The sequence below is a fragment of the Loxodonta africana genome, chromosome 11, assembly GCF_030014295.1.
Source record: "Loxodonta africana isolate mLoxAfr1 chromosome 11, mLoxAfr1.hap2, whole genome shotgun sequence".
Lineage (NCBI taxonomy): Eukaryota > Metazoa > Chordata > Mammalia > Proboscidea > Elephantidae > Loxodonta > Loxodonta africana.
Genome location: NC_087352.1, coordinates 101,929,329 through 102,073,507, shown reverse-complemented (window position 1 = coordinate 102,073,507; position 144,179 = coordinate 101,929,329). Strand labels below are relative to the sequence as shown.

The 144,179-nt window shown below is 40.8% G+C and overlaps 1 protein-coding gene across 3 annotated transcripts; it reads right to left on the bottom strand.

The window, feature by feature from the left end:
• Window positions 1–52,307: 52,307 nt before the first annotated feature.
• TWSG1 (twisted gastrulation BMP signaling modulator 1) lies at window positions 52,308–142,757 on the bottom strand. 3 transcript variants are annotated; one of them, XM_064294723.1, is made up of 6 exons: window positions 142,637–142,757; window positions 141,616–141,763; window positions 139,994–140,153; window positions 117,591–117,690; window positions 87,375–87,641; window positions 52,308–65,169 (listed from the first exon to the last, which is right to left on the bottom strand). In XM_064294723.1, the coding sequence occupies exons 3-6, from the start codon at window positions 140,114–140,116 to the stop codon at window positions 64,988–64,990; spliced, it is 672 nt and encodes a 223-aa protein (XP_064150793.1). In that variant the 5' UTR covers window positions 140,117–140,153; window positions 141,616–141,763; window positions 142,637–142,757; the 3' UTR covers window positions 52,308–64,987. The 3 variants fall into 3 exon arrangements, with proteins under 3 accessions (XP_064150793.1, XP_003406433.1, XP_023399745.1); XM_003406385.4 differs by lacking the exon at window positions 142,637–142,757 and having other exon boundaries at window positions 141,616–141,924; XM_023543977.2 differs by lacking the exon at window positions 142,637–142,757 and having other exon boundaries at window positions 139,994–141,924.
• Between the last annotated feature and the right edge of the window lie 1,422 nt (window positions 142,758–144,179).

Genomic DNA, 144,179 nt, shown 5'->3' with positions numbered 1-144,179 from the left:
CGGGGGTTCATTCAGCCTCTATGGCTCCAGGAAGTCTGGAGTCCATGAGGATTTGAAATTCTGTTCTGCAATTTCCCCCTTTTGAACAGTATTCTTCTATAGAAACTTTGATCGAAATGGTCAGTAATGGTAGCCAGGCACCATCCAGTCTGGTCATGGAGGCAATTAGCGACATTCCATTTCCTCCTCCTATTCTTAATTCTCCTTCTTCTGTTGCTTCAGGTGAATAGAGACCAACTGTTGTACCTTGGTTGTCTGCTTGCAAGCTTTTAAGACCCGAGGCCCTATGCAACTGAACTAGGAGATAGAACAGAAGCACTAAACATGTTACTAGGTCAATTAACTGGGATGTTCAATGAAACTGTGACACTAAACCTCCAAAACAAGGAACGAAATCCTATGAGGTGTTTGGTTGTACATAAGCAGCCTCAGCAGCTTTCCTTTTGTGTGTGTGTGTGTGTGTGTGTGTAGGCTTGTAAATATATTACACAACTTTTGCCAGTTCAATTTTTACAGATGTATAACTTATTGACTGTAATTATAATAATCAGTTGTGTTTTTTTTTTTTTAACTCTACCCCTAGTCAATGTGATTTTTCCACCACTGGGAACTAAAATTCAGTGCTCCAGAAGCAATAGCCCCTCTTTCCTCCCTCCCTCCCACCTCTGGAAACCAGTAATAAACTTTGATCTCTATATATTTTCTTGTTCTCATCTTTTTATATAACTGAGGTCATACAATCTTCATCTTTTTATGATTGACTTATTTTACTGAGCATAATGTATTTAAGCTCCATCCATACTGTAAACCAAAAAGAAAACCAAACCCACTGCTGTCAAGTTGATTCCAACTCATAGAGACCCTATAGGACAGAGTAGAACTGCCCCATAGAGTTTCCTGGCAGATTCGAACTGCCGACCCCTTGGTTAGCAGCCCTAGCGCTTAACCACTACGTCACCAGGGTTTCCATTCATACTGTTGCACATATCAAAATGTCATTTCTCCTATTTGTATTCCATTGTATGCATGTACAACATTTTATTTATCTATTCATCTGTTGATGGGCATTTAGGTTGTTTCCACTTTTTGGCTATTGTGAATAGTGCTGCAATGAACATTGGTGTACAAATATCTGTTTCAGTCTCTGGTTTCAAGCTTTTTGTGTATATATACATAGAAGTGGAATTTCTGGGTCATTTAGAAGTTCTATTTTTGTTTTTTGAGGAACCCCCTGCACTTTTTTCCACAAAGGCTATACCATTTTGGATTCCTGTCAGAAATGGATAGGTGTTCCAATTCCCCCACATCTTCACAAACGTTCGTTCTTTTCTTTATTTTTTTTTTTAACTTAGCTATCCTAGTGGGAGTGAAATGGTATCTCATTGTGGTTTTGATTTGCATCTCTCTGATGAATAATGACATTGAGCATCTTTTCATATGCTCAGTGGCCATCTGAATGTCCTCTTTGGTGAAATGTCTATTCATGTCCTTTGCCCATGTTATGATTCGATTATTTGTCTTTTGGTTCTTGTCTACGTTTTATACGTATTTTTATTGTTAGATTCTTATTGGATATAGGGTTTCTGAAGATATTCTTTCAGTTGGTAGCTTCTCTTTAAACTTTTTTTTTGGCACACTTTTTGTTTGTTTTTTAAATAATTTTTATTACGCTTTAAGTGAAAGTTTACAAATCAAGTCAGTCTCTCGCATATAAACTTATATACACCTTACTACATACTCCCATTTACTCTCCCCCTAGTGAGTCAGCCTGCTCCTCCTTCCAGTCTCTCCTTTCATGACCGTTTTGCCAGTTTCTAACCCTCTCTACCCTCCCATCTCCCCTCTAGACAGGAGATGCCAACACAGTCTCAAGTGTCCACCTGATACAAGTAGCTCACTCCTCATCAGCATTTCTTTCCAACCCATTGTCCAGTCCAATCCATGTCTGATGAGTTGTCTTTGGGAATGGTTCCTGTCCTGGGCCAACAGAAGGTTTGGGGACCAAGACCGCCGGGATTCTTCTAGTCTCAGTCAGACCATTAAGCCTGGTCTTTTTTATGAGAATTTGGGGTCTGCATCCCACTGTTCTCCTGCTCCCTCAGGAGCTCTCTGTTGTGCTCCCTGTCAGGGCAGTCATCGGTTATGGCCGGGCACCATCTACTTCTTCTGGTCTCAGGATGATGTAAGTCTCTAGGTCATGTGGCCTTTTCTGTCTCTTGGGCTCATAATTATCTTGTGACCTTGGTGTTCTTCATTCTCCTTTGATGCAGGTGGGTTGAGACCAATTGATGCATCTTAGATGGCCGCTTGTTAGCATTTAAGACCCCAGATGCCTCACTTCAAAGTGGGATGCAGAATGTTTTCTCAATAGAATATATTTTGCCAATTGACTTAGATATCCCCTGAAGCCATAGTCCCCAAACCCCTGCCCTTGCTCTGCTGACCTTCGAAGCATTCAGTTTATTCAGAAAACTTCTTTGCTTTTGGTCCAGTCCAATTGAGCTGACCTTCTCTGTATTGAGTGTTGTCCTTCCCTTCACCTAAAGTAGTTCGTATCTACTATCTAATCAGTAAATAACCCTCTCCCACCCTTCCTCCCTCCCTCCTTTCGTAACCACAAAAGAATGTGTTCTTCTCAGTTTAAATTATTTCTCAAGATCTTATAATAGTGGTCTTATACAATATTTGTCCTTTTGCATCTGACTAATTTCACTCAGCATAATGCCTTCCAGGTTCCTCCATGTTATGAAATGTTTCACAGATTCCTCACCGTTCTTTATCGATGCGTAGTATTCCATTGCTTCAGTCAGTGGGTAGTATTCCATTCTGTGAATATACCATAATTTATTTATCCAGTCATCCGTTGATGGACACCTTGGTTGCTTCCATGTTTTTGCTATTGTAAACAGTACTGCAATAAACATGGGTGTGCATATATCTGTTCGTGTAAAGGCTCTTATTTCTCTGGGATATATTCCGAGGAGTGGGATTTCTGGGTTGTATGGTAGTTCTATTTTTAACTTTTCAAGGAAACGCCAAATCGATTTCCAAAGTGGCTGTACCATTTTACATTCCCACCAGCAGTGTATAAGTGTTCCAATCTCTCCGCAGCCTCTCCAACTTTTATTATTTTGTGTTTTTTGAATTAATGCCAGCCTCGCTGGAGTGAGATGGAATCTCATCGTAGTTTTAATTTGCATTTCTCTAATGGCTAATGATCGAGAGCATTTTCTCACGTATCTGTTAGCCGCCTGAATATCTTCTTTAGTGAAGTGCGTGTTCATATCCTTTGCCCAATTTTTAATTGGGTTTTTAGTTTTTTTGTGGTTGAGTTTTAACAGAATCATATAGATTTTAGAGATCAGACGCTGGTCGGAGATGTCATAGCTGAAAATTTTTTCCCAATCTGTAGGTGGTGTTCTTACTCTTTTGGTAAAGTCTTTAGATGAGCATAGGTGTTTGATTTTTAGGAGCTCCCAGTTATCTGGTTTCTCTTCGTCATTTTTAGTAAAGTTTTTTTTTTTGTTTATGCCTTGTATTAGGGCTCCTAGGGTTGTCCCTCTTTTTTCTTCCATGATCTTTATTGTTTAGGTCTTTATGTTTAGGTCTTTGATCCACTTGGAGTTAGTTTTTGTGCATGGTGTGAGGTATGGGTCCTGCTTCATTTTTTTGCAAATGGATATCCAGTTATGCCAGCACCATTTGTTAAAAAGACTATCTTTTCCCCAATTAACTGACACTGGGCCTTTGTCAAACATCAGCTTCTCATACGTGGATGGATTTATATCTGGGTTCTCAATTCTGTTCCATTGGTCTATGTGCCTGTTGTTGTACCAGTACCAGGCTGTTTTGACTACTGTGGCTGTATAATAGGTTCTAAAATCAGGTAGAGGGAGGCCTCCCACTTTCTTCTTTTTCAGTAATGCTTTACTTATCCGGGGCTCCTTTCCCTTCCATATGAAGTTGGTGATTTGTTTCTCCATCACATTAAAAAATGTCGTTGGAATTTGGATCGGAAGTGCATTGTATGTATAGATGGCTTTTGGTAGAATAGACATTTTTACTATGTTAAGTCTTCCCATTCATGAGCAAGGTATGTTTTTCTACTTGTGTAGGTCCCTTTTAGTTTCTTGCACTAGCACTTTGTAGTTTTCTTTGTGTAGGTCTTTTACATCTTCGGTAAGATTTATTCCTAAGTATTTTATCTTCTTGGGGGCTACTGTGAATGGTATTGATTTGGTGATTTCCTCTTTGATGTTCTTTTTGTTGATGTAGAGGAATCCAAGTGATTTTTGTATGTTTATCTTGTAATCTGAAGCTCTGCCAAACTCTTCTATTATTTTCAGTAGTTTTCTGGAGGATTCTTTAGGGTTTTCTGTGTATAAGATCCTGTCCTCTGCAAATAGAGATAATTTTACTTCTTCCTTGCCAATCTGGATGTCCTTTATTTCTTTGTCTAGCCTAATTGTTCTGGCTAGGATCTCTAGCACGATGTTGAATAAGAGCGGTGATAAAGGGCATCCTTGTCTGGTTCCCGTTCTCAAGGGAAATGCTTTCAGGCTCTCTCCATTTAGAATGATGTTGGCTGTTGGCTTTGCATAGATGCCCTTTATTATGTTCAGGAATTTTCCTTCAATTTCTATTTTGCTGAGAGTTTTTATCATGAACAGGTGTTGGACTATGTCAAATGCCTTTTCCGCATCAATTGATAAGATCATGTGGTTTTTGTCTTTTGTTTTATTTATATGGTGGATTACATTAATGGTTTTTCTAATATTGAACCAACCTTGCATGCCTGGTATAAATCCCACTTGGTCATGGTGGATTATTTTTTGATATGTTGTTGAATTCTATTGGCTAGAATTTTGTTGAGGATTTTTGCATCTATGTTCATGAGGGATATAGGTCTGTAATTCTCTATTTTTCTGGTGTCTTTACCTGGTTTCGGTATCAGGGATATGCTGGCTTCATAGAATGAGGTAGTATTCCATCATTTTCTATGCTTTGAAATACCTTTAGTAGTAGTGGTGTTAACTCTTCTCTGAAAGTTTGATTGAACTCTGCAGTGAAGTTTTGGCAGTCTTTTGATGAAGAAAAGTTTTTTATGAGCTTCCATTTATCTATTTTGTCTTTTGTTGTTTGTACTTTTGCTATTATATTAGATAATCCATTATTAAAAGCTAAGCCCAACAGTGTTTTCCCTGTATTTTCTTCTAAGACCTTTATGGTTTTAGTTTTCACATTTACGTCCTTAATCCATTTTGAATTTGTTTTTGTGTACGGTGTGAAGCATGGATACTGTTTCATTTTTCTGCTGGTGGAAATTCAATTTTCACAGAGCTGTTTACTGAATAGACTCTTCTTTCCTCATCAGATAGACTTAGCATCAGTGTCAAAGATCAAACAACCGAGATGTGTGGGTTTATTTCAGGACTCTCAAATCTATTCCATTGGTATGTGTGTCTATTGCTATACTACTAACAGGCTGTTTTGATTACTGTAGCTGTGTAATAAAGTGATTTTACTTTATTCTTTTTACTGTGAAAGTTTATAATTCAAGTCAGTTTCTCATACAAAAACTTATACACACATTGTCATCTGACCGTAGCTGCTCTCCTACAATGTGAGAGCACACGCCTTCTCTCCACCCTATATTTTCCATGTCCATTCAACCTGCTCCTGTTCCCCTCTGCTTCTTATGTTGCCTCCCAACAGGAGCTGCCCACATAGTGTCATGATCCTACTTGAGCTAGGACGCATACTCCTCAGCAGTATCATTTTATGTCTTATAGTCCAGTCTAATCTTTGTCTGAAGAATTGGCTTTGGGAATGGTTTTAGTTTTGGGCTAACAGAGAGTCCAGGGGCCATATCCTCTGGGGTTCCCCCAATCTCAGTCAGATCATTAAGTCTATTCTTTTAACTAGAATTTGAGATCTGCATCCCACTTTTCTACTGCTCCATCTGGGATTCTCTGTTGTGTTCCCTGTCAGGGCACTCATTGGTGGTAGCCAGGCACCATCTAGTTCTTCCAGTCTTAGGCCGATGGAGTTTCTTTCTGTTTCTTGGGCAAATATTTTCTTTGTGTCTTTGGTGTTCTTAATTCTTCTTTGCTCCAGGGGGGTTGAGATCAATTGATGCATCTTAGATGGCCGCTTGCTAGCATTTAAAACCCCAGATGGCACTCACCAAAGTGGAATGCAGAACATTTTCTTAATACACTTTGTTATGCCAATTGACCTACATGTCCCCTGAAACCATGGTCCACAGACTCTGCCCCTGCTACTCTGTCCCTCAAAGTGTTTGGTTATATTCAGGAAACTTCTTAGCTTTTGGTTTAGTCCAGTTGTGATGACTTCCCTGTATTGGTGTTGTCCTTTCCTTTACCTAAAATCATTCTCGTCTACTGATTAGTCAAAACCCCTCTCCTTCCCTTCCCATCCTTGTAACAATCAAAGAATGTTTTCTTCTGCATATAAACCTTTTCTTGAGTTCTTATAATAGTGGTCTTATACAACATTTGCTCTTTCGTGACTGCCTAATTTCACTCAGCATAATGCCTTCCAGATTCCTTCACATTATGAGATGTTTTACGGATTCATCATTGTTTTTTATCATTGCATAGTATTCCATTGTGTGAATATAACAGAATTTGTTTATCCATTCTTTCATTGATGGGCACTGTGGTTGTTTCCATCTTTTCACTATTGTAAACAGTGCTGCAGTGAACATGGCTGTGCCTATATCTATTTGCGTGAGACCTCTTATTCTCTAGGATATATTCCAAGGAGTGGGATTGCTGGATGGAATGGTAGTTCTATTTCTAGCTTTTTAAGGAAATACGGTTGTACCATTTTACATTCCCACCAGCAGTGCAAAAGTGTTCCAGGCTCTCCACAACCTCTCCAACATTTATTATCTTGTGTTTTTTGGATTAATGGCAGCCTTGTTGTGGTGAGATGGTATCTCATTGTAGTTTTCATTTCCATTTCTCTAATGGCTAATGATGGTGAGCATTTCCTCATGTATCTGTTAGCAGCCTGAATGTCTTCTTTGGTGAAGTGCCTGTTCATGTCATTTGCCCATTTTTTAATTGGGTTATTTGTCTTTTTGTTGTTTAGGTTTTGCAGTATCTTGTAGATTTTAGAGATCAGATGCTGATCAGATTTGTTGCAGCCAACATTTTTTTCCCAGTCTGTAGGTTGTCTATTTACTTTTCTGGTGAAGTCTTTAGACGGGCATAAGTATTTGATTTTTAGGAGCTCCCAGTTATTTAGTTTCTCTTCTGGTGTTTGTGCGTTGTTAGTAACATTAGTATACTGTTTATGCCATGTATTAGGGCTCTTAGCATTGCCCCGATTTTTTCTTCCATATCTTTATCATTTTAGATTTTGTATTCAGGTCTTTGATCCATTTGGAGTTCGTTTTTGTGCATGGTGTGAGGTATGGGTCTTGTTTCATTTTTTTGCAGATGGATATCCAGTTATGCCAGCACCATTTGTTAAAGAGACTGTCTTTTCCCCATTTAACAGACTTTGGGCCTTTGTCAAATACCAGCTGCTCATAGGTGGATGAATTTATGTCTGGATTCTCAATTCTGTTCCATTGGTCTATGTATCTCTCATACCAGTACCAAGCTGTTTTGACTCCTGTGGCAGTATAATATGTTCTAAAATCAGGTAGCGTGAGGCCTCCCACTTTGTTCTGCTTTTTCAGTAATGCCCTACTTATCTGGGGCCTCTTCCCTTTCCATATGAAGTTAGTCATTTGTTTCTCTGTCTCATTAAAAATGTCATTGGAATTTGGATCGGGATTGCATTGTATGTACAGATGGCTTTTGGTAGAATAGACATTTTCACAATGTTGAGTCTTCTTATCCATGAACAAGGTATGTTTTCTACTTATGTAGTTCTCTTTTGGTTTTTTGCAGTAGTGTGTTGTAGTTTTCTTTGTATAGGTCTTTTATATCTCTGGTAAGATTTATTCCTAAGTATTTTATCTTTTTGGGGGCTACTGTAAATGGTATTGATTTGGTGATTTCCTCCTTGATGTTCTTTTTGTTGGTGTAGAGGAAACCAACTGATTTTTGTATGTTTTTCTTGTATCATGATACTTCTCTGAAATCTTCTATTAGCTCCACTAGTTTTCTTGTGGATTCTTTAGGGTTTTCTGTGTATGAGATCATGTCATCTGCAAACAGAGATACTTTTACTTCTTCATTACCAATGTGGATGCTCCTTATTTCTTTTTCCAGCCTATTTGTTCTGGCTAGGATCTCCAGCACAATGTTGAATAAGAGTGGTGATAAAGGGCATCCTTGTCTGGTTACCGCTCTCAAGGGGAATGCTTTCAGACTCTCTCCATTTAGGATGATGTTGGCTCTTGGCTTTGTACAAATGCCCTTTATTATGTTGAGGAATTTCCCTTCTCTTCCTATTTTGGTGAGAGTTTTTATCATGAATGGGTATTGGACTTTGTCACTTGCCTTTTCTGCATCAATTGATAATATTATATGGTCTTGTCTTCTGTTTTATTTATATAATGGATTACATTGATTGTTTTTCTAATGTGAACCATCCCTACATACCTGATGTGAATCCCACTTAGTCATGATGAATTATTGGCTAGAATTTTTTTGAGGATTTTTGCATCTAAATTCATGAGGGATAAACCAAAAACCAAACCCAGTGCTGCTGAGTCAGTTCCGACTCATAGCGACCCCTACAGGACAGAGTAGAACTGCCCCATAGAGCTTCCAAGGAGCACCTGGCAGATTCGAACTGCCGACCCTTTGGTTAGGAGCTGTAGCACTAAACCACTATGCCACCAGGGTTTCCAAAGTCATGAGGAATATTGGTCTGTAATTTTCTTTGTTAGTTTAGGTAGGTAGAGTGTTTCTAGAAATCTGTCCATTTCCTCTAGGCTTTCAAATTTGTTAGAGAATAATTTTTCATAGTATTCCGATATGATTCTTTTAATTTAAGTTGGTTCTGTGGTGATATCACCCATTCCATTTTTTATTTGGGTTATTTGCTTCCTCTCCTGTGTTTCTTTGGTCAATTTGGCCAACGGTTTATCAATTTTGTTGATCTTTTCAAAGAATGAGCTTTTGGTCTTATCAACTCTTTCAATTGTTTTTCTGTTCTCTTTTTCATTTAATTCTGCTGTAATTTTTATTATTTGCTGTCTTCTGGTGCCCGAGGGTTTGTTTTGCTGCTCTAGTTGTTTGAGTTGTAGGGATAATTCTTTGATTTTGGCCCTTTCTTCTTTTTGAATGCATGTGTTTGTTGGTATAAATTGATCTCTGAGCACTGCATACTGCATTTGCTGTGTCCCAAGGTTCTTGTAGGAAGTGTTTTCATTCTCAATTGATTCTATGAATTTCAACCTTAATTTCGTCTATAACCCAGTAGTTTTTGAGCAAAGTGTTGTTCAGTTTCCAGGTGTTTGTTTTTTTCTTTTTTTCCTTGTTTTTTCTGTTATTGATTTCTACTTTTATGGCTTTATGGTCAGAAAAGATGCTCTGTAATATTTCAATGTTTTGGATTCTGTTAAGGCTTGCTTTATGACCTAATTTCTGGTCTATTCTGTAGAACGTTCCATGTGCATTGGAAAAGAAAGTATACTTGGCTGCTGTTGGGTGAAGTGTTCTGTACAGATCTATGAGGTCAAGTTGGTTGATCGTGGCATTTAGATCTTCCGTATATTGAGCTTCTTTCTGAATGTTCTGTCCTTCACTCAAAGTGGTGTGTTGAAGTCTCCTACTATAATTGTGGAGCTGTCTACCTCACTTTTCAATGCTGTTAGAGTTTGTTTTATGTATCCTGCAGCCCATCATTGGGTGCATAAATATTTTATATGGTTATATCCTCCTCGTAATTTGTCCCTTTAAACATTATATCGTGGCCTTCCTTATCCTTTGTGGTGGATTTAACTTTAAGTCTATTTTGTCAGAAATTAATATTGCCACTCCTGCTCTTTTTTGATTGTTGTTTGCTTGATATATTTTTTTCCATCCTTTGAGTTTTAGTTTGTTTGTGTCTCTAAGTCTAAGGTGTGTCTCTTGTAGGCAGCATATAGATGGATCGTGTTTTTTAATCCATTCTGCCACTCTCTGTCTCTTTATTGGTGCATTTAGTCCATTTACATTCAGCATAATTATAGATATATATGAGTTTAGTGCTGTCATTTTGATGTCTTTTTCTGCATGTTTTTGACAGTTTCTTTTTCCCACTTGATTTTTTGCGCTGAGTAGTTTATATATTGTCTTTTCCTCTTATTCGCTGTTGTTCATTTTGTTTCTGCTGAGTCTTTATTTTCTTCTTGTATTTTATTTTGATGAGAAGGATTGTTAGTCTCCTTTGTAGTTACCTTAATATTTACCCCTATTTTTCTAAGTTTAAACCTATCTTTTATTTCTTTATATTGCCTTGTCTTCCTCTCCATATGAAAGATCTATGACCACATTTCTAAGTCCTTCTTTACTGTTGTAATACTGTCTTCTTTTACATAATAACATCACTGTTTCCCTGTTTTGACTGTTTTTTTAGTCTTGATTTATTTTTGTGATTTCCCTATCTGGGTTGACATCTGATTGTTCTGTCCAGTGCTCTAGTTTTGGATTGATACCTGGTATCACTGATTTTCTAATCAAAGAACTCCCTTTAGTATTTCTTCTAATTTTGGTTCGTTTTTTGCAAATTCCTTAAACTTCTATTTGTCTGGAAATGTCCTAATTTCGCCATCATATTTTAGAGATAGTTTTGCTGCATATATAATTCTTGGTTGGCAATTTTTTTTCCTTTAAGGCTTTATATATGTCATCCCATTGCCTTCTTGCCTGCATGGTTTCTGCTGAGTAGTCCGAGCTTAGTCTTATTGACTCTTGTTTGTGGGTGACTTTTTGTTTATCCCTAGTCAGTCTTAAAATTCTTTCTTTATCTTTGGTTTTGGCAAGTTTGATTATAATATCTGTCAGTGACTTTCTTTTGGGATCTACCTTGTCTGGGATTCGATGAGCATCTTGGGTAGATATCTTCTCATCTTTCACGATATCGGGGAAGTTTTCTGCCAATAAATCTTCAACAATTCTCTCTGTATTTTCTGTTATCCAGCCCCTCCAACCCCTTGCTCTGGTACTCCAATCATTCGTAGGTTACGTCTCTTGGTAGAGTTCCACATAATTCTTGGAGTTTCTTCATTAGAAAAAATTTTTAATCTGATTTTTCCTCAGATATGTTGGTGCCAAGTGCTTTATCTTCAATCTCACTAATTCTGACTTCCATTGCTTCAATTCTGCTCCTGTGACTTTCTACTGAGTAGTCTATTTCTGAAATTTTCTTTTTAATCTCTGGATATCTGTTTGTTGTCTCTCTATGGAGTTTTGCAGCCTGTTAAATTTGTCATTGTGCTCTTCTATAATCTTCTCAAGTTCCTCTTTTGCTTTGTCTGTGTGTTCCCTGGTTTGTTCTGCATTTTTTCTGATCTCCTTCCTGATCTCTTGAGGAGTTGTGTATATTAATCCTTTGTAGTCTACCTCCGGTAATTCCAGGAAGTTATCTGCCTCTGGAAGATTTCTTGATTCTTCATTTTGGGAGCTTACTGACGCCGTCATGGCCTGCTTCTTTATGTGATTTGATATTGACTGTTGTCTCTGAGCCATCAATAAATTACTATATTTATTTATTTTATGTTTGCTTACTGTTTCCTAGTTTCTTGTTTTGTTTTGTTTTTATACAGCCAAGTAGGCTGCTTGAGTGAGCTAGTTCTATTATTGGTGCCTTTGAAGCTCTAATGTCCTGTCACCAAGTGGTTAGAGCTGTTACCAAGTATAGGAGCCCAGGAGTCCATTTGCTTTTCTTGTATGGATTCAGCTCAGGTGTCCAGGTGGTCAGTCACCAAGTGTGTGGGGCAGGCTCTCACCTGCAGTCTTAGGCCAGCAGGGGTGATTGGTATAGGCACAGATATCTGGCTGCAGTAGCGGGTCATGCGCTGAGTAAGGCCAAGGGACTGACAACTGCCCCTGAAGTGTCTGTGTGGAAGGCGTGTCCCTGTTCCCTAGGGCATCTACCTCGAGTGGGTTTTGCAGCAGGACTATGGGCACCCAATGCTGTTGGCTGTAAGACTGGGAGGCACCACTTATCCCTCGACCCCTGTCGAGGGTGGCTAGGTGCATGGGTGAAGCTACCAGTCCTCAGGGACCTGATGTGGGTAGGTGAGGACCCTTATTAATAGGCAGGGCAGTGTCAAATGTCATGAACCTGCCTCTCCACCATATAGCTGACCCAGTTGAAGTTAGGCTTCAGGTATATACCCTGTTGTACTGTGCTAATGAGGGCCTATGCTGTTGAAATGGGCTCACACAGGTCTATGCAGGGATGAAAGGCATTCGAAGTCTATGGACTGCGTATGCTTTTTCCTAGGCAAAGGACCTGTTTCTGCCCTGAGTTCCTACTTAGTGGAGTCGGCAGATTATTTTTTCCACCTGTTTATTAATTTGTTCCTTCTCCAAGGCCAGGAGGATGGCTCAGGGTGCACAGCAGGCCCTGGTTCCAGCCCAGGGAAAGCAGCTATCACTGACACTGGCTCAGGACCCAGTGCAGAGCAGGGAAGGGTCAGTTAAGTGGGAAAGAATTTTTTTTCCAAAGGGGTGTATTTTGGTCCATGAAGTGGATTAGATGCAAGTACTTATCTTTTGCTGAGAGTGCTGTTTTTAGCTGATTCTGGAGTTGTGAGTGAACTCTCCACCACTCAGTCTCTTCTGACGTGGAAAATGCATCCCAAATGACATTGTTCATGCCAGCTGATCTGGCCTGCGGGGTGCCGGTCCCATACAATATGTTTTAAAATCAAGAAATGTGAGTCCTTCTACTTTTTTTTCCTCTCTCAACATTGCTTTAGCTACCCAGGCCCTCTTGCCATTCTATGTAAAGTTTGGAATAGGTTTTTACGTTTCTGTAAAGAAGGCTATTGGAATTTGTTTGGGATTGCATTGAATCTATAGATCACTTTTGGTAGTATGGACATCTTAACCATATTAAGCCTTCCAACACATGAACATGGAACCTCTTTCCATTTATTTATGTCTTCTTTAATCTCTTTCAGCAGTGTTTTATAATTTTCATTGTATAAATCCTTCACATCCCTGGTCATACTTATTCCTGGGAATTTTGTTCTCTTCGAGGCTATTGTACATGAAATCTAATTTCCCTTTCAGATGCCAGGGCTCGCCATGCAAATGTGATTTTGCCTCAGCTGTGATTTCAATGTATTTGCTGCTTGGCAGAGACAGATTACTAGTCAAGCAAACCTAGTTTGGGGAACTTTGGGAATTCTGAAATGGGTCATGCTGTTAAAGAAATACATTTGTTAAAACTTTTGTACTTTCAAGATTATTATTTTTTTTTTTTTGCCATTTACACACATCCAAGTTCTTAGTAATTTTCCAGCTACCGAATGGTGTTTCTTTTTCTTAACCCACAAATATGCACCTTGTAAAGATGCTGGACCCAAGGGCTCTCAAGCTTCTGTGGTTTGAGATTGACGCTGGATAATTACAATTTGCCCTACATATTTGGGTCATGAGGTTTTGGGCATCCTTGGCCACTTATGATGACCAGAGTCATTGTTCTGAGTATGTATCTTTCATTAGGTCCTACCAGAGACATTGTGGGGCCTTTTTGAGGGGGTACAATATTCCTAAAGCACTAACAGTAAGAAGCTGGCTGAATTCAAGCAAAGCTATGGCATGCCAAACCACTGAATTCTGCATGGCCAAGAAATGCCCTGAGTGTGGACAAGCAAATTAAGCCTTGACCACAAACCCTGGATACTGGTAACTCATCACTGCTCAACACTCTGTGCACACAGTTCACCCAGACACTCAACTCACCTGGCACACAGCTCGCCTGGGCACACAGCTCTCCAGGGCACACAGCTCACCTGGATGCACAGCTCTCCAGGGCACTCAGCTCTCCAGGCTACACAGCTCTCCAGGGAGTTCCCCTGAGCACATAGCTTTCCAGGGCACATACCTCACCAGGGCACACAGCTCTCCTGGGCACACAGCTCACCTAGGCACTCAACTCACCTGGGCACACAGCTCTCCAGGGCACACAACTCACCTGGGTGCACCGCTCTCCAGGGTACACAGCTCTCCAGGGCACACAGTTCACCAGGGCACACAACTCACCTGGATGCACTGCTTACCTGGGCACAACTCACTAGAACACACAGTTCACCTGGGTGCACTTGCACATCTGGGCACACAGCTCACCAGGATGCACAGTTCTCCAGAGCACTCAGCTCCATAGAGCACACAGCTCTCCAGGGCACTCAGCTTTTTAGGACACACAGCTCACCTGTGCACACAGCTCACCTGGGCACACAGTTCACCAGGGCACACAACTCACCTGGGTGCACAGTTCACTTGAGCACACAGCTCACTAGGGCACACAGCTCACCAGGACGCACAGCTCTCCAGGGTACGCAGCTCTCCAGGCCACACAGCTCACCTGGGCACACAGCTCTCCAGGGCACTCGGCTCTTTAGGGCACACAGCTCACTGCGGCACACAGCTCACTTGGGCACACAGCTCTCCAGGGAATGTACAGCTCACCGGTGCTGGTGATGTTAGATTAGAAATTAACTAGTGGATAATAGAGGTACACAGGCAATCATGCGCCCTGGGGAGTAGAACATACTGGCAGAGGCTTCAGTAATTTTTGGTTCATGCCTTTCAGAGTGTCTGCTATACCACCAGACCAATCTTGGAGATGACTGTCCCTGGGCCCCTGGTATTTGCTGAATGTTTGCTCCAGATATCCCAGCTCACAGGGCATAGTCGGTGAGACAGGTGGGAATAGCAGCCAGTCTAACGCACACACACTATTTCCTTGCCTGAAGGAACTGTGTCCCTCTGCTACCTGGCACAGTGCCCAGAGTGGAACCCAGCAGCCTCTGAGTCTCTTCTAGTGAAGTATCTCTAATCGTGGGAGTACCAGGGTGGAACAAATAGTGTGCTCAGCTGCTAATTGAAAGTGGGAGGTTTGAGCCCACCCAGAGGCAGCTTGAAAGAAAGGCCTGGCAATCTACTTCTGAAAAATCAGCCATTGAAAATCCTGTGGAGCCCAGTTCTATTCTGACACACGTGGGGTCATGTCTTATGGCACAGGAGTGTCCTAAAGAACCTCACCATTAGTGGTGACTTTTTCTTTGAAGACTTATGTTTTTATTTTAAACGATCATGAGAATTTTGTGTTCTATTCTAAAACATATGCACGCTTATTTAAACATTAATGTTTTAACTCACTTGTCACGAAATAAAATTAATGCTGCATGCTCTTCCTGCAGCTTGGTGAACTGCCTGGGCTGTCTCAGTGTCCCTGGGGCATAAGCCTTGGTTTGAGGGTCATGACACTGATCTGGGTCACCATCAAGGTGCTTCCAGCAATGCCACACTGACTGCTGCAGTCGGCTGAACAATACTCCAGAATCTGGGAATGGTAACTTACGTGGCAAAAGGGACTTTGCAGGTGTGATTCAGTTAAGGGTGCTGAGATGGGAGATTATCCTGGATGATCTGGGTGGGCCCAGTGTAATCACAGGGTCCTTACAGAGGCAGAGAGAAGAGGGCATGATGAAGGAGGCAGAGGCTGAAGTGATGCACTTTGAAGATGGAGGAAGGGGGCTGCAAGCCAAGGAATGCAGGTGGCTACTAGAGGCTGGAAAAGACAAGAAAACAGATTTTCCCCTACAGCCTCCAGAAGGAACTAGATCTGCAAACACCTTAACTTTAATCCGGGGGAACTGATGTTGGACACCTGCCCTCCAGAACTGTAAGAGAATCAATCTATACTGTTTTAAGCCACCAAGTTTGTGGTGGTAATTTGCTATGAAAGCAGTAGGAAACTAACACAACTGGTTAGAGAGGCTGGGTTACTTCTGCAGTACCAGGAACCCTTGTTTATATGTTCATTAAAAACAAATGCATTGCTAAGTAAGTCAAAAAAACAAGAGCGGCTTTGGGCTCGGTGTGCAGTGATAGGAGCCCTGGCTCTTGGTTCACCGAGGGGCACTCAGTGCCCATTTAAATCCCATGTTCCCACTCCTCTCTGCTTAGTGGTCCCGCTCGCTGCCTCCATGTTTCCCCTAAAGGAAGCCAGTGAGACAAGAAAAGCCCACACAAATGAAGGTCCTTGCTCTGGTGAATAGCCCAAGGAACCCTGTACATCTTAGCACGTCATCCTGACTGAAACCCGTTAACCAAATGCGAGGCCGTGGTGTCGATTCCGACTCACGTGGACCCTATAGGACACAGTAGAACTGCCCCATATGGTTTCCAAGGAGCCGCTGGTGGATTTGAACCACCAACTTTTTGGCTAGTAGCCGAGCTCTTAACCACTGCGCCACCAGGGCTCCCTCCTCACTGCAATGGGGCCTTTATCTCCACCCAGGCTCCGTAAAGGTACAGGAGGAGGCCGGGTCCCACAGTGACATCTGCTGCATGTTGTTTCTCTGGTGTGTCTACTTTTGCCATACAGTGGGAACTAAGGGGCCAATATCTGACTCCACTCTGTTCCCTCGTTTCCCACTCTGATTGCTCTTGGAAGACTTTAACTGACTCACCCTAGGGAACTGTCTTTATGCTTTCACTACTGTAGCAAAATTTTGAAGGGAAAGATGAAATAAAACAAAACTGTGCAGTATATGAATAGTTATTTTAAGTGCACTTTTAAACAAATTTTAATTTATTTAAAATTTTTATTATAGAAACTAAAAAGTATATCTAAAACAAAGTAGACAGAACAGTAAAAGGAACCCCCATGAATCCATCACCCAGCTTCAACAATGATCAATATACAACCACTATTATTTCATCTTTACCCTTCTCTCCCCGCCCAACTGCAGTATTTGAAAGCAAGTCCCAGATATCATATCATTTCATCAGTAAATACTTAAGTGATTATTTTAAAGAAGAGTTAATGCAAACAGAATGCACAAAATTCTAAAGGAGGAAAGAAAGGTTAGTAAGTCCTGCTGCCTCCCTTGTCCCGGTAGATCAAGTTCCCTCCCCAGAGGCAATGACCATAACTAGTCTCTAATACATGGCTTTACAACTGAGGCACCTCTTAGTTCCACAAAAGGAATTTTTTCCCAAGAAATCAGCAACCAAATAGATGGACTGAGCTCTCGGTTGGCATATGTCTTTGATGGTAACTTTGATGAGAATGGCCTGAGCAGACTATATGCTAAGCACATTAGAGATCAATTAATACTGTGATTGATTGATCTTGGAGCTACCAGAAGACAAATATCACCCAAAACTCTGTTTTAAAAGCATTCATTTTGCACCACTCTTATCTTGGCCACAGTCCTTGACTGACGCAAGTGGTTAAGCACTTGGCTACTAACTGAAAAGTTATCAATCCATCCAGAGGTGCTTCAGAAGAAAGGCCTAGAAATCTATTTCCAAAAGATTGCGGCCATTGAAAACCCTTTGGAGCCCAGTTCTACTCTGAAACACATGGGGTCGCCGTGAGTCAGAATCAACTTGACTGCAGCTGGTTGGTTGGTTATCTTGGCCATGAATAGATCTCAGCATTGATTAGTCAAGCCCTGGAGGTGAGAGAACTGAGGTCCTGGGAGGTCAAGTGGCTTGTCTAAGATCATATAGCTAGCTGGTCACAGATAAGGGGTCAGAACCCAGTGCTGCTGTGTCCAGAGCTCTTTCCACCATCTCCTAAATTCTTCAAAAAGCTGTCCGTATCTCAGTGCGTTATGCCTGCGTTGGATGCGTCATCATGGCCCGTAACTGAGGGCAGATGCTGCGCATTCTCAGCTTTGCCCTCGGAGACGGAATCCTCGTGGCGTTTGACGGAGAAGCTAACTGTGTTTACGTGCCACAGCTGCCCACAGAAAACTCTTCCCAGGATTCAACACATTCCAGAACGTAACCTACTCAGCAAAATGTTGCCGAGGTCTTCCAGGGACTCTGCTCCTACCTTCCCACTGCCTGTGTGCAGCCTCATGCTCGGAACTCATCAGCTGTCAAGTTTACAAGGAGTTTATAAGGTTCCACCTCCTTAATGGGAACATGTCCAACCACGGTTTTACATAAAAGACAATGAGATGCAGACGTCCTGCATGACCATCCCAAAGAAATGCAGTCGGGAAGGAGTAGGGCTAGGGTTTAAGTGCTAGTCTTTTGGCCCCAAACTCAGGGTTCCTTCAACGTCACTGTTGGCTCAAGCACGAAGCTGGGAAATGTCTCTATTTAATGAATACATATAAAGCTTGACCACTATTTTGGAAGCCCATAAAGCATGTGTTTGTCCTGGTACTAATTTTAATAATTTTGGAAAGGGCATTTCAGGCAGAGGGGACAAGCTGGGTGTGTGGGGGAATTATAACCAGTTTACTATTTCTGGAGCATAAAATCAAAGTCAGGCAGTGGTGACAGAGGAAGCTAGGGAGGCAGGCAGGAGCCAGCTTGGAGGGGTGGGGCTTATACACCACAGGAAGAGAGATTGGATTTGACCCTGGAGGTAGGAGCTGGAAGTGACCGAAGGGTGTTAGGCAAGGAGAAATATGAATGTATTCACATTTTACAAAGACCATTCTGGTAGCCACTAGGAGGGTGGATTATAGCTGTCAAGACCAGAGGCAGAAGGACCAGGTAGCAGGCTGTGCAGCTGGCCAAGGAGAGGTGCAAGAGGGGCCGGAAATGGGCGGACACATGGCCCCCAAGGTCCCTTCCAATGCAGAGTCTGCAGTAATGCTAATTAACAGGACACAGCATTGCCTTCTGGTTTAAATTTTGTACTCAAAAAGATTTTAAGACATAATGCACATACAACAAAACACACAGGTTTCCAGAGTTCAGCTCGATGAGTTTTGACAATTGTATCACCTGTGTAACCACCAGCATGGGGCACAGTTAAGTGCTTCTGACTGACAGGCAATTCCCAGTGGACACACTATGATACAGCCTTCAGATTTCTTTATTTTCTCCAATCTTAGGGTGGGAGAAGGGGCAGGAACAAACAGCAGCTGAGCATCAGCTCCATGCAGGCCATTAACAGTACCACAGAATCGAGGGCCCAGTGACACAACCCTCACAGTGAAACAGTGCAACGGGAACGAACACCTTCATTTTGCAGATGAAGCAGGTGAGTCTTGGAGTTCTAAGTTGTCAAAGCAAAGGAAGGCAATTTCCTGAGCAACCAACAATGAACAACTCAGAGGTCAAAATACAATTACTGTTTCTTACTAGCAAACTGGTTGCCATCAAGTCGACTCTGATTCCTGGCAACCTCATGTGTATCAGGGTAGAAGTGTGCTCCACAGGGTTTTCAATGCCTGGCTTTTTGGAAGTCGATCACCAGGACTTTCTTACAAGGTACTTCTGGATGGACTTGAACCTCCAACCTTTCTAGCAGCCCAGCACATTAACCATGCAAATTCAAAATATGTTCCCAGCAAGATCTCTGAAACAGTGGAGGAATAACACTCATCATATCCACTAAGCCCTACGCTGTGGTCAAAGTGAGGCCAACCATGCAGCTGGAGCTTGACCAAAGTCAACAATGGACAGGAAAAGGCACAACAGCCAGAGGGAGAGGCCACAGTATGTTACTTGTGTGAGTGACACCACTGGGCTGTGGGAGGCTGCGGAGTCAACACTTTAGGATGAGAATTCCACGCTCAAGAGAAGTTCTGAAGGTGCTAGGGGCTCCCTGCTCTGGGGTCCTTAGGGCCAAGGCTGGAGTAATGCTAATGTCGCATCTCCCTGTTGCAGCTCCACGGAAATCATTTCAGGAGCGTATGTTTAAAGTGCAGTCAGCATGTCAGCCGCAGGCATTCCAAAAACAAAACAAAACAAACAAACCCCAGTTGCTGTGGCGTAGATTCTGACCTATAGTGACCCCATCTGTGTCAGAGTAGAATTGTGCTCTACAGGGATTTCAATGGTTGATTTTTCAGAAGTAGATCACCAGGCCTTTCTTTCAAGGTGCCTCTGGGTGGACTCGAACCTCCAACGTTTCGGTTCGAAGTTGAGTGCATTAACCATTTGCACTGCATTTTAAAAAAATATTTATTGTGCTTCAAGTGAAAGTTTACAAATCAAGTCAGTCTCTCATACAAAAAGTTACACATACCTTGCTATGTACTCTCTCCGCCCAATGAGACAGCACACTCCTCCTCTCCACCCTGTATTCCCCGTGTCCATTCAGCCAGCTCCTGTCCCCCTCTGCCTTCTCATCTCACCCCCAGACAGAGGCTGCCCACATAGTTTCATGTGTCTACTTGATCCAAGAAGCTCACTCCTCACTAGTATCATTACCTATGTTATAGTCCAGTCTAATCCCTGTGTGAAGAGCTGTCTTTGGGAATGGTTCCAGTCTTGGGCTGACAGAAGGTCTGGGGACCATGACCTCCGGGGTCCTTCTAGTCTAGTCAGACCATTAAGTCTGGTCTTTTTACGAAAATTTGAGGTCTGCATCCCACTGCTCTCCTGCTCCCTCAGGGGTTCTCTGTTGTGTTCCCTGTCCGGGCAGACATCAGTTATAGCCAGGCACCATCTAGTTCTTCTGGTCTCAGTGTGATGTAGTCTCTGGTTTATGTGGCCTTTTCTGTCTTGTGGGCTCATCTTTAAAATACGTCTGTGGTGTTCTTTATTCTCCTTTGGTCCAGACCAACTGATGCATTTTAGATGGCCACTTGCTAGCATTTAAGACCCCAGACGCTTCTCACCAAAGTGGGATGCAGAGCGTTTTCTTAATATAGCTTGTTATGCCAATTGACTTAGATGTCCCCTGAAACCATGGTCCCCAGACCTCCGTCCCTGTGACTTTGGCCTCTGAAGCCTTTGGTTGTATTCAGGAAACTTCTTTGCTTTGATTTAGTCCAGTTCGCGCTGCATTTTTAGGAGACGCTTCAACCTCGGTGTCAGCTTCACTTGGGTTATACCAAAGTGCTCAGTTTTTTATCTTAGAAATTTGCTGTTTTTAAAATGCCACAGAACATACAGAACTGTAAGTTATGCTTCTGAATTTTTGCTGCTGATTTCACATTCTTTGGCAGTTCCACTGTACCTGCCACTGACAATTTGTTTTGGGGCTGGACATTGGGAACGGGTGTATGTGCTGTCCACTCCTGCTGAAAATCCTGAGCCGGGTGTCACATGGGCCTCCTGGGAAGGCAGTACCCATGACTGAGGCTGGAGGGCTCTGAGAAAGACAGACGTAGAAAGAATCTTACTCTGCTTCTTCGTGGGTTTTTGTGACAGGTGATAACTTTTCAGTAGGATGGCTGCAAATTGTCTTTGTTATTGTGATGACTGCTATTCAAAAGTCTGGGTACCTTGCAAAGAAATCCTATAAAGTTTTAGTGATATTTAGGAATGTCTTAGCCTGGGTTCTCTAGAGAAGGAAAACCAATAAAGCATATAAATACATATGTATATATAGAGAGATTTATTTCAAGGAAATGGCTCATGCGGTTGTAGAGGCAGGAATGTCCCAAGTCCATGGGTCAGAATAGAGGCTTCTCCTGATTCACATACCCGCAGGGGCCGGAGAACCCAAGATCAACAGGTCAGAGAGTAGGGCTCTTGCTCATAGGCTGTGAAGATCGACGAATCCCACAAGACCACAGATAAGTTTAGCTCAAGTCCCAAGAACCAGAGGTGAGACAAACAGGAGCCAGGTGCAGGATCCGGAATGGGCAAAAGCCCACAAGCCTTCCCAGAATGTCCACTTATGTTCCATGGAGGCCACAAGCCCAAGGAAACTCCCTTTCAACTGTCTGGCTATTCACAGCAGATCCCATCATGGAGGTGATCACATAATATCAAAACTCATCATGCAAGTGATCACATCATAGAACTATCAAACCACTGAGACTCATGGCCCAGCCAAGTTGGCACACAACCTTAACCATCACGAGGAGAATGCTTACAATAAAAGTAAAAAGAAAAAAGCAAGGAGGTGGCCCAAGATGGTGGCTTCGTCAGACATACCATGCTGTCTCCCTATAGCAAAGACCCAAGAAACCAGATGAAACAGATATAGATGGCAATCCTGGAACCCTGAGAATCAAAAGAAGGATGAAGAATTAGATTGAACAGCAACTGGAAGGAGAAACCAAACAAAAACAGTGAATGAGGGAAGTTATGGATAGGAGGTGCCCTACCAGCTGGCCTGGTGCAACGTGGCCATCTTGAGACAAAGCAAGCAATGATCTTGGGTAAAGGAGCACAGGAAGGCAACTTCACGGAATTCCCAATAGGAGACAGAGAAACTGTATAGACAAACCTGAAGCGAAGCAAGGTGGGCAGGATGTGAACTGCATCTAAGAAGGGAAAGTACAGGAAGGCGGGCGAGAGCTCCAGGGACCCTGGTGACCAAAGAGCAGGGAGGGAGCCAGGAATCAGAGCCAGGACCACTCACCACCAGTGTCCCCAACCATAAGAGTGGATGGTGCACATGGAGCAGTAGGTCCATAGAGTGTCAGCAAAAGATTCCCCCACTGGACCAGACTCCAGGAAGCTCCCCCTCTTTGAATTTGGTCAGGGCCAGATCTTGATTGCAGCTGCAGCCTATGGGGAATGCCCTGGCACCTGTGCCCAGTGACCAGAGGCGCATTCCCCTTCCCTTCACACCCTCTAAGTGACCAGTGGCATAAGCCCTGCCACCCCAGCCACCCAGCCCACATGGGGACTGCGTAATAAGTCTACCCCTTCCTGCCCCAACCCCACCCTGCCTGCAACCAGTGACACACCATCTGCCCTATCCACCACCACCCCAGCCACCTGGCATACCTGGCGAATGGCAGTCTGCGCTTTCACGTGCCTGCCACCTCCATTACCTCCCATCTGCTGCCACGCCCAAGTGGCAAGCAGCAGCAAGTGCTCCTGTGCCACTGGACCAATGACCACCAATGGCAAGTGCCCGCCCCACCTGCCATCCCCCCTGCCGCCCCTCCCACTTGGCAAACGGCAATGCACGCTGTTGCACCACCAGACTGGCGACCAGTAGTGGCATGTGCCTGCCTCACCCACGCACCCAGGAGTGGTGAGCACTCCTGTGCCACCAGACCAGTCATCAGCAGAGCACACCCACCTTGCCCACCCGATATATCAAGAAAAACAAAACAAAAAATCAGGACAAAACAAACCTACAATCAATCAATAAGTATATAAATAAATAAAACAATACCTTAAAGCCTCAGTCACAGCAGAATAATAACAAATCATATAAAGAATCTAAGATAAGATGGTTCAAATAAGTGAGCAAAATAAAGGAAAACAAAACCTTCCTGAGGAAGAAATAATAATAGCACAACCTGAGAAGGAATTCAAAAGACTTATACTTAGGATCCTCAAAGAGATCAATGAAAACAGAGAAAAACCCTGGAAGAATTCAGGAAAACAACACAAGAACAAAATGAGAAAATAGACAATTAGAAACCATACAAAAACAACCACTAGAAATTCGGAATGTTAACAATGAAATATCAGAAACAGATAACACAATGGAAGGACACAGAAGTAGAATCAATGGAAGAAAGAATCAGCAAGATAGGGGACAAATCCCTTGATACTAATTTGTTTGAAGAACAATCAGAAAAAAAAGAATGAAGAAAGCCTAACAGTTATATGGGACATCATTGAAAGGAATAATTTATGCATAATAGGAATTCCAGGAGGAAAAAAAGTACAGAATTTTTGAAGAAATATTGGCAGAAAACATCCCAAATATCATGAAAGATGATAAGGTTTCTATCCGAGAAGCCCAACAAACCCCATACAGGATAGACCCCATTAGAAACTCACCAAAACATATCATAATCAAACTTTCCAAAATCAAATACAAAGAAAGAATCCTGAAAGCAGTTAAAAAAAAAAAAAAAAGAAGAAGAAATATCATTTACCAAGGGGAACCAATAAGACTAAGTGCTGATTTCTCATCAGACACCACAGAGGCAAGAACACATGGGATGACATATAAAATCCTGAAAGAAAAGAATTGCCAACCAAGAATCATATATCCATGGGTTGGATATTTTGAAATGTCTTTCAAAAACAATGGCAAAACTAAGAAGTTCCCAGATAAGCAGAAATTATGGGAATTTGTAAAAACAAGATCAGCCTTGTAAGAAATATTATAGGAAGTCCTTTGGATAGAGAACCAACAACACCAGACAAGCTGAGATAAAAACACACGACAGCAACACCCAGATACCAATCCAGATAAAGATTTCACAAAGGTAAAATAAAGCTACAAGACTGACTACACGGAACCAGAAGTGTTAAGCTGTAAACGACAACAACTTCCAAACAAAAACGGGGAATGAAAAGTATAGTTCCAGAACTTCCATACGGAGAGGAAGGCAAGTTGATTCCGAGATACAACAGACTTTTAAATTTAATGGGATAAAGGTAAATTTTAGTGTGACCACAAAGAAAATTAATAAACCTACTCACCAAAATAGAGGAAAATCGAAAAGGCTATGTAAACACTAAAACAGCAAAAATTGATAGGAAAACAAAATCCACATACAAAAAGAACTCAGCACAGAAAATTAGGAAGAGTAAAGAATGAAGAACTACTCAGGTAGTTCTATTATTTGCTTTTAAAAAAATGTATAACAAAATGACAGCAATTAATTCATATCTATTGTAAATCACACTGAATGTAAATGGATTAAAGGCACCAGTCAAGGGACAGGCAGTGGCAGAATGGATACAAAAACATTACCCATTAATACATTGCCTATAAGAGACACACCTTAGACACAAAGACATAAGTTAAAAATTGAAGGGTGAAAAAATGTATCAAGCAAACAATAACAAAAAGAGAACAGTAGTAGCAAAACTAATTTCTAATAAAACAGACTAAGTCAAAATCCATTATAAGAGACAAAGAAGGGCATTATATAATGATTAAAGATCAATTCATCAAGAAGACTTAACAATAATAAATTTTTACACACCCAGTGACAGAGTTCCAAAATACATGAAACGAACTAACAGAATTGAAAAGAGAAATAGACAGTTCTACAATAATAGTTGGGAGACTTTAACACACTACTTTTTTTTTTTTTTTTTTACTGTTTTGAATATATTCTATTTTTTTGTGCTTTAGGTGAAAGTTACTTTTTCATACAAAAATTTATACACATATTGTTTTGTGACATTAGTTGCAATCTCCACAACATGACAACACATTCATCCTTTTCACCCTGGGTTCCTTGTGTCCATTCAACCGGTTCCTGTCCGTTCCTGCCTCCTCATCCTGCCTCCAGACAGAAGCCACCCATTTGGTCTTGTGTATCTGATAACTAAGAAGCACATGCCTGACATGTATTATTATTTTTTGTTTTATAGTCCTGCCTAATTTTAATCTTTGCCTGAGGAGTTGGCTTCGGGAATGGTTTCAGTTCTGGGTTAACAGAGCGTCTGGGGGCTACAGCTTCGGGGGTTCCTCCAGTTTCTGTCAGAACATTAAGTCTGGTCTTTTCACGTGAATTTGAGTTCTGCTCTACACCCCTCTGTCTGGGACTCTCTGTAGTGTTCCCCGTCAGGGCAGTCATTGGTGGTAGCTGGGCACCATCTAGTTCTTCTGGACTCTGGTGGATTCTGATTTATGTGGTCCTTCAGTCTCTTGGGCTAATATTTTCCTCATGTCTTTGGCTTTCTACATTCTCCTTTGCTGACAGAGACTAAAGGAACCCCCCAGACTATTGCCCTAAGACACTCTTAACCTGAAACTGCAGGCACTTTTCAGCCAAATAATAGAGTAGCCTATAAAGTAAACAATAACGCCTGTGAGGAATGTGCTCCTTTAAACAATCAACTACAGGAGACTAAACCATCAACATTTACACAAAAGTAAACATGAGGAGGCAAGGAGGGGCAGGGAAACTGGATGGATGGAAATGGTCGAGCAGGGTGGAAATGGTGAGAGTTCTGATACATTACAGGGATTGTAACCAATGTCACAGAACAATCTGTGTATGAATTGTCGAATGAGAATCTAATTTGCTGTGCGAGCTTTCACCTAAAACACAAATAGAAAAAATTTTTAAGCATGTTACAAAATAGCATTTCAGTAAATCTGGTTTTGTAGGGAAAAGCATTTATAGGTACACTGTGCAGAGAAGAAAAGAGAAGAGGATGGTATTACTTAGGTTTTGTGGCTGTAAAGAGGAGATTCCCTGAACGTCTCAAAAACGACGCCCATTGCAGGGAAACATGTCGTGCACCTGGAAGCGGAAGCCTCTCACGAGGACTGCGGCGCTAGTCTGGGTCCTAGGCTGGTCTAGAGGCCTCAGCAGTACTAGCCTGGGCACCAGGTGCTCTGCCTTTCCGACGGACCGCCTTCCTCGCGCTCCTCTCTGTATCTTTTCTCTCTCAGCTCCTACTAGGATATTTTTGTTCTTTCTCAATCTCGGCTTGCCTGGGACCCATCCGCCGCCCTTGGCGGTAGAATCTTTCAGCGAAGTCCCCACAGCCCGCGTACTGGCGGGCAATGCAATAAAACACAAAGAGCTGCAGGCACGGGCGACTGGAGCATTGGAGACATTGTGCGTAACGTGTCCGCAGAGCTACGAGGTGCGCGAGGAGGCCCGCGGCTCCGGGCTTCGGGCGCTGCCCGCGGGCGTCTGGGCCCAGCGGCCGCAAAAGGAGGCCGGCCCGCCTGGCTGCGGCGAGTCCGCTCCGGCTCTGTTCCCAAGAAACGGCTGAGTTACGGGGGTGGTTTCTAAAATCCGTTTCGTGTGCCCACCATGAATCAAGCCTTTAATAGAAGTCCGTTCTTTCCCCGTCCCCCACTCTGAGTGCATGCGTAGTTTCCTTTTCATAGACAAAGCCGAGAGGGCGGGCACGGGAGAGCCTCTCTAAGGGCCGGGTGTGGGGTTCCGCGTCCCCCACCCTGCGGCTCCCAGAACGAAGACCGCCGAGCCCGAGGAGACGCTGTCCGCCCAGGACTAGGCCCCTCAGATGCAGCCTCGCGCGCACGCCTGGCCCCACTCCTGTCGGGGCGGACTCGCAGAGCGCCTGCGCCGGGGACCCGCTCGGCATAGCTCTTTGTTGTGCTACTTGTACTTCTGCGCAAAAGTCCTTGGGGGAAATTAGGAATTGTATTCAGACCCACTCACGAAAGAGAGTTGTAAACATGCTGAGAGACAAGGTTTCTTTAATAAATGAACAATTACCTTAAAACGATTACTGTCCCGTGCTCCCTCCTCCAGGCCCTGGGAGCATTGGGTCCTGCCAAACGCAGCCGGCTTACTACGTGTCTGGCAATAGCGAGCCAAGTCCAACTCCAGCATGTAAGGGAGGCCCCGTGATGGTGCAGGAGGAACAGAGACCTTAGGAAATGCCGGGAAAGATAATAGTTTCACAGATTATAATTGTAGCATCGGGTGCAAGCCCTTGGCGAGTGTGTATTATTTGATGACAAATACATTGTTCTTAAAAGTAATTCCCGTGGAATTATTAAGCCAAGGCTTCACGTTTCATGCTGGTGTTTTTAACTAACTCTGATCAGTTTTTTTTTTTTTAATAATTTTGTTTTTGTCGTTGAGCATACACCAATTCGACAGTTTCTACATGTACAATTCAGTGACATTGATTATTCTCTGGGTTGTGCAACCTTGCTTACCACCTTTCCTCAGTTGTTCCTCCCCCATTAACTCATTGCCACTTAAGTTTCCTATCTAATGTTTTGAGTTGCTGTTGTCAACTTGATCTCATACAGATTCGCCTTAAAAGAGCACAATGCTCAAGGCAGACATTGTTTACTAATGAAGCTAAACTATTGTTTGCTTTTAAGAAGACTTCTGGGGATAATTTTGAAATTTGCTCTTGAACACAGAGTAAACCAAACCAAACTCATTGCCACTGAGTGGATTCCAACTCATAGAGACCCTATAGGACAGAGTAGAACTGCCCCATAGGGTTTCCAAGGAGTGGCTGGTGAATTCGCACTGCTGAACTTTTGGTTACCAGGGCTCTGAACATAGAGTAGCTAAAGGGAATGGAAGAAATGATGAAGAGCTGAACAGAAGATTTCAAAGGGCAGCTTAAGAAGACAAAATATTAAAATGAAATGTGCAAAGACCTGGAGTTGGAAAACCAAAAGGAAAGAACATACTCAGTGCTTCTCAAACTGAAAGAACTGAAGAAAAAATCATCTCTAGTTGCAATTTTGAAGGATTCTATGGGCAAAATATTGAAAGAGGCAGGAAGCATCAACAGCAGATGGAAAGATTACACAGTCACTGTACCAAAAAGAATTGGTCAAGGTTCAACCATTTCGGGAGGTAGCATATGATCAAGAACCAATGGTAGTGAAGGAAGAAGTCCAAGCGGCTCTGAAGACATTGGCGAAAAACAAGGCTCCAGGAATTCATGGAATACCAATTGAGATGTTTCCACAAACGATGCTGTGCTGGAGGTGCTCACTCGTCTTTGCCAAGAATTTTGGAAGACAGCTGCCTGGCCAAATGACTGGAAGAGATCCATACCTGTGCCCATTCCAAAGAAAGGTGATCCGACAGAATGCAGAAATTATTAAACAATATCATTAATATCACACGTAAGTAAAATTTTGCTGAAGATCATTCAGAAGCGGTTGCAGCAGTACATCCACAGAGAACTGCCAGAAATTCAGGCTGGATTCAGAAGAGAAGGTGGAGCGAGGGATAAAGATATCACTGCTGATGTCAGATGGATCCTGGCTGAAAGCAGAGAACACCAGAAGGATATTTACCTGTGTTTTACTGGCTATGCAAAGGCATTCGACTGTGTGGATCATAACAAATTATGGATAACATTGCAAAGAATGGGAATTTCAAAACACTTTTTTGTGCTCGTGAGGAGCCTGTACATAGATCAAGAACAAGGGGATACTGATTGGTTTAAAGTCAGGAAAGGTGTGCGTCAGGGTTGTATCTTTCACCATACTTATTCAATCTGTACGCTGGGCAAATAATCCGAGAAGTTGGACTATATGAAGAACACGGCATTAGGACTGAAGGAAGACTCATTAACAACCTGAGATATGCAGATGATACAACCTTGCTTGATGAAAGTGAAGACTTGAAGCACTTACTGATGAAGATCAAAGACTATAGCCTTCAGTATGGATTACATCTCAACATAAAGAAAACAAAAATCCTCACAAGTGGACCAATAAGCAATGTCATGATAAATGGAAAAAAGCTGATGTCAAGGATTTAATTTTACTTGGATCCACAATCAACGCCCATGGAAACAGCACTCAGGAAATAAAACGACGTACTGCATTAGGCAAATCTGCTGCAAAGGACCTCTTTAAAAGTGTTAAAAGCAAAGATGTCACTGAGCATGTGCGGCTGACCAAGGCATGAATGTTTTCAATCACCTGATACGCATGCAAAAGGTGGACAAGGAATAAGGAAGACAGAAGAATTGATACCTTTGAATTAAGGTGTTGGTGAAGAATATTGAAAGAACAGGGCCCTGGTGGTATAGTGGATATGAGCCTTAGCTGCTAGCCAGCTTGGCAGTTTGAATCTACCAGTTATTCCTTGACTACTCTGTGGGGCAGTTCTACTCTGTCCTATAGGGTCACTATAAGTCAGAATCAACTCGATGGCAGCTTTTTTTTTTTTTTTTTTGCCAGAAGAACAAACAAGTCTGTCTTGGAAGAAATACAGCCAGAGTGCTCGCTGGAAGCAACGATGGTGAGACTTGGTCTCATGTACTTTGGACATGTTATCAGGAGGGACCAGTCCCTGGAGAAGGACATCATGCATGGTAGAAGCTCAGCGAAAAAGAGGAAGACCCTCAATGAGATGGATTGACACAAGTGCTGCAACACAGGGCTCAAACATAACAATAATTCTGAGCATGGTGCGAGACCAGGCAGCGTTTTGTTCTGCTGTACATAGGGTCGCTATGAATCAGAACTGACTCTAAGGCATCGAACAACAATAACGGCAGGGGATATTTTTGGTGTAAGATTTAAGAATTAAAGATTAGGGCAACAGTTTCAGTGGTCTGAAAGTTTAAGGAAGTTGAAATGTTGCCATTTAAATGAAAACTGTAAAGTGAATATGTACTCTTGAATTCGTGTATAATAAGGAAAAAGAAGTAAATCCCATGGTAGTAGAAAGCACAAACCAAAGGGTGCTCTGCCCTGAAATCTTATGGCTCAAAGAAAATCTGATGGAAACCATTTACCAGAGCTTGAAAACTGAATATTGTATCATTATCCATTAAGAAACACCACCATATTGATAGCAGTAGGAATGTAAGATTATGATCAAGATTCCAGTGGTATGTAGTTTTATTAGATTGTGCTATCTAGTTACATTTTTTGGGTGCTGCGAAGTTGATTTTTTTTTAGGAAAAATATTTTTGTCCTTGTCTTTTTTTTTCATTTAAATTTTAAATGATTTGTTTTTTGAAAAGGTAATATATCCGCACGGCTCAAAATTCATAGTATAAAAGGGTGTACAGCAAACAGTCCCCCTCCTACTCATCCCTCAGCCTCTTGGCTCCCCTCCCTGGAGGTGGCCAATGTTTTCATCTTCTTGTCCATCTTTCCAGATAGTTTATTGTATACAAGCAAATATGTACATAAATTTTTTCTTTCTAAATCAAATTGCAGAACATTATACATAGTTATGCACTTTGCTTTTTTCCTGTTAACAATATATCTTAGAGATTACCCATACCGATCCATAGTATTCTGTGTAGCGTTCCATGGTAGAAATTCATCTTAGTTTAATTAACCCCCACTGTTGGACATTGGAAACCCTGGTGGCATAGTGGTTAAGAGCTACGGCTGCTAACCAAAAGGTCAGCAGTTCGAATCCACCAGGCGCTTCTTGGAAACCCTACGGGGCAGTTCTTCTCTGACCTGTAGGGTCACTATGAGTCAGAATTGACTCGATGGCAATGGTTTTTTTGGGGGGAGGGGGCGGTTGGACATTTAGGATTTCCTAGGTGGTGCAAACGGTTAAGTGCTCAGGTACTAACTGAAAGGTTGGTGGAATCCATTGAGAGGTTTGTAGGAAGAAAGGCCTGGTGATCTACTTTGGAAAGGTCATAGCCATTGAAGATCCTATGGAGTGCAGCGTTGACAAGAGTGAGAATCGACTTGATGGCAACTGTTTTTTTCTGTTGTTGTTAGATATTTAGGCCCGATATTTGCCATTACAGGCAAAACTGCAGTGGACACCCTGGGACCTGTCACACGGTCTAGTACTGTCTGTAGGACAAAGTTCCAGATGAGAAATAGCTGGGTCACCAGGGATGTGCCAAATGCACCCTCCTCCCCCGAAAAGTTGTGAGAAAGCACATCCCACAAGGATGTGTGACTTCCCACCATCTCCCCAACATGAGGTGTTACAGAAATTTCTAATCAGTGTCAACTGGATAGATGAAAAGTGGTATCTCCCTGCTTCTACTTTATGTGTTCATGCTCTAGCTTGCATTTCTCAAATTTTGATAAAGGTTGAGAATTTTTTAAATATGTTTAATAGTTACTGGCATTTCCTATTCTGTGAATAGTCCAATTATATACTTCATGCATTTTAAAAATCAGGTTGTTATTCTTTTTCTTACTGACTTATCAGGAAGAATTTCCCAAATTTAGTGTTTGTCTTTTCCATCATTTATGTTTTTTTTTTTTTATTCTCAAACTTAAATTTTAGTTTTGAAGTAAAATTTATTTTAGAATTTTAAATTGTAATTAGAAAGGCCTTTTCCACTCTGGGAACCTTGGTGGCACAGTGGTTAAGAGATTGGCTGTTAACCAAAAGGTCAGCAGTTCAAATCCACCAGGTGGAAACCTCACGGGGCAGTTCTACTCTGTATTATAGGGTCGCTCTGAGGCAGATTTGAGGCGGAATCGACTCGAAGGCAACGGGTTTGGTTTAGTTTGCACTCTGAGATTAAAATAATTCTTTTTTTTTTTTAAATTTTTATTAAGCTTCAAGTGAACATTTACCATTCCAATCAGTCTGTCACATGTAGGTTTACATACATCTTACTCCCTTCTCCCACTTGCTCTCCCCCTATTGAGTCAGCCCTTACAGTCTCTCGTTTCGTGCCAATGTTACCATCTTCCCTCTCTCTCTATCTTCCCATCCCCCCTCCAGTCAAGAGTCGCCAACACACTCTCCTGTGTCCACCTGATTTAATTAGCTCACTCTTCATCAGTATCTCTCTCCCCCCCACTGACCAGTCCTTTTCATGCCTGATGATTTGTCTTCGGGGATGGTTCCTGTCCTGTGCCATCAGAAGTTCTGGGGAGCATTGTCTCTGGGATTCCTCTAGTCGCAATCATACCATTAGGTGTGGTCTTTTAATGAGAATTTGGGGTCTGCATCCCATTGGTCTCCTGCTCCCTCAGGAGTTGTCTGTTGTGTTCCCTGACAGGGCAGACATCGATTGTGGCCGGGCACCAACTTTAAAATAATTCTTTTTGGTACTTGTTTGCTGTTTACTTTTTTGCATTTAAATCTTTATTCAATATGGAATTTAATTTGGTGTAAAGTGTGAGGTATAGTTCAACTTTATTCTTTTTTCGGATGGTTGTCCAATTGCTCCCTCATTTACTTAATAATAATTCTCCACTGGTGTGCAATGCCACTGTGATCTTATTCTTCACATTTTGTGCATTTGGAGCTATTTCTGAACTTTATCAAAAGGAGCATTTATAACGTTTTAATATCCCTAAGCCGATTTTAAATGTGTTTTGTACACAATTTAGTACTAGTTGGTATTCTTTTAGATGCAAACAACAGAAACAGAATCTGAGGCAAGAAGAAGCATTTAATTGTAAGGTTGTTAGGATAGTTCTCAGAATCAAAGGAGTCAAATTAGGAAGGGCAGGTTGTAGTCAACAGGATCCATCTGTAGAGCTTCTCTCCAGAGTGGTGCCATTACTAAGACTGGGTTTCTGAGTCACTGTCTTCAAGTTTCAAATTCTTGAAACGGAGATGGGTTGTCCTAGCTAAGGTCAGGGGTCTTAACCCCAGGGTCAATCAGCTGTGACTGGGATGCAGGGTCACTGGAACACACAAGAGGCCACTGAGGGGTCCCAGTGAAAAGGCAGTCACTCCAGTTTATGTTACACCATGCTTCTCCGGATCCTGTACACTACCAGTGTATACGCTTTTACGTTCATAAGTACATGCTCAGACTTGTTCCCAGAAATTCAGCAGACTAAATTGCAAAAAGGTCCAGATAAAAAATACCAAGTAATGGTGATAAAACATAGCTAACCTGTTTTTAAATGCATAAATGAGCTTGTGAGTAATTAAAGAAATTCCAGTGTGACCCGCTCCCCGCCCCCCCCATCTTGCTGCTGAGGCTGACAGCCAGGCTGTCACTGTTTTTGCCCTATTTGGGAGTGCGAGCTGAGTTTTTTTGTTTGTTTGTTTATTGTGGTTTAGGTGAAAGTTTACAGAGAAGATTAGTTTCCCATTTAACAGTTTGTACATAAAGTGTTCCATGACATTGGTTGCATTTCCCACAATGTGTCAGCACTCCCCATTTCTGCCCTGGGTTCCCCTTTTACTTTGGTTTTTCTACCTCTTCCTGCTTTCTCATCTTTGCTTTTGGGCAAATGTTGTCCTTCAGATCTTGTCTGATTGTTCTAAGGAACACATTCCTCTCAGGCATTACTGTTTATTTTATGGGCCTGTCTATTGTTTGCTTGAAATGTGTTTTCTTGGAATGGCTGCAGTTCTAAGTCTGAGGGGTGTCTTAGGGCCACAGTCTCGGGGGATCCTCCAGTCTCTGTCAGACAGTAAGTCAAGTCTTTTTCGTGAATTTGATATTTTGTTCTATATTTTTCTCTCACTCTGTCTGGGAACCTCTGTTGTGATCCCAGCGAGAGCAGTCGATAGTTGTAGTGGGGCACCATCTAGTTCTTTTGATCTTGGCGTTGTGTAGCCTGTGGTTCACATGGTCCATTAGTCCTTTGGACTCGCTGCTCCACGAGTCCTTGGTTTTCTTCAGTCTGCTTTGAATGGGAAGAGACCAATAGTTGTATCTTAGATGGCTGCTCAGAAGTTTTTAAGACCCTAGACACAACTCACCAAAGTAGGATGCAGAACATTGTCTTTATGAACTATGTTGTGCCAATTAATGTAGATGTCCCCTGAGTCCATGGTCCTTCACCTTTGAGCCTATGAACTTCATCCCACGAGGTGTTTGCTTACGTCTAAGAAGTTTCCATGACTGTGCCCTTTGTGTGTGTTGTCTATATTAATATACATGCTTGTTGTTGTTGTTAGGTGCCGTCTAGTCAGTTCCAACTCATGGCGACCCTGTGTACAACAGAATGAAACACTGCCCGGTCCTGCACCATCCTCACAATCATTGTTATACTTGAGCCCATTGTTGCAGCCACGGTGTCAACCCATCTTGTCAAGAGTCTTCCTCTTTGTTGCTGACCGTCTGCTTCACCAAGCACGATGTGCTTCTCCGGAGACTGATCCCTTCTGATAACATGTCCAAAGTATGTGAGACATAGCCTCACCATCCCTACTTCCAAAGAGCATTCTGGTTGCACTTCCTCCAAGACAGACTTGTTCATTCTTTTGGCAGTCCATAATATAGTCAGTATTCTTCACCAACACCACAATTCAAAGGCATCAATTCTTCTTCGGTCTTCCTTATTCATTGTCCAGCTTTCACATGCATATGAGGCAACTGAAAACACCATGGTTTGGGTCAGGCACACCTTAGTCTTCAAGGTGACACCTTGGCTTTTTAACACTTTAAAGAGGTCTTTTGTAGCAGATTTGCCCAATACAACGCGTCATTTGATTTCTTAACTGCTGCTTCTATGGGTGTTGATTGTGGATCGAAGTAAAATTAAATCCTTGACAACTTCAGTCCTTTCTCCGTTTATCATGTTTATTGGTCCAGTTTTGAGGATTTTCATTTTTTTATGTTGAGATGTTATCCATACTGAAGGCTGTGGTCTTCGATCTTCATCAGTAAGTGCTTCAAGTCTTCTTCACTTTCAGCAAGTAAGGTTGTGTCATCTGCATACCTCAGGTTGTAAATGAGTCTTTCTTCAATCCAGATGCCGCATTCTTCTTTATATAGTCCAGCTTCTCGGATTATTTGCTCAGCATACAGATTGAATAAGTATGGTGAAAGGATACAACCCTGACGCACACCTTTCCTGACTTTAAACCACACAATATCCCCTTGCTCTGTTAGAACAACTGCCTCTTGATGTATATACAGGTTCCTTATCCATAATTTGTTATGATCCACACAGCCGAATGCCTTTGCATAGTCAATAAAACACATGTAAACCTCTTTCTGGTATTCTCTGCTTTCAACCAGGATCCATCTGACATCAGCAATGATATCCCTGGTTCCACCTTCTCTTCTCAATCCAGCTTGAATTTTTGGCAGGTATCTGTTGATACTCTGCTGCAGCTGCTTTTGAATGATTTTCAGCAAAATTTTACTTGTGTGTGATATTAATGATATTGTTTGATAATTTCCACATTCGATGGGATCACTTTTCCTGGGAATAGGCATAAATACAGATCTCTTCCAGTTGGTTGGCCAAGTAGTTGTCTTCCAAATTTCGTGGAATAGACGAATGAGCACTTCCAGTGTTGCATCCATTTATTGAAACATCTCAATTGGTATTCCATCAATTCCTGGAGCCTTGTTTTTCACCAATGCCTTCAGTTCCGTTTGGACTTCTTCCTTCAGTGCCGTGGATTCATGATTATATGCTGCCTCCTGAAATGGCTGAACATCGACCAATTCTTTTTGGTATAATGGCTCTGTGAATTCCTTCCATCTTTTTTTTGATGTTCCCTGTGTCGTTTAATATTTTCCCCGTAAAAATCCTTCAGTATTGCAACCTGAGGCTTGAATTTTTTCTTCAGTTCTTTCAGCTTGAGAAATGTTGAGTGTTTCTCCCTTTTGTTTTTCTATCTCCAGGTCTTTGCATGTGTCATTATAATACCTTGTCTTCTTGAGCTGCCCTTTGAAATCTTCTGTTCAGGTCTTTTACTTCATCATATTTCCTTCTGCTTTAACTACTTGACATTCAGGAGCAAGTTTCAGAGCCTCTTCTGACATCCATTTTGGTCTTTTCTTTCTTTCCTGTCTTTTTAATGACTTCTAGCTTTCTTCATGTATGATGTCCTTGCACAACTTGTTTGGTCTTTGGTCATTAGTGTTCAACGCATCAAATCCATGCTTGAGATGGTCTCTAAATTCAGTTGTACTTTGGCTCTCATGGACTTGTTCTAATTTTCTTTGAACTTGCATATGAGCAATTGATGATCTGCTCCACAGTTAGCCTCTGGCCTTGTTCTAACTGATGATATTGAACTTTTTCATCATCTCTTTCTACAGATGTAGTCAATTTGATTTCTGTGTATTCCATCTGGTGAGGTCCACATGTATAGTTGCCATTTATGTTGTTGAGAAAAGGTATTTGCGATGAAGTCATTGGTCTTGCAAAATTCTATCATGTGATCTTCGGCATGATTTCTGTCACGAAGGCCATATTTTCCAACTACCAATCCTTCTTTGTTTCCAACTTTTGCATTCCAATCACCAGTAATTATCAGTGCATCCTGATTCACACTGGATCAATGTCAGACTGCAGAAGCTGGTAAAAATCTTCAATTTCTTCATCTTTGGCCTTAGTGGTTGGTGCATACATTTGAGTAATAGTGGTATTAACTAGTCTTCCTTATAGGCATATGGATATTATCCTATCACTGACAGTGTGGTACTTCAGGATAGATCTTGAAATGTCCTTTTTGACGATGAATGTAATGCCATTCCTCTTCAATTTGTCATTCTCAGCATAGTAGACCATGTGATTGTCTGATTGAGAATGGCCAATACCAGTCCATTTCAGCTCACTAATGCCTAGGATATCGATGTTTGTGCATTCCATTTCATTTTTTTTTACATTGCAGACATCTTTATTTTACGCCTGTTAGGCCATGAATTCATAGGGAATAGGTTCCAGCAGCTCAGGCTCCTTTCCATTGGTTCTCAAAAGGTGTGCTTCTTGAGGGTGGAGAAGTGGGTGCTGCTGTTCCACAGTCTCCTTGCACTGGTGGCCGGATGGAGAGCAGGGCACTGCTAGACCGTGGGTTCCCAGTGCAAGTGGCTGAGTGAAGGGGCGGGCACCACCAGTCCGTGGGCCTGCAGTTCAGTGGGTGGGGTGGTGGTGGGTGTTGTCAGGGGGGTGGAGGTCACTGCAGGTCCCTGGGCCTCCAGCACAGGGGGTTAGGGGTGCGTGATGGGTGAGGTGAGCACACTCAACTTTCACAGGATGAGGAGTACTCTTGACTAGCTCTAGACATGGGTGCAGAGTCGCCAGGTGATGGAGGCTTTGGCTGGAAACACTGCTTGCTTTGCCTCAATATGGCTATACTGTGTGCGTTTAGCTGGCAGGGTGCCAACGATTCCTAATTCTCCAAGTCTGCTGTTTTTGTATAGTCTCTCCTTCCACTTGGCACTTAGTCCGATTCTTCAGCCTTGCCTTTGATGCTCAGGGTTGTAAAGTTGTTATCTACATGTGATTCACTTGTTTTTCTTTTTTTGGGTCTTTGTTGTATGAGGGACATTAGGAGGCATGGGACTATGCCACCATCTTGGACCGCCTCTGGGTTCTGGGTGGTGAAAATTCACAGTTATTAGCATTCTTTCATGCTGGTCTAAGGTTCAAATGTATACTACAAACGTACACTTATTCTGTAAGCTAAGAAATTAACATAAAGGGTTTCTGGGCTGGCCATACCCTGGAGCAGCTTGCAGAAGCAAGTGAAGATCCTCCCAGAAGGTACAGATCCACAGCTCTCCCAAAATATATGTTATTGTTGTGTGCCATCGCCTCGACTTTGATTCGTAGTGACCCCATGTGACAGAGTAGAACTGCTCCCTAAAATATTCTAGGCTGTAATCTTTACAGGAGCAGATCACCAGGTCTTTCTCCTGTGCAGCCGCTGAATGTGTTTGAACCTGCAACTTTTGGTTAGCGACCAATCACTGAACTGTTGTACCACTAGTGCTCTTAGGTCCTACAGACGATGCAACAGAGCCCTGCTGGGCATGAGCTTACACTTGAGAAATAGGAGGAAGTCGGCCGTCATGAATGAACTAGAAATAAAAAGTTTAACCATTGGAATTAAAAACACATCAGAACCCTGCTCTGGCAAAGGATTTAGCTACTACAACCATTTCTGGGTATCATCACTGTCCTATTGACTGCCCACCTCCTTGGGCCATCCAACTCATAAGCACAATGCTGGGAGATCCTCAGAGTAAAACTATCCACTGATAAAATATTCAGAAATGCCCACACCACCCTGTCGGTAATTATCTGTACCCCATAACCAGTTTAGACACTGATTTTTAGCAGTATATGTTTTATCCCCAAATACCATTAGGCATTGGTTTAAGAAGTCCAATTGTCACTACCCCAATTTTTGGGGGTTAAAAAGAAAAACCTAAAACCTGAGGAACGTACTAGCAGTATCCACTAGAAAATCTGAGCAGCAATCCAGCGGAAAAGTCACTTAAATAAGGAGCAAATCCAAAATAGTTAACAAAATACTACATGATCTTGGATTTTATCCAAAGTCAGTGAATACTTGATTAGACTCACATCAACCGGAAAGAACATTAAACACAATTGCTTGTACTCTACACTGAGAGCTGAAAAATAAACTTTTTTCTGGACTCCCTACAGCTGATATATTAGATCTGATGCAGTTCTTAGATTTTTTGGCTGCCCATTTTTAGTGTCTAGTATGTACCTGGAAACCCTGGTGGCATAGTGGTTAAGTGCTACAGGTGCTACCAAGAGGTCGGCAGTTCGAATCCACCAGGCACTCCTTGGAAACACTATGGTGCAGTTCTACTCTGTCCTATAGGGTTGCTATGAGTTGGAATCAACTTGGTGGCAGTGGGTTTGGAGTATGTACCTGGATAACAGAGCCCTGGTGGGCCAGTGGATAAGCATTCAGTGGCTAACTGAAACGTCGGCAGTTTGAACCCACCAGCTGCTGTGCAGGAAAAAGATGCGGCAGTCTGCTTCTGTAAAGATTACAGCCTTAGAAACCCTATAGGGCCGCTCTACTCTGCCCTATAGGGTCACTATGAGTCAGAACTGACTTGACAGCAATGGGCTTGGGATCTTTTTTTGGCTATAAGTGAACATATTTTGGCATGGAAAGTATTCAAAATATACTCAAGTGAAAATATTACAAAATAGTATCTCTTATGGAAAACCGTCTCGAAAATATTTATATCACAATATTCATAGGGGAGATCCTTGAGGGTTGCCACTATGGGTCATTTTTATCTTCTTTTTACTTATTAGTGTTTTCTATTATAAACACGTATTAACTTATAACTATAAAACCACAAGATGATACATGCAAAGTGCAACTAATGCTTAATGTTGTAAGAGTGTGGTAGAAATGAATTTCCACTCAGTGTTTATTCCTATTTCCTTCTAAGGTGCTTGTCTGTACTGCAGAGAATGGAAAGCTCTTGACTCCCATGCAGCTGGGGTTCTGGATGTAAACTGAATTCCCCCAGTGAAGTGAACCTGGAGGAGATGGAGACTGTCGTCCTGCACTCTGCGTTGTTGCTGGGCGCAGTGGGGATATCTTGGAGCCGTACTGCAGAGCTCACCTCTAGCTGTGCTAACCCAGCCCTGGATTGCAGCTATCACAGACAGTCCAAGACGGCGATGACCTTCAGATTCCCCACCGTCCCCGGCAGGCCATTTTCTGGGAGTCATTCCTGGACCCCAGCCGAAAGCCAGCCTCTCCAGCCATTTTATAATCATCTAAGTCATTGTGTGGAGTTTCTGGGTGGTACAAGTGGTTAAGCACTCAGCTACTAAACGAAAGGTTGGTAGTTCAAACCCACCTGTAGGTGCCTAGAAAGAAAAAAATCAGCCTTGAAAACGCTGTGGAGCACAGCTCTACTCTGACACACATGGGGTCACCACGAGTTGGAATCGAAGGGACAGCAACTGTTTTTTTTTAAAGCCATTCTATGCCTAAAATAGCTGGTTGTTTCTGTGTAGTAAGGCAGAGTCCTGACTGATACCAGGGTTCATGAGCAATTTGGGGACATGTGATGAAGGAAAAAAATACATTTTATGACACGTTGAATGAAAATTATTCAGAGGCACCAAGATTTCGAGTTGCTGGGAATTCATCTGAATTGCAGAATGAAGAGTAAAAATAATTGGAACAACTCTGCCAACCCTAAGACACAACTAAGGTCTCTGCTACAGATGTAACGGGGCACAGACTTCCTCACGGCCAGTCAGGTGTGCAGACAAAAGGTAGCTTAGAATTTGTTCTAAAATGGATCTGTTCTTTCCCTGGAGTCTTTCATGATGGGTTTGGGAGGGGTGGTGTCTCAGTGACCTAGTGCTTCCGTAACAAAAAATGCCACGAGTGGACGGCTTTAAAGAGCAGAAATTTATTTTCTCAGCGACTGGGAGGCTGGAAGCCTGAGTTCAGGGCATGACTCTAGGGGAGGCCTTCTTTGTCCATTTCAGCATCTAGCAGCTGCCGGCCGTCCTTGGAGTTCCTCGGTGTCTGTCCTCCCCACTGTGGTTGTCTGTGTCTAACCTGATCTTTTTATAACTCACAAGTCATTAGATTTAGGACCCACTCTACTCTGCTATGACCTCATTAACATACAAAAGAAAAACCCTATTTCCAAACAGGATCAGATATCCAGGTAAAAGTGCAAGGACTTGAATACGTATTTTTTGGGGGGAGAAGTACAATCCAAAAAATCACAGGTGGTGAGGAGCAGGAGCACCAGATTAAATTGGCCTACTTGCGGAATTTCAGCTTAAAGAACACATCCTGATTCTGGTGCAGCTCCATCTCAGGTTCTGTCCTTTTCCCCCGTGTGGCTGCACAGGACGATGTGGACAAGTTGTGGCCAGGCCTTCTGGCCTCTTTCCGGTTTCTCCTGTGAAGTGGCCAATCTGGTCTGGTCCTTGGACAAGGACTGCGGAGGCAGGGCCGAGCCCTTCTAGGGGTGGGAGTGTTATGTTGTTATGCTTGGTGATCTGTGGTTCTAGTCCTGGCTCCTGGTCATAAATGCCTCTACACTGTGGCTCCTTCATTCTTCCTCTAGGCCTCTACTGGTTCCTGATTTTTGCAGGACATCAGTGGCCCCATGCCAGGGTGTGCAGACTTCCGGTCTCTGGCAAGCCTTGGCAGGTGTAACCAGCTGTGCCCCTGCCAGTAGCTGATGCCACCCTGGGTGTGGAAAGGATGTGAATCTGGAGTCCCATGGACGTGGTTTTCCTGGCCTTCCAGATGGAACATGACACAAATACCCCTCTGCTTTTCCTTGGAACATACCTAATCGGCCTCCATGCCAAGGTTTCAACCTGAAGAGAGCAGGCCAGGACATGTGTATCTGTCCTCTTGCTTCCCTCCCCACCTTGGCCCTTCCTCCCCTTCCTACACTCTCCCAGGATGGAAGGGGTGATGTTTTTACTTATTCCTCTCAGTTAGGGAGTTCCTCTGTGTCATAAGCTACTTCCTCCAAGTAGGCGGAGCCCTGAACAGAACATGGTACAAGGAGAGAAACTGATTTACCGGTAAGTTGAAGTCTAAAGATATTGTCCCTTTTATGCCAATAAAACCTGCTCATAAGGATTTTCATGGATTATGTTCAACTTCAGTGTTTGGTTCCCATCCCTGAACCTCTACTGATGAAGGAAATGTTGAATGGACAAGTCTTGTCCCCAGTGTCTTAGTTCCCTAGTGCTGCAGTAACACAAATAACACAAGGGGGTGCCTTTAAAGAACAGAACTTTATTTTCTCACACTTCTGGAGGCTAAAAAAAAAAATGATGTTCAAATTAGGGTCTTGATCATGTCAGTTCCTCCCTTGTCAGTAGATTGGGTGTTCCTTGGTTCCCTGGCTTGTAGAGGTTCCTTACATGGCAGCTGTCTTCCCGTGTGCTCACCTCTGTGTCTGATCTGCTCTTTTTATGACTCAGAAGTGATTAGGTTTAAGACACACTCCACACCAGCATAACCTTATTAACATAACAAAGAAAACCCTATTTCCAAAGGGAATTCATCCACAGGTATGGGGGTTAGAATTCTAACATATTTTAGGGGGACAAAATTCAATCCATAATGCAAATCCTCTGCTTTAAATGAAAAATGTTGTCAGCTGCTTTGGAGTTGATTCTGACTCACGGTGACCCCATGTGTGCAGAGTAGAACTGCTCCATAGGGTTTTCAAGGCTGTGACCTTTTGGAAGCGGATTCCCAGGCCCATCTTCCAAGTCACCTCTGGGTGGGTTCAAACCACCAACCTTTCAGCTAGTAGTTGAACACTTAACCATTTGTACCACCCAGGGACACATGAATGAAAAACAAATCCAAAACCCAAACTGATTCACAGTGATCCTCAGGACACAGTGGAACTGCTCATAGGGTTTCCAAGGCGCTAAATCTATAGAAGCAGGCTGCCACATCTTTCTCCCGTGGAGTGGCTGGTGGGTTCAAACTGCTGACCTTTTGGTTAGCAGGTGAGTGCTTAACCACTGCACCACCAGGGCTCCTTCAATGAAAAATACAAGTATTTAAATATTTTTAACATACAAATTTCCAGTTGTGCTAACATCTGGTTTGTACAGAAGTAGTTCTGTCAAGAGGACATCTTTATAAAGCTGAAACTTTTCCTGAAGTTGACTTAGTTGACACTTAGAGTTTTTATTTGTGCTTTATCCAAAGCTCACCCCCCCCCCACCTTTTGTAATCTCTGTATGTCCTTTGGGCACGCTACTCCCCACTCTGTCCATGTGATTTGGGAGGACTGACTCCTCCTCCAGGACAGTGCAAGCCTACCTGGAACTTTTTCTAGAGCTATCTGTATAATCTCTTCCTGCTGGGAACGTCACTGGGAGACTTGTCAGCCTGGAGTTGGGGAGGCTTCCCTGGGGGTATACCAGCACAGAGGACCACAAAGCTGAAAGCAAGACAGAACTACTGGCTGTAGCCGATCATGCCCAAAGCCTTGGTATCCCTGAGCCTCTCAGGTGTATGAGCCACCTCCCTCTCCCCATTATTTTTTCTGCTTGTGCTGGTTTAAATTGGATTTCTGCCATTTGTAACCAGAAAAGTTCTGACTACCAAGCAGCAGGTACTAGCAGATATCCCCTATAAGAAATGTTAAAGGGAGTCCTTGAGGCTGAAATAAAAGGATCCTTGACAGTAAATTGAGTACACAAGAAGAAATAAAGAGCACTGTTAAAGGTAACCACATAGGTAAACATAAAAGTCAGTGTAAATGTATCATGTTTGTAACTTTTGCATGTATCTGATTTAAGAGACAACTGCATAATAAAATAATAATAAAAATTATAAATCTGTGTTGATGTGCATACAATGTAAAAGAATGTAATTTGTACAACAATTAACAGCCCAAAGAAGCGGTGATGGAGTTATACAGGAGCAAAGTTTTTGCATATTATTGAAATTAAAATTGATATTAATCCAAGGCGAAGCCAAGATGGCGGAATAGACAGACACGTCCCTCGAGCCCTCTTTACAACAAAGACCCCAAAAAAACAAGTGAAACAAGTATATTTGTGACAAGCTGGCAGCCCTGAGCATCAAATGCAAGAGTAGACAATGAACTGAGGGGTAGGGGTAGGGGTAGGGGAAGGAAGAGGCCGTTCAGAAGTGGAGAGGAGTTACCAGACCTGAATCGCGGGGGGCCCTCAGGCACTGTTCCCGGAGCAGCGGCGGCAGCAGCGGGCTGGTCCTAGCGATCGGCCAGTTTCCTCGGGGAGAAGCAGCAGCCACACAGCCCACTCACACCTCCGGAACCTGAGCAGAAGGGCGCTCTCGGCAAAAGCTAAGTACTTGCGTACGTTTTACCACGCCGCCCCCCACCCCCTGCACCGCCAAGCGAGCTTCAGCGGTTGAATCCCTGGGCCTGAGATAGACCCTGGTGGGCACCTGGAGCCGTCCTCCTGGCTGTGGGGAAGGAAAAAATTTGCAGCTGGTTGAGGGGGGGAAGATAATTTGCTGGCTCCATTAACCGGGGGAGCTCAGGACAGAAGCGGCTCCTGTCCAGGCATAAACCGTGCGTGGACCTTCAGCACCTTTCCCTTCTGCATGGACCTGTGTGGGCTTATTTTGGGAGAATAGGCCCTTGTTGGCAAACTCCAACCATTTCAGCAGTGTGGTGGAGAGGTGGGTGTTTGACGTTTGACATTGCTTTGCCTATTAAACAAGGCCCTCACCTACCCACAACAGGACCTAAAGACTGGTGGCTCCACTTGGGTGGCCCAGCCACCCGCGACAGGGGTCCAGGGATAACTGATACCTCACAGTCCTTACAACAAAAACTTTGGGTGCCCATGGTCCCTCTGCAGAACCCACCCACCAGCACGCTCTAGGGAACAGAGACGTGTTTTCTTCAGAGACACCTGGGGGTTGGTTCTCAGCCCCCTGCCTTGTTCAGAGTGTGACTCCCTGCTGCAATCAGATACCAGTATATACACCAATCACCCCTGCCCCTCCTACACTGTAGGACAGAGCCTATACCACACACTTGATATCAGCTACCTGGAAACCTGAGCTGAATTCATACAAGAAAACTGAATGGACTCCTAGACTGATATACCTGATAACAACTCTAGCCAGCTGGGGACAGGACACCAGAGCTCCAAAGGCTAAAATGATCAAGCTAGCTCATTCAAGCAACCCATAGGGGTATACCAAAACAAAAAAAAGCAAGCAGCTACAAGACAGTAAGCAAGCATAAACTAATACAATAACTTATAGATGGCTTGGAGACAACAATCAATATCAAGTCACATAAAGAAAAAGACCATGATCACCTCAACAGGCTCTCAAAACGGAGAACCCAGGGATGTTCTAGATGAAAGTGCATTCCTGGAATTACCAGAGCCAGAATACTAAAGTTTACTATACAGAACCTTTCAAGACATCAGGAAGGAAATGAGACAATATGCAGAAAAAGCCAAGGAACACACAGATAAAGCAACTGAAGAAATTAGAATGATTATGCAGGAACATAATGAAAAGTTTAATAAGCTGGAAAAATCCATAGACAGACAGCAATCAGAAATTCAGATGATTAACAATAAAATCACAGAATTAGACAACTGAATAGAAAGAGGAGCAGAATTGAGCAAGTACAAGCTAGAATTTCTGAACTCAAAGATAAATCACTTGGCACTAATATATTTGAAGAAAAATCAGATAAAAGAATTTTAAAAAATGAAGAAACCTTAAGAATCATGTGGGACTCTATCAAGAGAAATAACCTATGAGTGATTGGATTACCAGATCAGGGAGGGATAACAGAAAATACAGAGAAAATTGTTGAGGATTTGTTAGCAGAAAACTTCCCTGATATTATGAGAGATCAGAAGATATCTATCCAAGATGCTCATTGAACTCCACATAAGGTAGATGTTAAAAGAAAGTCACCAAGACATATTATACTCAAACTTGCCAAAACCAAAGATAAAGAGAGAATTTTAAGAGCAGTGAGGGATAAACAAAAAGTCATCTACAAAGAAGAGCCAATAAGAATAAGCTCGGACTACTCAGCGGAAACCATGCAGGCAAGAAGGCAATAGAATGACATATTTAAAAAAGTGAAGGAAGAAAATTGCCTGCCAAGAATCATATATCCAGCAAAACTGTCTCTTAAATATGAAGATGAAATTAGGACATTTCCAGATAAACACAAGTTGAAGGAATTCGTAAAAACCAAACCAAAACTACAAGAAATACTAAATGGAGTTCTTTGGTTAGAAAATCCACAATATCAGGTATCAACCCAAGACTAGAACACTGGGCAGAGCAACCAGAAGACAACCTAGACAGGGAAAACAAAAAAAACAAAGCAAGATTATTTAAAAAAAAAAAAAAAAAAGAAGCCCAAAACAGGGTAACAGCGATGTTACCATATAAAAGAAGACAACATTAAAATAAAAAAGAGGGACTAAGAAATATAATCATACACCTTCCATATGGAGAGGAAGATACCGCAATACGAGGAAATAAAAGTTAGTTTTATATTTAGAAAAATAGGGGTAAATAATAAGGTAACCACAAAAGGGACAAAATATCCTACTCATCAAAATAAAATACAAGAGAAAAATAGAGGCTCAGCAGAAACAAAATCAACAACAACAAATATGAGGAAAGGACAATATATAAAGAAAATCTACTCAGCACATAAAATCAAGTGGGAAAAGAAACTATCAACACACAAAAAAAGACATCAAAATGATAGCACTAAATTCATACCTATCCATAATTAACCCTGAATGTAAATGGACTAAATGCAGCAATAAAGAGACAGAGAGTGGCAGAATGGATTAAAAAACAAGATCTGTCTATATGCTGCCTACAAGAGACACACCTTAGACTTAGAGACATACACAAACTAACACCCAAAGGATGGAAAAAATATATATCAAGCAAACAACAATCAAAAAAGAGCAGGAGTAGCAATATTAATTTCTGACAAAATAGACTTGAAAGTTAAATCCATCAGAATGGATAAGGAAGGACACCATATAATGATTAAGGGGACAATACACCAAGAAGATATAACCATATTAAGTATTTATGCACCCAATGACAGGGCTGCAAGATACATAAAACAAACTCTAACACCATTGAAAAGTGAGATAGACAGCTCCACAATAATAGTACAAGACTTCAACACACCACTTTCAGTGATGGACAGGATATCGAGAAAGACGCTCAATAAAGACACGGAAGATCTGAATGTTACAATCAACCAACATGACCTCGTGGACATATACAGAACACTCCACCCAACAGTAACCAAGTATACTTTCTTTTCTAGTGCACATGGAACATTCTCTAGAATAGACCATATATTTGGTCATAAAGCAAGCCTTAGCAGAATCCAAAACACTGAAATATTACAAAGCATCTTCTCTGACCATAAAGCCATAAAAGTGGAAATCAGTAACAGGAAAAGCAGGGAAAAGAAATCAAACACTTGGAAACTGAACAATACCCTGCTCAAAAAAGACTGGATTATAGAAGACATTAAGGATGGAATAAAGAAATTCAGACAATCCAATGAGAATGGAAATACTTCCTATCAGAACCTTTGGGACACAGCAAAAGCAGTGATCAGAGGCCAATTTATATCAGTAAATGCACACATCCAAAAAGAAGAAAGGGCCAAAATCAAAGTATTATCCCTACAGTTTGAACAAACAGAAACAGAGCAACAAAAGAAACCCAAAGGCACCAGAAGAAAACAAATAATAAAAATTAGAGCTGAACTAAATGAAACAATAAAAAAAAGAAATAGAAAACAGAAAATAATTGAAAGAATTAACAAGACCAAAAGCTGTTTTTTGGAAAAAATCAACATTGATAAACCAGTGGCCAAATTGACAAAAGAAAAACAGGAGAGGAAGCAAATAACCTGAATAAGAAATGAGAGGGTCGATATTACAACAGACCCAAGTGAAATTAAAAGAATCATATCAGATTACCATGAAAAACTATACTCAAACATATTTGAAAACCTAGAAGAAATGGATGAATTCCTAGAAACACACTACCTACCTAAACTCACACAAACAGAGGAAGAGCAAACTAAATAGACCCATATCAAAAGAAGAGATTGAAAAGGTAATCAAAAAACTCCCAACAAAAACAAGCCCTGGTCCAGAGGGCTTCACTGCAGAGTTCTACCAAACTTTCAGAGGAGAGTTAACACCACTACTACTAAAGGTATTTCAGAGCATAGAAAAAGACAGAATAATACCAAACTTATTCTATCAAGCCACCATATCCCTGCTACCAAAACGAGGTAAAGACAACACCAGAAAAGAAAACTATAGACCTATATCCCTTATGAATATAGATGTAAAAATCCACAAAAAAAATTCTAGCCAATAGAATTCAACAACATATCAAAAAAATAATTCACCATGACCAAGTGGGATTCATACCAGGTATGAAGGGATGGTTCAATATTAGAAAAACACTGTAATCTACCACATAAATAAAACAAAAGACAAGAATCACATGATTTTATCAATTAATGCAGAAAAGGCATTTGACAAAGCTCAATACCCATTCATAATAAAAACTCTCAGCAAAATAGGAATAGAAGGAAAATTCCTCAACATAATAAAGGGCATTTACACAAAGCCAACAGCCAATATCACCCTAAATGGAGAGAACCTGAAAACATTCCCACTGAGATCGGAAACCAGACAAGGATGCCCTTTATCACCACTCTTATTCAATATTGTGCTGGAAGTCCTAGCCAGAGCAATTAGGCTAGATAAAGAAATAAAGGGCATCCAGATTGGCAAGGAAGAAGTAAAAGTATCTCTATTTGCAGATGGCATGATCTTATACACAAAAAACCCTAAGGAATCCTCCAGAAAACTACTGAAACTAACAGAGTTCAGCAGAGTACCGGAATACAAGATAAACATACAAAAATCATTTGGATTCCTCTACACCAACAAAAAGAACATTGAAGAGGAAATCACCAAATCAATGCCATTTACAGTAGCCCACAAGAAGATAAAATACTTAGGAATAAATCTTACCAGAGATGTAAAAGACTGATACAAAGAAAACTACAGTACACTTCTGCAAGAAACCAAAAGAGACTTACATAAGTAGAAGAACATACCTTGCTCATGGATAGGAAGACTTAATATTATAAAAATGTCTATTCTACCAAAAGCGATCTATACATTTCATGCAATTCTGATCCAAATCGCAATGACATTCTTTAATGAGATGGAGAAACAAATCACCAACTTCATATGGAAGGGAAAGAAGCCCTAGATAAATAAGGCATTACTGACAAGAAAGGACAAAGTGGGAGGCCTTACTTTACCTGATTTTAGAACCTATTATACCAGCACAGTAGTCAAAACAGCCTGGTACTGGTATAACAACAGATACATGGACCAATGGAACAGAATTGAGAATCCAGACATAAATCCATCCACATATAAGCATTATTACTTGAGAAAGGCCCCAAAACAGTTAAATGGGGAAAAGACAGTCTTTTTAACAAATGGTGCTGGCATAACTGGATATCCATCTGCAAAAAAATGAAAACAAGACCCATACCTCACTCCATGCACAAATACTAATTCAAAATGGATCAAAGACCTAAATATAAAATCTAAAACGATAAAGATCATGGAAGAAAAAATAGGGACATTAGGAGCCCTCATACATGGCATAAACAGTATACAAAACATTATAAAAAATGTAGAAGAAAAAATAGATAACTGAGGGCTCCTAAAAATCAAACACCTATGCTCATCCAAAGATTTCACCAAAAGAGTAAAAATACCGACAGACTAGGAAAAAGTTTTTAGCTGTGACATTTCTGATCGGCGCCTGATCTCTAAAATCTACACAATACTGCAAAAACTCAACTGCAAAATGACAACCCAATTAAAAAATGGGCAAAAGATATGAATAGACCCTTCACTAAAGAAGACATTCAGGTAGCTAACAGATATATGAGGAAATGTTCATGATCATTAGCCATTAGAGAAATGCGGATCAAAACTACAATGAGATTTCATCTCACTCCAACAAGGCTGGCATTAATTCCATAATCACAAAATAATAAATGTTGGAGAGGCTGCGGAGAGACTGGAACACTTCTACACTGCTGGTGGGAATGTAAAATGGTACAACCACTTTGGAAATCGATTTGGCACTTCCTTAAAAAGCTATAAATAGAACTACCATACGACCCAGCAATCCCACTCCTTGGAATATATCCTTGAGAAATAAGAGCCTTTACACAAACAGATATATGCACACCCATGTTTACTGGAGCACTGTTTACAACAGCAAAAAGATGGAAGCAACCAAGGTGCCCATCAACGGATGAATGGATAAATTATGGTATATTCACACAATGGAATGCTATGCATTGATAAAGAACAGTGAGGAATCTTTGAAACATTTCATAACATGGAGGAACCCGGAATGCATTATGGTGAGTGAAATTAGTCAGTTGCAAAAGGACAAATATTGTATAAGACCACTTGAGAAACAATTTAAAATGAGAAGAAAACATTCTTTTGTGGTTATGAGAAGGGGGAGGGAGGGAAGGTGGGAGGGGCATTCACTGATTAGATTGTAGATAAGAACTACTTTAGGTGAAGGGAAAGACAGCACACAATACAGGGGAGGTCAGCACAATTGGACTAAACCAAAAGCAAAGAAGTTTCCTGAATAAACTGAATGCTCTGAAGGCCAGCGCAGCAGGGGCAGGTGTCTGGGGACCATGGTTTCAGGGGACATCTAAGTCAATTGGCATAATAAAATCTATTAACAAAACATTCTGCATCCCACTTCGGAGACTGGTGTCTGGGGTCTTAAATGCTAGCAAGCAGCCATCTCAGATGCATCAATTGGTCTCAACCTACCTGGATCAAAGGAGAATGAAGAACATCAAGGACACAAGGCAATTATGAGCCCAAGAGTCGGAAAGTGCTACATGAACCAGTGACTACATCATCCTGAGACCAGAAGAACTAGATGGTGCCCGGTTATAACCGATGACTGCCCTGACAGGGAACACAACAGAGGTCCCCTGAGGGAGCAGAAGAGCAGTGGGATGCAGACCCCAAATTCTCGTAAGACCAGACTTAATGGTCTGAGACTGGAAGGACCCCCATGGTAATGGCCTCCAGACCTTCTGTTAGCCCAGGACAGGAATCATTCCCGGAGCCAACTCTTCAGACATGGATTGGACTGGACAATGGGTTGGAGAGGGATCCTGGAGAGGAGTGAGCTTCTTGAATCAGGTGAACACTTGAGACTATGTTGGCATCTCCTGCCTGGAGGGGAGACGAGAGAGTGGAGGGGGTTAGAAGCAGGTGAAATGGACACGACAGAGAGAGTGGAGGGAGAGAGCGGGCTGTCTCATTGGGGGAGAGTAATTGGGAGTGTGTAGCAAGGTGTATATGGGTTTTTGTGTGAGAGACTGACTTGATTTGTAAACTTTCACTTAAAGCACAATAGAAGTTATTTTAAAAAAATTGATATTAATCCAAGTTAAGTTGTTATAAATCAGATGTTAATTGTAATTTCCAGGTGAGCCACTGAGAAGACAACTATAAAAATATATAGTAAAGAAATGACAAGAGAATTAAAATGGTACACTAGAAAATACTCATTAAACAGAAAAAATGCAGTAATAGAGGAACAAAAAAGACATAAGACATATAAAAAACAAAGCTGCAGCCAGGATTCCCATCTTATCAGTAATTACAAGAAAACTAAATGGATCAAACACTCCAATTAAAAGGCAGAGGTTGGCAGAATGTATAAGAAGACATGATCTAACCATGTGGTGTCTATAAGAGAGAAGCTTTAGATTCAGAGACACAAACAGGTTGAAAGTAAAAGACTGGAAAAAATATACCATACAGATAGCAACCAAAAGAGAGCTAGAGTGGCTATACTAACATAAGGCAAAATAGTCTTTAACACAAAACTTGCTAATAAAGATACAGTGATATTTTACATGGATAAAATGGTCAATACATTGATAAGATATGACAATCATTAAAATATGTGCACCTAATGACAGAACCCCAAAATACATGTAGCAAAAAATTACAAAACTGAAGGGAGAACTAGACAATTCAACAATAATAGCTAGAGGTTTCAATAACTAATTTTCAATAATGTATGGAACAACTAGACAGAAGAGCAACAAGGTAATAAGTGACGACTGTATGAACATGGTATAAGCCGTCTAGATCTGTGCTGTCCAATATGGTAGCCACTCATGACTACTAAGCATGTGAAATATGACTAGTCCAAATTGGGGTGTGTTGTGTTAAATACACACTGGATTTCAGAGATAATACCAAATTATTAAATAAAATATATGATTAATAATTTTTATATGAATTACCTGTTGAAATTATAGTTTGGATATGTCAAATTAAATAAAATCTATCAATAAAATTAATTTTCCCCATTTTTTTCACTTTTTTAAATGTGGCTACCAGAAAAAAAAAAAATTCCACCACTCATCTGTCAATTCGTGGTGGCTTATGTGTTGCTATGATGCTGGAAGCTATGCCACAGGTATTTCAAATACCAGCAGGGTCGCCCATGGTGGACAGGTTTCAGCAGAGCTCTCAGACTAAGACAGCCTAGGAAGAAGAATGTGGTGATCTATTTATTAAAAAAAAAGGCCAGTGAAAACCTTGTGAATTGCGGCGGAACTCTTTCTGATATAGTGCCAGAAGATGAGCTCTTCAGATTTGAAGGCACTCAAAATACGACTGGGGAAGAGCTGCCTCCTCAACGTATAGTCCATCTTAATGATGCGGATGTAGTAAAGCTTTCAGAACCTTCATTTACTAATGTGCAAGACTTAATATGAGAAGAAACAGCTACAAACATCCATTAATAATTGGAACATGGAATGTACAAAGTATGAATCTAGGAAAATTGGAAGTTGTCAAAAATGAAATGGAATGTTTGAAGATAGATATCCTAGGCATTAATGAGCTGAAATCGACTGGTATTGGCCATTTTGAATTGGATAATCGTATGGTCCTACGTTGCCAGGAATGATAAATGGAAGGGAAACGGTGTCCCTGTCACTGTCAAAAAGAACATTTCAAGATCTATCTTGAAGTACAATGATGTCAGTGATAGGATAATATCCATAAGCCTAAAAAAATATATATATATTTTTTTTATTTTACAAGGAAGACCAGTTAATACCACTATTATTCAAATTTAACCACCAACCACTATGAAATTGAAGATTTTTACTAACTTCTGCAGTCTGAAATTGATCAAACATGCAATCAAAATGCATTGATAATTACTGGTGACAGGAATGCGAGAATTGGAAACAAAGAAAAAGGGTCAGTAGTTGGAAAATATGGCCTTGGTGATAGAAATCACGCTGGAGATTGCATGATAGTATTTTGTAAGACCAATGATGTATTCTTTGGGAATACCGTTTATCAAAAACATAAATGGCAACTATACATGTGGGCCTTGCCAGATGGAACACACAGGAATCAAACTGATATCTGTGCAAAGATACATTGGAAAAGCTCAATATCATCAGTCAGAACAAGGCCGAGGGTTGACTGCAGAACAGATCACCAATTGCTCATATGTAAGTTCAAGCTGAAGCTGAAGAAAATTTTTAAAAAGTCTATGACAGCAAAGTATGACCTTGAGTATACCCCGCCTGACTTTAAAGACCATCCCAAGAGTAGATTTGATGCAGTGAACACTAATGACCAAAAACCATGCAAGTTGTGGGATGACATCAAGGACATCATACATGAAGAAAGCAAAAGGTCAGTAAAAAGACAGGAAAGAAAGAAAGGACCAAAATGGATGTCAGAAGAGATTCTGAAACTTGCTCTTGAATGCACAGTAGCTAAAGCAAATGGAAGAAATAATGACGTAAAAGAGCTGAACAAAAACTTTCAAAGGGTAGCTTGCAAAGACAAAGTAAATCACTATAATGAATTGTGCAAAGACCTGGAGTTAGAAAACCAAAAGAGAGCGTGCTTGGCAATTACCAAGCTGAAAGAACTAAGGAAAAGAATTCAAGCCTTGAGTTGCAATACTGAAGGATTCTGTGCACAAAATATTGAACGATGCAGGAAGGAATCACAGAAGATGGAAGGAATACGGAGTCACTGTACCAAAAAGAATTGGTTGATGTCCAGCCATCTCAGGAGGTAACATATGGTCAAGAACTGACGGTACTAAAGGAAGAAGTCCAAGCTGCACTGAAGGCATTTGTGAAAACGAAGGCTCCAGGAATTGACGGAATATCAACTGAGATGTTTTAACAAATGGATGCAAAGCTAGAAGCGTTCATTCACCTATGGCAAGAAATTTGGAAGACCGCTATCTGGGCAAGGGATTGGAAGAGGTCCATATTTGTGCCCATTTCAAAGAAAGGCGATCCAACGGAATGTGGAAATTATCGAGCAATATCATTATATATACCAGATCCAAATAAAATTTTGTTGAAGATCATTCAAAATGGTTGCAGAAGTACATCCACAGGGAACTGCCAGAAATTCAAGTCTGAATCATAAGAGGATGTGAAACGAAGGATATTATTGCTGATATCAGATGGACCTTGGCTGAAAGCAGAGAATACCAGAAAGATGTTTACCTGGGTTTCATTGACTATGAAAAGGGATTCAACTATGTGGATCATAACAAATTATGAATATTCATTGAGAAGAATGGAAATTCCAGAACACTTGATTGTGCTCATGTGGAGCCTGTACATAGATTAAGAGGTAGTCGTGCAAACAGAACAAGGGGTTACTGTTGTTGTTGTTCTTGTTTTCAGGTGCAATCGAGTCAGTTCTGACTCTTAGCAACCTCATGTACAACAGAATGAAACACTGCCCAGTCCCGCACCATCCTCACAATCATTGTTATGCTTGAGCCCATTGTTGCAGCTACTGTGTCAGTGCATCTTGTTGAGGGCCGTCCTCTTTTTCGTTGACCCTCTACCAAGTATGATGTCCTTCTCCAAGGAATGGTCCCTTCTGATAACATGTCCAAAGTATGTGAGACAAAGAAGTCTCACCATCCTTGCTTCTAAGGATTCTGCGTGGCTTAAAATCAGGAAAGGTGTCAGGGTTGTATCCTTTCACCACAGATACTCAATCTGTACGCTGAGCAAATAATCCAAAAAGCTGGAGAGTATATGAAGAAGAATGCAGCATTAGGACTGGAGGAAGACTCATTAACAACCTGCAATATGCAGATGACACACACAACCTTGCTTGCTTGCTAGCTTGCTTGCTTGAAGTACTTACTGACGAAGATCTTCAGTTTGGATTACACCTAACATAAAGAAAATTAAAATCCTCACAACTGGACCAATAGGCAACATCATGATAAATGGAGAAAAGACTGAAGTTGTCAAGGATGTCATTTTACTTGGACCCACAAGTACCGTCCATGGAAACAGCAGTCAAGAAATCAAATGACATATTGCATTGGGCAAGTCTGTTGCCAAAGACCTCTTTAAAGTGTCAAAAAGCAAAGACGTCACTTTGAGGACTAAGGTGCACCTGACCTAAGCCATGTGTTATGAATTGGATTGTGTCCCTCCAAAATGTGTCAATTTGGCTAGACCATGATTCCCAGTATTGTGTGATTGTCTACCATTTTGTTATTTGATATGGTTTTCCTATGTGTTGTAAATCCTACCTCTATGATATTAATGACGCAGGATTAGAGGCAATTATGTTAATGAGGCAGGACTTAATGTACAAAATTAGGTTGTATCTTGAGTCAATCTCTTTTGAGATATAAAAGAGAGAAGTGACAGAGGGATATGGGGACCTAAAACCACCAAGAAAGTAGTGCCAGAAGCAGAGTGTGCCCTTTGGATCTGGGGCCCCTGCACTTAGAAGTTCCTAGACCAGGAGAAGACTGATGAGGAGGACCTTCCTTTCGAGCTGACAGAGAAAGACTTCCCCTGGAGCTCACGCCCTCAATTCAGACTTCTAGCCTACTAGACTGTGAGAGAATAAATTTCTCTTTGTTAGAAGTTCCACTTGTGGAATTTTTTTACAGCAGCACTAGGTCATTGAGACACTGTGGTATTTTCAATGGTCTCATATGCATCTGAAAGCTGGACAATAAGGAAGACTGAAGAAGAACTATGCTTTTGAATTATGGTGTTGGCAAATACTATTGAATATACCATGGACTGCCAGAACGAACAACTCTGTCTTGGAAGAAGTGCAGCCAGAAGGCTCTTTAGAAGGATGACGAGACTTCATCTTATGTATTTTGTACATGCTATCAGGAGAGCAGTCCCTGGAGAAGGACATCACACTTGGTAAAGCAGAGGGTCAGCAAAAAAGAGGAAGACCCTCAATGAGATGGACTGACACAGTGGCTGAAACAATGGGCTCAAAATAGCAATGACTGTGAGGGTGGTGCAGGACCAGGCAGTGTTTTGTTTTGTCAAAGAGTTGCTATGAGCCGGAATCGACCTGACTGTACCTAACAGCAACAATAGAAAATTTAAAATTACATATGTGAGTCACATTTGTGATTTAACATTATATGTCTATTGGACAGCATTACTCTAGGTCATTCTGTCCTGCAAGACTACTTTAGAAACCAGAAGGAAGAGTCATTGTTCTATGATTTTAATACAGAAAAGTCTCAAGGCTGGGCTTCTTTGTTCAAAGATGAAAATCACTTTGGACTAATCAATGAAGGTTCAACAAACTGGTCTAATAATGGACTACATATGCTTTCCCTCTTAAAAGAAGTAATTTATTTCACCTCCAAATAGAGCAGAAGAAACTAGAAAACATCAATCTTTTCTAGAGGAATTCAACCAAGATGAAAATGTAACTAAATTCAATTAGATACCTTATTTCACAAATAAAGAGGCCAGTTTTAACACTTGAAATAAGTTATCCAACATATATACACTTTAGAATCAACCCACCTGGAAATTGCTATTAGCCAGCTTTATTTAGATTATTTTAAGTTGTGCCTCTTTATTCATAAAAACCTCAATCTTCTTGACCTGCCACTCTTGAAAAAAAAAAAAAAATGAACCCACTAACCCTGAAAGATAGAGTAGAACTGCCCCATAGGTTTTCCTAGGCTGTAATCTTTACGGAAGCAGATTGTCGCATCTTTATCCTATGGAGTGGCTGGTGGGTTTGAGCCACTTAACTGTGCCACTGGGGCTCCTTGCCACTTTGTGTAGAAGTAATAATTTCCTAGCTGGACCAAGAGCTAGTTTTGTATTTTCAAGGCGGATACACAATCTCATTCTGGTGAGGGGTACACAGCCAAGTAAAGAGGCAATTATAACACAGAGTGGTAAGTGCTATGAATGGGAGGGGTTCAGATGCCATAGGCAACACATATAGCAGAGACTGACTGATACCTATCATTCTCCTCCTCCTTCATTTTCTCCTTACTAAACAGAATCCTGATTTTTATTCAGGCAACATTTCCTTGTCACTCTTGCGACTAGTGGTCTCCTATGAGATGTAAGGGGAAGTTGTTGGCAGACTTCTTAAACGTTGACTTAGCTTGGAGGTGTAGATTCTTTTTTTTTGCAGTAATGTCCTTCTTCATTTTTGGAAAGTATATACGATGGTTGGTGCTCCAGAAGGCAACTTCAGTCTTGAGACCATGAGACAAATTTGAGGATGGCAGAGCAAAACAAAGGGGGTTAGTTTCTGGTGACAACGTGGAGCCCCGTTGCAGCCCTGGACTACTTGTCTTCAGACTTTGTGTTATGTGAGAGAAAAACAAAACCAAAACAAACAACACCACCCTAATTGTTTAAACTTCGATTACTTTAGGTCTCTATGATTATTTGTTAAAAAAAAAAAAAAAGTAAGCGAGGACCCTGGTGGGAGTGGAAGTGGGAGATTATGAAAGAGGGCCTATGGTCAGCCATGAAAAACTCTTGGGAATAAACCCAAGGCAAACCCATTGCTGTCGAGTTGACTCCAACTCATAGCGACCCTATATGACAGAGTAGAGCTGCCCCATAGTTTCCAAGGAGCGCCTGGTAGATGTGAACTGCCGACCTTTTGGTTAGCAGCCGTAGCACTTAACTACCATGCCACCAGGGTCCTCTGGAAATCTCTGGTGACAACGGGATTCCATAGAAAGAACTTGAAGTTGTGGGCAAAGCCATCTGAGACAACCCAAATTCAGTACGGTATCATTTGAGAATAAATGATCCCAGCAACCTGAAAAGATACAAGATTTCATCAGGCTCAAAGCTCTAAAGAGTTAGTCCTAAAAGGCATTTCTATACTTGAGGATTCCATCAAAGCGTACTGTGCAAAAAAGTATCTTAAGAGCCAAAAGATATGCAAAATCTGATCAAGTCATTGACCTAGGCGAGAAGTGCAGACTTCTCTGAGAAGTTGGGAAGATGTAAGTAACGTGTATAATTTGGATCTAAGGGATTTGGATGATGGGACTATTCACTGAGAACACTTTTCCCTAAACCTGATGTTTCCTTGTGGGTGGAAAATGATTTTGCGCACCTTTGGACCTTTCTTTGCACCTATATTTATTCTGCCCCTGAGCAGAGGGATGACCTGTCTAGCTGGAAAATTTGGGAAGAAAACTGGGCATACGCTTCCTCTTGGTAGTGAGTGCTCCTCCAGGGGCAAGCCCTCCTTGAGGCCACGTTTTTGGAGGCATATCTGGCTAAATCTTTGCTAGCCTTGTCCTCTAATCTAGCCTTTATCGGTTTTAAAGTTTTCTGGCATCCATTTTTATTGAGGCCATTAAGAAACCTCAGTTAGCTGTCTTGCTTAATGGAAACCTGTTTTTCAACCTTGGAATGATTTAGGGACTCTAGGATTAGAAAATCAAAACCAAGTTATTAATATTGATGTGGTAAGAACTGACATAATCGAATGTTGCAGAGGATTTATTAGAGCACAGCTTCGAAACTGTGCTAATGAAAATATTTAATTGAGTAATTGAATTAGACTTAAGTTGAAGTTTTACTAAGTATATGTGCAGAATTGGAACTCTTAGTGGGCTCACCTTATTTGTGAGTTTAATTGTGTAAGTACTCGTGGCAACCTCAGGCTCTGCCCAGCCCTGTGCCAACCCCACGACTGGGTGAAGATTGTCCTGCTGTGATCCACTGGCTGATTTTTGTAAGTAGATCACCAGGCCTTTCTTCCTAGTCCATCTGGAAGAGCCACTGAAGTCTGTTCAGCATGCAAGCTCCTACTGACAGATGGGTGGTGGCTGTGCAGGAGGTGCCGTGGCCAGGAACTGAACCTCGGTCTCCAGCATGGACGGTGAGAATCCTACCCTGAACCACAGCTAAAACACAACGTAAGTACTCAGCAAACACTGACTGAAAAGCCTGGGAAAGTGACTGTTAGATACAGACTCTAAGATTGCTAGATAGAAATAATGTTTGTGAACTTTTTTTAAATGGTACTTTAGATGAAGGTTTATCTGTAAACTGTTTTTGAAAGCTTATGGAAGAACTAAATTTCTCTTTCGTAAATTAAATTGAATATTAATTTTTAAAAGAAAAACTAACTTCTGAATAGTCTCCTGCAAATAGAAATTGCCCTCAAGGACACCAAAAAAAAAATCACGTCAACAACATGCATGGTTGCCAGAGAAGCCCCGGTCTCCGCAGGAGCCCCCATGGCTCAGCAATCCAGAAAGACTCTAAGCCACATGCCTGAAGATGCATGCGCAATACTCAGAACCTGGACGCCAGGAGGGAAGTGGTAACCGGCAGTGCAGGGTTACCTCCTGAGCCGGGTTATGGCGCAGGGCAGGACACTGGTGAGGCACGCCCTGGGTTAGAGTCTAAACCACCAAAGCCGGCTGAGCTGAGGCCCTGGTGAGTCAGTCAATGAAAGGGCAGAGGGAGGGGCAGAGGCAAGGGGGCTCCGGGCTGATGAAGCCGCATTTACAAAGGAACAGAAAACAGTTCACGGACACTGCAGAGCAGACTGTGGGATGTGGAGAGGCCAGCCTGAGGGAGACCAGGGCCAGGCTGCCGGGCCTGATGCATGTGGAGGAGCCAGGCCTTATCTGAGGGTGACTAGGAGCAGAAGCGTGGTACGATCCAGTATCATTCACCCATCCAGAAAATATTTTGTGCCTCTCAAGTGTTGGATGCTTTAGAGCACTGGGGTGCTATGTTTGGGACAGTGATGAACAAAAGGAACAAGGCCCCTACCCACCAATCACACATTCTAGTGGAAAACAGATGGCAAGTGTAACTACAGATAAGTACTTCTGGATAGCTACCAGCTATTCAAAGAACTAAAACAGCATAGTGGCATAGAGGTCGCTGCTACTTCAGAAATGGTGTTCAGAAAGGACCTCTCCATCAAGGTGACATTGAGCTGAAGACCTGCATGAGGTCCAGGACCCGGAATGTGGATCAAAAGCTGCACAAAAGAGGACATGGCCAACGCAGAACCACAGGTAGAAACGAGGTGCTGATGAACAGGAGCTATGGAGGGTGGCGGGGCGGGGGCGAGAGGCTGGGATGTGGCTGAGGGCTCAGTGCCTTGGAGTGAGCCACGCTCAGGAATCAAGACATCCACAAACCCAAGTGTGCAACGTGTCACTTCAGACGCGGAGGCAGGGCTGCTGGTAGTCCTTGGTTGAAACACGGGGATGAGGCAGCTCCGGGTGCTGCGAGCCTCCCGGGGCCCTCAGGTGGTCCTAGAGCCCTGGCCGGTCTGGGCAGCTCCTCCCACTATAGCCTCTTCCCTCCCCTCAGGCAAATCCCCTAGAGGTGAGGCTTCTGGAAAACAAGAGGCAGGTTGTCTCCTGTGATCCTCCTTCCCACTGGGTAACCCCAACCTTGGTAGGCCCAGGGGCACAAAGGCCTTACTACTCCCTTGGAACTGGGGGTCAGAGCAGGAAGCGGCGGGGGCATGGGCATTGTCTCAGTTGTTTTACTTTGGTTGCGGTGTGAAGCATGTCAGTTAGGAGGGCGGAAAATGCAATCATTTTTGCCTTAAAGGTATTTCAGCTGGTGAGTTTAGTCGAGTCTGGGATTTCTGTCACTCTGACTACTGTGAGGCTCCCTGCTTGTCCAGGCTCACTCCGGAAGGAAAACTAGAAAGCTGTCCTTCTTTAGTTCTGCACTGAGAATTTTCATCTCCAAAGCTGAACCTTGGAGGTATTGCTGACTGCAGGCTTCAAGCATAGACTTTAAAACAGAAGCATGCAAACAAATTTGTTTTTAATTGATTAGGAAAAAGCTGAATCTTGCAGAAGCCGTAATCCCTAACACCAACGAGCTAACAATGATGTCTGCTGGCTTCATCAACTCAAAATTTGCAAGGTTTGGAGTGGCCTGAAAGGGTGAGACCACCCACAGGCATTGTCCCCACTGCCCTCAGGTCTCTTCAAAGTCATTTTCCTTCCAGTTCTGCACCTCCAGCTCCAGGTTCTCACTTTCAGGTCCACAGGACTACCAGGTATTTGGACACTGTCAGCAAATTAGCAATTTTCCTAATCAAACATACTGTCTCTTCTTGGAACAAATTCTACTAAGGCACTCAGGCTGGCAACCTACCCTTGAATTTTTCCCCTTTTGTTAGAGACACCTATATTCTGTAGGCTGTCAAAATGCAGATTCTGCGACATAACGTCAATTTTACCACTATAGTCCAGTCTATGGCTCCCAATTCTAACAGTAATATGACCCTGTGAGAATCTCTGTGAAGGGTTGGACTTGATCTCCTTGTAACTCACTCCAGCCATGATACAGTTTTTGTAGAGCTGGTTGGCATCAGAAGGTCCCCAGAGAAAGGAGAACGGTTAAGTAGCTCATATCAAAGTTTCCTCCATATTGGACTAAAGCATGTGAAAAGCAGAGAGCAACCTGTTAAAGATCACTTGTTTCAAAAGAATCCGTCAGGTTGCCATGAGTCAGAATCGACATGACAGCAATGGGTTTTTTTTTTTTTTTTTGGCCGGGGGGAGGTGGGGGAGGTTAGGACATCCAGACAGAGAAGGACAAGCTTCAGCTGACATCTTAAACACTAACTTTGCTAGAGAAAAACGTCAAACTTATCCTGGGGTTCTATGCTGAAATTAGGAGCTTGGGTGGCGCAAGCAGTTTGCCAAAGGTTGGAGGTTTGAACCTACCCAGCGACTCGGAGAAAGAGGCCAGGTGATCTGCTTCCACAGAGATTACAGCCAACAAAACCCTATGGAGCAGTTCAGCTAGGGGTTGCCATGAGTCAGGGGCTGACTCAACATCAGCTAACAACAACAAAAATAGGCTGAAATTAACAAAACATGACACACTCATTGCGCATTTCAATGTTTTATTAAAATAATCATTTTGTTTTCTTTTGTTTATAGGGACAACCAAAGAAAAATGTCTAATTTTATGTTATAGGTCATGTGAAATGCGATAAAATACACTCTTGGGAAGGCAGAATAGATTTTAAAACTCTTTTTTTTCAGAGAGGCTTCCATAAAAACGAACTTTAAAAATGTGGCTTACTTATATCTACCTACTTTTCCAGAAAAGTTCTGGTGTCTCTTCTCCATTTTGATACCCTCTGATTTATAAATAATTGTTCAAATATCCTAACATAAATTTTGTCTTCTGAAACTTTAGAAGTCACATTTCTAAATGAAGACCCCCCCCTTTAATTTATTGCTGTCTTTGTAAACATAGACTAGATTTTATTTAAATTATCATTTGATTTGGTACCACTATTATGAGTACAGTTCCAGTAATTAGATGTTGTGGGAAAAAGAGAAAATCCACCAGCAAGTAGACATCTTACTACAGGAAAGAACCTTTTTGATATGGTCTTTATAAACGCTGCTGGTTTAAAAATCTACTGGGCTATTTCTTTTTTTTTTTGAAAGTGGGGGTTGGTTATAAAAATTTATAGGAAAAAAAATTTTTTAAAACCAAAACTTCAATACAGAAGTGAATTAATTATGCTTTGGGATGTTAATAAACCAACCTACTGCCGTTGAGTCAGTTCCAACTCATAGCAAACCCATCAGGTTCCCCAGGCTGTCGTCTTTATAGAAGCAGAGTGCCACATCTTTGTCTCTTAGAGCAGCTGGTGGGTTTGGACTGCCGACCTTTTGGCAAGCAGTTGAGCACTTGAACCGCTGCGCCAACAGGGCTCTTTAGGATGTTAATAGTAGGTCTAAATTTTGGTGAGGCTAAGGGTTTCCCCAATGTTACACTCTTAAATTGGAAAAATGTTGTTACTCAAAATATAAAGAACATTACAGAACCAGAAATGGAATCTTTTATATGACAGACCATACTGTACTTCTGTCTTTCTTTCAACCCCTTTGTAAATCACAAAAATTAAGCAAACTTTGAATATAAAAAACTATTACATTTAGGGATAATGTCTAGTGGGAGAAAAAGAGGTAAGCAAAACAGAACATAACATGGTTCAAGAAACCATCCTCCCAATGTAGGGGGAAAAACAGAAATATTACATTTTAAAACTCAATAATGAAGACCCCAAAAAGATGAGACACCAGTTTACAAGTATATTTAAGGAAATAAGAAGCACACTGTCAATAAACATGAAAACATACTTCTATTCATAGGTATGAAATTACTTTGAAAAAGAACCAAGTTGAAATGAAGCAGCTGACTACAAATTCTTTTAAAACTTTTTCTTAAGTTCAAGAAAACCCTCAGCTGTATACGTATTAATTAAGAAGCAGAGCTAAAACATCTTCAAGGAACTTTCAAGGAGGAACCCTACATAAAAGGAAGAAAAGAATACCCCAATTTTTTCCCTGTTAAAAAATACATTCATGAGCTAAACTATAACATTTGAAGAGGTTAAAGTACCTTGGCTGTATTCATTACAGTTATCTGAAAGAGCAGAAAAGGTATCAAGGCTTTAAATTTTGTAATAGTTAATCATAACATTACATAACATTAACTTGTGTTTATATAATGAATAATACAAAATATATCCAAGAGCATTGTCTATTTGTATATACTAAAACATTCAGACATATAAAGAGGTGTTCCTAAAAAGTTACTTGTAATTCAAATATGCACGAGAGAAAGTAGTAATTTTATAAAGTTAAGAGTTTCTGTAATATAAATCTTTGTTTTAGATTCATGTTTGAAGATTGGAATTTTATTACTAGAAAGGGCACGTAGTGTTTAAGCTTATCTTTATTGAAGCTATAGAAAAAACTGACAAAATACTCTGTAGTGTATTTGGAAACCACTGTCATCCTGGACAAAGTTGTTTTTAGTTTCATAATCTTAACACCTCACTATGTAATTACACTTTGTTAATAAGAACATTAGATCCAGATATAAACTCAACAAGTGAAAGATTACACAACAAAAACCAATGTCATTAGTTCTAAGCTTGTGTCTGCCCTATTCATACCCGTAACTTCTCTAAGTTCCCTCCTATCCCTTCTAAGTGCTCGGTTCTGAGCTTGGGAGCATTCTTGCCTTGCAGCCTGGTCTTGGGGAGGGGGGACAAGCCAGTCCCAGGTGCTCTAGTTGCAGTCCTGGCAGTCATTTCCCATCCCTAGTGCTCTTTAAGCTCTTTAAGTCACAACACATGCTTTAGCATCCTAATTATTGACCCCAGCAGTGTATTTAATGCCATTCCATAGATGTACCCAGTATTCCTCGTGAAGAGGCTTCCTCACAACCCACAGAAGTGCCATGGGCAGGGAGAATGGAAGAGAATGAGAATTTTTCCTGCAGCTCTGTCAGCGTTGTGTATTACAGGAGGGATTCTACTATGTTTACTGTTAAATTGTAAAATACAGGGAGAATTTCCTTTCTAAAACCAACATAATATGGTTTGAAATTAAGCTTTTTGGGGTGATCTTTATGTGCGTTTTCAGAATGATATATTTAGGTACTGCAGCCAATTTATAAAACAGGTAACAATGAAAGGCCAGTGGAGAGTGGTGTACAGCTGTAAAAACCCAGTGTCTCAGGAGCACACTGAACAAACCAGAACTTACTTGAACATGCTTCTGCCAACACTTTGAAAACAGAAGGCTCTGGAATGCTAGAATCAAATGGCATCAAGCTTCATGTTGGAAGCTCAGATCTTTCAAAGAATTCGCGACTTGCTTGTTCCTTGTATGACCAAAGCTGTACAGAGATGCTAGGATCAAAGGAAAGGCTTCACTGCTAGTGGACAATAAGGGTAACAGGAGCAGCTATTGTCATATAATTTAACAAGTGACCAGATTTGTTGTATTTTAAAAGTAATGCATTCCAAATTCTTTTATATCTTCTTCTTCACTTCACGGAATGCCTTTTCATACCTTTCATTTGACAAAATTGCTTTGCTCTGCACTTCCTTCCCTTTAAAACATGCAGTTCATGCACTTGACAGTCTTACTGCCGTAGTCGACGCACTCGGGCCCGACGCACTCGCAGCAGGCGTTGTGGAACCAGCGGTACTTGGACGCCCCCATGGACTCACAGGAGATCTTGCACTGATGTATGGACATGCAGTCGTCAAAGTAGACCACAGTGCACATGTGTTCTGAAAAATAAAAAGGAAGGACTTCAGGGCAAGCAGGACACCAGAAAAGGCTTTACTACTCAGCTGAATGTTATTACTGGTTATTTATTTTAGTTCTTTCATTGCTGGTCTACACAGGGCAAAGATGAGGTGAAAGAAGAAAAGACCGCTATTTGTTAATTATATTAAAAAGGAGGCCAGATTCTCCCACAGTAGCTAAAGAATGCAAAGGAGTTCCCTAACCAGTATTATTAGAGTTCAGACTTTCATTGGAAGGTTAGTTTATTGCATTTAAAAACATTTGGTATGCTTTTTAAACTTGGCATTTCATTTCTCATACAATTTCCTATGAAGACGAAGTTCCCCAGAAAAGAAGTTTGCAAAAAATACTGTTCTAAAGTTATACTGTGTATTTGCAATAAAATACAACAAACTTAGGTAATCCAAATGATGCAAACGGATTAAAATGCTTGGCACAAAAAGCACTAGATATTAGAAACTATTCTTCCTAGTTACTAACAGTGATTTCTACTTCTGCTTTCCAAGGCAGAACATTTTTTTTTTAATTGTGCTTTAGATGAAGGTTTACAAAGCAAGTTAGTTTTCCATTAAACAATTAATACATTTACTGTTTTGTGACATTGGTTGCCAACTCCACAATGTGTCAACATGCTCCCCTTCTAAACCTTGAGTTCCCAATTTTCATTCGTCCAGCTTTCCTACCTCTCCCCTGCCTTCTCGTCCTTGCCCCTGAGCTGCTGTACCCATTTAACCTCACATATGTGGTTGAGCTACCTGTATTATTATTTGTCTTGTGGGCCTGTCTAATCTTTGGCTGAAGGGTGAACCTCAGGAGTGACTTCAGTACTGAGTTCCAACGGTGTCCAGCGACCATACTTTTGGGGTTTCTCCAGTCTCTGTCAGACCAGTAAGTCTGGGTTTTTTTGTTTGTTTTTAATTGTGAGTTTGAATTCCGTTCTACATTTTTCTCCAGCTCTGTCCAGGACCCGTTATTGTGATCCCTGTCAGGCCAGCTGGTGGTGGTAGCCAGGCACCATCTAGTTGTACTGGACTCAGTCTGGTGGAGGCTATGTAGTTGTGGTCCATTAGTCCTTTGGAGTAATTTTTCCCTTGTGTCTTTGGTTTTCTTCATTCTTCCTTGCTCCAGATGGGGTGGGACCAGTGGAGTGTCTCCAATGGCTGCCTGTGCACAAGCTTTTAAGACCCCAGACACTATTCACCAAAGTAGGATGTAGAACATTTTCTTCATAAACTATGCTATGCCAATTGAGCTATATGGTCCCCAGCCCTTAGCCCAGTAATCCAGTCCCTCAGGGAGTTTGGATGTGTCTACAGAGCTACCATGACCTTGTGTTGTACAAGTTGTGCTGGCGTCCCCAGTACTGTGTACATATTACTCTTCACCAAAGTTACCACTTATCCATTGTCTATTTAGTGTTTTTCCCTCCTACCCCTCCCCTCCCTTGTAACCATTAAAAATTGTTTTTTTCTGTGTGTAAACTTCTCGTGAGTTTTTATAATAGCGGTCTCATACAGTATTTGTCCTTTTATGACTGACTTATTTCACTCAGCATAATGCCCTCCAGATTCATCCATGTTGTGAGTTGTTTAGCAGATTCATCATTGTTCTTTGTCATTTTGTAGTATTCCATTGTGTGTATGTACCTGTTTATCCCTTCATGTGTTGATGGGCACTGAGGTTGTTTCCATCTTTTTGCTATTGTTAACAATGCTGCAATGAATATGGGGGTGCGTATGTCTGTCCGTGTGACAGCTCTTATTTCTCTGGGATGTATTCCAAGGAGTGGGATTGCTAGATTGTATATTTCTATTTCTTTGGGGTTTTTTATATTTCTACTTCTAGCTTTTTAAGGAAGCATCATATTGTTCTCCACAATGGATCTACCATTTTCCATTCGCACCAACAGTGCATAAGAGTTCCAATCTCCCTGCAGACTCTCCGACATTTGTTATTTTCTGTGTTTTAGATTTGTTCCAAGGCAACCACTTTTGATCGATTCAGTTTTTAGTTCTTCTGATGGTTAATTCCATATGACACCTAGCTAGACGGATACGGTACATGAATACAATACAAATCAGGGAGAGTGAGTATACGACCAAAGGTTAAGTTTTCTTAAAGAACCATTTACAGAACAGATAATCACCAGGGGTCTGAAGAGTAAGAGAAAGCTCAATGGAAAAAGCTGCACTTGGATTAGAAAGAAGAATCAACAGCAAAGCTACCAGGTAACAAAATAAGGAATGTCACAGGAAAAGGGCATAGTTTGTAGTGTGCATGGGGAATAGAGTGGGGGAAACTGCAAAAACACTACTAGGTGTATCTGATGGGGCCGGTTTAAGAGGAAAATCAGAAGGCCAGCACAGCACCAGATAGACAGAATGGAAGTGGCTAGCAGTAGCGGGGTGGGGGAGGGTACAGGAAGGCAGGAGTAATTGAGCCTACAAGTGATAGGTACTTACTAAATTCACTTCGCTTCATATATTTAGTCAACAGATACTTACTGAGCACCTGCTATGGGGTAGCCATTAGGACTCAAAGAGTAATAAGAGAATCCAAGGAAGTAGGTAGAACGTGGTAAGCCTGTAAGTTAAAAACAGACAACAGGGAAGTGGATAACTCTTCCTGGGGGAAGGGGTGCCCAGGGCACGATTCACGGGAAGAGTGGCTATGCCAGGCAAAAGAACTGCATGTTCAGAAGCACGGAGGCATTATGGAGTTCTGAATATAAAGTTATAGGGGTGAATAGTGTCTGGGGTCTTAAAAGTTTACGAACAGCCACCTAGGATACAACTAGTGGTCTCTTCCCATCTGAAGCAAAGGAGAGCGAAGAAAACCAAAGACTCAAGGGAGCAATTAGTCCAAAGGATCACAATAGATAGACCTGGACAGAGCAGAAGAAAAATGTTGAACAAAAAATTAAATTCATAAAAAAAGACCAGACTTATTGGCCTGACAGAGAGTGCAGAAACCCCCATAACTGTGGCCCTGAGACACTGCTCTGACTTGGAACTGCAGCCATTTCTAGAAGCCGCCTTCCAGCCAAACAACAGGCCTACAAAATAAACGGTAACATCTGAAAAGAACATGCTCTGTAGAACAATTAAATGGAACCAAAAGGGCAACATTTGCCCAAAAGTAAAGATGCAAAGGTAGGAAGAGGTAGGAAAACCAGACAAAAGTAAACGAGGAACACAGGGCAAAAATGGGGAGAGTGCTGGCACAGTGTAGGGATTGCAACCAATGTCATGGAACGCTTTGTGTACAATTTCTTGACTCAGAAACAAAATCTGTTCTGTAAATTTTCACATAAAACACTAAAAAAGAAAAACACAGGCGGAGCCAAGATGGCGGAATAGACAGATGCTTCAGGCGAGCCCTCATTACAACAAAGACCCCAGAAAACAAGTGAAATGAGTCTATTTATAACAAGCTAGGAGCCCCGAGCATCAAAGGCAACCTTAGAAAACGAACTGAGGGACAGGGGGAGGAGGAGATGGTTCAGAAGTGAGTTACCGGACCTGAATTGCGGGGAGCCCTCAGGCACCATTCCTGGAGCAGCAGCGGCAGGCTGGTACCAGCGTTCTGCTGCCATTTCCTCAGGGAGAAGCAGCCAGGCACACAGCTTACTCACACCTCCGGACCCAGAGAAGAACGGTGCTCTTGGCAAAAAGATAAGTACTTGCATATATTTTACCGCGGCCACCCCCCGCAGCCAGCTTCAGCGGCTGAATTCCCTGGGCCTGAGAAAGGCACTGTTAAGCACCTAGAGCCATCCTCCGCGGCCTTGGAGAAGGAAAAAAATTTGCAATTAGGGAAAACATAATTTGCCAGCTCCACTAAGCAGAAAAAAAAAAATTTTTTTTTTTTTTTTTTTTTTTTTACTAAGCAGGGGAGCTCAGGACAGAAGCTGCTCCTGTCCAGGCATAAACGGTCCGTGGATTTTGAGCACCTACCTTTCCCCCCTGCATGGACCTGTGGTGTTATTTCAGGAGAACAGGCCCTTGTTCGCAGAATCCAACCATTTCAGCTGTGCGGTAGGTGTTTGATGTTTGACATGGCTTTGCCTACTAAACATGCTCCTGACCTACCCACATCAGGGGCCTAAGGACTGGTACCTTCACTCAGGTCACCCAGCCACCTGTGACAGGGGTCCAAGGATAACTGGTACCTCCCAGTCCTCACAATGAAAAACACTGGGTGCCCATGGTCCATCTGCAGAACCCACTGACCTGCACACTCTAGGGAACACAGATGTGCTTTTCTCAGAGACACTTGGGGGTTGGTTCTCAGCTCCCCGCCTTGTTCAGAGCGTAGGCCCCTGCTACAATCAGATACCAGTACACACATCAATCACCACTACCCCTCTAAGACTGTAGGACAGAGCCTATACCACGCACTTGATCATCAGCTACCTGGACACCTGAGCTGAGTTCATACAAGAAAACTGAATGGACTCCTAGACTGATATGCCTGATAACAGCTCTAACCATCTGGAGACAGGACACCAGAGCTCCAAAGGTGAAAATAATCAAGCTACCTCACTCAAGCAACCCATTTGGGATTATCAAAACAAAACAAAAAGCTAGAAGCTAGGATACAGTAAGCAAACATAAACTAATACAATAACTTATAGATGGCTCGGGGACAAGAGTCAATATCAAGTCACATAAAAAAACAGACCATGATCACCTCAACTAGCTCTCAAAACAAAGAATCCAGGGATCTTCCAGATGAAAGTGCATTCCTGGAATTACCAGAGCCAGAATACAAAAGACTAATACAGACAACCCTTCAAGACATCAGGAAGGAAACGAGGCAATACACAGAACAAGCCAAGGAACAAACAGATAAAGAAATTGAAGAAATTAGAAAGATTATTCAGGAACATTATGAAAAATTTAATAAGCTGGAAAAATCCATACACAGCAATCACAAATTCAGGAGATTAACAATCAAATTACTGAAGTAGACACAACTCAATAGGAAGTCAGAGGAGCAGAATTGAGCAAGTAGAAGCCAGAATTTCTGAACTTGAATATAAATCACTTGGCACTAATATATTTGAAGAAAAAACACACAAAAGAATTAAAAAAAATGAAGAAACCTTAAGAATCATGTGGGACTCTATCAAGAGAAATAACCTACAAGTGACTGGAGTCCCAGAACAGGGAGGGATAACAGAAAATACAGAGAGAATTGTTGAAGATTCATTGCCAAAAAACTTCCCTGATATCATGAAAGATGAGAAGGTATCTATCCAAGATGCTCATCGAACTCCACATAAGGTAGATGTTAAAAGAAAAGTCACCAAGACATATTACAATCAAACTTGACAAAACAAAGATAAAGAGAGAATTTTAAGAGCAGCGAGGGATAAACGAAAAGTCACCTACAAAGGCGAGCAAATAAGAATAAGCTTGGACTACTCGGCAGAAACCATGCAGGCAATGAGGCAATGGGATGACTTATTTGAAAAACTGAATGAAAAAAAATTGCCAGCCAAGAATCACATATCCAGCAAAATTGCCTCTTAAATATGAAGGTGAAATTAGGTCATTTCCAGATAAAAAGAAGTTTAGGGAATTCATAAAAACCAAACCAAAACTATAAGAAATACTAAAGGGAGTTCTTTGGTTAGAAAAACAGTAATATCAGGTATCAACTCAAGACTAGAACACTGGGCAGAGCAACCAGAAGTCAACCCAGACAGGGAAATCCAAAAAACAAAGCAAGATTAAAAAAAAAAAAAAAAACTAAAATCAGGGTAACAGCGATGTTAATATGTAAAAGAAGACAACATTATAACAATAAAGAGGGACTAAGAAATGTAATCACAGATCTTCCATATGAAGAGGAAGATAAGGCAATACAAAGAAATAAAAGTTAGTTTTAAATTTAGAAAAAAGGGGTAAATAATAAGGTAACCACAAAGGAGACAAACAATCCTACACATCAAAATAAAACACAAGGAAAAAAACAGACTCAGAAGAAACAAAATCAACAACAATGAATATGAGGAAAGGACCATATATACAGAAAATGTACTCAGCACATAAAATTAAGTGGGAAAAGAAACTGTTAACAACACACAAAAAAAGACAACAAAACGACAACACTAAGCTCATAAAAAAACCATAATTACGTGAATGTACATGGACCAAATGCACCAATAAAGAGACAGAGCGGTAAAACAGATAAAAAAGCAAGATTCGTCTATATGCCGCCTACAAGAGACACACCTTAGACTTAGAGACACAAACCAACTAAAACTCCAAGGATGGAAAAAATATATCAAGAAAACAACAATCAAAAAAGAGCAGAAGTGGCAGTATTTATTTCTGACAAAACAGACTTTGAAGTTAAATCCACCACAAAGGATAAGGATGCACACTATATAATGATTAAAGAGACAATATACTAGGAGGGGCACTGGGTCTGGGTTTTATACTAGGAGGATGTAACCATAATAAATATTTAAGCACCCAATGACAGAGCTGCAAGATACATAAAACAAACTCTATCAGCATTGAAAAGTGAGATAGACAGCTCCACAATAATAGTACGAGACTTCAACACAACACTTTCGGTGAAGGACAGGACATCCAGAAAGAAGCTCAATAAAGACACGGAAGATCAAAATGCCACAATCAACCAACTTGACCTCACAGACATATACGGAACACTCCACCCAACAGCAGCCAAGTATATCTTCTCTTCTAGTGCACTTGGAATGTTCTCTAGAATAGACCACATATTAAGCCATAAAGCAAGCCTTTGCAGAGTCCAAAACACTGAAATATTACCAAGCATCTTCTCTGACCATAAGGCCATAAAAGTGGAAATCAGTAACAGGAAAAGCAGAGAAAAGAAATCAAACACTTGGAAACTGAACAATACCCTGCTCAAAAAAGACTGGATTATAGAAGACATTAAGGATGGAATAAAGAAATTCATAGAATCCAATGAGAATGAAAACACTTCCTATCAGAACCTTTGGAACACAGCTAAAGCAGTGCTCAGGGGTCAATTTATATCAATAAATACACACATATAAAAAGAAGAGAGGACCAAAATCAAAGAATTATCCCTACAACTCGAACAAATAGAAAGAGAACAACTAAAAAAACCCTCAGGCACCAGAAACCACATAATAAAAATTAGAGCAGAACTAAATGAAATAGAAAACAGAAAAACAACTGAAAAAATTAACAAGATCAAAAGCTGGTTCTTTGAAAAAAATCAACAAAATTGATAAACCATTGCCCAAACTGACAAAAGAAATACAAGAGAGGAAGCAAAATAACCCGAATAAGAAATGAGAGGGGCGATATTACAACAGACCCAACTGAAATGAAAAGAATCATACCAGATTACTATGAAAAATTGTACTCTAACAAATTTGAAAACCTAGAAGAAATGGATGAATTCCTAGAAACACGCTACCTGCCTAAACTAACACAAACAGAAGTAGAACAACTAAATAGACCCATAACAAAAGAAGAGATTGAAAAGGTAATCAAAAAACTCCCAACAAAAAAAGGCCCTGGCCTGGACAGCTTCACTGCAGAGAAGCGTGAACACACTACTACTAAAGGTATTTCAGAGCACAGAAAAGGATGGAATACTACTGAACTCATTCTATGAAGCCACCATATCCCTGACACCAAAACCAGGTAAAGACACCACGAGAAAAGAAAATTATAGACGTATATCCTTCATGAATGTAGATGCAAAAATCCTCAACAAAATTCTAGCCAATAGAATTCAAAAACATATTAAAAAAATAATTCATCATGACCAAGTGGGATTCATACCCAGTATGCAGGGATGGTTCAACATTAGAAAAACAATTTATGTAATCCATCACATAAATAAAACAAAAGACAAGAACCACATGATTTTATCAATTGATGCAAAAAAGGCATTTGACAGAGTTCAACACCCATTCATGATAAAAACTCTCAGCAAAATAGGAATAGAAGGAAAATTCCTCAACATAATAAAGGGCATTTATACAAAGCGAACAGCCAACATTATCCTAAATGGAGAGAGCCTGAAAACATTCCTCTTGAGATGGGGAACCAGACAAGGATGTCCTTTAATCACCGCTCTTATTCAACATCGTGCTGGAGGTCCTAGCCAGGGCAATTAGGCTAAATAAAGAAATAAAGGGCATCCAGATTGGCAAAGAAGTAAAATTATCTCTATTTGCAGATGACAAGATCTTATACACAGAAAACCCTAAGGAATCCTCAAGAAAATTACTTAAAGTAACGGAAGAGTTCAGCAGAGTATCGGGATACAAGGTAAACATACAAAAATCAGTTGGATTCCTCTACACCAACAAAAAGAACAATCGAAGAGGAAATCACCAAATCAATACCATTTACAGTAGCCCCCAAGAAGATAAAATACTTAGGAATAAATCTTACCAGAGATGTAAAAGACTTATACAAACTACAAAACACTTCTGCAAGAAACCAAAAGAGACCTACATAAGTAGAAAACCATACCTTGCTCATGGATAGGAAGACTTAATATTATAAAAATATCTGTTCTACCAAAAGTCATGTATAGATTTTATGCAATTCTGATCCAAATTCCAATGACATTCTTTAATGAGATGGAGAAACAAATCAGCAACTTCATATGGAAGGGAAAGAGGCCACGGATAAATAAAGCATTACTGAAAAAGAAGAACAAAGTGGGAGGCCTTACTTTACCTAATTTTGGAACCTATTATACCGCCACAGTAGCCTGGTACTGGTACAACAACAGATACATAGACAAATGGAACAGAACTGAGAATCCAGACATAAATCCAACCACATATGAACTGCTGATATTTGACAAAGGCTCCAAAATAGTTAAATGGGAAAAGATGGTCTTTTTAACAAATGGTGCCGGCATAACTGGATATCTGTCTGCAAAAAAAAATGAAACAAGACCCGTGCCTCACTCCATGCACAAAAACTAGCTCAAAATGGATCAAAGACCTAAATATAAAATCTAAAACAATAAGGATCATTGAAGAAAAAATAGGGACAATGTTAGGAGCCCTAATACATGGGATAAACAGTATAGAAAACATTACTAACAATACAGAAGAAAAACTAGGTAACTGGCAGCTCCTAAAAATCAAACACCTATGCTCATCCAAAGACTTCACCAAAAGAGTAAAAAGACTACCGACAGACTGGGAAAAAGTTTTGAACTATGACTTTTCCAATCAGTACCTGATCTCTAAAATCTTGATGATACTAAAAAAAGAAATAACCCAAGTAAATAAATGGGCAAAAGATATGTCTTCAGTAAAGAAGACATTCAGGCAGCTAACAGATACATGAGGAAATGCTCATGATCGTCAGCCATTAGAGAAATGCAAATCAAAACTGCAATGAGATTTCATCTCACTCCAACAAGGCTGGCATTAATCCAAAAAACACAAAACAATAAATTTTGGAGAGGCTGTGGAGAGACTGGAACACTTATACACTGCTGGTTAGAATGTAACATGGTACAACCACTTTGGAAATGGATTTGGTGCTTCCTTAAAAGCTATAAATAGAACTACCATATGATCCAGCAATCCCACCCCTGGGAATATATCCTAGAGAAATAAGAGCCTTTACACAAACAGATATATGCACACCCATGTTCACTGATGCACTGTTTACAATAGCAAAAAGATGGAAGCAACCAAGGTGCCCATCAACAGATGAATGGATAAATAAATTATGGTATATTCACACAATGGAATACTACGATACATTGATAAAGAACAGTGATGAATCTGTGAAACATTTCATAACATGGAGGAATCTGGAAGACATTATGCTGAGTGAAATTAGTCAGTTGCAAAAGGACAAATATTGTGTAAGACCACTATTATAAGAACTTGAGAAACAGTTTAAAGAGAGAAGAAAATATTCTTTGATGGTTACAAGAGGGGAGAGGGAGGGAGAGTGGGAGAGGGGTATTCACTAATTAGATAGTAGATAAGAACTACTTTAGGTGACGGGAAAGACAACACACAATACAGATGAGGTCACCAGAACTGGACTAAACTAAAAGCAAAGAAGTTTCCTAAATAAACTGAAGGCTTCGAAGGCCAGCATAGCAGGGGCTGGGGCTTGGGGACCATGGTTTCAGGGGACATCTAAGTCAATTGGCATAATAAAATCTATTAAGAAAACATTCTGCATCCCACTTTGAAGAGTGGCATCTAGGGTCTTAAACGCTAGCAAGCAGCCATCTCAGATACATCAATTGGTCTCAACCTACCTGGATCAAAGGAGAATGAAGAACACCAAGGCACAAGGTGATTACGAGCCCAAGAGACAGAAAGGGCCACATGAACCAGAGACTTCATCATCCTGAGACCAGAAGAGCTAGATGGTGCCTGGCCACAACCAATGACCGCCCTGACAGGGAACACAACAGAGAACTCCTGAGGGAGCAGGAGAGCAGTGGGATGCAGAACCCAAATTCTCATAAGTCCAGACTTAATGGTCTGACTGAGACTAGAAGGACCCCGGTGGTCATGGCCCCCAGACCTTCTCTTGGCCCAGGACGGGAATTATTCCTGAAGCCTGCTCTTCAGACATGGATTGGACCAGATAATGTGTTGGAGAGGTATGCTGGTGAGGATTGAGCTTCTTGGATCAGGTGGACTCTTGAGACTTTGTTGGCATCTGCTCCATTCAGGGGAGATGAGAGGGTAGAAGGGGGTGGAAGCTGGCGAAATGGACACAAAATGACAGAGTTGGGGCAGGGAGTGGACTCTCTCATTAGGGGGAGAGCAGTTGGGAGTATATAGCAAGGCGTACATAAGTTTTTGTGTGAGAGACTGACTTGAGCTGTAAACTTTCACTTAAGGCACAATAAAGCTATAAAAAAAGAACAAACCAAATCAGCCTCAGTGGGTTGAAGACTGATTAGGAGGCCAGAGATCTGGGCTGTGTGACTTATGAGGGCCAAGAGATCAACCCAATGCTCCGTTAGTTAGAAACCCTTATTGGGTTGGCCTCAATAGTGTTCCATGAATGTTCCTAAAAAATTCTACTAACTGTTCCCAGCCGATACTATCTACAGTCATTAAGCAACTTTAACAGGATGAAAAGCTAACCTCCCTCCATCCACAAATTCTTTAGGATGACATAATTGTTTTCTTAGTGTTATAGATTGAATTGTGCCCCCAAAACACATGTTGAAATTCTAACCCCTATACATGTGGATGTAATCCCATCTGGGAATAAGGTTTTCTTTGTTATGTTAATGAGGCTGTATAAGCCAATCACTTTTGAGATATAAAAGGTGCAGAGTAGGCACAGAAGCAAGCAAGCAACAATGGGCAAGACAGATGGCATGTGGTGATCTCCGAGGAATGCCAAGAATGCTAGAGAATCCGGGACAAGGATTTTCCCCCAGAGCAAACATGGAAAGCTTTCCTCTAGAGCTGGTACCCTGAATTCAGACTTCCAGCCTCCCAAACTGAGAAAATAAATTTCTGTTCATTAAAGCCATCCAGTTGTGGTAATTGTCATAGCAGCACTAAGAAACTAAGACACTTAGTGAGTAAGCATTTCTTAACCCAGGAATGATTTATATTCAAGTAGAGTGTGTCAGGAGAAACAAACCATAAGACTAATATAACTTCTGTTAAGAAACTGAATGTTTAGTATTTTATGTAATCATAATATGAGTTTGTTAGCCTTACTATCCCAATTTTAAGTGTGTAACTGAGTCAAAAACTCCTTGAGTTTATCATACATATTTAAAAGAACTGAAAGTTCACCATATTTATAATCCTAACTTATTAGATCTGAAATAGTTAAATATCGCTACCAAGGAGCACTTTGTACTTCTTCCAAGACACAGACTTGTTTGTTCTTCTAGTAGTTCATGGTATATTCAAAGGCATCAATTCTTTGGTCTTCCTTATTCACGGTCTACTTTTTGCATGCAATTGAAGCGACTGAAAATATCAGGCACACCTTAGTCCTCAAAGTGAGTTGTGGTCTTTTCTTCATAGTAAAAAAGATCAGTTGTGAGGATTTTTGTTTACTTTTTGTTGAGGTATAATCCACACTGAAGGCTGTAGTCTTTGATCTTCATCAATAAGTGCTTCAAGTCCTCCTCGCTTTCAGCAAGCAAGGTTGTATCATCTTCATATCGCAGGTTGTTAATGAATCTTTCTCCAATCCCAATGTCATGTTTTTCTTCATATAGTCCAGATTATATGTGTAGCATACAGATTCAGTAAGTAAGGTGAAAAGATACAATCTTGACGCACACCTTTCTTGATTTTAAGCCACACAGTATCCCTTTGTTCTATTCAAATGACTGCCTCTTGGTCTCTGTACAGGTTCCGCATGAGCACAATTAAGTGTTCTGGAATTCCCATTCTCCACAATGCTATCCAAAGTTTGTTATGAGGTGGAATGCCTCAGCATAGTCAATTAAACAAGGGTAAACGTCTTTCTGGTATTCTCTGCTTTCAGCCAAGATCCATCTGACATCAGCAATGATATCCCTCATTCTATGTTCTCTTCTGAATCCAGCTTGAATTTCTGGGCGGTCTCTGCAATCGATACATTGCTGCAATCGTTTCAAATTATCTTCAGCAAAAGTTTTTTTGCCTGTGATATTAATGATAAAAAAATGGTATTGTTTGATAATTTCTGCATGCTGTTGGATCACCTTCTTTGGAATGGGCATGTATATGGATCTCTTCCAGTTGGCTGACCAGGTAGCTGACTTCCAAACTTATTAGCATAGATGAGTGAGCACTTCTGGATCTGCATCCATTTGTTGAAACATCTCAATTGGTATCCCATCAATTCTTGGAAACTTATTTTTCGCAAATGCCTTCAGGACAGCTTGGCTTCCTTCTTTCGACACCACTGGTTCTTGATCACATGCAACCTTGTGAAATGGCTGTACCACAGTCTGTCAGTTTGTTGTACTCTGGTGGCTTGCGTTTGCTGTGATGCTGGAAGCTAAGCCGTCGGTATTTCAAGTATCAACAGGATCATTCATGGTGGACAGGTTTCAGAAATGATTCCAGACTAAAACAGACTAGGAAAAAGGATCTAGTGGTCTACTTCTAAAAAAAATTGGCCAGTGAAGCCCTTATGAACAGCAGGAGAACGCTGCTCCAAATCAATACAGAATTTTTTCTGTGCAACATACTAAAACAAGGGTGTAAACTGGGGAGAAAATGTATGTCTTCAGCATGACTTAATAAAATGGCAATCCAGGATTCAGATTATGGAGACTAGTGGCTTATTTGTCGGATGGACAAAGAACACCATTATGTTTTCACTCACACTGCTTCTGATGTTATGTGCAGGCAGGGACCCTTTAGCACCACAGTGTCTTTACCACCAGTATTCTGTCACTGATGTCTTTCTTTTTTTAAACCAAAAATCAAAGTAAACACCTTTTTACACCTTAAAATTATTATTTATTTCATGAATTTTAATAATCTAGGAGTATAGCTTAAGAATTATTCTTTAATATTGCTTATCTCGATTATTTACATTTTAATAACGAGGGAAATGTTAGCAAACGGCTTATAGGGACACATTCCATACATTAAAAAAAATTTTTTTTTATTGTGGTTCAGGTGAAAGTTTACAAAGCAAACTAGTTTCCCATATGATAGTTTGTACATTAAGTGCTCCATGACATTGATTTCATTTCCCACAATGTATCAGCACTCCCCCATTTCTGCCCTGGGTTCCCCATTTCCTTTCATCTGGGTTTTCTGCCCTTCCTGGCTTCTCATCTTTGTTTTTGGGTAAATGTTGTCATTTAAAAATCATACAACTGATTGTTCTAAGGAACATGTTTCTCTCTTGGTGCTAATGTTTATTTTACGGGCCTGTCTATCGTTTGGCTGAAAGGTGGTCTCTGGGAACGGCTTCAGTTCCAGGTCAGAAGGGTGTATTAGGGCCACAGTCTTGGGGGTTCCTGAGTCTCTGTCAGACCAGTAAATCTGGTCTTTTTTGTGAATTCGATTTTTTGTTCTAATTTTTCTCCTGTTCCGTTCGGGACCTTCTATTGTGATTCCAGTCGGAGTGATCAGTGCTGGCAGCCAGGCATCATCTAGTTCTTTGTGTCTTGGGGTTGTGTAGGCTGTGGTTCACGTGGTTCACTGGTGCTTTGGACTAACTGCTCCATTGAGTCTTTGGTTTTCTTCACTCTCCTTTGCTCCAGATGGGAAGAGACCAATAGTTGTGTCTTCGATGGTCACTCGCAAGCTTTTAGGACCCCAGACACTACTAACCAAAGTAGATTGCAGAACACTGCCTTCATGAACTAAGTCATGCCAACTGATGTAGATGTCCCCCAAGTCCATGGTCCTTTGCCTTCGAGCCCAGTAATTTCGTCCCTCGAGGTGTTTGGTTATGTCTAAGAAGTTTCCATGACCGCGCCCCTTCTGTGCTCTATTGTCTATATTAATATACATGCAGTACCTAAAATTATGGACCTAGAAATATCCAGAACCAAACATGTATCTGCAGGTGGGTGTGCTCCCTTACACCCTCCCACACCTCTTTAGCATACCTATCTCCCTATGTATACACTCGTAGATTACTGTTTGTTAATACTATTATTGCAGGATTGTCTGTTATAATAATTACCATTAAAAAAATTACCATAGTTGCCCTTTACTCTTGTGTTCCTCTCAGTGTCTTCCTCTGCCCTGGTCATACTGCGCTATTTTCTCCACACTGTGTGTTGCCTTTCCCTTCACCAATATTGGAGTCCCACTGGCACAGTGGTTAAGAGCTCAGCTGCTAAACCAAAGGTTGGCAGTTTGAATACACCAGCTGCTCCTTGGAAACCCTACGGGGCAGCTCTACTCTGCCCTATAAGGTTGCTATGAGTTGGAATTGACTCGACTGCAACAAGTTTGGCTTTTTTGGTTCACCAATATTAACATGTGTCTTCTATCCGCCAGCTGCTCCTTGGAAACTCTATTGAGCAGTTCTACTCTGTTCTATAGGGTCGCTATGAGTCGAAATCGAATCGATGGCACTGGGTTTTTGTTTTTGTCTATCTAGTTTGTAATTTTCCCTGCCTCCCCCTTCCTCCCATCCCTGGTAACCATCAAAGAATGTTTCTATTTTTTCCACATGTAAACCTTTTCTCATTTTTTTTTATAATAGTGGTTTCATGCAATATTTTTCCTGTTATGATTGACTTATTTCATTCAGCACAAACTTCCTCCAAATTCATTCATGTTGTGAGATGTTTTGTGGATTCACCATTATTTATTATTATTGCATATTATTCCATTGTGTGTATGCACCAGTTTATCCTCCATTCATTTGTTGATGGGCACTTAGATTGTTTCCATCATTTTGCTACTGTGAAGAATGCTGTAATGAACATGGGTGTGCACATGTCTATTCATGTCATGACTAGGGTATGTACTTTTTAAGGAAGTGTCACACCATTTTTCATAGGGCTGTACCATTTTACACTCCCACCAGCAGTGTATAAGTGTTCCAATCTCTCCACAAGCTCGCCAACATTTGTTATTTTCTGTTTTTTGATTAGTGCCATTATTGTCAGGGTGAGATGGTATCTCATTGTAGTTTTGATTTGCATCTAATAGCTAATAATCAAGATAAGATGGAGGGAATACACAGTCACTGTACCAAAAAGAATTGGTTGTCATTCAATCATTTCAGGAGATAGCATATAAATCAAGAACCAACGGTACTAAAAGAAGTCCAAGCTGCACTGAAGACACTGCTGAAAAACAAGGCTCCAGGAACTGACAGAATTCCACATAAGATGTTTCAACAAATGGATGCAGCGCTGGAGGTGCTCATTTGTCTATAACAAGAAATTTGGGAGATAGCTACCTGGCCAACCAACTGGAAGAGATCCATATTTATGCCTATTCCAAAGAAAAGTGATCCAACCAAATGCAGAAACATCGTTAATATCACATTGTCCTGGTTTTGTAGTGCTGCTATAGGAGAATACCACAAGTGGATGGCCTTAACAAAGAAAAATTTATTCTCTCACACTGTAGGAGGCTACAAGTCTGAATTCAAGGTGTCAGCGCTGGGGCAAGGCTTTCTGTCTCTGTCAGCTCTGGGGGAAGATTCTTGTCACCAATCTTCCCCTGGTCTAGAAGCCTCCCAGTGCAGGAAAACCAGGTCCAAAGGACACGCTATTCTCCTGGGTCTTGTTTCTTGGGTGGTATGAGGTCCATGTGTCTCTCTGTTCCCTTCTCTCTTTTGTATCTCAAAAAAGATTTACTCAAGACACAACCTAATCTTGTAGATTGAGTCCTGCCTCATTAACATAAATGCCTCTAAACCTGACTCATTAACATCACAGAGGTAGGATTTACAACACACAGGAAAACCACATCATATAACAAAATGGTAGACAATCACACAATATTGGGAATCATGGTCTAGCCAAGTTGACAAACACATTTTGGGGGGACACAATTCAATCCATAACATATATGCAAGCAAAATTTTGCTGAAGATCATTTGAAAGCGGTAGAAGCAATACATTGACAGGGAACTGCCAGAAATTCAAGCTGGATTCAGAAGATGATATGGAACAAGAAATACCATTCCTGATGTCAGATGGATCCTGGCTGAAAGCAGAGAATACCAGAAAGATGTTTACCTGTGTTTTATTGACTATGCAAAGGCATCCGACCGTGTGGACCATAACAAAGTATGGATAACATTGCAAAAAATGGGAATTCCAGAACACTTGATTGTGCTCATGAAGAACCTGTATACAGATCAAGAGGCAAACAAGGGTATATTGCATGGTTTAAAATCAGGAAAAGTGTGCCATCAGGGTTGTATCCTTTCACCATATTTGTACAGTCTGTATGCTAATCAACTAATCCGAGAAGCTGGCCTATATGAAGAATGGGGCATCAGGATTGGAGAAAGACCCATTAATAACCTGTGATATGTAGATAACACAACCTTGCTAGCTGAAAGTGAAGAGGACTTGAAGCACTTACTGATGAAGATCAAAGACAGCCTTCAGTATGGATTACACCTCAACATAAAGAAAACAAAAATCCTCACAACTGGACCAATGAACAACAGCATAATAAACGGAGAAAAGACTGAAGTTATCAAGAATTACATTTTACTTCGATCCACAATCAACACCCATGGAAGCAGCAGTCAAGAAATCAAATGATGCATTGCATTGGGCAAATCTGCTGCAAAAGACCTCTTTAAAGTGTTAAAAAGCAAAGATGTCACTTAAAGGACTAAGCTGCACCTGACCCAAGCATTTTAAATCACCTCATAAATGCATGCAAAAGCTGAACAACAAATAAGACCAAAGAAGAATTGATGCCTTTGAATTATGGTGAAACATATTGAATATACCATGGACTGCCAAAAGAAGTAACATATCTGTCTTAGAAGTACAGCCAGAATGCTCCTTCAAAGCAAGGATGGCAAGACTTCATCTCACATACTTTGGACTTGTTATGAGGAGGGACCAGTCCCTGGAGAAGGGCACATGCTTGGCAAAGTAGAGGGTCAGCGAAAGAGAGGAAGATCCTCAACGAGATGGGCTGCCACAGTGGCTGCCACAATGGGCTCAAGCATAACAACAATCATGAGGATGGCGCAGGATTGGGCAGTGTCTTGTTTTGCTGTACACAGGGTTGCTATGAGTCGGAACAGACTCAATGGCACCGAAAAACAGTGGCTAATGATCTTCATGTGTTTGTTAGCCACCTGAATGTCTTCTTTGGTGAAGTGTTTGTTCATGTCCTTTGCCCATTTTTTAAATTGGACTGTCTTCTCGTTGTTGAGGTGAAGTTTTGTATGAATTTTAGAGATAAGACCCTTATTTGGATATGTTGCAGCCAAAATTATTTTCCCAGTCTGTTGATTTTCTTTTTACTCTTTTGATGAGCATAACTGTTTAATTTTTAGGAGGCCTCATTTATCTACTTCCTCTTCTGCTGTTTGTACATTTTCAGTTATGTTTGGTATTCTATTTATGCCATATATCTGACCCCTAATGTCCCTATTTTTTCTTCCATGATCTTTATCGTTTTATATTTAGGTCTTTGATGCATTTTGAGTTAGTATTTTGTGTATGGTGTGGGGTATGGATCCTGTTTCATTTTTCTACAGATAGACATCCAGTTTTGCCAGCACTCATTTGTTAAAGAGAGTGCCTCTTCCCCATTTAATGGACTTTGGCTCTTTGTTGAAGATCAGCTGTCCGTGGTGTCTTTGTTGTTGTTGTTAGGTGCTGTTGAGTTGGTTCCAACTCACAGAAACCCTATGTACAACAGAACACTGCCTGGTCCTGTGTCATCCTCACAATCATTGTTATGTTTGAGCCGACTGTCGAAGACACTGTGTCGATCTGTTATTAAGGGTCTTCCAGCTGTCTTTAGGTAGATGGATTTATGTCTGAGTTCTCAATTCTGTTCCAGTGACTATATGTCTGTCGCTGTACGAGTACCAGGCTGTTTTGACTACCATGGCTGCACAGTAGTTTCTGAGATCAGGTAGTATGAAGCCTCCTTTGTTTTTCATCTTTAATAATGCTTTATTTATCTGGGGCCTTCTTCTTTCCAGATAGAGTTGGTGATTAATTTTTCTATCTTCTTAAAGAATGCTGTTGAAATTTGGATTGGGATTACATTACATCTATAGATCGCTTTGGGTCATATTGACATTTTCACAATGCTGAGTCTTCCTTTCCATAAGCATGGTATGTTTTTCCACTTACATAGGTCTCTTTTGATTTCTTACAGTAGTGTTTTATAATTTTATTTGTATAGGTCTTTTATATCCCTGTTTAAGATTTATTCCTAAGTTTTTTATCTTTTTGGTGGGGGGGGGCTACTGTGAATGGTATTGTTTTCCTGATTTCCTTTTCAAAGTTCTTTGTTGGTGTATAGGAATCCAGCTGATTTTTGCATGTTGATCTTCTATCCTGCTGCTTTGCTGAATCCTTTTATTAGTTCCAGTAGCTTTCTTGTGGAATCTTTGGGATTTTCTATGTATAGCATCATATCATCTGCAAATATGGATGCTTTTACTTCTTCCTTAACAATCTGCATGCTCTTTATTTCCTTTTCTTGTCTTACTGCTCTAGCTAGGAAGGCAGTACAATGTTGAGTAAGCAGTAATAACGGGCATTCTTATCTGGTTCCCATTCTCAGGGTGAATGCTTTCAGTCTCTGCTGAGAATAATGTTGGCCATTAGTTTTATATAAATGCCTTTTATTATTTTGATGAATTTCCCATCTATTCCTATTTTGCTGAGTTTTTTTTTTTTTTTTTGAATCAGGAATGGGCATTGGACTTTGTCAAATGCCTTTTCTGCATCAAGTGAGATGATCCTGTGATTCTTTTGTTTTATTTACGTGGTGGATTATGTTGATTGATTTTATAATGTTAAACCATCCTTGCATACCTCGGATGAGTCCCACCTGGTTATGATGTTTTATTTTTTTGATATGATGTTGAAATCTACTGGCTAGAATTTTGTTGAGAATTTCTGCATCTATACTCATGAGGGATATTGGTGTGTAGTTTTCATTTTTTGTGGTGTCTTTGCAGGGCTTAGCATCAAGGTTATGTTGGCTTCATAGAATGAATTTGGGAGTATTCCTTCCTTCTCTATGCTCTGAAATTGCTTGAGTAGTATTGGTGTGAGCTCTTCTCTGAATGTTTGGAAGAATTCTCCAGTGAAGACTCCATACATTTCTGATGCTTTCCAAAATCTGAAATTTCTTAAAATGCTTTAAAACAAATGTAAGAATTACTACCCTCAGTGCCACTTGTCAAAAGTTGTTTTGCTTTTACTATTGATGGAAAAAGTTTCATATTCTTTTCGATAGGTAGGACTCTAATGGAGGGCATGACAAATTAACAAATAAATATCAAAGAACTTTTAAAAGGTCACTACATAATTTTACTGTGGAAGAATAAAGCAGTTATGAAAATTACATAATTCCTTATAATATGAAATGAATTGTGCACAAATACTATAATGTAATGATGGGTCTGTGAAACATAACATGGATGAATCCGGAGGACATTATGCTAAGTGAAATAAGTCAATCACAAAAGGACAAATATTGTATGATACCACTTTTATAAAAAGTCAAGAATAGGTTTACACACAGAAAGCAATATTCTTTGATGGTTTCCAGGGATGGGGGTGGGGGGGATAACCACTCACTAGATCGTGAAACCAAAAAAAAAAAAAAACCAAACCCTCTGCCATCAAGTCAATTCCAACTCATAGCAACCTTATAGGAAAGAGTAGAATGGCCCCATAGGGTTTCCAAGGAGTGCCTGGTGGATTCAAACTGCCAGCCTTTTGGTTAGCAGCCGTAGCTCTTAACCACTATGCCACTAGGATCTCCCACTAAATAGTAAGAAAAAAAAAAAATTTTTTTTTTTTTTCTATAGACGTGTTAATTCTGATTAGGGAAAAGCAATACACAATATGTCAGGAGTCAGCACAATGTGACAAGGTAAATGAAGGCACCGAGAGGTATACAAAAATTAAGGACTATTACGGTAAATACTACAACATATATAATTCTGCAACAATGGTGATAACAACCAAAAATTTGTGAGTGATTACATAGGTAGATATGTGGGGGAGGCACGTGGAAGTACATGTGAGTGCATATACAGGTATAGCTGTGGGCATCTGTACATAATTGTATGTGCTGCATACAGATTCATATATAGAATGTAGCACACAGCAGGCACAGTTATGGAAACTTCTTAGACATATCCAAACACCTTGTGGGACTGAGTTACTGGGCTTGAAGGCTAAGGACTATAGTCCTGGGGGACATCTAAGTCAATTGGGATAACATAGTTTATAAAGATAATGGAGTAGCACCTGGGGTCTTAAAAGCTTACTAGTGGCTAAGATACAACTATTGGTCTCTTCCCATCTGCAGCAAAGGTGAGTAAAGGAAGGCAAAGACTCCGTGACAAAATTATTCCAAAGGATGAACGGCCCACATGAACCACAGTCTCTTCTAGGGTGAGGCCAGAAGGACATACATGGTACCTGGCTACCACTACTGACTGTTCTGAGTAGAGACACAATAGAAGGTCCTGGTTAGAATGGGAAAAAATGTAGAACAAAACTCAAATTTATAAAAAAAGACCAGAATTACTGGACTGATAGAAGCTGGAGAACCCCCAAAACTACTGGCCTAAGACACTCTTTTAACCTAGAAATGAAGCCACTCCCGGAGGTCACCTTTTAGCCAAATAATAGATTCGCCTACAGAGTAAACAATAATACCTGTGAGGACTGTGGTCCTTAGAACAATCAACTACATGACATCAAACAGGAAATATTTGTCCAAAAGCAAAGACAAGAAGGCAAGGAGGGACAGGAAACCGGAGGGATGGAAACAGGGAAGGCAGGGTAGAAATGTGAAGAGCACTGCCATATTGTGGGGCCAGCGACCAATGTCACAGAACAATCTGCGTATGAATTTTTGAATGGGAAACTAATTTGCTGTGTAACTCTCACCTAAAACATAACATAACGTTCCAAAAGGAAAATACAAAGTTACACACCCTTTAAATGCTAAAATGAAGCTATGACCTGTCCTCAATAATAAATCTTCTTTAATAAGCTTCTCAAATTTGTACAACTCATTGTCTCATTTAGTTCCCCTGAGCAACAGCATCCATGTGAAGAGAACTGGCTGGGGCTACTTTGTACCTGGGAAGGAGATGTCTGCAGTACTAACTTTTTCATAAATAAAGCTGATGACCTGGGCATCACTTGTGACACCAATGGTGTGATGAAAACCCAAATTCATTGGGACACTCTGAATTTTGCCCAATGATATGTGACACAGTATTAAGATATGTGGTGCTGTGCTATCTTATGAAAAGAAAAATTAGAGCCTACTGAAAAAAAGTAAGAATTAGGGACATGGCATCTATTTTCCAACATAGCCCCTATTACCACAACATGCTAGACACGCCTCCTTATCTACTCAGGGATCACAATTATTGACATCCAGAAGTTACTTAAGACTATACGAAGTCAAAAGCAAAAGGCTGCTCCAGAAGATAACCTTAACATAGGTTCACAGACCAGAGAGAGTGAGGGGGAAGGAAAGAGAAAATTAACCACTGGCAGTTACCTTTGTCGCTGGAATAAGGTGCATGAACATTATTGCTGGGAACAGACACATTCTGGTGGTGTGGCTGGTTCACAGTTTCTAGAAATGAAACCAGATTTTCATGATGTGAAAGTTCTTCTGCCACAGGGAAGGAAACGATGTTCCAGTTTAACTGTGTGTCTCCTTCTGTGAGCGCCCGGAAGAGAGAAGGAATGGGCTCATGCAGCTCCTCCACCGTGCTCTTAGAAGTTGGAGGCGTGTCACTGTAATTTCGAGGATTACACATACCTGGGAGAGAGGAGATGGGAAAGGGAATAAAAGTTTATTTTTCTCACAGATTGTTAACATGTTAGTCAGTAACACATGCTGGTTACGGCCCTGCAATCAAAGTTTCAACACATTAAAATTATGTGCCTTCTAACACTATACGTAGATACTTTCCTAGTGTTTTTTGCTAAGGGGGCCTAGAAGTAATGACGTTCCTTCCCAGTAGCAGTGAGCACACCAGGTACCCAAATCTTGTGTCTAAATGCCATCCTCCAATAAAAGGAAACAGAGCTCCTTGGCAAGCTGGCTGATTCCAGGATAGTGGCATGGGAAGTACAAGATGAGACTGGAATACATTTTTGTTTCAGAAAGCAAGAGAGTGGTCAGTGAATGAATGATGAGACATGTCATAAAGATATGAGGAAACCCGAGGGGCCTCCACTAACCAAAATGACAACTTGAGCATGAAAATAAATAATGATAATAGTAAATTACCACCTGGTGAATAAAATAGCAATCAGTGAGTCCTTACATTACAAATTAATAAACAAATTTAAAAAAGGAGACAGGAAAACTATAAGCAGTCCTTGGAATAGTGTGCTGACTAATATACGTAGAAGGAATGAAAGGAATAAAAAAACCACCACTTGGCAACCATTATAGTGGTGTTTGATTCAGATGTGGGTGGTCAATGGATGCTAAGCGTGGTTTGTGGACATTTGATGATGAGAGAATACTGATGGACTCCTGGAAACCTCTCAACAGAGAAATCTGGCAGACACCAACACAACCCTGAGATCAAGGTTAACATCACTAGGGATGGGACAGGTTGATCTTGTGCGCTACCTAACGAGCTATATTACATCATTTCAATAATATTGTTGTCAAGAACGTGTGACTTGAATCTGGCCATGAGCCAAGATCATATGGATTGAAGTTGGGGTTATCTTACACAATGTGAGGTCTGTACTCTCTAAAACTGCCAAGGAAAAGGCTAAGAGATTGTTTCAGATTGAATGAGTCTGAAGAGACATGACAGCTAAACATACCGTATATTCCTGGGTAGGGTCCTGAGCTAGAAGGAAACAAGAGGCAAAGTTGAGGCAGTGGCACAATGTGAATGGGGTCTGTGAAATGGGTGATAGCACTGTACCAACGCAGTTCTGCTGATGTGGAAGGCTGTACGCTAGGTACGTAGGAGAACGTCCTGGTTGTTGGAAAACGGAACCTCATGTGTAGAGCTTACTTTCAAAAGGTTGGAAAAAAAAAAAGACTAATGATGATGTTAGTGTGTATTTGGAGAGAGAGGTGCCACAGACTGAGCAATGGAGCAAATGCAATAAAATGTTAATAACTGCGGAATCTGGCAAATTTTCTCTAAGTTTGAGATTATTTAAAAATGAATTATTTTAAGGAACAATTCTAAAAAGATAATGAAGGAGCGAATTGGAGATAGAGAGTATACAAACCTTTTCAAGGATTTGCTACAAAGGGAGAATTGAGAAATGAAGCATTAGTGGAAAAGGATGTGGGATCACGTGCAATTTTTTAAGATGTAAGAATTACGTCACGTTTATATCTTGATGGAAATGATGTGACACAGGAGAAACGGAAAACTCAGATTTTGCCAATAGGACAGGATAAAAAATATATGAGTTTTAATTTGCATTTCTCCTTTTACAAGTGAGTTTAAGTATATTTTCATGTTTGAGGGTCTGTGACAGACTGTACTTTGTAAAGATGACTCCTCCTCAATATATCTCATCTCACATGCTTCCACGGTGAGATGCTGGGAGGAGTTTTGTGATGGCTTCCACCAGTAGAGCAGAGGAAGGCAGTGAGCTATGGGACTTCTATGGAGAGGTGATAAAAATGCCACACGTGCCTGCATTATTCTCTTGGATTGCTTGCTCTGGGAACCTAGCCACCTTGCTCTGTGGAAGCCAAACAGCCACATGGAGATGCCACATGGAGTTATTCCGGCCAACAGCCCCAGCTGAGGCCCCAGGTGACAGGCAGTAATAACTACAGATGTGATCCCAGCCCCCTCCTCCGTCACCGGCCCTTGCCTCGGCTATCCCAGCTGACACCATGTGAAGTAAGTAAGAGAGGAGCTATCCTCACAGAACCCTGCCCAAAATGCAGGCTCCTGAGCTAAATTAAATTATCAATGTTATTTTAAACCACTGTGTTATGGGGTGGTTGTTATCTACCAATCTTAACCATAACAGAACACTCCGGATTTCCTTTTATGAATATTACATTTTTAAAAGCTAAATTGTTTCATTTTGTTTAGAATCTATTAAGTCTAATACATAGTTTCTCTTCTTCCTCAGATTAAAAACTTGAAAAGTTAAAACCACACTACAAATTCTTATATTTATAAATTCATCTGTTTTTCACATTTTGTTAGTTTAAGGAACGTTCAAGAGCTGAGGAGGATATAAAGACTGTGAATGCTCTTCATAAACTCTTTCAATGTGTCTGAACCTTAATAACTCAGCTTGTATGGCTGAATCATGGACTAAAGGATCAAATCATTTATTTATAAAAGAGGAAACAGGCCCAGATAAGTTAAATGACTTGTCCAGCAGAACATAATCTAGGGTTAGGGCCACAGTTCAGCCTCCTGGTTTCATATCTACCATTGCTCTTTCTAATAACCACACTCTATAAATAATTTGCAAAGGGCACTGAAAAGCAAATATACTTAGAATGCTTGTATTACACAAATACACATAATTATAGTCTTCTGCCAGATTCTATGATGAATGAAAATCAGTAACCAGAGATGAAAATGTGAACAACTGAGTCCAAGGGTTAGAGGAGCTAAACTCAACATTTACAGAGACTTTGAAGAAACCTTAGTACTAGCTACCATAGACCTTACTACATCATACCTTTTTTTTTTTTTTGAATTTTATGCATTTAACAAACTTTTTTTTTTTAACAAACTTAGGCCAAAAATATTTATAATTTAAACCTCAATATATTGCATTAAAATCAATAAGCATGAAGTAAATGTTTCCTGTTGTTGTTAGGTGCCGTCCAGTTGGTTCGGACTCAGAGACACTACGTACACAGAACAAAACACTGCCCTGTCCTGCGCCACCCTCACAATTGTTGTTATGCTTGAGCCCATTGTTGCCGCCATTCGTATCAATTCATCTTGTTGAGGGTCTTCCTCTGTTTTGCTGACCCTCTACTTTACCAAGCACGTTGTCCTTCTCCAAGGATTGATCACCCCTGATAAGATGTTTAAAGTATGTGAGACACAGTCTTGCCAACCTCACTTCTAAGGAGGATTCTGGTTGTACTTCTTCCAAGACAGATTTGTTCATTCTTCTAGCAGTCTGCGGTATATTCAATATTCTACACCAACACCGTGATTCAAAGGCATCAATTCTTTGGTCTTCCCCATTCATTCTTCACTTTCGCACGCATATGAGGCGATTGAAAACGCCACGGTTTGGGTCAGGTGCACCTTAGTCCTCAAAGTGGCACCTTTGCTTTTTAACACTTTAAAGAGGTCTTTTGCAGCAGATTTGTCCAATGCAATACACTATTTGATTTCCTGACTGCAGCTTCCATGGGTGTTGATTATGGATCCAAGTAAAACTGACAACTTCAATCTTTTCTCCATTTATAATGATATTGACAAACATCAAATGCTTCCTAAGTAATATTTTTCCCATAGTGTAATTATAAAATTTTAATCAATCTTCTCTTTTTAATTAGGACCATATCCAAAGAGATCATCATACCAGGCTCTTCTAATGCATGCTGAATGTAAACCTGCATTTTCACGTTAACCATTCTTCTCATTCTGCATTCTTTTCAGCCTGATGAGTTATTAAATCAGATCCTCCAGAGATGTATGAGAATTATACTGCCCAGGAAATTTTCAAATTTCTGAAAATCCTTTAGTTGTCCATATTCACTTTTTACAGCAGATCAATTTCTGGTTGGAGAGTTACCAACCGCTGGTCATTTAAATTCAGTTAGTAAAACCTTTCTGGGGAGCATCTCACCATCATCCTCAAGTGTATCATTGTTAGAGAGATTTTTATAGTTGACCACAGAGGCTCTTTCTTGAGTGCTCATTTCTTTTCACAAGCATATTCTTGAGCTATTTTGTTACTTTCTGGCATTCTTTCACTACTCTGAAATTTAAAGAAACTGCTATGCAAGAGACAGTCAGAAAGGCCAGAAATCAGGAAACATGGCAACAATTGAAAGGCAAGCATTTCAAATCTTTTAGATGAAGAAAATTTATATACTATTTCTTGTAGCAAATCAAATTTCACTACCATCACGCTCTTGATCTATAACAATTACTAAATACAAATAATTTTTCTGATAATCAACGCTTAATTCTTTTTTATACTTGACTTGTTGTGACCATATATTTTAAAAACAAATGATACAAAATACACCAAAAGTAGTTTACTTGACAAAAAAACATGTTTTAGGGTAGAAATTAAGGCTTATCATACAACAAAGTTATTTTCTTCAGTAAATTTGCATTTACTAAAAACCAGTCATTACAGAAGAGTTTACAACGAAAAGCAACATTCCTTTCCACTCCTCCCCATCCCCAATTCTATTCCCCAGACACGGCCACTTTTTAAGTTCATACCCTGGTGGCGTAGGTTAAGTGCTACAGCTGCTAACAACTGAATACAATGCCTCCTTTGCATTGATTTGAACAAATCAACTATAAAAACACGTTTTTAGACATCTGGAAAAATATGGTCATGAAATGATCTTTAGGTTAGACCAAGAAATTATTCATTTTATTAGATTCCATAATGGCATTATAATTAGAAAAGTGAATGTCCTTTCTTAAGAGGTTGATACTGAAGAATGGACAGGTAAAAATTATTCGTTGTCTGTAATTTGCTTTTAAATACGTCAGCGAAGGAAGAAATTAAAAAAAAAAAAAGGGATAGATGAACCAGATGTGGTATATTCTTGATAACTGTCGAATCTAGGTGATGGGTATACACTTCTGTGTATGTTTGAAAATTTTTCATCATAAAAAGTGAGGGGCCATATTTAATCGCTTTATGGACCAATATTTTCTCTTTTTATTAAACTTTAGATGAAGGTTTACAGAATAAACTAGTTCCTCATCAAACAGTAAACACATTGTTCTACAATGCTGGTTAACAACCCCACAACATGTCAACACTCTCCCTTCTTAACCCTGGGTTCCCTATTACCAGCTTTCCTGTACCCTCCTACCTTGTAGTCTTTGCCCCAGGGCTGATGAGCCCCTTTACTCTTGTTTTGTTCCATAGGTCTGTTCAATCTTCGGCTAAAGGGTGAACCTCAGGAGTGACCTCATTAATGAGCTGAAAGGGTGTCTGGGGGCCATACTCTCAGGGTTTCTCCAGTCTCTGTCAGGCCAGAAAGTCTAGTCTCTCTTTTTGAGTTAGAATTTTGTTCTACATTTTTCTCCAGCTCCGTCTGGGACCTTCTACTGTGATCTCTGTTAGAGCAGTCAGTGGTGGTAGCCAGGCACCATCTAGTTGTACTGGACTCAGTCTGGTGGAGGCTGTGGTAGATGTGGTCCATCGGTCTTTTGGACTTATCTTTCCCTTGAGTCTTTAGGTTTCTTCATTCTTCCTTACTCCCAAATGGGTGAGACCAGTGGAGTATCTCAGATTGCCACTCACAGGCATTTAAGACCCCAGACTCTACTCACCAAAGTAGAATGTAGAATGTTTTCTTTATAAACTATGTTATGCCAATTGAGCTAGATGTCCCCTGAGACCATGGTCCCCACAGCCCTCACTGAGTTTGGATGTATCCGTGGAGCTATCATGACCTTGCCTTGTACAGACTGTGCTGACTCCCCCAGTATTATGTACTGTCTTACCCTTTACCAAAGTTACCACTTGTCTATTAAGTGTTTTTCCATCCCCATCCCTTCTCTCCCTCCTAACCATCAAAGACTGTTTCTTTTTGTATGTAAACTTTTTCATTACTTTTTATAGTAGTGGCCTCATACAATATTTGTCCTTTTATGATTGGCTCATTTCACTGAGCATAATGCTCTCCAGATTCACCCCTGTCATGAGATACTTCACAGATTCATTGTTGTTCTTTATCGATGTGTAACACTCCATTGTGTGTATGTACCACAGTTTATCCATTCATCTGTTGATGGACATCTAGGTTGTTTCCACCTTTTTGCTATTGCAAACAATGCTGCAATGAACATGGGTGTACATATATTTATTTCTGTGATGACTCTTATTTCTCTAGGATATATTCCTAGGAGTGAGATTGCTGGATCATATGGTATTACTATTTCTAGCTAAGGAAGCACCATATTGTTTTCCAAAATGGTTATCATTTTGCATTCCCACCAGCACTGCATGAGCATTCCAATCTCCCGACAGCCTCTCCAACATTTGTTCTTTTCTGTTTTATTGATTCATACCAGTAATGCGGGGGTGAGATGGTATCTCATTGTAGTTTTGATTTGCATTTCTCTGATGACCAGAGATCCTGAGCATTTCCTCCTGTGTCTGTTGGTGGCTTGAATGTCTTCTTTGGTGAAGTATCTTTTTACCTCCTTTGCCCATTTTTTAATTGGATTATTTGTCTTTTTATTGTAGGGGTGTTGGATTTTCTTATAGATTTTAAGAGATTAGGCCTTTGTCTGATCTGTAGTAACCAAAAAATTTTTTCCAGTCTGTAGGTCCTCTTTTTACTCTTTTGGTGAAGTCTTTTGATGAGCATAAGTATTTAATTTTTAGAAGATCCCAGTTATGTAGCTTATCTTCTGGAGTTTCTGTGGTTAGTTATGGTTTGCATCCTGTTAATGCTGTGTATTAGGGCCGGTAGTGTTGATCCTATTTTTTCTTCATGAACTTTACAGTTTTTGGCTTTGTATTTAGGTCTTTGATCCATTTTGAGTTTTTTTTTTGTATATGGTGTGAGGATGGGTCCTGTTTTATTTTTTTTGCAGATGGACATCCAGTTTTGCCAGCACCATTTGTTAAAAAGACTATCTTTTCCCAACCTGATGGTCATTCGGCCCTTGTCGAAGATCAGGTGACCACAGGTGGATGGATTTACATCTGAGTTCTCAATTCTGTTCCATTGGTCAATGTATCTGTCGTTGTACCAGTACCAGGCTGTTTTGACCTCCGTAGCTGTATAGTAGCTTCTGAGGTCAGGTAGTACAAGTTTTCCTATTTTATTCTTCTTCAATAGTGCTTTACTTATCCTGGGCCTCTTTCCTTTCCATATAAAGTTAATGATTAGTTTTTCCAACTCTTTAAGGAATGTTGTTGGTATCTGGATTGTGATTGCATTGTATTTAAAAAGTGCTTTGGGTAGAATTGTTATTTTCACAATGTTGAGTCTGCCTATCCATAAACTTGGTATGTTTTTCCATTTATGTAGATCTCTTTTGGTTTCTTGCAGTAGTGTTTTGTAGTTTTCTTAGTATAGGTCTTTTACATCCCTGGTTAGATTTGTTCCCAAGTATTTTATTTTTTTAGGGGCTATTATAAATGGTATTGTTTTCCTGATTTCCTTTTCATCGTTCTCTTTATTGGTTTATAGGAATCCAGCTAATTTTTCTATGTTTATCTTCTTTGCTTCTCTGCTGAATCTTTCTATTAGTTCCAGTAGTTTTCTTGCGGAGTCTTTTGGGTTTTCTTAGTATCATATCATCTGCAAACAGGAACAGTTTAACTTATTCATTACCAACTGGGATGCCCTTTATTTCTGTTTCTTGTCTTACTGCTCTAGCTAGGACTTCCAACACAATGTTAAATAGGAGCAGTGATAAAGGGCATCCTTGTCTTGTTCCTGTTCTCAAGGGGAATGTTTGCAGCCTCCCTCCACTGAAAATGATGTTTTGCATAGACACCCTTAATTATGTTGAGAAATTTCCCCTCTATACCTATTTTATTGAGAATCTTTATCAGGAATGGGTGTTGGACTTTGTCGAATGCCTTTTCCGCATCAACTGAAATGATCATGTGATTCTTTTCTTTCCTTTTATTTATGTGGTGGATTACATTGATTGATTTTCTAATGTTGAACCATCCTTGCATACCCGGTACGAATCCTACTTGGTCATGGTGTATTATTTTTTTAATATGATGCTGAATTCCATTGGCTAGAATTTTGTTAGGAATTTTTGTATCCATACTCATGAGAGTTATTGGTCTGTAATTTTCTTTTTTTCTGGTGTCTTTGGCTGGTTTTGGTATCAGGGTTATGCTGCCTTCATAGAATGAATTTGGAAGTATTGCTTCCTTTTCTATATTCTGAAATAGTTTGAGCCGTGCTGGTATAAGCTCTTCTCTGAATGTTTCATAGAATTCTCCAGTGAAGTCACCTGGGTCAGGGATTTTTGGTTGGGAGGTTTTTTTTTTTTTTTCATTACCTCTCCAATCTCTTCTCTAGTTATAGATCTCTTCAGAGTTACTATCTCAGTTTGCGTTAGTCTGGGTAGGTAGTGTGTGTCTAGAAATTTGTCCATTTCCTCTAGGTTTTCAAATTTGTTGGAGTATAGTTTTTCATAATACTCTGTTATGATCCTTTTTATTTCAGTTGGATCTGTTATAATTTCCCCCATTTCATTTCTATTTGGGTTATTTGCATCCTCTCCTGTTTATCTTTTGCCAATTTGGCTAGTGGTTTGTCAATTTCATTGATCCTTTCCAAGAACCAATTTCTGGTTTTGTTGATTCTATTGTTTTTCCAGTCTCTATTTCATTTATGTCTGCTCTGATATTTATCATATCCTTCTGGTAGCTGTGGGCTTCTTTTGCTGTTTTCTTTCCATTTGTTCAAGTTGTGTAGCTAATGTTTTGATTTTGTCCCTTCTTTTTTGATGTGTGCATCTATTGCTACCAATTCGCCTCTGAGGACTGCCTTTGCTATGTCCCAAAGGTTTTGGTATAATGTGTTTTCATCTTCATTTGATTCTAGGAATTTTTTGATTCCATGTTTGATTTCTTCTATTGCCCAGTCGTTTTTAAGCAGGGTATTATTCAGTTTCCATGTAATTTATTTTTTTTGCTTACTCTCCCTGTTGTTAATTTCTACTGTGATGGCGTTGTGGTCAGAGAAGATAGTTTGTATTATCCCAATGTTTTGGATTTTGTTGAGGGTTGCTCTGTGGCCTAAGAAGTGGTCTATTATGGAGAACGTTTCACGTGCGCTGGGAAAGAATGTATACTTTGCAGCTGCGGGTTGGAGTGTTCTGTATATATCTGTGAGGTCAAGTTGGCTAATTGTGTCCTTTAGCTCTTCTGTATCTTTGCTGAGTTTCTTTCATATGTTCTGTCCTTTACTGAGAGTGGTATGTTGAAGTCTCCTACTATTATTGCGGAACTGTCAATTTCTGTTTTCAGTGCTGTTAGAGTTTATGTATTTTGAAGCCCTGTCATTGGGTGAGTAGATGTTTATTATGGTTAAGTCTTCATGATGGATCATCCCTTTAATCATTATATAGTGCCCTTCTTTGTCTCTTATGGTGGATTTTGTTTTAAAGTCTATTTTATCTGAGATTAGTATTGTCACTCCTGCTCTTTTCTGGTATTTGCTTGAATATATATTTTTTCCATCCTGTGATTTTTAATAAATTTATGTCTTGTAGACAGCATATTGATGGATCCTGTTTTTTTTAATCCATTCTGTCACTGTCTGTCTCTTTACGGGTGCATTTAGGCCATTTACATTCAGTGTAATCATTGATAGGTGTGAGTTTATAGCTGTCATTTTGTAGTGCTTTTTTTGTGTGGTACTAACATTTTCTATTCCTCTTACTCTCCTGTGCTGAGGTCCTTTTGTTTGTGGATTTCTTTTTCATTTCTTTCATTCTTGTAGGTTTTGTTTTTATTGAGACTTTACGTTTTTCTTCTTTATTTTGATGAGTAGGTTTGTTAACTTTCTTTGTGTTTACCTTGAAATTTAACCTTATCTTCCTAGGTTTGAACCAGTCTATTATTACTGGGTATCGCACTGCCTTCCTCCACATTAGAAAATTCTATACCTATACCACTTATTCCCTCTTTTATTGTTCTGATGTTGTCATTTACAGATTAATCTCTCTGGTTCCCTGGTGCAATTCTTTTGATTTTGGATAGACCTTAAGAGTTCATTTCCTAGGTTAATACCTGGCTGGTACAATCTCGCGTCCTAGATTCAGGCTGTGGTCTGATGTTGTTTGTTCTCAAACCAAAGGACTCCCTTCAATAATTCTTTTAAGTTTGGTTTGGTTTTTACATATTCCCTTAATCCCTGTTTATCTGGAAATGTCCTAATTTCACCATCATATTTGAATGAAAGTTTTGCAGGATATATTATTCTTGGTTGGCAATTTTTTTCTTTCAAGGCTTTACATATGTCATCCCATTGCCTTCTTGCCTGCATGGTTTCTGCCAAATAATCAGAGCTTAGTCTTACTGTTTCTCCTCTGTATGTGACTTTGTTTTTCTTGAGCTGCTCTCAGGGTTTTCTCTTTTTCTTTGGTTCTAGCAAGTATGATTATGCTACGCCTTGGTGATTTTCTTTTGGGGTCTATCCTATATGGGGTTCGTTAAGTTTCTTGGATGGTCAGCTTTTCATCATCCATGATATTAGGGAAGTTTTCTGTCAGCAATTCTTCAGGGATCCTCTCTGTGTTTTCTGTTTTCTCTCTCTGTTCTGGAATGCCAATCACTTGCAAATTTTAATTTTGATTGCATCCCATATCATTCTCAGGGTTTCTTCATTTTTCTTCATTCCTTTTTCTGATTTTTTCCTCAAACACTATTGTATCCAAGTGTTTATCTTCAATTTCACTGATTCTGTCTTCCATCATTTCAAACCTGTTCCTCAACCCTTCTATGACACTGTCCATTTCTCAAATCTTGTTGTTTATCTTTTGGATTTCTAATCATTTTTTTGTATGATTTCTAGCTGTGAATTTATTTTGGCATTTTGTTCCTGTATTATTTTTCTGAATTCTTCCATTTTTTGGTCTGTATTTGCCATGAACTTGTCTGCCTTTTCCATGAATTTGTCTGTTTTTTTCCCCCTGTTTGTCTACTTTTTGCTTCAACTCTTAGCTCTGAATATTAGAGATCTGAATTCCCTGTCAGGTAGTTCTAGTACCTTTTCTTCTATTGGAAGGCATCTGGTGTTTTATTTTGGACATCTACTGGAACCATGCTGTCTTTTTTTTTTTAATGTTTTGATAATGTTTGCTGTCTTCAGGACATTCAGTTATTGTCTTCATTCACTGATTGTAGATTTGTTTCATCCTGCTTTGTTTTATTTGGTTGTGTCTGAGCAGTGGGCTGTGCATTCTTTGTTGTTTGCTCATCTGCAGTCATGATACTTTTCACCTCCGTGTTCAATGGGTAGGGCCAGTCATTCAGTTATGGTGCAGCAGGGCAGATCCACCTGAAGGGAAGGGGCTGGGATGAGTTGTTTGTGGCATGTACTAGGGCTTACAGGGTGGACCAGGAATCAGTGCTGGGTAGGTTCCAGTAAGCTGTGCCTGTGCTGCTCTGGTATAGGATGTTCAGTACATGGTGCAGGTAGGTAGGAAAGAGGGGGGAGATTGTGATGTGTGGAGCTAATAGGGGTATGGTAAAGAGGAGAGAGAGGAGAAACAGGAGCCAAAAACAAAGAAAAGGGGGAAAAAGAGTGCTAAGTGAGCTTGCCATGGGAGTAGAGAGATGAGAAACCGAGAAATGGAGAAAAGAAAGAAAGAAAAAAAAAAATAGATAAAAATTTGGAAAAAAAAAAAAGGAGAGAAGAGAAGCCCCCAGGAGTCCCAGAGTCCCACAGGTAGGGCCATGAAGACTGGTGAAGTGGCTCCCAGGCTGCGTAGTATAGCTTGGTTTGAGGAGGTATAGATGTCACACCGCACCAGGTATTCAGTAGACAGGAAAAGAGGGCAAATGTAGAGAGACAAGAACTGAGAAATGAAGAAAGACAGAAAGCGAAAAAGAAAAGAAAAAAAGAAATGCCCCCAGGGATCCCACCTGTGCAGCTGTGCAGGATGGGGGAGTAGCTCCTAAGCTGTGCAGTGTAGCCTGGCTGGAAGGAGCTCCCAAGCTGGGAAAGGAAACAGAAAAACAAACAGAACAAAGCAAAACATACCAAGCAAAAAAAAAAAAAAAAAAAAAAAAACCCAGGGTTCCCAACAGCGTGGTGTTATGGGCCAGGGGAATGGTTCCCCACTCAAGTGGAGCTTCAAAGCCGTCCAAGAAGATGCAAAGATGACCCACAGAGCCAGGTGTTTGAGAGAAAGGAGGGAGAGGTGGTGGGAGGCATCGAAGAAACCAACATAAATGGAAGAACCAAAACCAGCTCAGGGGGCCTGCCAGTGTGGGTGAGGTGAATCCAAGTGGCCTGTGGCCAAAGCAGTTGCTCCCATCCAAGAGACTGTGGCTGGTGGGAAGCAGAGGAGGCCAAAGGGGTCGGGGTAGGGGAAGGAGGGTGGGGCTAGGAAAGCATATATGGCTCGTTACTGGATGCTTTGTCTCCTGTTGGGAGCTTCATGAAGCTGCTTTCTCGTACTCCCTGTCCGCTGATCTCCAATGTGGGTGGGGCAGATCCAAGCGGCATGGATGCTGCAGTTCCCGGCTGGCTGAGCCATGGCAGCCAGCCAGGAAGCTCGGAAGTAGAGCAGTGGGGAGAGGATGGGGGGTGGGAAAGGGTGTATTGCTGGTTACCGGGTGCTCTGTCTCCTGCTGGCAGCTCCGTGAAACTGCTCTCTCATGCTCCCTGTCCGCTGATCCCCGACAGGAGTCCAAGATGACAGATTCGTGCTGTGTTAGCTGGTAGGGCCCTCTGCACTTATCTCTCCTCGCACTTACCTGTCCTCTGTCAGTTTCTTATTCTATTTGGTGCTTGGTCGAGTTGTTTCTTCCTTTGACACTCTGAGTTCCAGGAATGGCAGCTGTCTCTGTTTTACTTAGTTTTTCGGCTCTTTGCTATGGAAGGACGGCATGGTGCTTCTGTCTATAGCACCATGTTGGTTGGAAGTCTGGACCAATGTTTTCTTATTGAGCTTCTGTGTTTTTTTGGAACTTCTATGCTTTCAAGTTTTTTTGTTTTGTTTCTGTGGACCACAGAATAATAAACTTTCAGCATATCTTGAAAAATTATTCTGCTTAATTATATGCCTCCTATCCTAGGGAATCCAGTTTCTTCTTGGAGATGTGCCTCTCTGACTCTTCATTTCCTGCTTTCGTCAGGACTAGTTTCCAGGGCCTCTTGGATAGTTATTGTCCTATGACTGTTCTTAACTGCTCTCTCAATTGTTTCCTTCAACCCATCTTTTTCTCTTTGTTGGTGTTCTGCCCTGTTTTTTTTGACTGGTCCTCTATTACACCCTTAAAAAATCGGTGTGTAAACTAAACTTTAAGTTACTGCTTCTTTAAAAATGTTTTTGTTTTATAGTCACATTCTTGATCAATAATTTGGTAGGTTCAGAATAATTTTCCCACTGACCACTTAAGGCACTGGTCCAGCAAAATTGATAAGAGGCCGGTCTAATTCTTATTCCTTACATATGACCTGTATTACTTTTTCTGAAATCTTTAGAATATTCTTTAACTTGTAAGTTGTATTATTTTATAAGGACGTGTCTAGATGGGAAGCCCTGGTGGCGTAGTGGTTAAGTGCTACAGCTGCTAACCAAGAGGTTGGCAGTTCAAATCCACCAGGTGCTCCTTGGAAACTCTATCGGGCAGTTCTACTCTGTCCTACAGGGTCTCTATGAGTCGGAATCGACTCAACGGCAGTGGGTTTGTTTGGATTTGGGTGTCTAGATGTAGATGATTTTTCATCCATCTTGCTCAGCACTCTGCAGGCTCATTAAAACAAGGAATTCATGGGGTTTTTTCCCTCAGCTTTGGGAAATTTTCTTCTATTATTTCTTTGATGACTTCCTCTCTTCTGTTTTTTATTCTTTTCTTGAGTGTCCATTTTTCTTAGATTTTCCATCTGTCTATCCACTCTATACACATGTTATCAGGAGGGTTCAGTCCCTGGAGAAGGAATTCATGTTTGGCCAAGTGGAAGGTCATCAGAACACAGGAAGACCCTCAATGAGAAGGACTGACGCAGTGACTGCAATAATGGGCTCGAGCATAACTACGATTGTGAGGATGGTGCAGGACCAGGTGGTATTTCGTTCTGTTGTACACAGGGTCCCTATGAGTCAGAACCGACTTGACGGCACCTAACAAAAACAATCTGCTCTATATCCTATGACTTTCCAATTTTATTTTCAGCCTCTCTTAATTTATAATTTTTCCAATCGAATTTTAAATGTGCAAATATTCTTTCTTGCTCCGACTGTTTTTCATAGTACGGATATAATATTTTCCCAAATTTCTCTAAAAGATAACAATCCGCTTTCTTAAACATTTCTTTTATTTCCTAAGGATTTCCTTCATGGCCTGCTATTTACCTGTTCTTTCTCTCCCAAGGTACTTGTGTTTTTCCTGCATGTCTAGTTCTTAGGCTGGAGACACCTCCATCTCCCATGATGCCTGAAGGAGGAAGCCATGACTATGGGGTACCAACCATATCCATTGGCCCTAGTTGTTGTTGTTAAGTTCTATCAAATTGGTTCTGACTCATGGTGACCGTACGTACAAAAGAACGGAACACTGTCTGGTCCTGCGCCACCCTCACAATCATTGTTATGCTTGATCCCATTGTTGCAGCCACTGTGTCAATCCGTCTCATTGAGGGTCTTCCTCTTTTTCACTGACCCTCTACTAAGAAAGATGTCCTTCTCCAGGGACTGGTACCTCCTGATAACATGTCCAAAATATGTGAGATGAAGTCTCACCATCCTTGCTTCTAAGCAGCATTCTGGCAGTACTTCTTCCAAGACAGATTTTTCATTCTTTTAGTAGTCCATGGTATATTCAAGATCCTTTGCCAACACCATAATTCAAAGGCGTCAATTCTTCTTCAATCTTCCTTATTCATCATCTACCTTTCGTGTGCACAAGAGGCAGCTGAAAACCCCAAGGTGTGGGTCAGCCGCACCTTAGTCTTCAAGGTGACAACTTTGCTTTTTAAACACTTTAAAGAGGTCTTTTGTAGCAGATTTACCCAATGAAATATGTCTTTTGATTTCTTAACTGCTGCTTCCACGCTTTCCAGTTAGTTCCTTCAATTTCTCTAGAGAGAAGCTCTCCAGCTTTTTTTTTTCCTAGAGGTAAGCTGTATTTCCAGTCGTATTCCTTTATTTCACTTTACTGGGGTCTCGCGTGGGAGGGGAAAAATGCATGAACCTGGACCACCATCTTGAACCAGAAGTCACATTTATTTACAGAAATTGGAAAATGTCATCAAACATTATCAATCATCTATTTTTCCTAGCTACTCTGACAGGATATTTTCACTTGAGAATCTTACAGGCACCTCAAACTGTCTATGCCGCCTTCTCCAACACCCCTGGGCCTTCCGTCCACATCCTCTGTCCTGGTTCTCTGTTACGATTTACCCACTCCCACAACCCCAAGCTCATTCTCCACTCCTGCCTCTCCCTCAATTCCTACTCCCCAAGTGTCACCAAGTCTGGTCCAGTTTAACCTTCTAATTACTTTTCCATTGAGGCCACATTTCCTCATTTCCTCTGCTACCACCCTAGAACAAGCCCCCATCAGACTGTGACTGGACTTGGAAACACGGTATTTTGATAGATTTTAAATTGTCCTCTACCCTTCTTCAGAAACTCCAGCTCCTTTAAAATGCTTATTATTGGGACTTACCATCCCTTATACCTCCTCTTGACTATTTGCACACTCAGCCACTTCTCCGTCATTCACTAATAACTTCAGAATTTCAATCACTATCTCATTTCTAAAGCCACTCACTTGTGGTACTTGTCATAGCAGCACTAGATAACTTAGACGCTCACTCATAGGTCAATCCTTCATTCCTCCCTTTCCCTCCTATCCTACATCCAATTCATATATTTCCTCAGTCTGTGCTCCACTATTTCTATGCTACCAAAAATCCTACTCTAACCCACCATCATCTTTTGCTTGAACTATTGCAACAGCCTCTAAATGATCCCTGTCTCTACCTTTTGCATCCTAAAGTCCATCTTCCACAGAGCCATCATTTTAAAATGTAGTTCAGATATCACCACGACAATCTCCAATGGGTTTACATTTCACTTAGGATATGATACCGCATAGCAATGGTCAGCACAAATCCAGTCCCCAAAATGTGGAGACTGATCCAGTTCTCACGTTCCCACTTCTCCATCCTTGTAGCCAGCTGCCCCTGCGGCACTCTCTCTCTGACCCTAGCCACCCCGGAGCTAGGTCAGAACTCACAAGCTAAAAGGACACTATCCTTCAGACTGCCAAATAGGCAGACACCAGCTACAAGTTTGGGGAGTCCACATAACACCCCAACCTTCTGACATGCTGGCCACAAATTTGTGGTTGGTTTCCCGTTACCCCTTCAAAATGTCAGCCGCAAGCATGGAAGTCCATATGACACCCTTACTTTCTGAACTGCTGGCTCCTACTGCCCCCTTTGGGTTCATTAATTCGCTGGAATAACGCACAGAATTCACACAGAGTTTATAAGGTCCCTATAAGTCAGAACTGACTCGACAGCAATGACTTATACCATACTTATGACTACAGATTCATTATAGCCAAAAAGAACACAAATGAAGAGACTCATGGGGCGAGATCTGGGAGGGTTTCCAATATGAAGTTTGCATGTCCAAGGGACATGCTACTCTCCCAAGGGCAGATGTTCTTGTCATCCAACAAGCCCTTTCAGCCTCAATGTTCAGGGCTTTTATTGGCCAATCCTTCATAATAGGCTAAATCATGCCCCTGAGGCTAGTTGATACTGACCTCACAGGTGAGTCTTTTCTGGTCTGGCCAGCCCCCAGACCATGGTACCCCCATTACTTCAAGCTTATTTCTCTGGAGCCAAGAACAAAGGCCACCTTACTTGGGATAAAACTAAGTCCATTACCCCACAAATCCAAACTCCTTTCCTGGCCTCTAAGACCTGCCCTTTACCTACCTCTACGACTTCTCTGTTCACCCTTCCCTTGTCTACAGTCACCTAGCCACACTGGTGTACTTGCTATTCTTCAAACTTCTATCTTTAACTACTGTGCTCCACACATTTATATTCTCATATTAAGTGGCCAGTTCAAATCATTCTGTTGTTAACTAAAATCACTGATCGCTATCATTTGCTGGAAGTAAAAAAATTTTTTTTTTTTGCTGGAAGTAGACTCTTGTTAATTCTATGCATAGTTAACTTTTCTAAAACGTAGAACCTTGCAGTACTGACAAAAGGAGGAAACATGAAAGTTCTTTGAGATGTTGGTGCACATAAGAGTCTTCTCTAAATGAAAAAAAAAAAATGACTAAAGTATTATTAAAAGATGCCTTTTTATCTAAGCAAAAATAAAGTTATTCTAAATGTATCTTGGCGCCCTGATGGCACAGTGGTTAAGAGCTATGGCAAGCTATGGCTGCTAACCAAAAGGTCTGCAGTTTGAATCCACCAACCGCTCCTTGGAAACCCTATGAGGCAGTTCTACTCTGTCCTATAGGGTCGCTATGAGTCAGAATTGACTCAACAGCAACTCATAATGGTAATGGTAAATGTATTTTAGAGTCCATTAAGTACAACTAGTGTCCCCAAGTTCCTTTCAGGGGGTCCGTCAGGTCAAAATCATTTTCATAGTAATACTAAGAAATTTTTTGCCCTTTAAAACTGTTTTAACATTTCCACCAGTGTTGCAAAAGCAATGGTGGTAGAACTCTTGGTGCCTTAACACAAATCAAAGCAATGGCCCTAAACTGTTACTAGGGGTCATTATTCTTCACCATCATACACACTCACAGCAAAAAAAAAAAAAGGCCAGTTTCAAGAAAGTCCTTAATGAAGCATGACGATTATTAATTTCATTAAAGGAAGACCCTTGAACATGAGGCTTTTTAATATTCTGTGTGATGAGTTGGGATATGCATAAAACACTTGCTACATATGAGCAACTCTCAAGGAAAAGCACTTGATGAGTTGCAAGCCGAACTAGCCACTTTTTTCTAGGAACACTTACTTGAAAGAATGACTACCAGACAAACTATGCTTATGAAGACTTGAGTATTTGGCAGACATTTACGAAAGAAGTAAATGTGTCATTTCAAGGAAAACAACTAAGAATATTTGTTGATGACAATAAAATATATGTTTTTAAGCAAAAGTTAGAATACTGAAAACTTGTATCTTCCACCATGAGCCTAACATTTTCCCAATGCTTAAGTACTTTTCTGCTGAAATCAATGGTGAAATTAACTAATGTGATTTTTTTTTTGCTATTTTCCAATGAGATGTGTCAGTATTTGGAAGATCGCATGATTCACTGAATGCCTACTTTACAAATGACCAACGCATGGGTAAAACCCATCAAAGTGTGAGAGAGACCAGTGGATTTTGATGTAACAGAGAATGAAGAGTTTCAAAATCTGGTTTCAAATACTACTTTGTAACTGATGTTTAAGAAACTCCGACTTTTCTAGTATCGGTGTGATATCAAAGAAGAACATCCTCAGCTATCTGAAAAAGCTATTAAAAGTTCTCCACCCTTTTCTAGCTACATAGTATTTTTGAGGCTGGATTTTCTTTCTATTCTTAGATCTTTAAAAAACACACCATAACCAATTAAAATTTTCAAAATGTAAAGGGGTCCTACAATTAAACTGAGAACAGTGGCATCAGAAGAACAGATGGTAAGAGGCTGTGTCCATTGCACCTGGGTCCCCAAAGCAGACTATGCCCTGCAGTTACCCAGGAAGGCAATGGGATTCACAGCATGTGATCGAATAAACAGACACCCTGGTGGCGGAGTGGTTAAGTGCTATGGCTGCTAACCAAAGGGTCTGCAGTTCGAATCCGCCAGGCACTCCTTGGAAACTCTATGGGGCAGTTCTACTCTGTCCTATAGGGTCGCTATGAGTCGGAATCGACTCGACCGCACTAGGGGTTTCTGGGATTGAATAAACTTTATTTTGACTGGGGTACCATCCAAAGTACACTGAAGTTTTCACTGCTGGCTCTTAAGTTCCCTCAGCATGAACAAAGGTGGTAAATCAGAATCTCCAGAGGGTATATATAGTTTTAAAATAACCATACTGAATACAGTAATATAATTTTCTTTTTCTAAAAACAAATCAACTGTTGTTTCAAACTACAGATTACAACAACTATTGGCTGATGCAGTGATGTGAAAAGACACCACTAAGACACGTAACAGCCGCAACTGAACAAGTCTGAACGCTGGGGGCACACTGGGGTCCAGAGCAGCTTCCTTGTCCTTTTGAAATCTGTGCCCTGTTTTGATAAACATAAAAATTTCACTATCATCTGTATTCTCTCATGTTGTCATAGGCTATTTATGCAATGCCTCTCAATGCAAACTAAATGTATAATGCCAAGTACAGTTTGGCAGAGGCAATTTTATGAAGGGCCAAAACAATGCCGTTCTCAGATGGTCTAGCAAATCCAAAGGTAAAATTTAGCATTCATAGAATATAGCTTTGTCCCCAATCCCAATTAGTTGTATGGAGATCATGAAAAATCCTTAGTTTAAGAAAAACAGTTATAATGGCTACAAATGAAACATACTATGTCATGATGTGATGTTAGAATGAGTTACCTTCACTGTCCTCGTAACAAGAAGCTGTATAATGTTAACAGTTTACAGAGCACAGACCGTCTAGACAGACAACCTGGCCTGAGTCCCAGCTTTTCTGCATGCTAGGTTTACAACCTAAGGCAGGTCATTTAAGCTTTCTGGTCTCATTTCCTCATCTGTAAAACGGCTTCATCTGGCACCCCAGATGGGACTCAGCAGAGACTCCGGCTCAGGGTAAGTTAGGTCCTGAGACTTCCTCCGAAGGGCACCCCGATCCTCCACTGGGACAGGAGGACTTTCCAGGCGGCATCAACACTGAACCAGACAACCCGCGAGTCCCCCGTTGGAGAACAGAAACGTTCTGACAGGTACCTATTTTAAGTTTCATTCTGAAGTAGCTACTAGGTGGTAAGTTGTGTCCTCGGTAGCAGGTGTTATTAGGCCTTGTGGTGACCTCGCTGTCTCCTGGGGCTGAGTCCCCACCTGCATGAGGGCACAGCCCTTGATCCCCACACCTCAGAGGACACCTGTGGAGACTGTTGCTGTGTCCTGAAGCTGAGCTCCCACCTGCATGAGGGCACAGCCCTTGACCCCCACACCCAGAGGACACCTGTGGAGACTGTTGCTGTGTCCTGAAGCTGAGTCCCCACCTGCATGAGGGCACAGGTCTCCATCTGTTCTTTTGTCTTAACCCCTGCATGTTATTTTGGTCAGAATCTGGTTACGGGAGCTGGTTAAGAAATGCTGTCTTTGTGTCTTGGACCCCGTTTGTCTCGTGTGTTAGCTATGAAGACTCAACTGGCTCGAGTCCAGGACCCTCCCTGCGCAGGATGGTTTTACTTCTCTCTCTCTTCTGAGGAGTGAAACGTTATTCTAATTTTAGATACTAAGTCTTGTGTAAGACACTAACTTAGTTGGACCAAAATACACTCCTTACAAATATTGGCTATGGAAAGTGTGGTACCTGAATTGTACCCCTGAGATTATTTATCAAGGTAACCAAGTACTGCACCTCCGTATAGCCAGGGCTTCTCGAATACATCCTTCTCCTTTGGCTGACTAGTTAGAAGGGACACAGTCTATAAGCAAGATGGGCACCGGTCAGTCCAACCCTAAACCATCCCCCTTAGAGTGCATCTTGACCCATTGGGATTTTTTTCTTAAACTGGCGACACCAGGAGGAAGTGTTTGAGCTTCCCCTGTGGCACCGCTTAGCCTCAGTATTACTTAGAAGATCAGAAGTGGCCGGCCGAGGAAAGTCTGAATTATAACACCACTTTGCAGTTAGATTTGTTTTCTAAGAAAACTTATAAATGGGATGAGGTACCTTATGTTGAAATGTTCACCACTCTATATTATAAACAGGGATTACAGCAGCAATGCAAATTGATGGTTCTGGTTAATCAGAAGTCTAAACAAGTTCTCGAGGCAGAAGAGTCCAAGGTTGTGGCGGGACTGCCACCCCCATAATCCTATTTACCCTCATATTCCCCAAGTTGCTGCCGCCGACCGTGGCCCCGCCGATCCTAGGGCCCCAGAAAGAGGAAGGATCTTCCAACCTTACACCCGCAGTGATGCTACATTTGGCCATGGACAGTCTGTTTCCTCAACTAGCCAGAGTACTGACAAAGAGGGTGACCCAGAAGTGGCCAATTCCCTCTAAGAGAGGCACCAGCTGGAACAGGAGTGGACGGGAGAATCAGGAACACTTGGGTGCATATCCCCTTCACCACTTCAGATTTGTTTAACTGGAAGAATAACCTCCGAACCTACCATCAAGATCCTCAAAAGATGCACAACATGTTTTCATCCATCTTTAACACCCATCAGCCCACCTGGGCAGACTGCCAGCCCCTGTGGGAAGTTCTTCTCTCCTCTGAAAAGAGGAGAATGGTCTTGGAAAAGGCTAGACAGTTTGCTGATTAAGAACATAATGAGTACCCCCAAAATCCTGACAAACTGCCAGCAATAACACAGTCCCTGGAGTTGATCCAGAGTGGGATTACAATTTGAAGGAGGGCATGGGTAGGCTGAGGCATTATAGAAAGTACTTACTAGAAGGCCTTAAAACTAGGGTACAGAAACAGAAAAACCTCTCAAAAATTTATAAAGTAATTAAGAGACCTAAAGTAAACCCCTCTTGAAAGAATTTTTCAGGCCTCCCAGAGACACACTGACATGGATCCTGAAGCTACTGAGAATCAACGAATGGTTAATATCATCTTCACAGGACAAAGCTCTACAGGTATCTGTAAAAAACTCCAGAAACTGGACAGAAGACCAGGTATGCCTATCTCTCAATTAGTGGAAATAGCCTTTAAAGTTTTTAATAATGGGGGCCAGGAACAAGAGCAGAAGGAACCCCGCCGAGCAAAACAACACGCTACCCTGCTGGTGGCAGCCTTAACCAAGAAACCATTCCCCTCACAACATCGACCAGAGTCAAGAGAATGGAAAAAACCCTGCCAGTGCAATGCTGGCCCCCTGAAAAGAGACCAAGGTGTCTATTGTCAGAAAGAGAGACGCTGGAAAAACGAATGCCCTGAAGGAGACCAGCCGGCAAAGCATATGGTGAGTGACCCCCAGCCATGAAGAGGCCCAGGGCTTCCCACAGACTAGCTCCAAGCAGGAGAAACCATCACCATCTCCCCTGAAGAGCCCCAGGTTTCATTCTGTTGTACATAGGGTCACTATGAGTCGGAACTGACTAGATGGCACCTACCAACAATAACATACCGTTTAAAATACCATACTAGGTATTTTAAAATACCAGGAATAAACCTATCCAGGGACGTAAAAGACATAAATACAATGAAAATTACAAAGCACTACGACAAGAGACTAAAAGAGAGATCTACATAAATGGAAGGACATTCCATGCTCATAGACTGGTAGACTTAATCCAATCCTGATCCAAATTCCAACAATATTCTTTACTGAATGGAAAAAACTAATCACAAACTTTATATGGAAAGGAAAGAGGTCCCAAATAGCCAAAGCAATATTGAGTAAGAAGACCGAAGTAGGAAGCCTAACACTCCCCCATCTCAAAACATACTATACAGCTACAGTAATCAAAATGGCTTGGTACTGGTTCAACGACAGACACATAAACCTTTGGAACAGAACTGAGAACCCCCAGAAGTAAATTCATTCATCTATGGACAGCTGATTCTTTTTTTTAATTAATTTATTTACTGTGTTTTAAGTGAAAGTTTACAAATCAAGTCAGTCTCTCATACAAAAGATTATATACACCAAGCTATATACTCCTAGCTCCTCTCCCCTTAATGAATCAGTATACACCTCCTCTCCACCCTGTATTCCCTGTGTCCATTCAGCCAGCTCCTGTCCCCCTCTTCCTCCTTATCTCGCCTCCAGATAGGAGTTGCCCACCTGTGTATGACTCATGTGTCTACTCGAGTCAAGAAGCATACTCCTCACCAGTATCACTATCTATCCTACAGTCTAGTCCAATCCCTGTGTGGAGAGTTGGTGTCAGGAATGGTTTCAATCCTGGGCTAACAAAGGGTCCGGGGTCCCTCTAGTCTCAGTCAGACCATTAAGCCTGTTTTTTTCACAAGAATTTGAGATCTACATCCCACCGTTCACCTGCTCCATCAGGGATTCTCTGTTGTGTTCCCTGTCAGGGCAGTGATCGGTGGTAGCCAGGCACCATCTAATTCTTCTGGTCTCAGGCTGTTGGAGTCTCTGGTTTATGTGGGCTCATCTTTACCATGTCTTTGGTGTTCTTCATTCTCCTTTGCTCCAGGTGGGTTGAGACCAATTGACGCATCTTACATGCTAGCATAGAGGACCCCAGGCACCTCTCACCAAAGTGGATTGCAGAAGGTTTTCTTAATACATTTTGTTATGCCAACTGATCTAGATGTCCCTGAAACCATGGTCCCCAAACCTCTGTCCCTGCTACTCTGGCCTTCAAAGAGTTTAGTTGTATTCAGAAAACTTTGCTTTTGGTTTAGTCCAGTTGTGCTGACCTCTCCAGTATTGTGCATTGTCTTCACTTAAAATAGTTCTAGTCTACTATCTAATTAGCAAATACCCCTCTCCCTCCCTCCCCTACCCTCACAAACATCAAAGAATATTTTCTTCTGTGTTTAAACTTTTTCTAGAGTTCTTATAATAGCGGTGTCATACAATACTTCTCCTTTTGCAACTGACTAATTTCACTCAGCATAATGCCTTCCAGATTTCTCCATGCTATGTTTCACAGATTCATAGTTGTTCTTAATCGTTGCGTAGTATTCCATTATGTGAATATACCATAATTTATTTATCCATTCATCCACTGATGGGCACCTTGGCTGCTTCCATTTTTTGCTATTGTAAACAGTGCTGCAATGAACATGGGTATTTATCTGTTCTTGTAAAGGCTCTTATGTCTCTAGGATATATTCCAAGGAGTGGGATTGCTGGATCGTATGGTAGTTCTATTTCTAGTTTTTTAAGTCAATACCAAATCGATTTCCAAAGTGGTTGTACCATTTTACATTCCCACCAGCAGTGTGTAAGTGTTCCAATCTCTCCACAACCTCTCCAACATTTATTATATTGTGGTTTTTGGATTACTGCCAGCCTTATTGGGGAGCTGTAGTTTTGATTTGCATTTTTCTAATGGCTAATGATTGTGACCATTTCCTCATGTATCTTTAGTTACCTGAAAAGTCTTCTCTGGAGAACTGCCTGTTCACATCCTTTGCCCATTTTTTAATTGAGTTATTTGTCTTTTTGTTGTTTGACTTTTGTAGTATCATGTAGATTTTAGAGATCAGATGCTCATCAGAAATGTCATAGCTAAAAACTTTTTCCCAGTCTGTAGGTAATCTTTTCACTCTTTTGGTGAAGTCTTTGGATGAGCATAGGTGTTTCATTTTTAGGAGCTTTCAGTCATCTGAATTTCAGTTATGGTTTTTGTGCACTGTTAGTAACGTTTTGTATACTGTTTATGTCATGTATTAGGGCTCCTAGGGTTACATAAATGATTTTTGACAAGTGGTTAGAATCCATTCAATGAGGGTATAAACAGTCTCTTCAACAAATGGTACTAGCAAAATTGGATATCCACTTGCAGAAAATGAAACAATAAAGACCAATGATGAATCTGCAAAACATTTCACAACATGGTATGCTGAGTGAAATAGGTCAATCACAAAAAGACAAATACTGTATAAGACCACTATTATAAAAACTCATGAAAAGGCTTACATACAGAAAGAAACAATCTTTGATGGTTAAGAGAGTGGGGAGGGAAAAACACTAAATAGACAATAGATAAGTGATAACTCTAGTGACGGGTCAGATAGTACACAACACTGGGGAAGTCAGCACAACTTGATGAAGGCAAAGTCATAGAAGCTTCATAGACACATCCAAACTCCCTGAGGGACCAGATTACTGGGCTGAGGGCTAGGGACCATGGTCTTGGGGGACATGTAGCTCAACTGGCATAACACAGTTTATAAACAAAATATTCTACATCCCACTTAAATGAGTAGTGTTTGGGGTTTTAAAAGCTTATGAGTGGCCATCTAAGATACTCCACTGATCCCACCCCATCTGGTGCAAGGAAGAATGAAGAAAACCAAAGACACAAGGGAAAGACTAGTCCAAAGGACTAGCGGACCACAACTACCACAGCCTCTACAAGACTGAGTCCAACACAGCTAGACGGTGCCTGGCTCCAATACCAGCTGTTCTGACAGGGATCACAATAGAGGGTCCCGGACAGAGCTGGAGAAAAACACAGAACAAAATTCTAACTCACAAAAAAAGGACCAGACTAACTGGCCTGACAGAGATGGGAGAAACCCCGAAAACATGGCCCACAGACACCCTTTTAACTTAGTACTGAAGTTATACCTGAGGTTCACCCTTCAGCCAAAGATTAGACAAGCCCATAAAACTAAATAAGCACACCAGCCCAGGGATAAGGATGAGAGGGCAGGAGGGGACAGGAAAGCTGGTAAGGGGAAACCCAAGGTCAAGAAAGGGAGAGTGTTAACACATTGTGGGATCGGCAGCCAATGTCACAAAGCAGTATGTGTATTAATTGTTTAATGAGAAACTAATTTGCTCTGTAAACCTTGATCTAAAGCACAATGAAAAAAATAATCAGCAAATTTCTTTCTAGTAGCAAAGATATTCATCATGATTACTTCCTATCTCATCACAGAGCATCATAAATATGCAATTTTTAATAAATCCACTACATCAGTGACGTCTTGTTGTTATTGGTTGCCATTGAGTCGGTTTTGACTCACAGTGACCCCATGTGACAGAGTAGAACTTCCCCACAGGTTTTTTGTGGCTGTAATCTTTCATAGGTTTTTCTTGACTGTAATCTTTATGGAAGCAGATCATCAGGTCTTTTTCCTGCAGAGCTGCTGGGTGGGTTTGAACCACTAACCTTTCAGTCAGCAGCCAAGCGCTTAACTGTTGTGCCACAAGGGCTCCTATATTATAAAACTCATAAAACAAAATCCAAACTCACTGCCTTTGAGTCGATTTCGACTCATAATGACTCTATAGGATAGAGTAGAACTGGTCTATAGGGTTTCCAAGGAGCAGCTGGTAGATTCGACCTTTTGGTTAGCAGCCGAGCTCTTAACCACTATCGCATCAGGGCTCCAGGACATTATGTTGTTGCAGGTGCCGTTGAGTCAGTTCCAACTCATGGTAAACCTATGTACGACAGAATGAAACACTGCCCAGTCCTGCACCATCGTCAAGATTGTTGTCATGCTTGACACTGTAGAGCATATACTCTAAACCAAAGAAACAAGGGCCCACTTTGGACTCCTCTGAGCTGTGCAACTTCATTCTTCTTCAGGAACTCCTCACCTACATTAGGCAATACGTGACCTCCTGACCTCAGACTGAGGAGACAGTGTTGACCTGCATATTATACATTGCTGTTGTTAGCTGCTGCTGAGGCTAAGTCGACCCCTGACTCATGGCAGTGCCATGCACAAAGGAACGAAATGCTGCCCTGTCCTGTGCCTTAGGGTTTTCGCTGGCTGATTTTCGGGAGCAAATTGCCAGGTTTTTCTTCCTAGTCTTAGTCTGAGGCTGAAACCTGTTCCACATCATAACAACATGCAATCCACCACAGATGGACAGGTGGTGGCTGCCCAGGAAGTGCACTGGCTGGAAAACTAATCCCGATCTCCCGTATGCATAGCCAGAACTCTACCAATGAACCACCAATGCTGCACATATTATATACTACAAACCAAAACAAACTCGTTGCCATCCAGTCAATTCCGACTCGTGGCGACCGTATAGGACAGAACAGAACTGTCCCATGGGGTTTCCAAGGAGCAGCTGAGAGATTCGAACTGTCGACATTTTGGTTAGCGGCTGAGCTCTGAAATCACTGCACTGGCTAGCAAAGATTAATTTCTTTCTCAATTTTAATATAAAAATTAATATAAAAAGAGGTCCTGGTAGGAGGAGGGACAAATAGGTGAAGCACAGAACATTTTTAGGGCAGTGAACCTCTTCTGCACGATAGTGTAATGGTAGATACATGATATTAAGTATTTGTCAAAACCCACGTTAATAATAACATATCACTATTGGTTCATCAACTGTAGCAAGTGTACAGGGCTTGAGAGAGGCTACCTGGGAACTCTCTGCACTTTCTCATAATTTTTCTGAAAAACTACAACTGCTCTAAGAAATAAAGTCCATTTAAAAAAAAAGAAAAATGAAACAAGATCCATACCTCACACCATACACAAAAACTAACTCAAATGGATCAAAGACCTAAATGTTAAAGCTAAATATAAAGTTCTTGGACGACAACACAGGGACAAAACTATGGGACCTAATTAAAAAAAAAAAAAGATTATCAAACACAAATACATGAACAGCAGAAGTCAAATTAGATAACTGGGACTTCATAAAAATGAAATACCTAGGCTCATCAAGAGTAAAAGACTGGGAAAAAATCTCTGGAAAGGACATATCTGATAAGGGTCTAATATCTAAAATACGCAGAAAACTTCAACAACTCAATAACAAAAAAATAAACAACCCAATTAAAAAATGGGCAACTGACATGAGCAGACACTTCACCAGAGGACATTTAAGCAACAACCGACAAATGAAAAGATGTTCGTGATCATTAGCTATTAGAGAGATGCAAATCAAAACTACAATGAGGTATCATCTTACCCCTGCCAAACCGGCACTAATAAAAACACAAAAAACAAATGCTGGAGAGGAAGTGGGAGACTGGAACCCTTATCCATTGCTCGTGGGATCAATGGTACAACCAGTATGGAAAACAGCATAGTGCTTCCCAAAAAAAAACTAGAAATAGAGCTATCTTATGATCCAGAAAGCCCATTCCTAAATATATACTCTCGAGATCTAAGAGCAGTGCCATGAACAGACATATGCACATCTATGTTCACTGCAGCAGTATTCACAGTAACAAAATGATGGGAAAAACCTAAGTGCCACCAACAGATAAACAAAATGTGGTACATACATGCAATGGAATGCTATGCAGCCATAAAGAATAATGAGTACTCGAAACACCTTAATGTGGATGCATCTGGAGGATATTATGCTGTGTGATGTAAGTCAATAATGAAAGGACAAATATTTTATAATCTTTTATAAAAAGATAAAAATAGGTATTTATAGGGAGGATAACATTCACTGGTGGTTACTGGGGATGGGGGAGGGTAACTCTCTAGATAGCTGATAACCGTTATTTTTGGTGAGGATAAATGCCACACTGAATATGGGTGAAGTGTGCACAGCTTGACCACAGCAAAAGACATCACCAAGATCTACACAAGAAAAAGGGACCCTTTAGTAACCTCTATGGCAACAACAGTAGCAAGAGCAACCAAAAAATGTACGTACACATATATATATATGTGTATAGGTACGTATGTGGAAGCACATACGTAAGTATGTATAGGTGTACATAGAATCCTGGTGGCACAGTGGTTAAGGGCTCAGATGCTAATCAAAAATGTTGCCAGTTTGAATCCACCAGCTCCTCCTTGGAAACCCTACAGGGCAGTTCTACTCTGTCCTATTGAGTCTATAGGTTGATATGAGTCAGAATTGATCAGATGGCAATGGGTTTGGTTTATGGTTTTACAGGTGCATCCAAATTTTTTTTTTTTTTTAATATTTGTATATGTGTGCATGTGTGTGTGCATGCACGTATATTCATATATACAATAAAGCACATGGGGAACACACACATGCACACACACAAACCCTATTGGGAAGATAAGAGGAAAAGAAAACTAAATCCTCAATCATAACAGGAAGCCAACTGATAAAATCGAAGAATCAAGGATTCTTTGTAAGGATATTATTTAGAATTATGGAAGTAACACAAGTAAGAAATAAAAGTGGTTGTCTCTTGGCACAGAATCAAAAAATTGGGAAGAAGTGAGACACGGATTGTCTTGGCACTCTCTGATTTCCTAAGTGTGCGTATGTCTCATTTTGATAAAAACTGAAATTAATGTAAAAGAATCAGTACGATACCATGCCTGTTCTTGAGGAGTTGATACTCTATTGGAAGGAAACGCAAAACCACAATTACAGCATGTGACAGAAGCTGGCAATCTACACGGCACAAGGGTCCTGTCTCAAACAGACAGTGAGGCTTCTGAGGAAAGGGGGTACTCGAGAGGGGGTTTTAAAAGACGAGACAGGATTAGCTGGTCGAGAAGGGGACGACGGATGTTTCTTCCAGCAAGTCTACACACATCCGTTTTCCTTCTAAAACACACTTTTGTACCTTGTTGTTTTTACTTAAAATATCTTGAAGACTGTTCCTCAGAAAGCCTATAAAAACAGCTTTTAGTTTCCCAAGGATATTCTCCTGAAGGCTTATATTAAGGAAGATAATCTATTTTTTAATATGCTAAGTACTTATTTTTTATTTGTGAACACAATACCTTTTTTTAATAAAAAAATTCAACAAAGTAAAAACTTCAAAATACAAAGTAAAAATTCCCTCTTACTCCCTCACTCCTGTTTCCCAAAGACAAGCAGTTTTAATTTCGGTATATATCCTCCCAGACTTTTTTCTGTAAAAATTAAAATACATGAATGCATAAATACTATTCAATACAAACAAATGCAATAATATCATGTTCTATATGCCTCTTATGTCCTATACACATACTTGTCTATACACATAAAAGACAGTTCTAGATATTCCTTAAAGTCTCGGAAAATCAAGGTTCTGTGCGAAGGAACACTAGAAAGATTTACTGGCTGTAACTTACCGACGCAGTCACAGCACTCATCCCACAGGGTGCCCAGACAAAGCATACACTCTTTACAACAGGAGCAATTGCCTTCTCCAGGCCGGCACTGGCACAGCTCCTAAAAACCAAACACATGTTTAAACTTAAAATTCCAAATAATTGTATTTTACATTGTTTCTTTTTTCAGCATAAAAAATACAATACTTGCATTTACATTCAACATCATTAATGATTTGTAGGAACATCAATATTTACAATGCCAAGTAGATATTTTCTTTCTTTAGGACAAATTCAGCAAAAAACACTTTTGGATGGTTCTATCTTATTTTGTGGGCATCTTATTTTGAAACAAAGACGTTTTCCTTTATAACCTGTAACTTTATCTCCTCACCTTCCAAAAACAAATGATTCAGTACAGGAACCATACCTACACTGCACAGCTCTGAGACTCACGGTCCCAGTTAATCTAAACAACTGCCCACTTGCAGCGGCAGCATCCAGGACTGGCTAATGGCTGAGGAAGCTTTAGCTCTCATCTTCTCCAGCCCCCTCCCCTCCTTTAAAAGATATGGACAACTGTGGTTTCTCGATCTTACGTAAAGTATGAATAAAAGCACCGGGTAAAAACTGCTATTTTTGTTGATCTGCAACATATTTAAACCAAACAAACAATGTGCTTTGTGTGGTAGATTGTGGAGAAGGCAGCAATTACCCCTCATCCTGTATGCATGCACCCTCTTTGCAATAAAACCTTGCAGTTTCTCCAATCAAGGGAGAGGGCTGATTTCCAGACTCCTGAATTTAGGCAGTCACAAGACTTGTTTGAGCAACAGAATCTGGTGGGAGCAAAGCTGTGTCAGTTCTGAGTCTATGCCTCAAGAAGCCTTGAGTGCTTCCACTCTTTCTCTTAGAACTTTGCCCAGCTGGCATGTGAATCCTGGCATAACCTGTTAAAAGATAGAAGACCTCATGAAATAGTGACAAGTTGGTCCAAATGAAACTATCCTAGAGGAGCCAGCCACCAACCAACCCAGCAGCTGGCAAGAGACACATGAATGAGCCCAGAAAAGCCACTCAGCTGAACAAGACCTAAATCGCCAGGCTACGGAAACAAGAGTTAAAAAAACAGTCGTCACTAAATTTTGGAGTACTTTGCTATTCCATGAAACCAATACAGCTTGCTCCATAAACGAAATTTTAAGGCAATTAATTCCTTTAACCTTGCCCATGAGACTGCCACAGCACAACAAACCCAACTTCCATGGGAACGCGGTGGCCATCACAGCCTATTTGGCTTCCCCAGTTTGAGATATACCATATATATTTTATAAGAAAAACACTAATACTTTTGATTTCAACGGAAATAACTATCTTATGACAAAACTGATTTTACCCTCGGCTTAGGAGGAACCTCACAGGTCAATACACCATACTTCCATCTATCACTTGAATCTCTTCTGAAACATTCCAGCATATGGGTCACTCCAGCCCACAGAGGATGAATAACTTAATAACCCAGAATAGCCTGTCCCAATTTCGTAACACTCTAGTGTTTTCTTATGGTGAACTCAAGTCTGCTTCCCAGTAGCCTGCTCTTTAAGACTCCCCTGCCACCTGCCAACAAATATAATAAATTTCTTTTCACAAAGCCATTGTAATTTTCTAAGGTATTAGTTACTGGCACTAGATGGTTTGGAATGTCTGTTCCACCTAATTGCCACCCATCCGTGACTCCCCTCTTCCTGTGTTTCTCCAGCTGCGTTTTGAACCTTTCTTCTCCCTGGTTACATACAACCGGAACAAGGCAGACTGAAGCGGGGTCAATCAGAGTCTCTCCAAGATTCTGGAAGTGGCACCTAGACATCTGTCAATCTCTGTTAAGCACTTGAGCTGGAGGTTGATGCAAGCCTGGGACTGGGGAGACAGTGTCAGGCCACATGCATGGTCACCAGGAGAAGAAACATAAATGAAAGAGACTCACAAGAAGCAGCAGAAGAGAGAGACCATGTAGTACGGGATTGCTGCTGCTGGGTGCAGTTGAGTCAATTCTGACTCACAGCAACCCTACAGGACAGAATAGAACTGTGCCATAGGGTTTCCTAAGCTGTAATCTTTACAGGGGCAGATCATCAGGTCTTTTCTTCTGGAGTGCAGCTGGTGGGTTCAAACCACTGACCTTTCGGTTAGCAGCTGAGAGCTTAACCACTGTGATACCAGGGCCCCTTTAGCATTGGAAAGGGGAGAGAAAAAGCTATATTGATTCCTAATGATGCTCTAGCTCTTGGTTCTAGTCCTAGCGCACTTCTGTTCCTAGGACTGTTGAGGTATTCTTATTAGTTGGAGAAGACTTTAGTTATTTCCAACTGACAAGGCCCTCATTAAAACAAAACAGTGTCTGTCTTTACAACCTGCCTACTCATTTAAGGAGCCCTGGTGGCACAGCGGTTAAAGTGGTCGACTGCTAACTGAGAGGTTAGCAGTCTGAAATCACCAGTGGATCCATGGGAAAGAGATGTTACAGTCTGCTTCCACAGAGATTTACAGGCTTGCAAACCCCATGGGGTCACTATGAGTTAGAATCGACTCAATGGTAGTAGGTTTGGTTTGGGGTACCTGTTTTAGATGAAATTCTCCCAGAGTTCTTTGGATGTTTCCCAACGATTTGATGTTAAATTGTATCACCCTGCAATTAGCTTTGTCATTAGCTCTAAGTATGGTGATCTTAAATAACACCCCACTTCAGGGTATAATGTAACTAGGAAAAATCAGCTGACCTCTCCCCTCCTTGATTCCTGACACTACTTTTTTTTTTAACTAACTAAAATCAGTTTGTTTTGGGTAGCAACATGCTAAGTCAGTGACCGATCTACTTTTAAACTATTCCAGTAAATTTGAGACTTAATGGAACACTGTTGATACGCATGCTTTAAAAAACTGACTAGTGCTATCTAACCTTTGTTTCCCTAAGTCAACAATAGTGTTTTTAAAACTTAAATATCTAGCCCTATGAAGTTCACCTTATTTCTAGACCATCAAAACCAGTCCAACATTCTCATATGACAGGATTTTTTTGCAATACTGACTTTAATTTCTTTTTTTATTTTCTTTTCTCAAAGTCCCTTAGCAAGTACATAGCATTTTCAAGAATTTGTATTTGCGCTGCTTTCTAATTAATTCACTAGTTTCTGTGGCCTAATATATACAAGTCATGGCAGAATTCTGTGTACTGGAGCCACACTCACGTAATGCTGATACGTACGCACCTCCGCGAGTCATGCTAGAGAAGAGGTATGACTCCTAAAAGGGCACGGCCTTATTGAGAAGTACAAATGCTTAATCACGAAACTGGTGACACCAGAGTCACACAGCTCAAACTTACTCAGAAATCTAGAATTAAAAAAAAAGAATTGCCAAAGCTATACTTTCTCTGTGACTTGTTTCTCCGTCTTTGAAGTCAGAGGGCATTTTTTTAAGCTCATATTAAAAAATAAATAAATAAATCATCAGCATAAAGGATACTATTATCAAATTTTTATTTTATTGTGGTGAAATATATGTAACAAAAAATTTGCCATTTCAACTATTTTGATAATTTCTTTTTTAGTTTATAAAGTTTACCACTTAATCACAAGAAATAAAGCCTCTTTAATTTTAGTTTCTAAGATAAAGAGAAAATATCCCTTTACTATTTTAGTTACTTGTACTGACATTACTCATTTAAGCTAACTCAGGAGAAACAATTTAGAAAAGTACAAATGTATTCAAAGAATATAGCATCTCCCTTTGTGAACCCAAGATGGAGTCACTTATGCCAAGCCAGGGTCAGCAAATTGAAACCTAGCTAGATTCTCTTTACCGTAATTGCCTGACCTTCCCAGGAGCAGAAACCTACGTCAACCAATCCAAGCTTGCTATCTCAGCTACAGTCTCAATATGCCATATAAGGAAAGTTACTTAGAACTAACCAATCACTCTTTGCCCAGCTCTACTTCTTTGTTCTTACACTTTGATGCCCAAATAATTTGGGTCTTTTCCACTTGTCCTTGGGAGCCAGATCAGACACTCCCCAACCAATGAATCGCAAATAAAGTTTATGAGTTTGTACACAAATTTAATCTTGTGAAAATTGTATTTTTAACACCTTTTTCCTATCAATCTGTTTTCAAATGATTGCTTGTTAAATGAATTACAGCCCATTATGCTAAATAACTTAAAAATGAGTATCAATTTAATGGCTTCTATTAGAGAAGGAGCCCTGGAGGTACAGTGGTTAAATGCCTGGTTGCTAACGTCGGCAATGTGAACCCACCAGCTGCACCCAGGAGAAAGATGTGGCAGTCTGCTTCTGTAAAGATTACAGCCTTGGAAGCTCCATGGGACAGTTCTACTCTGTCCTATAAGGTCGCTAGGAGTTGGGGTCCACTCCATGCCAATGGGTTTGGTTTTTGGTTATTAAAGAAATCCAGTCCTTAAAGCATTCATTATGCCTTTTACTGTCATGTATTTGTGAGGTGTTTTAAATTGTAATGAAAGGGTGGGCAATACCGTAAGATAACCGCTAACTAATGAGAGGTTAAAACTAACATCCTATTTAAAAGCTGCATGAACTTGCCTGGATAATCTAACCTGAAGATTAAATGTATTTCACAGCCTCTTAATAGCAGTTGTTAAGAGCTACGGCTGCTAACCAAAGATCAGCAGTTCTAATCCACCCTCTCTGCTCCTTCGAAGCCCCGTGGGGCAGTTCTACTCTATCCTACGGGGTCGCTATCAGTCAGAACGGACTTGACAGCGACAGGTTTGTTACATGTTGGTATAACAGAATGATATAGTGACATACTTAATGATTTATAATTTAGTGACAGAATACATAGTGGAAACACTGTATTAGGACAGACATGCGGAAATGATTTAAAGATAAGCTTTATTGCTGTACTGCTAAAGAGACACAAATCCAGGTTAAGACTTTAGTGGTAAGAATTAACGCAAAAACTGGCTGGATGCCAAGCAACAGTACACTAGCCAATATTCCTTTCTTTCTACCTCACTACAAAAAAAAAGACTAAAAAACGTTTGTCTTAGTAAAATAGAAATTTAATCACATAAATTAAGAAATTTTACAAAGTGAGCCTCAAAATATATCAAATAACCTCTATCCTTCTCATACAACATGTTGGCGCTCTTTTCAGGGCAAGACCAGGAAATAAGAAAAAAGAGAACCTAATACCACCCTGTTAGTCAGCATTCATTACTTTTCAATTTTCAAAAACACACAACTTTTCCAGGAGAAGAATACTATAGGCAAATTTAACAGATGGCATTAAGGATCTTGGAAACCCTGGTGGCATAGCAGTTAAGAGCTATGGCTGCTAACCAAAAAGCTGGCAGTTCATATCCACCAGGCCCTCCTTGGAAACCCTATGGGGCAGTTCTACTCTTTCCTATAGGGTCCCTACAAGTTGGAATTGACTTGATGGCAATGGGCTATTCAGGATTTCAAAAATCTTGCTGCAATTCAGAAAGCAAATATATATGGAAATCATTTGCTTTCTACTTTTTTTTAAGTCAAGAAAAAAACGAAACAATGAATTTCCATGAGTAAATAATTATAAACAGCAACCATGTGTAGCTCACCAAGTAATTCATTCTTTTCTATTCACTTTACATGTCTTTAAAAATCACATCGAGTAATGTTTGATCATAAACATACTTCGAAATATATACTTTAATTTTGACAGCAAGCAAACTATGGTTAGGATGAATGTTTCTAAATATAAAAAAATCATTTTTAAAGTGCTTTGAACTCAAGTGTTGGAAATACAAAAGAAAAACCTCTCAAAAGTTAATTCTCTGTATGAATCAAGGATAAAAAAGATGAAAAATTACTCTATTTAAATTAAGTAGTATTTTTTCTTCAGGACACTTAAAAAGAAAAATTTACCTTTAGCTGTTTTAGTTATGAGAACAAAATGAATCTTCTGTGACCATAAATGGTTTACTCAAGAGGCTAGAGTCAAGATAAAAATAAATGCTTTGAAAAAAAAAAAAAAAGCACTTTTCTAATTATAAAAGGCTAGAAAATATCTATTAGGGTAGAAGTAAGAAAAAAAACAGCCTAATTCCTCCCATTTTGGTAAATTCCTATGCATTTCTAACAAAATAACGATTATACACTATCCTGATATAAAAAAGAATTTCCCTGTTATGGAAACGTGTCAACATAATTTAAAAGCTACATAACAGTGCATCCTGTGGGCAAAAATTCAAAAATATTCCTTCAATTCTTGATTCCTTCCACATCTTGTTCTTTCTCACTCTGTATCTCTACCTTCAAAAACCTCATTGTTATCTTTCACTTTACTATTATTTCAAAGTCTGCACTTCTTAATAAAAAATACAGTAGAGGTGAGATTTGGAATTTTCTCTTTGGACTGGACTATTTATACATTTTACTAACTTTCCTATGACTGAACTTGGGCACTGCTCAGTTGAATGGAACATGTAACCCAAACACAAAGTTCACAGAATTCCGAAATAAAAATTGAATCAATGCTTCCAATTATTTCCTGCCACCACCTCCCCCAAGTTCTTAAATGGGCTTTATTTAACACTAACAGGCACTATGCCAAGTCCTTTATAAGCATTATCTTGCATCTTATAAAACCCCTATTAAGGTAGGTATTGTTGCTCTCATTTTCCAAATGAGGTTATAAAATTTGTACAATACCGTTCAGTAACTAAGTGACAAACTGAGATTTGACGCATTTGTTCCTCTACACTTTGCCACTTCCCTGGAGTCATCCATTCCTTCAATGTGAAGAGCCTGACTTTCCAGGGAGCCAATAATCCTAAAAACAAAAACAAAAACCAAACCCGTTGCCGCTGCATTGATTCCAATTCAAAGCAACCCTAGAGGACTGAGTAGAACTGCCCCATAGGGTTTCCAAGGAGCAACTGGTGGATTGAAATTGCCTATATTTTGGTTAGCAGCCAAATGCTTAACCACTACCCCACCAGGGCTCCAGTAATCCTAAAGTAATTCTAAACTCAGATCTTCACACTACATTCAAGATAAAGGCTCCTGTTCTTTTTCTTAAACCTTGGATATAGAGTAGAGTCGTTTTGTTTCTGAAACCCAGGGAGTGAATCACAGCAAAGTTTTTACTGAGTACACATGAAACCCTTGTCTTTTCTGGTTGAATCGTATGACTTTCCTCTCTCTTGGTATAGAGGAATAATTAGCTAACTGCTGAAATATTTGATATAGTAGAAAAAGTAATAACATTTTAAGCCTAACCTTAAAATTATTTCATCAGTTAGTTTTTATCTAGTAGTGTCAAGGCTTCGGTTAACATCTTGTACTGATATAACCTTGTATTTACAAGATTCTTCCCCAATTTTAATATGGTTGTAACCTTTATTTATCAGAATTCTTAACAACCTTTTTATTAGAACAGCCCTTAATGAAAAAGATTCTGCTGGCTCCGAATGTAGTAAAATACATTTTAGATGAGATTCTTGCCCAAAGCTTTCCATCCTGCCAGATTTACTTTTCATATTAAGCTTTTTAAACAAATTACCAAATTCCCTCTAAATACTTATGCTGATCAATACAGGACAGCCCAAGTGTATAAATCTTAGTTTTTCATTTAGTATAAAGTTTCTATTTTTTTCCATCACGAAGTTAATGATTTATATGATTACCAAACTTTAAGAACATCTAACACAGAGCTTCAGACTAGGACATGTTTCTTATTCCGTATTACCCTGGCTCCAACATGCAAGAGCAGAGGTAGCAGACAGTGCCTTGAGCCAGAGGACTGAATGTTGAGCCAGCTGCAGGAACACAGAGGAATCACTAAACCACTCATTCTCAACTTCTCCTGTATAACAAGGAATGACACTTTCTCTAAAATGTAGATACAGACGAGGCAAACAGATGGTATGGTTATTAAGTAGCTGAAGCAACAAAAAAAACACATATTAAATTCCATGTCACTGGTTTTAGCTGACGACACTTATTTTATGAGGGAATGCCTTATTTTATCTTCGAAGAGACAGTCTGGTACACTGTAGTAAAATAAACAATGATTAAACTTACTCAACAGCACTTTTAATTGTCTTCGAGTTCTGAAAGACAGACGCTTTTGACTAAACAACCTAAATGAATATCTAAGTTTAATTATGGACTCATTCTCTTTGAGAAGAAGTATTAACTATAATTATTGAAATGCTAAATTAATGAGAAATAAGGTTTCTATTTCTCGTTCCAATATTTTGAAAGTTAAATCTCAATGGTTTTAACAGGAATATCTAACCAAAGCTAGCTGGTCTGTGGTGAGATTTTTCTTTATCAAAATCAGCTTAAGTATAAAAGGAATACTTGTGATGATTTCAAAAAAAGATAAAAATGTGAAGTAGGCACCACTGGATAAACATAAACTTAAAGTTATAAAACATAAAAACTTAAAGGGACACTGTGGTGGACAGTTTGCAAATTGTCCACCATCACTGGGACCTTGGTGGTGGGACTTGCTTGGGCCACCTGCAAGTGTGACCCAAGTAAAGAGGGTCTTCACACTGGGCTTGCACTCGTGGGGCTGGGATTCCTCCTCCTGTCATGTGAAGCAGTTCTGCTACAAGGAAGCCTATGTGATGTGGAGGAGAAGCCAGCCATCTCAGCTGAGGGCTGACCCCTGGATCAACCAGTGTGTCAACTGCCAGACATCTGAGGTCATCCTAGGTCAGATGCCCGTTGATCACAGTGTTAGCCAAGCTAGACTAGACCAGAAGAATTGTCAGCTGCCCTCAGGATCATGAACAAATAAAACAGTTGCTGTTTTAAGCCACTAAGTTTTCAGACGGCTTAACAGCAAAAGCTAAATGATTCAAATGTGTTTATTTCCAAAAAGCATTAAAAATTTGTAAAAATCGCTATAACTCGTAAAAACCCACTGCCATCAAGTTGATTCCGGCTTGTAATGACACTACAGGACAGAGTAGAACTGCCCCGTAGAGTTTCCAAGAAGCATCTGGTAGATTTGAACTGCTGACCTTTTGGTTACCAGACATAGCTCTTAACCACTACGCAAAAGTTATTAAAACACAAACTAATGATTTCTCCACCTGCTTTCAGAATTTACAATTAAGACACACAAAATTTTAAAAATCCATGAAATACTGTCAACTTAGCTAAAACAAGTCTTAAGGCAACAAAAACCCAAATAAGTAGATGTCTGGGGCTGCAAATGGGGCTAGGTTTGACCTGAAAAAGTGTGACAAAACATTTTAGTGTCATGAAAATATTGTCTATCTTGACTGTGGTAGTGGTTACATGATATATGCCAAACCTCACACAACTGTACTCATAAAAACAGTAAATTATATTGCATGTAAATTACACTGCAATAAAGAGGTCTTTTAAAAGACTGCTTTGAGCTAAAACACTGACATAGGGAAACAGAGACATTAATATGTAAAATATGACAACATTAAAACAAAAAAGAGGGACTAAATAACGTAGTCATGGATCTTGCATATGCAGAGGAAGTCAAGGTGATATAAAGAAATAAAAAATCGGTTTAAACTTAGAAAAATAAAGGGAAATATTATGGTAGCAACAAAGGAAACTAATGATCCTACACATCAAAATAAAAAAAAAAAAAAAACATAAAGACTCAGCAAATACAAAATGAACAACAATGAAAAAGATGAAAAGAAAATACATAAATAAAAAGGACTCAGCTCAGCAAATTAAGTGGAACAAAGAAACTGTCAACAACACACACAAAAAAATGAATCGAAATAACAGCACTAAACTCATACCTATCAATAATTACACTGAATGTAAATGGACTAAATGCACCAATAAAAAGACAGAGAGTGGCAGAATGGATAAAAAAACACAAACAGTCTATATGCTGCCTACAAGAGAGACACCTTAGACTTAAAGACACAAATTAAAACTCAAAGGGGGGAAAACAATACATCAAGCAAACAACAATCAAAAAAGAGCAGGAGTAGCAATATGAATTTCTGACAAAACAGACTTTAAAATCCACCACAAAAGATAAGGAAGGACACTATAGAATGATTAAAGGGTCAATACACCAGGAGGACATAACCATAATAAATATTTATGGACCCAAAGACAGGGCTCCAAAATACATAAAACTCTAACAGCACTGAAAAGAGAAATAGACAGCTCCACAATCATAGTAGGAGACTTCAACACACCACTTTCGGTGAAGGACAGGACATCCAGAAAGCAGCTCAATAAAGACGCGGAAGATCTAAATGCCACAATCAACCAACTTGACCTAATAGACATATACAGAACACTGCACCCAACAGTAGCCAAGTAAACTTTCTTTTCCAGTGCACATGGAACACTCTTCAAAACAAGCCACATATTACGCCACAAAGCAAGCTTTAACAGAATCCAAAACATTGAAATATTACAAAGCATCTTTTCTGACCATAAAGCCATAAGAGTAGAAATCAATAACAGAAAAAGCAAGGGGAAAAAAAAAAAATCAAACACATGGAAACTGAACAACACCTTGCTCAAAAACTACTGCATTGTAGAAGAAATCAAGGATGGGATAAATAAATTCACAGAATCAAATGAGAATGAAAGCACATCCTGCCAGAATCTTTGGGACACAGCAAAAGCAGTGATCAGAGGTCAATTCATAGCAATTAATGCACACATCCAAAAAGAAGAAAGGGCCAAAATCAAAGCATTACCCCTACAACTCGAACACATATAAAGTGAGCAGCAAAAGAAGACTTCAGGCACCAGAAGGAAATAATAAAAATGAGAGCAGAATTAAATGAAATAGAGAAGAGAAATGCAATTCAAAGAGTTAACAAGACCAGAAGCTGGTTCTTTGAAAAGATCAACAAAATCAATAAACCACTCACCAAACTGACAAAAGAAAAATAGAAGAGGAAGCAAATAACCCAAATAAGAAATGAGATGGGCGGTATCACAATAGACTCAACCGAAATTAAAAGAATCATAACAGAATACTATGAAAAACTGTACTCCAACAAATTTGAAAGCCTAGAGGAAATGGACAAACTTTTAGAACCACACTACCAACCTAAACTAACACAAACAAAAGTAGAACAACTAAATAAACCTACAACAGAAGAAGAGATTAAAAAGGTAATTAAAAAGCTCCCAACAACAACAACAAAAAAGCCCTGGAACCTGATGGCTTCACTGGAGAATTCTACCCAACTTTCAAAGAACAGTTAACACCATTACTACTAAAGGTATTTCATAGCATAGAAAAGGATGAAATACTCTCAAACTCATTCTATGAAGCCAGCATAACACTGATACCAAAACCAGATAAAGGCACCATACAAAAAGAAAATTACAGACTAATATCCCTCATGAACATAGACGCAAAAATCCTCAACAAAATTCTAGCCAATAGAGTTCAACAACAGATAAAATAAATAATTTACCATGACCAAGTTGGATTTGTACCAGGTATGCAGTGATGGTTGACATGAGAAGAACAATCAACGTAACCGATCAGGTAAATAAAACAAAAGACAAGAACCATATGATCTTATCAACTGATGCAGAAAAGGCATTTGACAAAGTCCAACACCTTTAATGATAAAAACTCTCAGCAAAATATGAATAGAAGGGAAATTCCTCAACATAATAAAGGGCATTTATACAAAGCCAAGAGCCAACACCATCCTAAATGGAGAGAGTCTGAAAGAAAGCATTCCCCTTGAGAAAGGGAACCAGACAAGGATGCCCTTCATCACCACTCTTATTCAATATTGTGCTGGAGGGCCTAGCCAGAGCGAATACGGTTGAAAAAGAAATAAAGGGCATCCACATTGGCAAGGAAGAAATAAAAGTATCTCTGTTTGCAGATGATATGATCTTATATACAGAAAACCCCAAAGAATCCACAAGAAAACTACTCGATCTAATAAAAGAGTTCAGCAAACTCTCTGGATATAAGATAAACACACAAAAATCAGTTGGATTCCTCTACACCAACAAAGACAACCTCAAAGAGGAAATCACCAAGTCGATACTATTTACAATAACCCCCAAGAAGATAAAATACTTAGGTAAGGTATATAACTAACCAGAGAATGTAAAAGACCTATACAAAGAAAATTACAAGACGCAACTGCAAACCAAAAGAGACCTACAGAAGTGGAAAAACATACCTTCCTCATGGATAGGAAGACCCAACATTGTGAAAATATCAATTCTACCCAAAGTTATCTACAGATGCAATGCAATCCCAATCCAAATTCCAATGACATTTTTTAATGAGATGGAGAAACAAATCACCAACTTCATATGGAAAGGAAAGAGTCCCTGGATTAAAGCTTTACTGAAGAAGAACAATGTGGGAGACCTTACAATGCCTGATTTTAGAATTTATGCCACCATGTTAGTCAAAACAGCCTGGTATTGATACAACAGATACATAGACCAATGGAACAGAATTGAGAGTCCAGACGTAAATGCATCTACCTATGAGCAGCTGATATTTGACAAAGGCCCAAAGTCCATTAAATGGGGGAAAGACAGTCTCTTTAACAAATGGTGCTGGAATAACTGGATATCTATCTGCCAAAAAAATGAAACAAAAAGACCCACACCTCACACCATGCACAAAAACTCCAAATGGATGAAAGACCTAAATATAATATCTCAGATGATAAAGATCATGGAAGAAAAAGTAGGGACAACGTTAGGAGCTCTAATACATGACAAAAACAGAATACAAAACATTACTAACGATGCACAAACACCAGAAGAGAAACTAGATAACCAGGAGCCAAACACTTATGTTCATCCAAAGACTTCACTAAAAGAGTAAAAAGACAACCTACAGACTGAGAGAGATTTTTGAAAACGACATATCCGATCAGGGTCTAATCTCTAAAATCTACAAAATAGTGCAAAACTTCAACCACAAAAAGACAAATAACCCAATTGAAAAATGGCCAAAAGGTAAGAACAGGCACTTCACCAAAGAAGACATTCAGGCAGCTAACAGATACATGAGGAAATGCTCATGATCAACAGGCATTAGAGAAATGCAAACCAAAACTACAAGGAGATACCCTCGCATCCCAACAAGGCTAGCATTAATCTAAAAAACACAAAATAATAAATGCTGGTGAGGTTGTAGAGAGACTGGGATACTTATATACTGCTGGTAGGAATGTAAAACGGTACAACCACTTTGGAAATCGATTTCGCACTTCCTTAAAAAGCTAGAAATAGAAGTACCATACAATGTAGCAATCCCACTCCTTGGAACACTGGAATATATCCTAGAGAAATAAGAGCCATCACACAAATAGATATATACACACCCATGTTCATGGCAGCACCTAGGTGCCCATCAACGGATGAATGGATAAACACATTATGGTATATTCACACAATGATAAAGAACAATGATGAATCTGTGAAACATCTCATAACATGGGTGAATCTGGAAGGCATTATGTTGAGTACAACTAGTCAGTTGCAAAAGGACAAGTATTGCACGAGACCACTATTATAAGTACTCAAGAAAAGGTTTAAACACAGAAGAAAATGTTCTTTGATGGTTATGAGGATGGGGAGGGAGGGAGAAGGGAATTCACTAAAAAAAAAAACTAGATAGTACACAAGAATTATCTTAGGTGAAGGGAAGGACAGCACACAATACAGGGGAAGTCAGCACCAGTGGATTAAACCAAAAGCTAAGAAGTTTCCCGAACACAACTAAACACTTCCAGGGACAAAGTAGCAGGGGCAGGGGTCTGGGGGCCATGGTTTCAGGGGACATCTAGGTCAACTGGCATAACAAAGTTTATTAAGAAAATGTTCTGCATCCTACTTTGGTGAGTAGGATCTAGGGTCTTAAAAGCTAGTGAGTGGCCACCTAAGATGCATCAATTGGTCCCAAACCACCTGAGGAAAGGAAAATGAAGAACACCGTAGATACGAGGAAAATATTAGCCCAAGAGACAAAAAGGGCCACGTAAACCAGAGACTCCATTAGCCTGAGACCAGAAGGACGAGATGGGTGCCCAGCTACCATCAATGATCGCCCTGACAGGGAACACAACACAGGGTCTCTGATGGAGCAGGTGAAAAGTGGGGTGCAGAACTCAAATTCTGGTAAAAAGACCAGACTTAATGGTCTGACTAGGACTGGAGGAACACCAGAAGACATGGCACCTGGACTCTCTGTTAACCCAGAACTAAAACCATTCCCGAAGCCACCCCTTCAGACAATGATCAAACTGGACTATAAGCCATAAAATACTTATGAACAGTGTGTTTCTCAGTTCAAGTAGATACATGAGACTAAACGAGCGGCTCCTGTCTGGAGGCAAGACGAGAAGGCAGAAAGGGATAGGAGCTGGTTGAACGGACACGGGAAATCTGGGGTGGAAAGGAGGAGTGTGTTGCCACATTACAGGCATAGCAAGTAGGGTCACATAACAATGTGTGTATAAATTATAGTATGAGAAACTAACCCGAGCTGTAAACTTTCACCTAAAGCGCAATAAAAGAAAAAAAAAAAAAGACTGCTTTGAGAGATGAGGGAATACCTTATTTTACCTTTGAAGAGCCAATATGGTACCTGTGGTTTCTCCATAAATTAAAAAACAAACCAAAGAAAAACTTCTATAAACCAACACAAACATATCTTTTGCAAAGAAACATAAAACAATGGTAGTGGAAAACGCAGAACACAAAAACTGTATACACAACTGTTAAAAAATACCTAAACATAGAATAAAAAACTGGAAGAGACTATATCAAAATCTTAAGAGTAGTCTGCAATTGGATAATAGGACTATGAATGATTTACTTTTCTTTTTCTATTTCTATGTACTTTCTGAATTTTCCTTGAGTAGGAAATACTTTTATAATCGTAAATGAACGAACATTTATTTGGACAGTATGATTTAAGATACAATGTAATTCATATTTGTACAATAAAAAAATAAGGTAGTAAAATGCAAACTGAAGTTCTTCAACATTAAGTTACATAAACTCTAAGTGTTTATAATGTCTTAATCTAAAAAACCACAGCTATGAAAGAACAAATCTAAATAAGACTTCAAGTGATGGGCATTTGGGAGTTTATTGTACTATTTGCTCTACTTTACGTTTGAAAATTTCCCAGGTGTCCCCATGAAACCCTCATCTTCGCTTTAACAGAATAATTCAAAGGGTGAAACAGCCAGTGAAAATAAATTTTAGTCTCCACTTGTAAATTTTAGCAGCTATTAGAGCTGTATAAATCATTTGGAGGGAAACAATGACTTATTCTTTCTTTAATTACATCAGGCCTAACTCATTACTTTTGGACATTAATTTTTTTAATTTTCATGTGTTAATTGAAGCAAAACAGGACAAAAATGGTGTACAGAGCAGGGAAGTGGCAGAAGGAGGAAAAAAACATTATAGGAAAATAGTGTTCACAAAGAGAAAAGAAAAAAATTACTACACTGGTCATCCAAAATACTAGCAGTGTAGTAATAAATCAAGATAATTGTAGCAGGGACTAATGTGAAATTTAATTTGCACTGAATAAAGAAAAAAGACAGTTAATTTTTTATTTTACTGTAATTAAGAAAGCTCTGAACTTACCTAAACTATATTTTTAACATAAGACAAACACACTTTAAAAACCTGGAACTATCATAAGAAATAAATTATTTTGAACTTCTTATTTCAGAAAATCTAAAATTCATTTAACAGGTAACTTAATTTATACAATAAAAAAAGTAGAATGTTGATTTGGCACATAAATGTACTAAGTAAATATTCAGATAACCAGTCAAGTGCATCAATGACTTCAGAATATAAGTTTGAATATTTTCATGAAATACGACGTTTATGTCGTCCTAAAAACGACAGATCGTAAATTTTAGTCCAAAGTACTAAAGTCAATGAAGTTTTTTTAGTTCTTAGTACAAAGTGGGCCTTGGGATTTCTGGGGTGGAAGCATGATATTGACCCACATTTTAAGTTATTTTTCTACGGGTAGAAACAACTAATGAAGTTGTTAAAAGCAAAATACTACATTACTACCTCTTTTTCCTACAACAGCATGGCTAAACCAGTCATTACATGAGCAAGGGAGTAGACCAAGATGACAATTTTATTTTCTTGATGTTTAAAGTTAGATTTCTTTCCTGTCAGGAGCACAAAATAAATATTTATGTAGGGACCACCCTTTCACATCGCAACTTGCAGGAGTGGCAGTAATGACCGCATTGCCTTGCAACCATGCTGGTGAAAAATATTTACGTAAGTATGAGCTCCCAGGGAAATGTTTTTATATTTAGTTATTTCATGAGTGCACAGAGCATCAGTGTCAACATAAACAAATGCTCTAACTTACCCTCATAACACCACAGATGTTCAAAACTAACCAAAATAGCAAAAGGAAAATCTAGTACCTTTCTTTAAACTCCAAAAGCATTGCATCTTCACCTTCCTCAAAGTACTTATCCCCAACCTTGTATCAGTCATTTCTGTACCTGTCTCTTCTTTTGTAAGTTCCTTAAGGAAAGGGAATATCATTGACATCTAAGTCAATATGCCTTGTACATTATTGAATGTAAAATTGAAATTTTGACGATAACTTCACATGTGCAAAGTTCTAGCAATTCTTACCTTTCAGGGCAGTCAGTCACTTTGAGAACCTATAGAAAGTTATGGCCCTTTTGCCCAGAAAACTGTGTATACATAATTTTGAATATAATTCTAGGGATTCCTTTAAGCCCTAAAGAACTTCAAGAACTCCAGTTAACAATTCTTGGCACGTGAAATCCCAATAGTCAATCCGTTCTCTAACTGAAGAGAACAGGACTAAAAAGAGGGTGTTAAAGTTCAAGTTTCTATCAGACCACTCTGGCTAGGCCTATACCAGAACAAAGAGGTGAGAACCAGGCATCTACCCATCACCCGCCCACTCCAAAGAAAACTAGCTAATCAAAACAAACAAAAACTTTCCTTTAGGGAAAGGTTCAGCCTCAGGGCAGAGAACACATTCCAGCCCAAGGGCTTCCCTATCCCTCAAGGACACATTCTAAATCATAAGCCCTGCCCACGTACACAGATCTCCCAATCAGGTTTTTATTGCCTCAAATTCTTAAATTTAAGAAAACAATTAAAGAATACATTTGAGGATTAGGGTTAGGGCCCTGGTGGTATAGTGATTAAGAGCTTGGCTGCTAACCAAAAGGTCAGTAGTTTGAATCCACTAGCCACTCCTTGGAAACCCAATGGGGCAGCTCTGCTCTGTCCTATAGGGTTGCTATCACTCAGAATTGTTTGTTGTTGTTATTTAATACATTTGAGGAGGCATCCTGGTGGTGCAAGGGTTAAGCACTCAGCTGCTAACCCACAGTTTGAATCCACCAGCTATTCCACAGGAGGAAAATGTGGCAGTCTGCTTCCATAAAGACCACAGCCTTGGCAAGATGTACAGAGACCAAAGTTTATTAGTTTATTAGGTTATCAGGGGCAGAAGGAAGCGGGGAAAGGGTGGTTAACAGTGATAGAAAAATCACATTAAGGGTAGGGTTGCACAGCCAATTGTAATTCCTGTCAATAAGACGTATGCCTGTAAAAAGCTGAATTGGCAAAACTTGTGTGATAGACATTATTTACAACAATGACATACACACAAAAAAACGAGTAGCTGCTGGGGCTGCTATGGACAACCAAACACCTCATGGGATTTGGTTCCTGGGTTTGGTGGTTTAGGGTCACGGTTTCAAGGGACATTCCAGTTAATTGGCCTAATAATACATTTAGTGCTTCTGTTCTACCTCCCAGTTCTTGTAGTATCTGGGCTCTTAAAAGCTTGTGAGTGGCTATCCAGGGCACAATTAGGCTCTGTTCACCCAGAGCAAGAGAGGAAGGAGAGTCAGGAATGGGAGGATATGGAATGTGTAGCTGATTGCCTCCACAAACAACTGCCTCCTTTGCCATGAGACCAGAAGAATTGGATGGTGCCCAGCTACCATTACTGAACACTTTGATCAAAAATTCCATAGAAGAATCCTGATCAAAAGGGTACAGAACAGAATTTCAAATTCTCATGGACTCCAGACTTCCTGGAGCATGAAGGTGGGATAAACTCCTGAAACTATTGCCCTGAGATAATCTTTAAACCTTAAACCAAAAATATCCCCTGAAGTGATCTTAAAACCAAATGATAGTTTAGCTTAACTAGTAACAAATGTCTGCCTTGAGCTTATGCTCTTTTAAGAACTATCTATATGGGATCAAACTGACAACGACAACTTGAAAGATGAGGTAGGAACCTTAAAACCAAAAAAAAAACCAAACCCACTGCCATCGAGTCGATTCCGACTCATAGCGACCCTATAGGGCAGAAGAGAGCTGCCCGATAGTTTCCAAGGAGTGCCTGGCGGATTCAAACTGCTGGCCTCTTGGTTAGCAGCCATAGCACTTAACCACTACACCACCAGGGTTTCCTTAGGGGACAGTAAATTCATGTTAATGAGGGAGGAACAAGTCAGGAAGGAGGGTGAGAATGGTTGTGCAACTCAAAGAATGTAATGTTGCTAAATGGTACATGCAGGAACTGTTGAATTGGTATATGTTTTGTTGTGTACATTCTCAATGACAACAAAAATAAAAATTTAAAAAATGTCAATAACAGTATTACCAATTCATGGGTTGTTTGAGAAGTTGGAAAAAAAAAAAAAGAGAAAGTGTCTCTAGTTGATAGAACAGAACAGAAAAGGTTAAATACATTGTGGACATTGAAAGGTTGTTGTTAATTGCCATCTAGTCCATTCCAACTCTTAGTGGCTCCATGTGTACAGAACAGACATGCTCCATTAGGTCTTCAAGGCTGTGATCTTTGGAAATCAGATCACCAGGCCTGTCTTCTAAGGCACCTCTGCATGTGTACGAACTGCCAACCTTTCAGTTAGTAGTTGAGTGCTTAACCGTTTGCACCACACAGGGATGCCTATTGAAAGGTAGCCAGGAGATAAGCTAAAAACAGAGATACACCCATGGTAGGAAGGTGGGGAGGAGGGGATGGTAAGTGAGCTGTGGCCTCATCTATGATAGCAGAAGGCACTTTTCGATACGTCGTATCTGAAATTGATAAATCAAGAAATAGCAGTATAAGCATATTATTCAGCCATATGGCTAAAAGCACTAAAAGAAGTAATAATGAAAACAGTTAACAGATTTGAGTTTCTCCTTGGGTAAAAGAACTACAGAAAGGAAAGTGAGGGGATTAATTTTTCATTATATATCTGATACCTTGATTTAAAAAAAGAGGACTTAATTACTTTGATTTAAAAAAAAAAAAAAAGAATATTTGACACATGATGGTTGATTTCTTTCTTTAGAACTACGTAGAACTAGAAGGAAACTTTGAGATCACCTAGCCAACCAACTCATTTCACAGTTCAGACACAGCAGATTGTATTTTCCAAAGATGGGAGCGCCATTAGATCCCTTCGCATGCTCTTCTTACAATGTGACACAACTCCATCAGTGGGTGGGGTCTATGTTCCCTCCACTCAAACCCAGGTGGGCTTATGACTATGTTGAAGTGACACAGGGACTTCTAAGGTTAGGCAGGAAAAGGCAATATAGCTTCCCTGGCGCTCTCTCGTGGGATGTGTACCTTAGCAGTCCTGAGCTGACGTGTTAGAATCTGGCTGGTCTGAGCTACCATGCTGGAGAGCTCATGAGAGGCTACACAGAGACAGAGATGCCTGAAGAACCTCCCTAGCCCAGGTGTCACACCTGTGAGTGTGTCCTCAGATCTGCAATGTCCAAAACAGTAGCCACTAACCACGGGTAACTATTTAAATTTGAATAAAATAAAATTAAAAATTCAGTTCTTCACTCACACTAGCCACATTTCAAGTGCTCAATAGCCACATGTGGTGAGTTTCTACTGCACTGTCAGAGCAGATGTAGACCACTGCAGAAAGTTCTAGTGGTAAGTGAGCTATGTCCTCATCTATTACAGCAGAAAGCTGCTTCACATAATACCAGCCTCCAGCCTTCAAGCCACCCTGGCAAATGCTGTATGGAGCAGACATGAGCTGTCCCACTGAGCTCTCCTCAAGAGTGCAAATTTATGAGCAAAATAATTGTTGTTGGTTTGAGGGTGGTTTGTTATATAACCACAGTAAGAGCAACACAAGGAAACCAAAACTCTTGAGTTCTGGAGCCCACAAAACCATTTAAATGGTGGAACTAATCACATTTCACTTCGAAGTCCAATAAATATTTGTGGATTATGGAAAAAAAGAATTCTGAATTCTCTAGGCCTGGGTATTTTTAATCTCAGAACCGGCTCAATGGCAGTGAGTTTGTTTTTCGTTTTTTTTAACTCTACCACTGTGCACCAGAAAAGTTGTCTCTACTACTCCAGAAAAGGTCTGATGGTCCCGGCTATGAAGCAACAGGCGTCTCAGAAACGTGAACATCAGTGAATTGGTGGCAAAAAACAAGACCTGGCTTCTTTCCAATGAGTTTACTAGAATCACCATTTAAGTTAACAGGTGAAGTTTCATTTATCTTCTAGTTTTTACACTTATATAATAATCTTTTCTTTTTTTATGTATCTTGTAAGTATTAAAATATAAAAACAAACACAACCCCCAAACCACATTGAGAGTGATCGCCAGTATTAACCACAGCTTTCTTAAAAAAAAAAAATTTTTTTTTTTTCTTTTAAACATTCCCTTTCAAAGCAAGGTATTTTAATTTTTAATAATTTGAACTACTGGAAGTTATAGACTACAGAGTCCAAAAATAATGTGGGGTTAAAGTAAATTTCTACCTGAACATGGATATAACAAATGTTATGAGGCTTAATTTCTCATAATGAATAATGAAGCTACACTGGAACACCCTGGAAAGCGGCAAGGATTCCATCTGACCGTCACACAAAATTGGACTTCGTGCACAGGCTACAAACTTTTCAGCCAGCATCAGCCATATCAAAAATCCGGGTATAAAGCTACATGATACTAAAGAATTACTGTTCATTTTAAAACTGTGATATTGGTCCAATAGCTATGTTTTAACAAGTTCTTATCTTTTAGAGATACGTATCAGAATAATTACAGATAAAACAGTATCAGGAATTTGCAAAGTGAAGTTAAACAGTTGGGGATGGACAGCGTAGAGGGTACAGGCGACACACAGACAGGTAGCTCTAATGTTATACTTTTCTCCCTCCTCCCATTTATGCTTGAAAACTTCCATAGAAAAAAAGTTAAAAACTAACCAACCAACAAACTCCTCTACTTATATGTTTTGATTTGAAATGCAAGGTAAGGATAAGCAGAGTTTGAGATCACGGCAATTTACATAAAGGTCAGGCTTCCTAGAATTTCAGCTGTTAACTGGAAGGCTAAAAGGTCAGAAATAAGAAAAATGCTCTGACCTATAGAAACAGTGATCACTTCTAGTACGTACCCACAATTACTCTCCTGTCGGGACTACAGTCAAGAGTCAGCTGACTCATGCTTTACATAGAATTCTAATATGTGTGGTTACAGAACTCCTTAGCTCGCACCGTATCTCCTCAAAGAGAGGCTAAGACAGACAGACACACAAAGCAAAGACTGCTGATGGTCTAGCAGGATGGGGAAAGAGGGAACAGCTTTGTGAGACATGAAATCTGCCAATAATTAACACAATTTTATAGAGAGTAATAACCAGTACGTTCAGTGCACCGAAAGGCCATGGGCTTTGGAGTCAAACACAGACCAAGTTCCAAAGCCACTTACTAGCTATATAATTCCAATCAAATTACTTAACCTCTGTTTTCTCCTTAGGAAGATGAGAGTTGTAGCTACACCAACAGGTTTGCCTGGATGATGATTAAGAGGGAGATAATTGTCAAATATCTTGAAAGCAGATTCCCAATCCCAGCCAACAACTTGACTACAACCTCATGAGAGAGTCAGAACCACCCAGCTAAGCTGCTCCTAGGTTCCAGACCCTCAGAAACTATAAGAGACGGTAAACGTTTGTTGCATTGAGTTGCTAAGTTTTGGGGTACTTTGTTAGACAGCAAGAGATAACTAATACATTGTACTTAGGGCACAGTTTGTATATTACACGATTAGCTAATTTTTTCTGAATATAGTGATTGAGCTGCTTGGCTATGTAAACACAAGGGAACCTTTAAATTCATCAGAATAGAGCGCTCATCGTCACGTAATGGTATGTCTATGAGGCAGGGAATTATTCTTGGTTCTGAACATCCTGTGTCTGACCTTGCTTGTATCCAGACCAGCGTGTCACAGTACAATACGTCAGGCCTCAAATTTATCTGCTCTTCACCACACTGTAACATTTTTTAAAAAGGTACTCTTCATCCTACCTGAATGAGGCATTTGCTCACGTCACTAGCACAGAGCGCTTTGTTACAACTCAGTGACACAGGGACCCCCATCAGGAACATCAGGATGGCTAGAGTAAGCAGGACCACATAGTGTGACTTCATGTTTCTTCACAGAAGACAATAAACAACTCCCAGGAAGCTAAATAAACAAACAAAGAAAAACAAAACTTTAATTCCAGGACAGGTGCTAGGGTAAAACCAAATACAAAAACGAAAGACAAAACCAATAAACCAAGACACCTTGTTTGTGGCAAAAGACTTCTGAGAGATCATTGAAAATCATTCTCAATGAAAGAGTATTTAAACACTCAGAAAATAAACAACAATTTTATATTGTAATGTCTTGTTATCTATTTTTCAAGACGTAGGGTACTAAAATTCCTCAGACCACTCAGAAACAGTGACTGTGGAAGTTATAGTTATATCTAAACCCTAAGTAACCTGAGAGTATATCAAGCAAATAACTAGTTTCAAAACTGCACTGCCACTGTTTAGCTTTAGCTTTAGCTCCACTACTCAACTTTGCAGCCCCAGTGGCATAGTGGGTAAGCCTTCGGCTGCTAATCAAAAAGATGGCAGTTCAAATCCACCAGCCGCTCCTTGGAAACCCTATGGGGCAGTTCTGCCCTTACCTATAGGGTTGCTATGAGTCGAAGCAGACTCGACAGCAATGGGTTTGCTCAACTTTAGGGGCCCTGGTGGTGCAGTGGTTAAGCGTTTGGCTGCTAACCAAAAGGTTGGCAGTTTGAATCCACAAGCCGCTCCTTGGAGACCCTATGGGTCAGTTCTACCCTGACTTATAGGGTTGCTATGAGTTGAAACAAACTCGACAGCAATCGGTTTACCCAACTTTAGGGGCCCTGGTGGTGCAGTGGTTAAGCACTGGCTGCTAATGGAAAGGTTAGCAGTTTGAATCCACGAGCCGCTCCCTAGAAACCCTATGGGGCAGCTCTACCCTGACCTATGGGACCTGTGTGTCAGAATCGGGGGCCTGGGGGCTTTTTTACTCAACTTTAACCCCATATAAAAACTACTAATTTTGTACTATAACTTTAAAACATTTAACAACGTTTTAATTCTTACAATTAAAACAAATTTTAAATGCAAATTCCTGTAGTGATTATTTATGACTATCTCATTTTGTCTCCCAACAAAGTCAGCCAGAATAAAACAGCTCAAAGAAAGGAGTCTGCAAAATCAAACACTAAATAATTCAGCAAATAACAAAGGAGATAATATATTATTAATTGTATTAAGAACTCTAGATAATTTATTAAAATACAAAGACACTCTTTTAATTCTGTTAGTACCATAGATTCTTCTAAGGTATTACCAAGATACTACAGTTAAAAAAGAAAAAGAGACCAGCACAAATTCTGACAGCAGTTAAATAGCCAACGCAGTTATTAAACTTTATACAGGAGAAGATACAACTCCTTGGGATTAAAACACACACCCAAAAGATAATTAAAATAAATGAATATTTATCAAAGGATAAAAGGTGGGTTTATGCTTTTACAATTACCTTAAACCTTTATTCTAAGTATAACCAAGCACAATAAAGCAAAAGCAATTAGGCGATGAAATAAAGGGCTCAGTACCTGGTATGACTCAATGTGGAAAGAGAAAGCCCTGGGGATTGTTACTGGGCCCGAGAAGCATTCCCCTAAGACCGTTAGCACCTCAATTTCGGTAATTTAACAACACACACCAAGTCGGATGATTTGTGGAGGCCAACAAAAAGGACCACTAAAAAAGGGAAAGAAAAAAAAAACCTTTAACGGTTGTCCTGTGAAGTGTTTAACAAATGCTACTCCCAAGATCTCAGTGGAAAACGCGTTCAAGAAGACGTGGGCATGTGCAAACCAGGCAAGAGAATCCTCCAGCTCTGCGAGGCTGCCCCCCAGCCCGGCCGCCCCCTCCCCAGCCCGGCCGCCCCCCCTTCCAGCCCGGCCGCCCCCCCCCAGCCCGGCCGCCGCCCCCCCCAGCCCGGCCGCCGCCCCCCCCCGCAGCCCGGCCGCCGCCCCCCCCCAGCCCGGCCGCCGCCCCCCCCCGCAGCCCGGCCGCCGCCCCCCCCCGCAGCCCGGCCGCCGCCCCCCCCCAGCCCGGCCGCCGCCCCCCCCCCCGAGCCCGGCCGCCGCCCCCCCCAGCCCGGCCGCCGCCCCCCCCCGAGCCCGGCCGCCGCCCCCCCCCGCAGCCCGGCCGCCGCCCCCCCCCCGAGCCCGGCCGCCCCCCTCAGCCCGGCCGCCCCCCAAGCCCGGGCGCCCGGCGTCTGCTCCCTCGGCTGCGGCCCGCGGGGCGCCGGGCCACGGCGCTCGCTGCACAACGCCGGCGGTCTTCGCCGCAGCCCAGCCGGCCCGAGGCGGCGCCCGGCCCGGGGATGCTGCCCGGCCTCTCGGCGCCCGGCCCGGCCCCGCAGACCCCAGGCGACAGCACCCCACTCCTGTCCCCCGTCGGCGGCCAGGCCGAGAGGAGCAGGCGCGACTCCGCGCCGGAGCCCCCGCCCGCCCGCACCCTGAGCCCGAAGCCCGAGCCCGAAGCCCGAGCCCGAAGCCCGAAGCCCGAGCCCGAAGCCCGAGCCCGAAGCCCGAGCCCGAGCCCGAGCCCGAGCCGTACGCTCACCGCGGCTCGTCCCCGGGCAGCTCCGACCGAGCCCCGCGCAGGCTGTGCCAGAAGGCTAGGCCGCGCCTCCGCGCCGTCCCCTCCGCGAAGCGCCCGCGAGCCTCCAGCGCTTGAAAGGGACAGGCCCGGCCGCTGCCCGCCGCCCCGGTCCGCCACTCCCTCTGGCCCAGCCGCCGCCAGCTCCCGCCAGTAAGAGTCTCTCACCCACCCCGCCCCGGCCGCGGCCCCGCCCCTCCCGCCGCGCAGGCCCCGCCCCGGCCGCGGCCCCGCCCCTCCCGCCGCGCAGGCCCACCCCCGGCTCGTCAGCGCCCAAGCTTGCCCCTCTCCCCAGGGGCACAGCCCCCGGGGTTTCCCGCGCGCACCCTGGTGGGGAGCTGCTCACCGCTCCTTTCCTGGACTCTGTTTCTCACCTCAGATCGAGTTTCTTGGTCTCATAACCTAGGCCCCAGCAGACCCTTCCTGTCAGGTTCTTTTCTCCGAGTACCCTCTGTAGAGCGTTGTGACCAACACTCTTCGGGAGCCGTCGTTGCGCAGTGGCTAAAGCAGTGGCACCCACCAGCCACTCCGCGGTAAAGATTTACAGCCTTGGAAACCCTGCGGGCAGTTTGGCTCTGTCCTCCAGGGTGGCTGAGTCCATAGCGACTGAACGGCAGTGGGTTCAAGCACTGTTCTCTACGCTGAGACTGTTACGTGCAGGAGCTCACTGAAGCCACCTGAGAGGTTATTATTAGCTCACTGTCAACTTGAAGGAAACTCTGGTGGCCTACTGATTACGTGCTACAGCTGCTAACCAGAACGTGGGCAGTTCAAATCCGCCAGGCGCTCCTTGGAAACTACGGGGCAGTTCTACTCTGTCCTATAGGGTCGCTACGAGTCGGAATCGACTCGACGGCACTGGGTTTGGTTGTTTTCCGTATAGACTTGAATCACTGTAGACATGAACATTCCTCAGTGCGTCATACTGTGGTTGCTCGTGTGTTGCTATCAAGCTTTGGAGCCGGTTTGTTCTGGTTCGAACCCCTGCTAATAATTTGCATTTCTAACAAGTTTCCAGGAAGTTATACATAAAAATCACCCGGGAATCTGTTAAAATGTAGATTATGATTCAGTATGTCAGGGTGTGGAAATGCATATTCTCTGTAGGGAACTTGTTAGAAATGCGAATTCTTGGCAGGGGTTTGAACCACAGATCTTCCAAACTAAGACAGACTAGGATCCACTTCCAAAATTTAGGCACAAAATCCCTATGAATCACAGCAGAACATTGCCCAATTCATTTGCTCTGGATACATCACCAGGAGAGATCAATTACTGAAGGAGGACATCATGTTTGGTGACAAAGATGGTCAGTGAGGGTGAGGGAGGCCCTCAGCGAGATGGATCGGCACTATAGTCACAATGGTGTTGTTGAACATGTCGATAATGGTGATGATGATGCAGGACCAGGCAACACTTGTACACAAGGTGGCGGTGAGTCAGAGTTGACTGGATGGCAGGTGTCTGTCTATTCAGTTACAGACGTGCAAGGCTGAGGCACAGAGGG

Coding starts and splice junctions, on each gene's coding strand:
- TWSG1 (XM_064294723.1), bottom strand. CDS start 140,116: ATGAAGTCACACTATGTGGTCCTGCTTACTCTAGCCATCCTGATGTTC. Junction 117,691..139,993: donor TGAGCAAATGCCTCATTCAG/GTAGGATGAAGA, acceptor TTTGGTTTTTAG/GAGCTGTGCCAGTGCCGGCC. Junction 65,170..87,374: donor ACCTTATTCCAGCGACAAAG/GTAACTGCCAGT, acceptor TTTATTTTTCAG/AACACATGTGCACTGTGGTC.